Raw genomic sequence first — 144,179 nt, 5'->3', positions numbered from 1 at the left:
GCCAATCTTGTATCCATATTCGTTATCTGGGCAACCTCTAGCGCGGGTACAGCGTATTCAAGACCTGGGAGTTAGTCTCGATCACTTACTCACTTTCCAGTTCCACTATGATAAAATCATCTCCAGAGCAAACAGGCAGCTTGGATTAATTATGAAAATTGGCAGTGGATTCCGTGATGTTTTTTGTTTGAAGACATTGTATTGTTCTCTAGTACGGTCAATTCTGGAATTTGGCGCAATCGTTTGGTGCTCTTTTCACGATAGTTGGATTTCACGAATCGAATCTGTACAGAGGAAGTTTGTACGTTATGCTTTCAGGACCTTCCATGGCGTCATCCTCAGCATCTGACACCATACCAGGATCGTTGTCAACTACTTGGAATAGAAACCCAGGAAAATAGACGTCAAGTTGCTCAAGCAATGTTCGTCGTTAAAATACTCAAGAATGACATTGACTCACCATCCTTACTAGCACGAATTAATATCTACGCCCCCGAACATTTACCACGACGACGCAATTTCCTACAGCTTGAGCCCCATAGCACCCAATATGGACAGCATGATCCGGTTAGATTTATGTCAGCTTACGTGCCGGTGTCCACGCTGCAACGACGGTTTACTGACCATTTTCGTAATACTTGACTAAATTTGTGTAATTTTATTTATGTATATTTGTATGTACTTTACATAATGTTATTCATTGAGACAAAAAGGTGACAGATAAATTCCTTGATTTGTTTTCCATCGATCTTGTTTTCCGTACTAAGTACCAAATATAATGACGCCAAGAAGACTATCGACCCATCAACTCACAGACCGGGGACCAACGCTTTACTTCCCTTCCGAAAGAAGACGTGATCAGAGATGTTATGCTTCAGAAAATCCTGGTGGCGTCGACTGGGATTGAACCCTGGCCTTTTGGGATGGGAGGCAATCACGCTTACCACTATATCATCAGCGCCGCTAATAATAATTACATACCCAGCGAAAACTTAATCATATTTCTTCGTGGAGTGTTGTGGTTTTTGGAAGCTCAATGACCCTTGAGGGATCATTTCTGCTTAGCGAGCAGAATATCATGGGTTTAATCCCAAGCTCTCCCACAACAGAATAAACCGCCATCGTTGGGTTCCGAGAGCATAAAGCGCAGTTACTAACCAAAAGTTGAATTGTTTAAACCATGAATTTCGGAAAGGGTGTATTCGTGATCCAGTTTGGAAGACATTGTTAGCTGCTTTTGGGACATAGCTTCATTTGAAAAGCTGTTAAGTCGGTCGTAGATTGTGGTAATGTAAGGGACACGGTGGCTATAGAGCAACCATATTTGTTTATTGAGTAGAAGATCATGGGTTGAAACCCAAGCTTCCCCAAGTAACCATAGGCACGTTATTTCGCCTTTTTTGGCTATATACAGCTGAACAACGGCTAAAGGGTGATACGGTCAAAATTTGGTCAAGGGAAAACGCGTGTAAATCGGTGAAATCGTTTATTTAAAAAATCAAATTAAATTTCTTTTTCAAGTTCAATTAGTATAAAATTCAGGAAAAATATTCAGTTGGGCTTCCGCTTTTCCAAATCCGAATTGCCGGGCCTTACGCTTGACCCCTGCCATCAGATTTTGTACAGCCACCTTGTCCACCTTCTTCGCCGCAGAAAGCCAGTTTGCCTTGAACTGCTGCTCGCCCTTAGCAGTTTTTTTGGTCTTCTTTAGGTTCCGCTTGACAATAGCCCAGTATTTTTCTCAATTGGGCGGAGCTCTGGCGTGTTGGGAGGGTTCTTGTCCTTGGGAACCACCTGCACGTTGTTGGCGGCGTACCACTCCATGGCCTTTTTACCGTAATGGCAAGATGCCAAATCCGGCCAAAACAGTACGGAACAACCGTGTTTCTTCAGGAAAGGCAGCAGACGTTTATTCAAACACTCTTTCACGTAAATTTCTTGGTTGACAGTCCCGGAAGCTATGAAAATGCTGCTTTTCAAGCCACAGGTACAGATGGCTTGCCAAACCAGATATTTCTTTGCGAACTTTGACAGTTTCATGTGCTTGAAAACATCTGCTACCTTTCCCCTTCCTTTTGCCGTATAAAACTTCTGTCCCGGAAGCTGCTTGTAGTCGGCTTTGACGTAGGTTTCGTCGTCCATTACCACGCAGTCAAACTTCGTCAGCATCGTCGTGTACAGCCTCCGGGATCGCGCTTTGGCCGTCGTATTTTGTTTATCATCGCGATTTGGAGTCACTACCTTCTTGTAATTCGATAGTCCGGCTCGTTTTTTGGCTCGATGCACGGTTGTAGACGATACACCCAGCTTATTTGCGGCATCTCGGAGAGAGAGGTTAGGGTTTCGCTTGAAACTACCGGCAACTCTCTTTGTCGTCTCAGCGGCTTCCGGTTTTCGATTTCCCCCCGATCCAGACTTCCTGGCTGTCGACAAACGTTCCCCAAACACTTTAATTACATTTGTAACGGATGATTTGGCAACTTTTAGCGATTTTGCCAACTTTGCGTGCGAGTAGCTCGGATTTTCGCGATGCGCGAGCAAAATTTTGATACGCTGCTCTTCTTGCTTGGACGGCATTTTGACAACTGAAGAGTGAATTCCAAAATCAAAATAGGAGCAACATTCTACACACACACACCTTCAAAATGAGGGGTGTTCAGGTTTTTTAAATGCAAAATTGAAAGAAATACGTCAAGTTTATATTGACCAAATTTTGACCGTATCACCCTTTATACCAGTGTTTGCAAGTTCTGATAAGGCCCGTATATAGCCAAAAAGGCGAAATAACGTGCCTATGGTTACTTGGGTCGTTACATTACCTCGGTTAAAAAACGGGTACGTAAAAGAAGAAATATTTGAGTTTTAGAAAAGACGCATTGATTGGAGATGCATATCAAATACTTCTCAAAAGCAGTTGTTGCCGTCGTCGGTGAGGTCATTACCGGGATCGCCTCATAGTAACAAAACATTGAACGGAAATTTAATCTTAATAAAAAAAACCCGAATTTATCCACCTATGGTGTGATCAGACCCTTCTTACTTATTCAAGTTTATTTATTTTATTGTCATTATCAGTGACCAAGCCCCCCACCCCCGTGTCATCCAGTGACGCTACACCACTGCCTGGGGGTACCCGGAATATATCCGGGTGTAGTCTATTTGGTGAGGCTACCAATCACCTTATCATCGTATTTTAATGTGATTTAATGGGTTTTAATTCAATTCATATTCAAGCAACTTCCCCGGGGTACCCGGAACATGTCCAAGTGTGTCCAATGTGGTCTGGAACACTTAACACGACTTGCATTGATCTTATTTTTGAATTCTGTAGTAATTTGATGTGTCGCATGATGGTTTTGATACGTTTTCCGTTCACCGGATCTTATTCCGGCCATATCTCCGGAACCGGTTCACCGATTCCAAAACCGTTCAATAGCGTTCAATGAGACCCCAAGACCTATCATTTGGCGCCGAGTTTGTCCAAATCGGTTGAGCGCTTGCTGAGAAACGTGAGCGCATTCATTTCGTTACATACACACACACATACACACATACACACGTACACACACACACAGACATGTTCCGATCTTGTCGAGCTGAGTCGAATGGTATATGACACTCGGCCCTCCGGGCCTCGGATCGATAGTCGGTTTTTCAAGTGATATCTATACCCTTCTTTGTAAGAAGGGTAAAATGTAATATAAGGAGCTCGGTGGCCTAGTAGCGATCAATTTTGCTTACTGACCAGAAGACCGTTGGTTCAAACCCAAGCGCCTTCGCGCTATTGAATCGTTAGGACATCAATTCAGCTTATCGTTTACCAAACCGAATCCTGCTGCAATCCCAACTCTTTTATCCAACATCCCAGCGATTTCTTGTGGAAGTGCAGAGGTGTTCTCGGCTTTCATTGAAGCGAGTATTACGTCAACATATTCCTACCCATTCCTTTCTTGACCAGTATTCGGACGTGGCCGGCGCTGGTATTGCCTAATTTTAGATCACCAGTATTTACACATTGAGGATGAATGCTAGTCCCAAGCAACGTCTATTGGTTCTCTGTGTAATTACAGCTGATCTAGAAACAACAGAGTTGCATCTTCGGGCAGTCAATCATGCTCATGTTCCTAAACGAAAAAGTGCACGATTTTTAGTCTATGACGAAGATGTCGATTATGTTGTAAGGATAATGTCACTGTGTTACACAGCATAAAGAATAAACGTTGTAAATGAAATCAAAACATTATTTCGATCGAAATCACCTCACGTAAAACCAAAAAGGTGCCGTCCATGAAAAATGTTACATTATAAATAATCCACTACACCACTCTTATTAATTATACCTAGCTACTAATTTAATGAAATCTCTACCAACCCCTTGAACAAAATATCTGTTTACGTATGATTTACTATTCCGGAACCCATAACTTCAAAAAGTAGAACTGATTTCCAATATAATCTATAGCATGTGTATGCATTAACAAAAAGAATAATGCTTTTTCGTACCACTAACCACACTTTATTAACATTTTTTTTCATAATTTAAAGCAATCTAGACAAGTTTACACGAAATAAACATAAGTTTTTCTATTCTCCTTCAAAATGAAACTTGTTGTGCTCAAATAGGTTCAACATTAAATGAGTAACAGTAGTTTAAGTTGGCCAGATTATCAAAATCAGCTGAACCAGCAACGTTTAAAGTGCTGTCAAAAATCTAAACCATATCCAATAATCACGAAATTTTGAGAAAACGTTATATGATGTGGGAAAAACTTAGGAAAAATATAAAATAATAAAAATAAAACCCTTATTTTTATGGGCCACTGTGCGCCGTGGCAACCGTGGATATGCAGTCCATTCTCTGTGTGCAAAATTCGGTGAATCAATGATTGATCAGTGAATCATTGATTCACCGAAATTCGCACACTGAGAACGGACTGCTAATCCAAACTATTCATATGGTTCTTTGTGCAACTGTGAAGTAGCAACTACGAAATGTATGGTCGTCAATGCTCATACTCATGAAAAAAATGTAGACCATTATTAAAGCAGGGATGTTAGTTGGAAAATCATCGAGATAAGGTGAGTTGACTGTGTGTGGTAGTGTTGTTCTTCTGGCAAATTAGGGTCCTTTTCCGGTGCCTCCACTGGCCCTGCGGAACAGTGTCCCTCTTTCAGCGCCTTCACCGAGTTTCAATTTTATTTGTTAAGCCCAGAACAACGTTTATGTTTTTCTTGTTCTATTTTAAACTTGATATATAAACAAATACCGTTTAAATATTCATCAGATATGAGTAGAAGGATTAAAGAAAAGAAACAATAATTCATTTTGCAGAGATTCATTTTCGAATTTCATTCAAAGATGTGATTCAAGTGTTATTTTATATTTATTTTTTCATAACAGACGCTCCAATAAATACATAAGAATGAATAGATAAGATTCATTAGGATAGAAACCCTACAACATACCGTGCGAGTAGTAACTATGCAATGCCAACTAAATTCTCTAACAATACGATGAAAAACAGATAGAAAATTATTTCAATGCCATCGTGCTGTTTTTTTGGAGTTGGCTTTGCAAGCTAATCAAGAAGAAAAAAAGAAATTTCAATGGAAAATGTGGGTGTGAAGTTTTCTATTTCTTTGCTCGAACATATATTTGTGACCACATTTCAGACATACACGACAATGCTCTACACAAGAAAATGGACACCTTTCGGTTTGGGATCATTTCCACGACAGTATGCTCGAATGGTAGTCATTGCTCTGGCTGATTTTATATTCTATTTGCTAAAAATACCGAACGTGCCGCCGTCGGATGTGCTATTCATGCCTGAACAATATCTGGTCCGAGTATAATTGGCCAATTGTACTTGCGCTCCCATCGACCGGCCAGGAGCAGCAGCTAGATTTTTGGTGCTGTCGTTCGAGGTTTCTGTGAAAAATTTGTTTGGATGAGAGGCCATTGGATTTCACACGATTTGTTTCTAGCAGTAGAATAATTTTCTGGCACGCACGCATCGCTTCAGTTTCGTCCGTGTGGGTGTCTGGTTCGAAGACGACATCTAAAAATACCGATAAGATAATAAAGTTTGGTTGTGTGTGCCAGGGAATTTGGCTCAGCGTTATATGCCATGACAGAGATGGCTGGATTCATACATATATGAAGATTCAAATTTGATTCAACGTTTAGAAAATTACATCAATAAAAAAAATACGCTCAAAGTTAAATAATTTTACATACACCAAATGAGTAAAACCTTTCATTCATCAGTAATGGCTCCACTTGCGACAGAAAAAATATTTATCATGATAATTTACAGCTGAACCACTCGATGGGTCGACAACAATTAAATGAGAAATGCTGGTAGGGTCGCTAAAAGTAAACATTTAAAAATTCACATTTAAAGTTTATCTACACGCAGAAAAAATATTTTAAACGTAATAATATTTGACGTAAAATCAATAAAAATTTCATTTTGTTTTGGCTGCAAACAGAAATCATTATTGTTTCAACAATCCAGTATTTTTGTTTGTTAAATAAAAAAGAAAATCTTTTCGAACTCACAAAAGCTTTCATGGTTTTGACGTAAGATGTCAAATTTGATTATGTTTGTTTTTAAAAGAGATTTTTTGTTAATTCAATCGTATTTATTTTATTAAGCCTGAAAATATACACAGTAGAAATAAAAATATGTTTATTGATTCAATAATAATTTGCGATTATTTATTGTTTTGTTTTCTTTTTGTAACAAACAGAATTGCAATTGAATTTAAAAAAAACACATTTCTGAGGTATAAAATTTCTGATCACGCCGTCCTTCGGAAGGGAAGTAAAGCCGTTGGTCCCCGGTTCATGAGTTGATAGGTCGATAGGTAGGGTCCAGGTGTGGGAGCTACCTTCGGGCTTGGCGTCGGGAGCATTAGTACTCAGTAGGAAAACAAGATCGACGAAAAAAAAAAATCAAGAAAAAATAAGAAAAACTGTTTATATTTAGCAACTGCAGTATACTTACTAACCTCAAGTCTCAAGAGTTTCGGAAATCTTGCACTTATTTCCCGAAATTTACAGTTAAAAACAATATTTACGTGGAACGCGGAAAAGAGCTGAATCAAACGAGAACAGTTTTGTGTTATTGTTTATTTTTTTTGTCCGGGTGAAAACGAGGGAATGGTTGGTAGTTATTTTTGCATTCATGGCCTGGGGAATGTACCCAACAAATAAATGCTAAATTAAAATTAAGTATTGTTGGCTTAATAAAAGAATATTGTTATTTTTACAATAGTGGCTTATTAAAACAAATATAATCTTATTTTGAATTTATTTGAAAAAAAATAATATCGAAACAATAAAATGCAATATAATTTCAACCGGAATTGTTTGTTGATATAAAACTAAAGTTTTTTTTTGGTTCAATGCAAACAATTTTCTGTCCGTGTAAGTGTACAGTGTACATATCTTAAACAATCAAGTGTTAATATTATCCTTAGTTCCGCTCTGAGATGTCCCAAACTAATTTAAGAAGCATTTTTCACCTGGTTTCTAATACCCTGTTCACACTACAGCGTATATCGCATATTATGGACTACCCAAGTAGCCCACTAATGCAAAAAGTGCTATATGATGCTGAAATACAACTGATTAAAAATTTAAAGCCGTGTAACAGCCTTATATTTCAGATGAGTTTGACTAACGGGTGTTCAATATAAAATAAGAATTTTTCAGTCATATAGGGTTAACTACCCCATTTTCGGCCTATTAAGCACAACCCGCACTTAGTCTTTCTTAATCTAGCGCAGTTTAGCACCAAACGGAATGTTATTATTACTGATGGCTTCCAAATTTATTTACCTTTCCGTATGTACCGTAAGATTTGATAAAGAGAAACCAATCGTTGAGATATTGTCAAAAGTCTAACGCTGCTTCTTGACGCCAAACTCGGCCTACGGATTCTAAACTCGGCCTAACGCATTGAAACGCCATTGAAACGCCAATGAATTCACTTCGGCCTATCGGATGAAGATAAAAATTGATTCGGTCGGAGTGCTTTTTTTGTTTTTGGGAATAATGGGTGCAAACTTTCATACCACGCGTTCTCATTGACTTCGTTCGGTAGCTTATTAACTAAAGTATCGTACCAAACGCATAATTGACTTGTTAACTCTGAAATCATGGATTTATTTGAAGTTTTCTGCTCGATAGGCCCAAAATGGGCGATTAGGCTGAAGTAGTTCTCTACCCTAGTGAGCAAAAAAAATTTTTTTTTTCAACGAATTCAGTATTTTTTTTATTAAAAACATAATGTTTATTCTTCAAGAAAAAGTCAATGAATATTGGAGAAGGGGCCCTGGTAAGTCGTGTGACGCAACTTATTCGCGATGCTCTCACAAGAGCGCTGGACGGCACTGAAATCATTCTCATTTTTTATTGAACACCCGTTATTGTCGGCAGTCTCTTTTTCTTCGGCAACCTTTTCATTGAACTGCGTGTTAACCAGCTGTTCTATTATTGGCAACTCGAAGTCAGCCGCATTTTGTTATTTTATTTAAATAAAAATGTGACACGATCGCTTAGTTGTAAAAATATAATCAGATTGAAGCTGAAAGGCTAAGGAATCATTTAACTACATTCAGAGATGTGTTTTGATGGGAAAATATAGAGAAATTAATGTTTAAATTTTGGTAGCTAAAAACAGTCAATGGCTACCGAAGCCGACATTTACCCCATATAAATTGCACAAATATTTCCGATTCCTTCAGTAAGCATACTTTATGCTTAGTGAAGGAATCGGAAATAAGAAACGGAACATCGTCAATTGCGATTATTTTGGATTTGAGCAGTTCGACGCCATTGGAGATGAAATATTCTAAGACTAAAAACCTCCCTAATAAAGTTTTAAAAAAATAATATAAATTAAAAAGTTCCACACCAAATGACGAATCGAACTGATGCGACCTTCTCCGATTTGCATGAAACTTTGCATAATTGTTTGTTATGATCAATCATTCACATTTGAGCTATCGGCCATTTTTGACAGTGTATTCGATATTCCTCCACAAATCATGGCATGAAAACATCACCCTCAATCGAAATGATAAGTTGTAAAAAAAATGCTTTTCAGGAAAAATACACACTTTGTCTCAGAAGTCATTTCGATTGGAAGTGACGTTTTCGTGCTATGATTTGTTGAAAATTTTCAAATACGTCATTTTGAAGTTTTTTGTGCGATTCAAGATGGTCTAATTTTAGCTCAAATGTAAATGATTGACCAAAACAAGAAATTATCAAAATTTCTTGCAAATCCGGGAAGGTCGAGCCTGAAACCAATTATTTAATTCTATTTGGCCTGGAAATGCTTATTTAGACTGAACTTAGGCTTCGTGCACACATTTCGTAACTCATGAAAGGGGACCGGACGGGGTTCGATCTTGCGTTAATTATTGTTACATAGGAGGAGGGGAAGGTAATGGGAAATGTTACGTAATAGATTGACCATACTAAAAACATTTAAAACTCTTATTTGCGTTCAGTAATTTGTGTTCATGCCCTAACTATATAAAACTGACGTGGAGTCTGACCAACAATCAATACGAAACTAACGATTTTAAATTGGCTCACTACTTGACTAGCCTATTGGTCCCAAGCAAATCGACTAACGTACCCCATTCTAGTATAAATTCCAGTACTACACTATGTTTGTTTTGATTCGCTATGAAAGTTTAATAGATAAAATGAGGGGCTCGTGAATTTTCCTATGTTTCGAGGGGTGCATCGATTAGCTTGGGACCGAAGAGAGTACCAGAGCTGTGCCAAAAAGTTGAGAACGTTTCTTCGCGACCTTCTGGTCTTAGAGTTACCTCTATGGTCTGACTGCCGGTATAGGAGACATAGGAGGAATATGTGGAAGCGACTTGTGGATTTTGCAATACTGGTAATTGCGGGAAACCTTCTTCACCACGGGATATCATAGGACTGACGAATCTCAAAGACAGCCGTCTCCATGTTGCCATGCCGATATGTGCGACGATACCAATCAATAAGTAGCAGAGTGACTGGGTAGGTTCCTTAGGTAGTATAACTGGATTGCTGTCCTAATTCGACTGTTCTGACGTATTACGTCTTGATCGTCAATCAAAGAACAATACTGGTATAGCACGCTGGATTTCTCTATCTTTTGTTCCTCTGACGGTAGAGTTACATTTTTAGTCAGAGTGAGTAATTCGTCCGTGTACGAATGATGTTGTACCATTTTCAGAATTGTCATCATTGCTGCTTGTAGTTCATCCTATTGCGGGTTTCCAGAGTATTTTTAATGATTTGGTCTGGTGTTGTTTACAAAACGATTCACATAAACCATCATTCTGAGCAACTTTTCCTAGCGAAGGGTTCTGCCTTTGCCTTGTCACAAGAGAGCATTGTGAAATAAGAACGTGGAATTCGAACATCTGAAATTCACTCGATCATTTTTACCCATTCTCGCTAAAACTGCTAGGCAGCATAATTGGATAAGTTCCTTACCGTGGATTAAGAACGGTGCTGCTGACCGTCTGTCGGATGAGGGCACGAACTTCACCGAGTGTCCATTGCGAGGCTGCTGCTTATTACCGGTCGGATGGACTCTAGGATCGGCAATAGATTGGGCGGGTTTTTGGAATCACACTAAGCGATCGCAACGACAGTTCATTTTCCGCGACATTTTGATTCTGTTGACACTGGCGTTTTAAACCATCGTTTTCATCACGGGAAATCTTCAGTACTGGCTCTAGCTGCTGGATCTGAGAGGCTGCTAGTGGTTTCATTCCGCTGACCGCGCCTTCTTCCTGTTCTAGATTACACGTACCCATTCATCCACTTTTTTGAGGCCGGCTGACACGATTCTTGATTGTGCTTGTCTCACAATTATACTAATGCAAAAATGGTACAGGCATCGAAAGCTCTCAATTAATAACTGTGAAAGTGCATCTAGAACACTAAGTTGAGACCATGCAATAAGCTAATATGCGATAAGCCATAAGCTTGAAATGCGAAGATGAAGGTGATCCAGGCATAGTGGCTCAAAATTGGCCAAATGTATGGCTCGATTGAAGGATCGACAAGAACTGAAAAAAAGTTAATTGTGGAGCTAGATCTGCAGACAAGATTCCTGGATGAACAGCAAAAGACTGTTAGAAGCGAAAGTTTCTCTTTCATTTTACTCAAGCTACTTTTTCATTTTACATTTGTATATTTGTGACGTCACAATGGAGGGTACTTTCATGCTTTATTTTCGGACCGGAGTCCATGTTTACGCTGGTGATGATACTGTTGGTGATGCTGATTAGGGTTGGTCGTGCTGGCGATGATAACGGTGGTTGACCATGATGGATGACAATTGTAGCGGTGGTGTGATGGTGAAGGTGGTGGTGGCGGACGGCAGCAGCCGGATAATTTAGCCACACGGGCGAAAGAGGTTACCCGAAGATGACGATGATGATAGCTGGGAACTAGATTCAACCCGCTAACACTAGCGTTGAACAAGCGATGGCTTTGGTTACGGTGGATCTACGATGTCGGACGGGTAGTTTTAATGATGGCAGATGTGGCTTTTGGGGGCGGTCACTGTCTCTCCATGTGGCAATAATCACAATGGCGGCCTTCCTAAACGTCGGAAACACCCTGCCTCTTCCCGGACCACGGAGCACCACCGTTCCACTTACCGGACGCTTTCCTGTCAGATTAGACCGCAAAATAAAAGAAAAAGGTTCTTTGGACCTAACAACCAGCATTAGTTACCCTGTGACGTCACTATTTTACACCGGCATAGTTTTCACAATTTTACAAACTAAATTACCTTTTTCTTCTAGTTTCCTTCTTCTGTAGGTTCACCTGAGAGGGGTTGGTTCAAAAGTTTTACTTGTCTTCTTATTTCTTCTACACTCCTTTACAGTTCTATTTACAATAGTTGCACTGCCTACTAAACAAAAAAGAGACAAGCACTGAAATTAACAACTTTTCACCATGAGGTTATTTAATTGATGAATCTACGCGAAACTGCACCAGTGCATGCGACACCTAGGTTTGATAACCAAAACCACACAAGTTATGATGTACTAAAAATATTCCATACGATTTGACAGGTAGCAAAACGTCATTATCATTTTCACAACATTTCCATCTGCTGGTCGACCGTAACGTAGATTCATCAATTCACTACCTCTGAATTACTGCAACACACGCGCGCACTTCTATTCCGTTCTAGCAACAATCAATACGAAACTATCGATTTTAAATTGGCTCACTACTTGACTAGCCTATTGGTCCCAAGCAAATCGATTAACGTACCCCATTCTAGTCGAAATTCTAGTACTACACAATGTTTGTTTTGATTTGCTATGAAAATTTGACAGATAAAATGAGGGGTTCGTGGATTTTCCTACATTTCGAGGGGTGCATCGATTAGCTTGGGACCGAAGATAGTACCAACAATCAATACGAAACTAACGATTTTAAATTGGCTCACTACTTGACTAGCCTATTGGTCCCAAGCAAACGATTAACGTATCCCATTCTAGTCGAAATTTTAGTACTACACTATGTTTGTTTTGATTCACTATGAAAGTTTGACAGATAAAATGAGGGGTTAGTGGATTTTCCTATGTTTCGAGGGGTGAATCGATTAGCTTGGGACCGAAGATAGTACCAGAGCTGAGCCAAAAAGTTGAGCAGGTTTCTTCGGGACCTTCTAGTCTTAGAGTTACCTCTATGATAGTACCAACAATCAATAAGAAACTAACGATTTTAAATTGGCTCACTACTTGACTAGCCTATTGGTCCCAAACAAATCGATTAAAGTACCCCATTCTAGTATACATTCCAGTACTACACTATGTTTGTTTTGATTCACTATTAAAGTTTGACAGATAAAATGAGGGGTTCGTGGATTTTCCAATGTTTCGAGGGGTGCATCGATTAGCTTGGGACCGAAGAGAGTACCAGAGCTGAGCCAAAAAGTTGAGCTCGTTTCTTCGGGACCTTTTGGTCTTAGAGTTACCTCTATGATAGTACCAGAGCGAGCCAAAAAGTTGAGCACGTTTCTTCGGGACCTACTAGTCTTAGAGTTACCTCTATGGTTCTAGGATAAGTTGGAAAAAGATCTTTTCCGGGTAGAAGCTGAACTATATATACCAATTTTAAAATCATGTCCTTAATCTAGAACATTCCACTTGACATTTATGTTTTGTGTTGTGAAAAACCTTGCTCTCAAAACCTTACACGATATCTGTTGATGAGCTCAGGTACTAATAGCAACAATCAATACGAAACTAACGATTTTAAATTGGCTCACTACTTGACTAGCCTATTGGTCCCAAGCAAATCGATTAACGTGCCCTATTCTAGTCAAAATTCTAGTACTACACAATGTTTGTTTTGATTCGCTATGAAAGTTTGACAGATACAATTAGGGGTTATTGGATTTTCCTATGTTTTGAGGGGGAATCGATTAGCTAGGGACCGAAGATAGTACCAGAGCTGAGCCAAAAAGTTAAGCACGTTTCTTCGGGACCTACTAGTCTTAGAGTTACTTTTTAACTTTTAAACTTTTTATACGATTTGCGTGCTTTTTGCTTCCTGTTTTTAATATTTCTTGTGAATACCACACAGGATATTTGGTGTTGTTCACTATTCTCTTTAGACTTTTAGGAACGAATACTTCAACTATATTGTATAAGTTGATATAAAATATGTCAACAGCCTTGTCCATGTCGTTTTTTATGTTTTAAAAGGTTTTCCCAATTTATGTTATTCAGTCTGTTGTGAAATTCAGGAACAATTGCATTTTTAAAATCATAAACTAATTCAAAATCAACAACGCGTGATGTGAGCGATGTGAGTCTGTGAACACTGAGCGAGCGTTCAATAGCCGTATGGAATTTTTCATTCTTCCATAATGAAACTGCTGCTTCTACAATACAACAATATTCTGTACAATTAGTAAACATAAAATCCAAATAGGAATTGAGCTGGTTACGAACATGGTTAATTTGATGAAGTCCTAATTGGCTGCTGTTATCAAAGATGAATTGCAAAGTATCGTTTTCACCTACAATTGGTAACAGCAGAGAATCATTATCACTATCCTGTATAAAATTAACAGTATTCTGGTTAAAATATCCATAAATATGAATTTTGGTTCTTGGATCTTCTCTTTGAATTTTCAGTTCTGCAGTAGTGAAAAACTTTTCGTAAGCTGGTAGACAGAAGCGAAAAGATGTTCTTCGCCGTTTATTAAAATTTTAACCCACACATCTTCAAATTCTTTTTGTTTTTCACTAACAATTTGTTCAGCTTGAAATGTAGCATTCACAGCAATAAGTACACCACCACCTGATTTTTACCTGATTATGATGATCCGCTTATTTTATTTTGAATTTCATTTATTTTATACGCACTACGCATACGGTTAAAATTTTGGCAATAGACTGTAGTTTCACTTAAAAAAGAGCTACTTGACAAACTAGCGACATGGTCACTTACGTCGTGCTGGTCTGGGGGTGAAGATGCTGCATACTGTCCGAAATCCCTCAAGTTATGTGAGATGCCATGATCTTCGGGCTCAGTTGTGTTGTCATATTCTACCTCAGGTGAGTGCGTAAGTTGCGGCGAAAACACGCATGTCTACATGTGCACGGCTGACAGGATGTAGAGGAAGTATTGTGGGTACGGGTTTATAGTTTCCCTTTTTCCAAACTGCATCGTAGGTTGATAATTAATCGGTGGTCTGTTGAAGACATTTTTTGCTGCTGAAAGAAGTCGATCAGGTGGAAGAAACGGGGGTTGCTATGATTTCTGATGTGGAACTGATAGAAACTGTTGTTTTTGTTATTGCTGGTAATGTTATCCTGGTCGTTATGTCGAATGATGCTCCGGTCGCTGAAAAAGTTGCTGTGATTGGTACTGTAACGGTTATATGAATTCATGTTTCGATTATTACGAGGATTTAAACTGTTGCTGTGTATGTTGTTCCTTGAGTTAGAATAATTTCGTGCTGTATTTTGTTTTCTTTGTCTTCTAGCTTTTTCAGCATGTTCAGAATGTAAATAACTAACTCAAATCTGCATCTCTTATGCATGATTGACCAGTTAGTTGAAGTTGGTGTTGGTAGCATATTTATATTGCACGTGTGCAGGTAAATAGGTTTATAATTCAAATTAATAACAGTGTAGAAGTATCTTTACAAGCAATCAAAGTTTAAAGTTATTTAAAATGAAGTTTAAACAAAATATCATTGGTGTCATTTCGCATCGTTTCATAAGTGAAAACACATACGACCTTTTCAAAAATAAGTCTTGAGTTAAAATGGTCTCGTGATCTGTGGAAAAATCATAATCTCCCATACTGAAGACATGCTGAAAGTTTCATCAAAATCGGAGGGGCTTGTGCCAAGTCGTTTGCTCATTTGACAGAGAATTGCTCCATTGAGAAGTGCATATGAACATCCATGCGTATAATCAAAACTTTCTGATGAGGTAGATTATGAAATATTACTGTCACAATTTTCCAAACTCTCGGTCGGCAAGGCTATACTTAGCAACGAGCGAAAAAGTTTTTTCCGCATGCTTTTGCGTGCTGAAAAGTAACTTTTGCGCACGCTTATTTTAGTTAGGAAAAGTAGGCCGTTATGTTACTTTACTGCGTGATGAAAAAAATAGGTATTATGCGGAATTGCAAAAAATGTGATATGCAACTCGTTGAAAATTTAGATTTTTTTCAACACAACTCAGCAAACCTCGTTGGATAAACTACGACTCATGCTGAAAAAAACTTCGTTTTGCAACTTCATCCATAAATAGCTATTTTGGTACACAGTACTGAAAAGTGTCACTTTTCGACACGGTTTTCAATAATATAATCTTAATTATCTACACACATTGCTGAAAAGTTCTACTTTTCGATGCTCTTGTGAGTGCAAAAAATATTGTATGTAACTCGTTGCAAAATTCTTTTGTTTTTAGCGCTAAAATTTACAACTCGTGCTGAAAATATTTTTCTCAGATAAAAATTCTGAATTTTAATAGTGATGTAAACATTCATTCACGTAAACTTGTATTTCATTTCACGCAACCGAGCAACTTGTAAAAAATGTTGTTTCCAACAATGGGCTTTTGTATACAATATTTGCTACATTGCATGAAATGTCTCAGAACCATTTATGTGCATCATACCCAAAAGAAATTGACACTACTTTTTCGAACTGTGTTTGTCATTTCAATTAGATGAGCGGTTCTCGAATACGCTATTTTGAAAGATTGATTAAACATGACCGAACTCCAGCACTAATTTCGTTCATTATTCAATTATGCGAAATATTATGGAATTCTTAAAATATAAAATTTGTTGATTTTTTCGCTTTGGCCTAGAACTGTTCATTTGAGTGATATTCAATGGCCGGGTGTAAACATTTTTCTCCTATAACTTTGCTAAAGATCACATTTTGGTTGAACGTCAAGAAAATTAGTTATGAATAGGGTAAGTGAGCCAGTTATGGCACAATAAGATATACGCCAAGATATCAGTTTTGGCATTACCTAATTAAATCACATATAAGCCGTAACTGGTACATACCAAAACTGGAGAAAATTTTAGTTAGTGCCATAACTGGTGTACTTCCTCTAGATTAGTGGTTTATAACCTCTTCAGTTCCAGCCCTCCTGCCCCTCTTCCAAAAATTCTAGATTAATTTGTTTCGAGGCCGATTGCTTTCTGATATGATTAGTCGACAATAGTAGCTTGGATTGCTAAGCTCAATTCTACACACCAAGTACACCAATGATACATGCTGAGCAGTTGATGAAGTATGTTAGAAGAACATCATCTTCGTAATCAATTAATCACTAATTATCCTGACGCTCAATTAAAACGTGGTATTCTTCCAACTTATAGCTGAGTAAAACTCCTATAACTACAGATAGCAAGTTTACACGTAAACCATTATGACGAAAGGTTAGAGAACAATAAGTTAACTTTTCCCATATAAACTTCGAGGAGCCAGTGCAGTATGAGATCGCAGCCAAATGAGCTCAAATTTTGGGAGAATGATCAGGACCTGATTTTGAATCGATTGAGCTGGGTCGAGCAAAAGCGATATTCTGCTTAATGTCACTGGAACCATCCTAACTGTTCATGGTCGGGAGTTGTCCAGATACCCCGTGGACAGTTTTTGAAATATTTCAGATTTGCTGTAGCATTTAGTTCTCTCCAAATGCATTTCAATAAATATAAAATTCTCTCCCCTCACTTAGGATACTTATGAATGAGATTGACATAGTCAATTCACAGACAAACAGACGTAACTCTTTGAAAAAGTTTTTCTTGAAAACATAGTATCTCAAAACATAGGACCTCAGTAGCGACATCTTTCAGGCTTCTCGCGGAAAACAAGCTTGCTCTCTAACTCGCAAACAATATTGCATAAAAGTTCTATAGAATGTATAGAAACGTCAAAGTGATCCGATGCCAGCGCTGCGGCGAGTAGTTCGCGGAACTGATAATATTCAAATCAACCGTTAAATGCGTGTACGAAGATACACAATGAAGAGTTACGTCTGTTTGTCTGTGGTCAATTGTTTGGTTTACTGGCATACGTTAGTTTTCACCTAATTCGTGGAACCTCAATCCTAAATAAGCTACCCTTGTACAAATTATCCTTGGAAGGAACACCTTTACATCTTTTTATATAGCTTTTCAATCATCTATTTGAAAATCATATTCCTTAAAACTAAATCTCATAACTTGAATATTTTACTACCTATTGCAAATTGCAAATGTGTAAAAAAACAAAAAGATTTTTCAGAATACACACGCACCTTCCACCCATGCAGTACATTCACACAGAAAACGAATTTATTTCTGTAAAAGTTTTTGGCTAGCGGAGATGTGCTGGCTGTATGTACATACTATTTTTAAATTTAGAATCGCTCGTTTTCTTAGTCACCATGAAGGAATGAACTCTTCCCTCCACACGGCACACACCATGCGTTCGTCGATATTTGTCTACCCACGTCAGCTCGATATTCAACTGTAAGTTGGGTGGAAAAAGAAATCAAATTTTCAACTTTTTCTATCGAATGTTTACAGTTGCGACCAACTCCCGTATACTAGCATCAGTGAAGTTTTTTTTTTTTCAAATCCATTTATCCGGATGGATGCCATTGAAGCGTTCAGTTTTCACTATTTGTCAACCGATGTTAAAATTCGATTGCATTTGCATTTAACATCTAGCACACACTAGTTCATCAAATTTGCAATTTCTAGGTTGTTTAGTAATTTGTAGCCCGAGCGTGTGTCAAATTTCCGTTGCAAAGAAAATTGAGGGAGAAAACGAGGGTAACAAGTGGGTGTCGTTTGTTTATTGAGTCCGTGAGCGAATACTGCTATGTAGCGCGTAGGGAGTGTGGTTTCCAGAAATTGCGAGGATTTATTTTTAGCCGGATTTACATTTGGTCGTGAGATGGGCAATTGTTTGTGGGAATCTATTTTATAGTAGCTAAATTAAATGAATATTTAAAATATTTCCCTAATTACATTATTTTGGGTTCACCAATATATATTTCTACGCTTAAAATGTCCACGGATGATTGGTAAACAAAAAAATCGTCGTGCGGCTGTATGGATCTAAAGAATGGGCTTCTTCATTTTTTGTTAGAACAACGTGTCATCTGGGCAATACAAATGGATATTGTTGGTTGTAATGAAAAACTGGAAAAAAATACTTTCCTTCGTAATTTATGCATGAGTCCAATATTAGCGACACTTAGACCGACATTCGGGACATTAACCATATTTGTTACTGTTATGGATTTCCTTGTTATTTTACACAAGCAAAACAAATGACATGAACATCAAATGTTAATGGGGATATCTCACATTCTCCGTATATGTTTCTTAAAATATAGGTAATGGCCATCCTTTAAATGGACTGTAGCGTACAAGCGTTTTTCCAGAATTAATATTTTCGAAAAAATATTCACGAGATGATTTTTAGCCCGTAATCAAATATATCATATTAACAATATGATCCATTCATGCCTTTTCCAAATGTTGCAATGGCGACCCGCAAAATATTGCTTCACGCACCATCTAGCGTTGAAAAAGGTCAGCAACAATCATTCAATTACAATCGAGGGGTGCGAATATAGCACTTATTACAAAAGTAAGAGTCAAATTATTTTCATTAATTACATTGAGTATATTACTTTAAAATGTGTCTGACATGTCACTGTTGTCATCAAATAAAATAAAATGCTGAAATACATTCATTTGAAATATTAAACAAATTTTCATTTGATTTGCCCCTCGTGACGATAAACAAATACATTGGTAGCCTTTTTGGCCACAGAGGTGCTTGCATCGCTAATAATTCGGTTCGCCAGCTAAGCGAAAGAGTGGATCATATTGTTAATATAATATATTTGCCGTAATGCATATAGAGAAACGAGCGTTACTCGAAAATTTAGCTATCATGAACATTACTAAATTATTTAAAAATCTTCTGCTGACCACATTACAGACTCTTACATTTTTGAGTTTGGTGCACTGGAAGAAATATCGCTACTTAACTTTTTTCCTGAATTAAAAATTCAAAAAAAAATGAGCCTCATTATGTTATTCTCGGAGGAAATAATAGTTAGTTACACACTTAGAAAAAATCATGTAAATTTAGGTGTTCTGAGAGTGACATATACGAGCGTCAATTTTGACATAAACTTGAGTTATAATAGACGCGAAATATAGCCGTATTTTATGTTAAAAGTTAGATGACAGCAATGTTTAAAATAAAAATCAAATTAGGTTTTTTTTAAATATTCGTGTTGAAAATACTAAAATACACGTGGGCAATACGAGAAAACGAGCCAAAAAACCATACCACCGAAAAGCCCTACCCCCTTAGAAAAATTCCGGGATCATCTAAAACCCCTGATGCCCCAGTTTTTCGGCCAGAAAATCAGCTGAATAATCAGCAAGAACATGCTCCCATGTTCACGTTTTCTGGTATTGTGGATAGCTTCTTCAGTATAGGGTCATTCCACGCCAAGTGTCCCAGGCACATGAAATTGACCTCTTCCGATTTGGACCAAATTTGGATTTGGACAAAAAACCAAACCCCTCGGTCCAAGGGAGCATTTTCTATTTTTCGTGATTTTCATGAAAGCACTACTTTCTTTTATCAATATCTTCGAAAAAATAAACCTACAATTTACATAATAAAATGTTTCTTTGAGAAAATTAGACAAGAAATCTAAATATCTATGTTTGTACACACTTAATCTAGCTCGGTAAAATCTCCAACAGCCGATTACCTCGGCATTTACTTCTGCTGATATCTCTGCAAAATGTCTATCTGTTAGCTGAGCTCGGCAATTGTTTTACCAAATCTAAGCAAAATAAATTGCAGAACTACTCGGCTGTTGAAGTCTCGGCGAAAAAATTTACAGTGTACAGTGTTGCCAAATATTTTATATTTGCGTTTATAAACTTAAAACGGAGTTTTCTCAGATTGAGTATAAATAGATTTCCATTCTGACAGTATCATCATAGAAGTAACTCTAAGACTAGAAGGTCCCGAAATAACGTACTCATCTTTTTGGCTCAGCTCTGGTACTCTCTTCGGTCCCAAGCTAATCGATTCACCCCTAGAAACATAGGAAAATCAAATAATCCCTCATTTTTTCTGTCAAACTTTCATAGCAAATCAAAACAAACATTGTGTAGTAGTAGAATTTGACTAGAATGGGGTACGTCAATCGTTTGCTTGGGACCAATAGGCTTGTCAAGTAGTGAGCCAATTTAAAATCGTTAGTATCGTATTAATTGTTGGTATCATCGTGTTCCCCACCCTCTTTTACATAAGAATCACTTATTCTACACGCTTAGTTTTTTTTACCGAGCTCGGCTGTGCAAATCTCGACAAAAAAGTTTTACTGAGATCTCAGCAAACATTTCATTTGTTTTCTGAGATTCAGCTAAAACGCTGTCCAGACTGAAGAGTTATAACATGTTATAACGGTTGTCAAATAATTGCAACACAGAAACCACCATCAAGATAGCGCTATAACATGTTATAACTCTGTAGTCTGTACGTACATTATCCGAGACTCAGCTGAGATCTCAGCGAAACTTTTTTTGTCGTGATTTGCACAGCCGAGCTCGTTAGAAAAAAAACTAAATATCCATTAGTACCGTTCTACAGCTAAGCGAAACAATTTTCTAGAATTTGTTCAATTCAGAGTTGTTACAGTTTGTATTGGCCATCAAAAGCAACAGCAAACGCACCGAGAAACGTTAAATCTTGCGAGTTATTAACAAAAGAGAAAATCGACGAAGAGTTATTAACAAAAGAGAAAATCGACGACGCCACCTACATTTCGATATAGATCTACTAGAAGGAGGACAGTTTCTAAATTCCCCAAGTAAAACAAACGATTTTCGGGGCAAATCGGTCCATAAAGAAAAACTAATAATTTCCCGTTTAAACTTTTGCATGATTCGCGTAAGAAGACGTGTTTTCAAACTAACTGCTATTATTTTGGTATGGATCGGCGATGTTTTCATGGAAAATAGTTCATAACAAGTTTGCACTCACATGAGAGGTTATCTCCTAAGCAGGTGCATTTTCCAGAAAATGGTTAATATGTGTGATTCACAAAGTGATTCACACTAAGAATCAGGTGGAAATTTTTTTTTGTCCTTTATTTAAGAGATTTTTAGCCACAGGCTAGTTCATCTCTTGTGGAAATTAAATGAATTTACTTACGAAAGATTGTATCACAGACAAACATAACGCCACTAAAAACATTCGACGGAAAACGCAACAGAGCCTCATTTATTCAACATGCACCAATGGCCAGGTTTCGAGCTAGGGAGGGGCGAAAAAAAATACTATGGAAAATTTGGCCGAATTCCATTTCACCGAAAGCCTTTATGTTGCTGAGTTTATGGGGAGGGAGTGCCCCCCCCCCCTCCTGCCCATCTCTAGCTACGTCTATGACACGCACCATACTATAAATTAGTGCTAGATGAATTCAATGACAAATCATCTTTTTTTTCCCTTTGGTTTGTTTTTTTCCGTCGATCTTGTTTTCCGTGCTGAGCACCAATGCTACCGACGTGCCAAAAAGGCAGCTCCCACACCTGGACCCTACCTATCGACCCATCAACTCATGAACCGGGGACCAACGGCTTTACTTCCCATCCGAAGAAAGGCGTGATCAGAGATGTTATGCCTCAGAACATCCCGGCGGCGCCGACTGGGATTGAACCCAGGCCTGCTGGGGTGAGAGGTAATCACGCTTACCACTACACCACCGGCGCCGTTGAACAAATCATCTTTATTTTGAGTAATTCAGCAATTTACTTCTGTTTACATCATATTTGCAATGGATATATCTGAAAGTTTATCTGGAAAAGTCAAAGATGCACATCGGTTTGATCGGAAAACGTTTTCCTCTTCAATTAGAAGATTATTTTGGAAGGATTTTACGCAGGCTTGATGAAAATTATGATTTAATGCCTATTTTCACGAATTGTATATGCGGCCTGTCAACATCTAAGAGGAAGAGGAGACAACTGGCATATTTTGTTTGTGACGTGTTCTTCTTCTCTCGCGGAAACGACCGTGCAAAAACTTTTTCATTATTGGCGACGCAGTCGACTGTCAAAATACAAGAAAATAGATTCCCTGTTGTAAAAATTCTCGCGTGTCTATACGTTCCATCGACCAATCAGGCGCTGGTTCACGTTTGACAGAAAATTGATTCATAAAAGTCTCCTTATTATCCTCTTCCTCTTAGGTCAACTTTACCATCATCAAGCAGTTGCGACATTTGCGTTGAGTTTTTGTAGCAATCTCCCACTACCTGTCAAATTTTCTTTTGGGAATAGTCCCCAAAAAATTATTTTCCGTTTTCTTTTCAGATGCGTACCAGGCTTAAAACTACGAAATTTTTGAAACTTGTAATTAGAAATGGCATTATTTATTATTAGAGAAATAATTCGACAGTGAGCATGCATAAGGGCGTACACGAGATGATAGATCGTCGATTTTCTCTTTTGTTAATTACTCGCTAGAATTAACGTTTCTCGTTACGTTTGCTGTTGGTTTTGATAGCCAATACAACCTGTTACAGCTCTGCACTCAAAAATATTACAAATCGAATATAGATTAAATTGTATGCATTTTATGGTTTTTCAAAATTTATACATTGGTAAGATTAAAATTTTCGTCAAAATTATACTAAGTCCGAATAACGGAGTGGAATTCGATCAGTGTTTACTAAAATGATGGGAAAAAGAATATCTGGGTTCTCTTCGGAGCTTCGTGCTGGTGAAGAGCTTCATCCCGGCGGATTACTACCAACAATCAATACGAAACTAACGATTTTAAATTGGCTCACCACTTTAGTAGCCTATTGGTCCCAAGCAAACGATTAACGTACCCTATTCTAGTTGAAATTCTATTACTACACTATGTTTGTTTTGATTCGCTATGAAAGTTTGACAGATAGCATCAGGGGTGTGTGAATTCATGCAGAACATGCAGGGGTGAGTGAAATAGCTTGGGACTGCTTGGGACCGTTGTTCTGGTACTGAGTGAGCCAAAAATAATAATGATTTTCTTCGGGACCCAGTGGTCTTAGAGTTACCTCTATGTTACTACCAACAATCAATATGAAACTAACAATTTTAAATTGGCTCACCACTTTAGTAGCCTATTGGTCCCAAGCAAACGATTAACGTACCCTATTCTAGTCGAAATTCTAGTACTACGCAATGTTTGTTTTGATTCGCTATGAAAGTTTGACAGATAAAATGAGGGGTTATTGGTTTTTCCTATGTTTCGAGGGGTGATTCGACAAGCTTGGGACCGAAGATAGTACCAGAGGTGAGCCAAAAAGTTGAGCACGTTTCTTCGGGACCTACTTGTCTTAGAGTTACCTCTATGTTACTACTGCGCCTGTGATCTGCTGGGCAGCTAGCATGCGTGAGCACGAGTTCATCATAATGAACATCGAAATTGTAAGTATTTTTTAAATAATGTTCATAAAAATAAAATTATTAAAAACCCCTCCTGAGACAATTTTAATTTTAATTTGAAAACAATAATATTTACCATAAATAAAATAAAGAAGCGAAACATACATTCTCTCGAATAGACCGTATCTATTCATTGTAAGTATATTTCGATTTTATACTATGGCACGCATAAACCATTTTTATACTAAGTTTGCATTCTCTCATTTTATACCGACCTTTGCGTCGGTACGGAGAGTTGCGATTTAGCGTCACTTTTATACTATTTAGATTTCAATATTTTTTGAGTGTATATTCGGTTTGTAATATTTTTGAGTGTATGCTCACTGTCGAATCATTTCTCTACACGCACGTTCTATTTTACTCAAAATAGGCTAACTTCTACTCAGTTTCGTAATTTCATGCATGCCACATCCAAGGAGAAGGAAGGTTAGAGGCTAGAGGATGGAGATGGCAAATGGTTTTCGACTAAACCGAGCTACCGATACACCTCAAACCGTTGAACCGTTTCGTGTGCTTTAATTAACTGATGGCTGTAGGGCGGATATATCTCTCTAATTTGGTAGTCATTATTTGGAATACAACCAAATAAGAGTGAGATCCGTCCTACAGCCATCGATTAATTTCTTGGAACAAGTCCATCCCATCGCCAATCAACAAGCACAATGGTATGCCTCTCAATGGATTCCGTGTAGATAGATCAAATTCCCTTCCATTTCAGGAGTACCAATTCCCAGTCTGCGAGAGGGTTTTACCAAGATGTTCTTCAATCCAGAAAGTGGACATATTAAAATAACTTTGCATTGTCATGATAAATATTATTACGTGTTTATTTTTGAATAAACATCGTTAGATATATTTATGTTCCTAAAATTGTATTAAATGATAAACTCAATAACTCATTTTCAAAAATTATAATTTTATTAGAACTGAGTATCATTTACTCAGTTTTGCTTATTTTACCAAATACAGAACTGAGTAGACGTTACTCTAAATTTGACAAATACATTCATTACTCAAAAGTGAGTAACTATGGGTTTACTCACTTTATAGTAGTTCCACCACCGACGAACCGACGTGACAGCTCATACAAGCAACACTCATTGCCCAAGACACCATATTTAAAATACGTGAAACACTACCGCGTCATATCATGAGCAAGGACACGAACCCACGTAGAATTTATATTGCCATGGTTTGCGTCTCACCTCGCTTGACAGATCTGATTGACCGTTTGAAAGTTCGGATCGCTTGTTAGACAAATCGAATTGTGGACAAACGAAATGCTCCTGTCGGGTCGTCGGTGGTTCCACTTTTAACGAAAGTGAGTGGATTTTTACTTACTTTTGAGTAAAATTGAACGAGCGTGTAAGCTTTTTTCGTTGTCTCGGACTCTCGGTATAAACAATTAGTTCCATAAATCACAACCAGATAGCGTTTAAGCAATGCGCAGGCCCATATTCCTCGATGGTTACACCATTTCACGCTATTTTAAAACTTCCCAAATTAGGGTAGAATCCACCCAGATCGATAAATACTGAACCTACCCAAAAAAAGGGGAAAACTGTGTTGGGAGTGAAAAGTTGACATCGAAATGAATGTGATCGACGTTGTTCATTTTTCAACTTGTCATTCTCAACATAGTTTACCCATTTTTCGGAAGGTTCAGTTTTAACCAATCTGATTGGATTTTACTCAAATTTGGAGAGTTTTAGATTAGCGTGCATACAATAGGTGTATTTTTCTCGGTGTAATGTGCTGATACCTCATCATTTGAAAATAAAATCATTTAATGTCAAAATCCACGCGCGGTGCGAGCAATGTGTTAAAATTTAATGTAAACAAAAATATGCGGTGGATGGTTCAGTAGTTTTAATTTCTGGATATTTTTTTACAAAAACATACAAACTTATTAACCACCATGAAGGAGCGTATGATATCAAATAATGAGAAAGGTTTTGTGCAAAAAGCCTTGCTGGAATCGACGGTAAAAACAAATTCTGATACATATTAAGAACATGGTTTGTAATTACCAATTTTCTGAATTCCAGCGAGTTGACGGTCGATCTCTAGACGAATTTCGTAAACTACGCATCAACTTCGGAGCCGAGTGGGGCAGCGTCCATGTATCTTTGGGAGAAACACGAGTGCTAGCCCAGGTCAGCTGCGAGGTAGTAGCTCCTAGAGCTACCCGTCCAAATGAAGGAACACTGTTCATCAACGTGGAACTAGGTTCTATGGCTGCTCCTCACTTCGAATCAGGGCGCCAATCGGATGCTGGTGTGCAACTGAATAGGATTTTAGAACGGGCCATCAAGGATTCTGGTTGTGTGGATCTAGAATCTCTTTGTTTGGTTGCTGATGAAAAGGTTTGGAATCTGCGCGTGGACATAAACGTTCTCAATCATGAAGGTAATGTCATCGATTGTGCTTCAATGGCTGCACTGACCGCGCTGGCTCATTTCAAGCGTCCTGATGTTAGTCTTAATGGAGAGGAGGTTATTATCCATACGATGTATGAAAGGGATCCGATTCCTATCGGTATCAATCATTTTCCTATTTGTGTCAGCTATGGAATTTTCAACAAGGGTAAGTTGGCTGTCGCCGATCCAACTTACCTGGAGGAACGAGTAGCCGAAGCGAAAATTGTTTTTGGGATGAATTCCTACGGTGAATTATGTGGCATACATTTGGGAGGAATTACCCTAACAAGCTCAGATCTATTACTGCGAACTGCCACTAAAGCAGCTAAACGGGCAAAAACTATTGTTCAGAAAATCAAAGATGTCATTCAAGAAGATGCAGAGAAACGCAAGAAAAATATTCCGATAGGATTTAGCGAGTGCATCCGGCTTAACGAAATCACAGCGCTAGCTCAAGATAGATTGCAAATTCGTTTGAAACGGTTCAAGTTGGACAACAACGACCAGGACGAAGAGGCCGAAGAAGAAGAAGAAGATGTAAATCAGGATGACGAATTAGAAGAGCTGGAACAACAAGATATTGGAGATACAGACGACATCCAAGCAGAAGAAGAACCAATGGACACGGAAGAAACTGTAGTTCCAATAGCTGAAAATTCGGCTATCTTGCTACCAAAAGCTACCAATGAGAAGGATCAATGGATTCCTGAGGATCCAATGGAACTTGAAGCACCGCAGGATAAGAAATCTGCCAAAAAGAAGAAAAATAAGAAGAAGAAGAAGTCAAAGGAAGCGATGGCTAGGATGAATGACGTTGAAGTATCAAGCAGCAGCGAGGAAGAGACTGTGATGATCACTTCCGAAGACATCAACCGATAAACTAACAAGAGGACGGGCAATAAAATGTAAGTTATTCTATTTTTTGCTGTAATTTATTGATCCGAAATTAATCCAAGAAGCTATGGTGGTGCTTCTCATATTAAATTAATATCGAAAATAACGAAATTTTCGTCTACAATATGCTGACGTCTTGTAGTACTATATATAATAATAGATTTGGTTGAAACATTGGTACTTTTCTTTGCTTATTTTCTGTCGGTATCTGTTCCTCCACTCAAGTGCCAATCACTTACGCCAAGGAGGCGACAGTTTTTTCGCCTCAGAAAATTCCAACGACTTCAGTTGGGATATGGGGTAAGAAATGTTGTCATGTTTACCACTCAACCACCGGCGCCGTCAAAACCTGGTACGTTTTCAATTTGGAAAAAGGCGTTATTTACAATATTTACCAAGGGCACCGTAATTCCTCACTACGCCTCTGTATGGAATTAGGTTGATTCCAAATGCTTTGATTTTCCTCATGTTCAAGCAGAGTTTATATTCACCCATCGTACAACAGAAAGTTTGCATTTTCATCGCAAGGCTTAAACCTTATTTTGGCCAGTGTAAAGCAAAAAAAGTTTTCAGAATACCTACTTACAACGATCTTTCAGCACTAGTAAAAATTTCGAGTAAATTATCAGATTTGTTTAAGATGTTTGGATGTCTTCGATATTTGAAGTACAGTAATGGTCTGATTTTGTCAGCACCTCCGCGCATCAGACTATTATCTTGCAATAATTTCGTATAACCGTAATTCCAAATATTTCTAATTTATCTTCAAGATGGATGTTTAAGGTATACTTTGGTGCTATAATGCCAATGGAAAAGCGCAGAGTTTCGCAGAACATGAGCAAAGATTTTCAAAAAAAGGGCTGACAAAATTGGACCATTGCTATATTTATAATTGTTTCTATTCTTAACTTTCTAGTATTTTTTTTATATTATGCTCTAAATTATTTGATAATGCACGTATACCGCCGTTTTACGAATAAATATATCATGTTCTATGCAATCCGTATCGACCGCAGATCCACCAACCCATTTCAGAATGCCTGGTAATTCTCGTCCATTCCGATGTCACTTTCACATACAATAAGCCCCGCAAGCATTTGGATAATGGTAAATAGCTCCGGTTTGTCCACACATGGTAATCTAAAAATCCTTTCGATCCTACTTTTTAATAACCGAACACGTGTGCGTGGAGGGCCGCTTGTGAACACATACCTATGGTCAGGCACCCACTGGTGTGGCGGCGGTATAACATCATACAACATGTCAACGACGTTATGACACTACCCCGAATCTACTTAACTTGATTACCAAATGCTTATTAATTAATACGGGGGGTCTTCCAACCGACTCACTATGGCGAGTATCCAATGAGACTTGATATGGTCAATTATTGCCTGATGTATCTGTGATTTCCAGGGAGAGCAGTCGTTCGATCCCTTGCCGGAAGCAGGACGTCATGATCTTCTACCAAAGCCGGTGGAATGAATTCTGATGTTGAAGAGTACCGCTAGCCGTATCCGATTGTTGCTACGATGTAATTGTCCTGTGCGATTATCGAACGCTTTCCAGTCAAGCCTTCGGTGCTGACTACGAGGTCTTTCGTTGCGATCGGAATCCTAACAACAGCCGTAATCTACTGTTGGAGGTGTCCTTGTAGCTGTCCGTGGCGGTTTGGAGGCAAAGGCCATCGAGAACGAAACATGGAACTATGTGGAGCAGGTTTGGACAGCCTGGGTGATCGCACACTATTTCCATGCGCTCTGTACATTCCACCTGATCGAGTCCGGGACATGAACCCATCGATACTCACTGTCGGTCAGTTTTCACAGTTATCGAAAGTGCCACTCCAGTTGATGAGATATTCATTTTTGGTGACTTCAATCTGCCAGGCGTTTCGTGGAGTCCATCTCATAGCGGATTCCTGTACCCAGATCCTGATAGCTCTACATTTCACGCAGGAGTTATTAGCCTTCTCAACAACTACAGCACAGTGACGCTTTCTCAAATTAACTATGTAGTTAACAAAAATGATCGTAGTTTGGACCTCTGCTTCGTGAGCACACAGGACAGGGCTCCATTAATTTCCTCGGCTTCTTGTGCACTAACTAAGCTAGTTCCACATCACCCTCCTCTAATTGTCACTGTTTAGGATAAAACTCGTGCGTGATTTCGACAATTATCCTGCTACGGTTTCTTATGACTTCCGTAAAGCTGACCACCGTAGCATCATAGATGTATTGTCTAGCATGGTATGGGAGAACATCTAGAGATCCAGACAAACCTTTTCACATGCCTTGGCATATGTCATTGACAGACACGTCCCGAAAAGAACTCACCACAAAGTGTCTCACCCTCCCTGGCAGATGAGAGAGCTACGTAAGTTGAAGTCAATCAAGAGAGCAGCATTGAGAAGATTTACGAAGTATCGCACGCTTCCTCTGAAACTACATTATGTGAGGCTGAATCACATGTACCAGCGAGTCAGTCGTGAATGCTTTTCAAGTTTCCAACGCAAACTTAGCTACATCCGAAATCCTTTTGGAACTACGTGAATGAGCAACGCAGGGCATCCGGCCTCCCATCGTCTATGGAATTCAACGGAGTAGTTGTTGCCACCGTTCAGGATATATGCCACCTTTTTTCCGAAAAGTTTGCCAGTGTATTCACTAATGAGATACTAACTGACGACCATATTAACCTGGCTGCCAGGAACGTTCCAGCAAATGATCAAACGCTGGGTGAAATTGATGTTAATGCATGATTTCTAAGGTCGCGACTTTGCTCAAGTCATCCTTCAATCCTGGACCTGATGGAGTTCCATCTGTATTTTTGAAGAGACATATTGCTAGCTTGTTAATTCCGCTTCTTCGCCTGTTCCGAATGTCTCTCTTCAGTGGCATATTTCCATCTTGCTGGAAATTTGCGCACATGTTTTCCGTCCACAAAAAAAGTAGAAGGGTCTGTGCCTAGGAGCACGAACGGAAGCTTGACGTAGGACCGCTAGTGGACGGAATAAATGTGAAGAGCATTTAGTTCTTTTAATTGATCAATTATCTATTATCTCAACTCTTTCCGTTTTTGAATTGTAGGCGTACCAAATTTGTAGTCATTTTTTTCAAAGAGAAAGTTGATTAAGAGAATCAATCAAAATCACTTGCACCCCTGCTTCCAAGTTTGGTTACACGATTACAACTCTGGAGAGCATTTTGTGTGGTCGTTGGGGGCTTGTGGTTCTGAATATGGACAAACAAGCACAGATAAATTCTATTCCAACTCTTTACTGATGTAAGCTTGATGGCCCTGAAAAGGGCCGTTTTATTGAAGAGGACATCCATGGCCACTTACGCTTGGCGTGTTTAGTGTAGGTGACAGCATCACGGACCTCATTTTCCAGGAACACCTTCAGCACACCTCGTAGATCATACCGGAGATACGTTTGACACCACCACGGCGAGCCAGACGACCGATGGCGGTTATCTCGAAGAACTTTGCGATGACGCTTGGCGCCTCCTTTGCCACGACCAGCCAATTTTTGCTTGTTAGTTGTGAAGAAGTGGAGTAGCCACCACCTTCCTACTGCTGCTATTGCTGTTCACCACGCCGTCCGAAGCGAAAATGAGCTAATGTTACACAGCTGCGTTCTTTTATATCTTTTCAGGTTAAAGCAGAATGATGTGCAACCAAGTGGTATAAAAGCTACAAAAACTCCTCCCATTATAAGTAAACGAAACGAAAATCAATTATTTTATTCATGTGTTTCACTTATACATTTTTGCCAAACCATCAGCCTTATACATTCCATAAGACAAATCACATAGGTCCTATAAGAATGCATAAAAGGTATGTGTGACCACTTATCCATTTCATTTGACACATCATCTTCATTAACTTTTTGCAAGGCGCCTGCTTATAAACTGACTTATACATTTTATGAATAATCAGCAATAGAAATTTGCCAAAAGGTATAAGGAAATTTCTATCCGTGTAGTTTGCTATCAAGTATAGTGACACTGGCTCTTTTACTTTTGCGTACACGGCGAATGAGAACGACCCAAATTTGAGTTTAGTTCACTCATAATCGCCAAAAGTGCAGGAACTCAGCGATGAGTAAATTTGTCTCATGGTTTCCTGTGGAAAACCTAAAAAATCTGCTAGAAAATGAGGAAATTGACGAAAATTTTATTCAGTCTCGGAGTAGTACCAACAATCAATACGAAACTAACGATTTTAAATTGGCTCACTACTTGAATAGTCTATTGGTCCCAAGCAAACGATTAACGTACCCTATACTAGTTGAAATTCTATTACTACACTATGTTTGTTTTGATTCGCTATGAAAGTTTGACAGATAACATCAGGGGTGTGTGGATTCATGCAGAACATGCAGGGGTGAGTGAAATAGCTTGGGACTGCTTGGGACCGTCGTTCTGGTACTGAGTGAGCCAAAAATAATAATGATTTTCTTCGGGACCTACTAGTCTTAGAGTTACCTCTATGGTAGTACCAATAGACTGAGTGAATCCAATCTTCACTTTTCTCAAATTCGGGAATTTTTCCCTGGGAAAACATGAGGCAAATTTACTCATCGCTGAGTTCCTGCACTTTATTTCTTATTTCTGAGATAACTAAGCTCAAATTTGGGTCGATCTCATTCGCCATGATATCACCTTGAAATATATCGGCGCCGATGGTTAGCGTGATTACCTCTCACCCCAGCAGGCCTGGGTCCAATCTCAGTCGGCGCCACCGGCATGTTCTAAGGCATAAAATCTCTGAACGCCTTCCTTCGGGAAGTAAAGCCGTTGGTCCCCGGTTGAGTTGATGGGTCGATTGGTAGGGTCCAGGTGTGGGAGCTGCCTTCCTGGCGTCGGTAGCATTGGAGCTCAGTACGGAAAACAAATCTCGCGTCACTTTTCAATAGGTCCTATCTACATTGATCAATTCTCTTTTTTTTTTTCCTCTGTTCGGGACTTAACACTACTGCGACCAGTAAATTGATCTATTGTAGTATACAGTGGGGGAAATTCGTTTAAACGCAATGTCATTTTTGCGTTTATTTTCAACACAAAAGATCGAGACAAAAAATCAAATATAGTTTGTCATAGCCCATCAGAAGTCTCGTATTTGAGAACACAATTTGAACGGAAGTTCATTGTGGTCTCTGAAAAAAATCCAATAAAGGTGATTTTAGAGGGGAAATTCGTTTAAACGCACACTAACGTAAAGCCGCATTGAGCGTACCTATGCTCCTGTTATCTTGCGCATCTGTCATATTTACACTGTATAGCCCTCGTTCGCCATTAACACGAGTTTAAATTTGCGTTGCGCGGTAGTTGTTGCTTGTTTTCGGCAAAATGGGTAAAGGAAAGTATTTAAGCCAGTCGGAGCAAATACTGGTTCGAGAACTCAAAAGTCGCGGTGAGAGCAATCGCAAAATTGCACGTGTGATCCACAGATCGGAAGCAGCAATCAGGAACCTGCTGAAAAAAGGCAAGACGTATGGCGTAAAAAAGAAAACAAAGGGAAATTCGAAGATCACCAACCGTGTCCGAAACCAAATCATACAAATGGGAGACTCTGGAAACTTCTCTGCTGCGCAAATCAAGCAAGAAATGGGGCTTTCCATTTCTAAGACGTGTACGGCAGATTCTACATGGAAGTGGCCACTTAAAGTACACCAAAAAAGCAAAAAACCCAATCTTCAACCGGCCCACATTAGCGCCAGATTGAATTTCGCTAAAAAATACATGTCTTGGACTACGGAATGGGACAATGTTATTTTTTCTGACGAGAAGAAATTCAATTTGGACGGCCCAGACTGCACCGCATATTATTGGCACGATTTGAGGAAATCTCCGCAGGTTAAGTTGAGCAGGAACTTTGGAGGTGGTACTCTAATGTGTTGGGCCGCTTTTTCGATCCATGGAAAGACCCCTATTGCCACCATTTCAACCAGGATGAATTCGGGAAAGTACTTGGAGCTTCTGGAAGATGTTTTGATCCCGTTTACTGAAGACGTTATGCCGGAAAATTTCGTATTTCAACAGGATAATGCAGCAATTCATGTCAGCAAGCAATCTTTGAAATGGTTTTCTGAACGAGACATCAGTCTTTTGGATTGGCCAGCTCGTAGTCCGGATCTAAATCCTATCGAGAACTTGTGGGGCATCCTGGCACGACAGGTTTACAAAGGCGGAAGGCAGTTTAAAACAGTTCGTGAACTTGAGTCAGCCGTAAGAGAAGCCTGGAGCTTGATACCTGATACAACTCTGCAGAAGCTGGTGAAATCAATGCCGAACAGAATTTTCGAAACTATTCAGAAAAACGGAAAGCAAACGAAGTATTAACTATTGTTTATTGTTGATTTTTGAACTGTGAACTCGATTTGATTAATAAAACTAAAAGTGCGTTTAAACGAATTTCCCCCCCAAAATCACCTTTTTTGGGATTTTTTCAAAAGTCATTATGAACTTCCAATCAAATTGTGTTCTCAAATACGAGACTTCTGATGGGCTATGACAAACTATATTTGATTTTTTGTCTCGATCTTTTGTGTTGAAAATAAACGCAAAAATGACATTGCGTTTAAACGAATTTCCCCCACTGTATCCCGTGTCCTTAGTTTAGTGCATGTCGTATTACTCCATCACTATTGAGAAATGATGAAGTATTCGATTTTTTTTTTTACAGTTGTCACTCTTGCATTTATCGCAAGGATCCGACTCTAATTGAAAGATCCCGCTATTTATACCCTTCGGAGTGTTGAAACACCCTCCAAAGGCGCGCCCCTTTGTCAATCAAAATTGGATTCCTTATCAACAAAATTGAGGTATGACACCGATAATGACCATGCATCAGAACCCTAGTCTTAACCACTTCACGTAGTCCCGACTAGGAATCGGTGGTAGATCTTACATCCCGTAACGTACCACGAAAAGGTGATCTACCCACATTACGGGGCATCGATTCTCTTCATCGAAAATAAATCGATTCTCTTCATCGACAATCTCTTTCGTAAATAACTCGGCTTCACAAATGTTTTCTGCCGTCTTCGTCGAATTAGATGCTAGATTGTTGCTTCTTCCATCGAAAATATCCGGCCGTGGCGATTCAAAGTTGATCAAGGTTGATCAAAATAATTTGTTCCACTGCTGTTTGATTACATGAGCATTTTGTGTGATCGTTGGTTCTGAATATGGACAAACAGGCAGATGAATTCTATTCCTACTCTTTACAGCCCTGAAAAGAGCCGTTTTGTTGCCAAAGTTGGTGATGATTTAACCTCCGAAACCAAACAGAGTGCGTCTCTGTCACTTCAAAACGTAGATGACATCCACTTGACATGACATCCGCTTACACTTGGTGTGTTTAGTGTAGGTGACAGCATCACGGATCTCATTTTTCAGGAACACCTTCAGCACACCTCGTAAATCAGACCGGAGATACGTCAGACACCACCACGGCGAGCCAGACGACGGATGGTGGTTATCTCGAAGAATTTGCGTTTGGTTCTGAATATGGCGATGAGTGTGAAAAATATTACGCAATTCCATCCTTCCTATTCGCACGCGCCCGAGGATCGGAGGCGAATGCCACTTCGACTTGTTTCGTCTACTTACTACTCTCTGACGACTGTGCTGGGGAAGCAGCATATGCATGTAGGTAATTGGTGGATTTGTTAGTTAATTCGACGCTTTTGGACAATGCTGGACATTTACCAGTTTTTCAATAGTTTCTTGTTGAAAATCAACATTCGGAAGCATTGTTATCGATGCGTAGCCATATATCTGATCGATTGGTGATAAAATTGATGATATTGGACCAGGGGCAGCTGAGTTATTAACGTTCAAAATCTTTCTTAATTTGTTACATGTTCCATTTTCGGTTTTCACCATATAGAAATCAAAGACGTAGTCCTACGTCAAAAGGAAGGAAACGAGCTGTGGATAACTATAGAAGAATTACATCGTTAAGTGCCGTTTCGAATCTATTCGAGCTAGTGATTATGGAACCGTTGCTGTCCCATTGCAAGCAGTATTTGAGTGCTGATCAACATGGGTTTACTGTCGGTCGCTCTACAACCACCAATCTGCTGTGTCTCACATCGTATATAACCGAAAGCATGTCGGATCGGGTTAAAACGGACGTTATTTATTCAAACCTATGCGCAACATTCGACAAGTTGAACCATGCTATTGCGATTGCACAATTCGGCAGGCTCGGTGTATGCGGTAATCTTCTGAGTTGGTTTCGATCATATCTTACCGGGCAACTAAAGGTTGCCATAGGAGATTGCAGATCAGCTAGCTTCTTCGCCACATCGGGTATGCCTCAGGAAAGCCACATGGGACCGTTAATTTTTATACTGTACTTCAACGACGTGCATCTGGTCATCGAAGCTCCTTGGTTATCATATGCAGATGACCTCAAAATCATCCTACGAATCTGCTCCATTGCTGACTGTCACTTTCTTCAACGTCAGCTGAATGTATTCGCTAGTTGGTGCAGGTTAAACAGAATGGTAGTGAGCCCAGCCAAATGCTCCGCTTTTACGTTCTCACGAAAACAACAACCGATAATATTTAGCTATGACCTGCTTGGCTCGACAATCGAACGCGTGAATCAGGTGAAAGACTTGGGTGTGATCTTGGATTCGCAGCTTATATTCAAGCAACACATTGCATATGTTGTTGATAAGGCGTCAAGAACTGTAGGGTTCTTTTTTAGGATAGCTAAAAACTTCACTGATATCTCCTGTCTAAAATCGATATTGTTCGCTTGTTCGATCGACGCTTGAGTATTGTTCAGCGGTTTGGAACCCAAACTACAACAACGGTGCCGAGAGAATTGAATCTGTTCAACATAGCTTTCTTCGTTTTGCGTTGCGTAGATTGCCTTGGAATGATCCGTGTCGATTACCCAGTTACGAAAGCCGTTGTCAACTTATCGACCTAGAACTTCTCCGGACTAGAAGAGACACAAGCAGAGCCCTAACCGTGGCCGATATCCTGCAAGGAAGGACAGATTGCGAGGTTATCCTGAGGCAAATTGACCTGAATGTTCAACCCCGACCGCTTCGTAATAACCTTATGCTAAGGCTGCCTCTACGTCGCACAAATTATGGAGCATACGGTGCGATTTGCGGACTGCAGAGAAAATTCAACAGAGTTGCATCTGTTTTCGATTTTCATCTCTCCCGTGATGCGCTTCGTCCAAAGTTTTCTTCTGTTTTCCCCGCAGGAGTAACTGACTGTTTTTTAAAGTTTTTTTTATGTTATGACTATGCTTGAATGTATTTTTTTACTATAGTTGATAAGGTTAACATCATTGGGGCTTCATCCAGCCTGTTGATGTAAAACAACAATAAAACAATACAAAACTCGAAAGAACAGCTCAGGTTTGAAAGCAAGGAAAATCTCTGTTGATATTGTGCCAGCAGGATTATTTATTTATTTTAATATGGTTTGTTCTTTCGAGTTTTGTTGTTGCAGTTATTATTACCTCTTAATATTTGGAGCAGTAAGAATGCGCCAGTAATTACTGCAACAACAAATGTCGAAAGAATAGCTCATGTTCGAAAGAGGAAAATCATGAGTGCTATATTATATCGCGCAACCATTTTTTAATCAATTTATTCAATTCAACTACCTATTATGGGCAGGAGGAAAAATTAAATCTTATAGTATTCAGTTTTTTGCAAAACGATGCTCTGGAATATGATACAAAAACTTAGCACTCAAGAACATCATCCATCCCCTGACGATAATAGGTAATGAAGTGTCAAAGCCGTAATTTCCCTACCTACACGCTACACGAAATTTATCCATCCAAACAGATGCAATGTACAACACAGCAAAAGAAAAAAAAAAGTTGTTGAATATTGCCTGTACCTACATCGAATCAGATCTAGAATCAGATGCATATAGCTCATTCCATCGCTTGTTATATGTTACGTTTAACGATGTAGATACATACCCAGAATTTGGGAACAAATTTACATCAATGGATGTAATATTGTATCTGCTTTTTGTAATTATACATCAATTTTCGATGTATTAGCATGACCAATTTATGAATATTTCAATCTTTTTTGCTGTGCAGTTTTTTCTCGTGAACCTGTTTTGTCATTCTCATATGACGGTCATGAAATTTGCCAGCACTGCATGTGCATTACTCATCGAATGCCATTTCAACCCAATGACGTTTATATAAGGTCTGGGCCAAAGGGCTTATTGGTGTTAGTGAAATGTGCAAATGTTTAGTGGTGTTCGTATTGTATTGCACTGTTTATCTTTTTACACGAAACAGCTGTTGGCAGTGACGTATTTCTATCTGTTCTCAGTATGTTGGCAGTGACGTATTTCTATCTGTTCACAGATGTTCAGCAATGTTTACAACATTTTTGCTTCTAACACCAGCAAGCTACCTGTTGGTCCAGACCTTATATAAATGTCATTGATTTCAACCATCAGTAGCACCAGCTCAACAGCAACCCCATATCAATGTGTAAAACACAACTTAAGCGTGTATTTGTGGCGTGTTGGTATCGCAAGTCCTTATAGTTAGTGGTAAATAATAAACAAAGCCGATCCGCTGCCGTATAGTCAGTCAGTCAGGCAGGCTTTTATCGGTAGAACTAATCATATCGGTGCGGTCATTGAAACGGTTTCTATTGTACGATCAGCTGGTTTGAGGTTTTAACGTATCAGTGCCTAAATTTTGTATTTCGTTACTATAGTCAGATCCATTCTACTAGTAGGTAGTAGGTTCTTATACTTCCATATATGAGCAGAAAATTCCGGATGACATACTTTCGTTATCAATTCTGGTCAACAGATGAGGAACAATCACAATAGTAGTTCTGCTTCTGTTGATGGTAGTGAACACTGCAGTGACCTTCCCATATATATAAATTCAAATGCAAAATCGGACATCGCCTTCAGTTCAGCCGTGCTCTCAATAGCTTCGACTTGAATGCTTTGTGTTTTTCAATCCTGGATGGTGTAGTGCGCTCATTCTGCAACCGAAAAAATCTCTCTACAAGTGTACCAATTTGATTAACTCCCATATGCAATAAAAATCTTAATAACATCGATTGCTACTCTTGTGAATAGGTACATATCTTATCACACTGTGCGTTGCTGATATCGCAGTGATTTTCAATAAGAGCATTTTATTACTTGTACTTGTGATCGTAACAATCGAGACACGATGCCATCTGAACGCAGATTAACACAGTTTCGGAACTGCCGTTTGCTTCGGAACCACCAATTAGTACGGGATGACCTTTGGGTACGAAATGGTAAAATCATCGATCCGGAGAAGATCTTCTTCGATGAAAAAAGACAAGCTCATGTGCAGATCGATTGCAACGGTGCGATCCTAGCACCTGGATTCATAGATTTACAAATCAATGGTAAGCATCTACATTCAATTGTATTTTTTTTATCATCCATGAAACTACGATCTTGCGTTGAAAGGTAGAAAATCAAAAGGCAGAACTGTCGAAAGGCCGAATTTCAAAAGTCAGAAAAATATTGCTCATGTCACACCAAACTGGACAAATGAGCGCTTTTTCACTTATTACAAAGTGTGATAACAGTACGAGATTCGTCTTATCGTCTTGGTGTCTTATGGTGCACTTATTTCTTATGATGCAAGCAATAAGTGCTCCGAAAACACCAAAACCGATCAGCAATATAAGACGAAACTTAAAAAAGGTAGCATTTTTTTTAAGGGAAGCAGAAGGTCGAATTAATCATGTTTTGTTGTTTTTGACATCATCCACATCCAGAGGGCCAGTCACTTTCGAATGTATGGGAATGGTAGGAAACCATTTGGAAATGCATGATTTTTTTTAGTTTTTATTCATTATCGTATTTATGGGCAGTTTTAGATGCACAAAAATTGCACGAGTACATTACTATGGTGATAAGGTAAATACTCGTTTATTTGTTTCCTTCTGTGAAAGCATGTTTAGTCACAAATCGTGGATTTTCTGATATTTTCCATACTGCAAAAATGATTTTCCTACCACTGAAGGAGCGACATCTCATATTATTAATTCCAAAAGGCGAAAGGTCATTTTTGACTTCCATCGTCAATATATCGCTAATAACAAGTGATTCAGACAAATTAATATTGGGATTATCTCATCTGTCCGATGGTGATGAAGATCTATTTTTAAACTTCTAAGAACTTCAGGGATCCTCGTTTCAGTTTAGGGAGCTTCGTTACAGCTTGTCACAGATCTTACTTCAAAAAAGCTCCATGAACTTCATGGCGGTTTTGGGAACTTCGTTAAATTTCAAGGCACTTTCCAGATATTCAAGAATATTTGTAGATGATAGGTGTCTTTCAAGAAGTGCAAAAATGTTCAGAGATCTTCGTAGGATTACGAGAGATGGAATAAATATGGAAATTACAATAAATTCAAAGATCTTCGTAGAAGTTGGAAAATTTTTTAGAACTTAAGGGAATTTTATAAATGTTCAGGAAACGTTGCATAAGTTACAGGATATAGAATTTTGAATATTGATCAAATTTCGTTGACTTTTATTCACATTTGTATTCGAAGAATTTATACAGGGTGTCAACTACCTGGAAAAAACCTGGAAAATCAGGGAATTCATTTTTGGACCTGGAAAATCAGGGATTCTCAGGGAATTTAATTAAAATTCAGGGAAATATTTCTTAATCACAGAAGTATGTGTAGTTTGAGGATGTTTTAAAATTATAAATAGAGTTGCGAATTTGTGGTTGCTCAATGCTTGATGTAATATAAATTCAGCTCCTACAGGGTGTTGACACATTCCTGAGTTAAATTGAAATCCTGTGGGTTGATAAAAAAAATCTATATCCGTCGACACTAGACGTTGTTATTTGTTCCATAATATATCCTCCAAATAGGTATGTGCGTCTTTTAATAGATGTTACGACTGATGGCGTCTGACGTAGATCCTTTGGGCGCATTGGAGCGCTTTTTAACAAATGCAAGACTGGTAAAGAGTTAAGAGAAGAAGATGATTTTTTTTCTGATCACTTGTAATTCTTGTTCCTTATTGTGTTCTTAACAGCCTGACTAGCTCAGAGAATAAACTAAATGAGTATTTACGATAATGGCCTTGGAATAGCACTTTTATGATTGAATAATGATTCAAGAAACGCAGACTAACATTGCCTCGACAGCATAGAGTGGCGTTATTCAGTATTCTAGTTCTTCATTGGATGCTTGGAAAATTATAATCTCAATGAAGTTTTAGTATTGCAATTGCGATGAAATTAAGCTACTGAATTTTGGAGGTGAAAGCGTTGTTTTTACGATTTCCCACCAATAGGAATCTGCCCGTGAATTAGCGTATTGTTAAGCGTATTATCCGGAATAATTTTCTTGTGCAGCTGGGTCTTAAATTTTACTCAAGGGAAAAAATATAAAGGGATTAAAGACAAGTGTTTTATATGCTAGATGTAGGAGAACTTTGTAAATTTTTGCCCCTAGCGTTGATTGAAAAAGTTCACAATATTTAACGAAGTTCAACAAGGGAAAAGTTCGCGAGTCATAGGGAGTTTTGGTGAATATTTTCAACACTGCTTCTAAGGGTGAGAAAATCGCCATGCCAAGGACCTCTTCTTATATCATGAAGTTAATCGAGAAAATTTGCTGCAAACTTTAAGCGATTAAGAAAGCTTTGTTTGTAGATTGACATCGAGATGGTTGCAGTTTCCTTCACACATCACTAGTAATCATGAATTGAACTGATTCCCTGGCGCTTACATTTTGTTAATTTAGAAAAATGCGGTGTCTTCCTTATTTTGAAAACATGCGATTTCTTTCTTTTTTGGCATCATATAAAATGTATCGAACGCTTTATTCAATTTGAGATTGTAATGTACCACTTTCATGGGTTAGAGGTCCATGTTGAATTCAACTGACTTGATCAATTGACTTTCCCCTAAACCCAGCTTAATGGATAAATCGGTCAAACCGGCGCTTTTGAAAGTGAATCTCAAATCGCTCATAAGTGTCGAACTTTCTGATGATTTCTTGCCGGCAGCCAAGATGGAGCTGGTATTAGCTGTGAAAGCTGCGGTTGAAAGTCCTGTGGAGAAAAACATAGTATCGGAGAAAACCCTCCTAATTTTCCGACAGAACTGTAAGGATTTTTACGTAGCAATCCTTCGTACAATGCAAGATCGATCACCATTGTCATTCCCTATGACCAGATATGTTTCTTGCCTCGATCCTATTGTTTTATCGAATTCTCCTGAAACAGCTAAACAGCAGTTGAAGTTTTGTCTTGAACAACTAGTGGAGAAGGATAATATTAATGGTACGGTAGCGGAAAAAAATAAAGTGGAATATAATGAGTTGTGCGATGCTCTTAATTTTAAGGAAATTTTGAAAAATTATCGTTGAAGTGAGGAACGTTGGGATAGACTGTAGATGAGACTTATGAATGTTGCTGGCAAAGATTTTCCAAACCATATAGGTTTCGTCAGGAAAATTCTTATAATGTCGCATGGAAATGCCACGCTGGAACAGGGATTTTTCATATAAAACAGCAAAACAGGTTATCTTCCATTTAATTCCACTTTATTAATTTTGGTATCCATGACAGATACGTATTTCGACTACAATGTGCAGTCTTCACCAGTGTCATTCCCACTAAAGAACTTATCAAAATCTAACCCCCTTAAGTACTCATCCCTAGGTAAAAAAGTTAAGATCACAGGTATAAAAATGAAACTACAATGTGTTGAATAGGAACCTACCTAACTAATAAAAACCAAAGATTTAAGTAAACTAAAGGAGAAAAATCTATACAACTCTCTAATAAGGAAAGGAGGGATTTTTCGTAAATAAGGAGTGCTTGGTGATCAACTAGACAGACGAAAGTCTTGTGGCTCAGCGCATTGTTCATAATGCAATATTGAATGCTGGAGGCGTGACAAAAGTAGGAATCACGAAAAGTCTTGTGCAATATGCCAAAAACCCCTACGATCGTTACAAGGAAGCTTTCAACAGAAAGAAACAGGATACTATCGATAGGGAAATATCCTGAAAGAAATCGAAAAGTTGCTCAAAATGTTAAAAGCAAAAGTACTTGCAACTGCTCAAAAAGAAGCATCACTCGACGAGCAGATGATACAACCCTTAAATGCGCAATATTATTTTAAAACAGCATTGCCAAACATGTTAAAACTTTTTTAATAGCTAGATCGTTTATTTGGAAGATTCAATTGAATTTGCTTTGCGGAGCCTATAGTTCACTGTTCATTTTTTGAAACATTTGAAATTGATCGAGTGTAAAATTCATCCATTCAAACATTGCAAGTTTTCCGTTACACATTCTACCGAAGGCTTTGTGTTCGGAGTGTTAATGAAATATAAATGCCAATATCGCTAAGGACCAATGTACCCATTTAGTTAAACCAGGATTAAGGCTTGAGCCTAGAACGTACTAGTAAAAAAGGCTTGAGCGGAGGTCAATAAATTGGCCTTATGCTGCTTGAATACAGTAGACGTTAGCTAAGTCAAAAACTTTGTACTACAAATGCTCATTTAATGGATATGCATCTGTCAAACTTTAATTTCAATTTGTTGACATGAACCGGATGAGCACTAATGTATTTTTAATATTTTTTGTTATCTGGTTTGACACATGATATGTATTTTAGTTAGCGAATGCCTTTTGTTTTATGAAAAGTCGACACAGCTCAGCCCAAGTAACATTGCAAGTTTTATCGCAGTTTTAAAGCATTCTACAAGTCTTAATAATGGTCTACAGAACCCGCATAAAACCCAAATTGTTACTTGGGAGTGAACGTTGAATATACTTAATGGAATTATTGTTTTACTTCTGTTTTTTTCAAACCAGTTTAGTATGCAAACGAAGCATATAATTTTAAGTATTTCACTAAATACATATATAATATAGTTAAGACATTTCTCTCATGTAGAAGAATTATAGGAAATATGCAAAACTGATAGATTCAAAGCTTTGTTGAAAAACCAGGAATTTTTATAGAAGAAACCACGAAAACCAGGAATTTAAAATTAGAAATTCACTTGCCATCCTGCATATGGGTTTGGGATCTCAAAACTATCTTTATTTTAACAATCAGAATGTTAAGAATTGTGCATGGACATACATCTTGCACATTTTTGTAAGTTCTAAAATTATAAAATTCAAACTTCTAGAATTTAATTTTGGTTCCTATGTCTGAGTTAACTGATGATGAAATATTTAAAATCTAAAAAAAGCTAGTTACAAAATACACCTAACTGTAAGAATTTTCTTATGTTTGAGATGCATAAATTTATGAGATCCGGACGCTATGTGATTTCATTACAAAAAGCATGAATAAACGATTGTTGCTTGTTCAAAATCAGTAAGCTTTTAAGTCTCCCACAATCGAGGTCCCAATCATTATTATGAAATAAATATAATCAAATTGGTTTAACCACAGACAAACAGACGTAACTCTTTGAAAAAGTTGTTCTTGAAAACATAGTATCTCAAAACATAGGACCTCAGTAACGACATCTCTCTGGCTTCTCGCGGAAAACAAGCTTGCTCGCTAACTCGCAAAGAATATTGTATAAAAGTTCTATAGAATGTATAGAAACGTCAAAGTGATCCGATGCCAGCGCTGCGGCGAGTAGTTCGCGGAACTGATAATGTTCAAATCAACAGTTAAATGCGTGAACGAAGATACACAATGAAGAGTTACGTCTGTTTGTCTGTGGTTTAACCATTAATATAATAATAAGCCTCAATGTAGTATTATTAACCCAAAAACAAGTTGCTTTGACGCCATTTGATTGAATAGCATCTTCGCGAGTTTTTATGTAACCGTAGTTTTGCAAAATAAAAAAATAAACGCAACAGGGAAGCCTAGGTCTCCTCCAGATGAATTTTAAATGGTCTTCAGATGAATTTTTAAAACTTTTAAATCTTTCAAAGTCAGAATTCGGCTAATCTTAGCTCATCGAACTATGTGCTGAATCTTGATATTCTTGTCTAGTTCAAATCTCGAAAGAACTGCTCAAGTTTCAAAGAAGGAGAAATCTATTATGTAAAATCAGTGGTCATAGAATCTCGAAAAATTTCCCAAGTCATAGTTCTTCAAATCCGATTTGAGATGAGGTTGAAACTGCTTTTGTAAACAATAACTTAAGCCGCCAGTTTCTCGCCAATAAAAGCTCTATCTCGCAAACAAATAACACAATGACAATCACGTAGGGTAGAGCACTACTTCGACCTAACCGCCCATTCTGGTCCTATCGAGCTCAAAACATCAAATATATCTATGATTTTGGCGTGAACGTGTCAAACAAACGTTTGGTACGATGCTTCTATTCAATAGCTGCAAGACGAAGTGTTGAAGAACGCAAAATAAGACCTCGAAACACTAGCGTGCACAGGAATCTTTTTAAGGAGGGGCAATTTTTTTCTATGGTGCATTTATTCTGGGGATGGGGAGTACTCCAAAGTGCGTGGTGGATGGTGCTGTCCACCATCCACTGTTTCCCTACTGGTCATTTTTTTTTTTTTTTTCTTTGGTTTGTTTTTTCCGTCGATCTTGTTTTCCGTGCTGAGCACCAATGCTACCGACGTGCTAGGAAGGCAGCTTCCACACCTAGACCCTACCTATCGACCCATCAACTCATGAACCGGGGACCAACGGCTTTACTTCCCATCCGAAGGAAGGCGTGATCAGAGATGTTATGCCTCAGAACATCCCGGCGGCGCCGACTGGGATTGAACCCAGGCCTGCTGGGGTGAGAGATAATCACGCTTACCACTACACCACCGGCGCCGTTGCTGGTCATTTTAGCTAATTTTATTTATTTTTTGCTCCGGTGGTGGTTCATCTTCTTCAATGCAAACTGCTCTTAGACAGCCAATGGAATTGGCAATTTAATCTTATCATTATCAATATAGGGGAAATACAGGTAATGTCGGCCTAAGTGTTCCTAATTTGGGCCCATACATAAATTCAGCAATCGACTAAATTTCCAATAGCAACCAAAAATATCCATTAGTAACGTCCCAATAACGCGTTCATCTAGATAAAATTGATAAATAGCAGATTTCTAGCGATGGGCCCAATTTTATATCCATAGGCCAACATTAGAGACATTTCCCCTACCTGTTGAAAATCACCAACTGCTCGTGGTGGCCACAATCACTCGCCTCATCTGCAATGATTGCCACTGGTTTTCCTCGCAAGGTTTTCGCAATGTTCCGCAAAAGAAATTATTTCCGGAATGAGCTAGAAGTTATCGGTACTCCCTTGAAATTTTCCTCAAAACCCTTTGGAATTTCACTCAAAATGTAATTTTCTCGGTATTCTTTTCGGAATTATCTTGGAACTATCTGCAGAATTCACTAGAAATTATTCGCAGAATTTTCTTGGAATAATCCCCAGAAATCCTTTGGAACTGTCCTCAGAATTCAATATCCTTGAGGTTCTTATCGGATTTTTTTAAAACTCTCCTAAAAGATCTTTTGAAATTCATTTTAGAAGTCCACTGGAATTATACTTAGAACTCTTCGTGATTTTGCCTCAGAACACCTTGGAACTGAAATTTCTTTAGAGGTTCAGAAATTTTTCCCGGAATGAGCTAGAAATTAACCTCGGAATTCGCTTGAAATTTTACTTAAAATCCCTTTGGAATTTCACTCAAAATTTGATTTTCTCGGTATTCTTTTCGAAATTGTCTTGGAACTATCTGCAGGATGCACTAGAAATTATCCGCAGAATTTTCTTTGAATTCTCCCCAAAAATACTTTGGAATTGTCCTAAGAATTCAATATCCTTGAGGTTCTTCTCGGAAAATTTTAGAACTTTTTTTTTCAGAACACCTTATAACTAAAATTCCCCTAAAGTTTCAGAAGAATTTCTTCTGTATTCTCCAGAAATTCTTCCCAGAATGGGCTTGAAATTATCTTCGGAATTCCCTTGAAATTTTCCTCAACATCCCTTTGGAATTTCATTCAAAAATTGATTATCTCGCTATTCTTTCCGAAATTATCTTGGAACAATTTGCAGGATTCACTAGAAATTATTCGCAGAATCTATCCTCAGAATTTAATACCCTTGAGGTTCTTCTCGGAAGTCAAGTTTAAGTTGTCAGTCCATTCACCAAAACGTTTTAATTTTTCTACCAGAAATGTTCAATAAAGCATGCCCGTCCATTCACCAGAACTGTGCAATTTTTACATCAGGAATTTTCAATTCAGCTGGCCCCTCCACGCAGAAGATTGTTGCAAATCTTACACCAGAAATTTTCAATACATACTTGCCCTCAGGTAATTTTACACCAGAAAATTTCAATTGACCAGAACGATGTAAATTTTCCACCGTTAATGTTCAATAATAATTGTTTCTCCAATCTTCTGATTGGTGCAGATTTCCTTTTTTCCATTTTCCACCAGACATTTTCAATATGGCTGGCTTCTCCTATCATCAGAATGTTGCAGGTTTTCCACCAAATAAAGCTTGCCCCTATTTTCAGATTTTTCATAGTAAATTTTCAGTAAAGCACCTTCCCTCCAATCATCAGAATGGTGCAAATTTTACACCAGAGATTATTATTAAAATTTGTTTCTCTATTCAGCAGAAGGATGCAAATTTAAGACCAAAAATTTTCCGAAAAGCTTGGCCATTCGTTCACCAGAACGGTGCACAATTTCCAACAGAAATTTTCAATATAGCTTAATTTTAAATAAAACTTGTGCCTTCATTTACCAGACCAGTGCAAGTTTTCCACCAGAAATTTTCTATTCATTTCATTTATCAGAACGATGCAAATGCACGCCAGTGTCTCAAAAACAAAAGGCGCATGCGAATTCACTTTTCTTTCCGTTTGATAGGCCAAATAGAATCCCAATGGGGTTTCGGCTAATAAACCCAAGAAACTCGTAGGCCAAGTTGAGCCGTCAGAAGGAGTTTTGCATTTTCAATAATAAACGAATATTTCACGACACACGACTTAACAGAACTAGAGTAGATCCCAGTTTATTTTTAAGTAAAGATTATGTTATTCGTACGGTAGTTTGACTTGAGTTGCGATGTCGGCTTGGCAACGTTCTCATAAACGCAATCTCCGGCAATCTGTGACATTTTAAGGTTTTAAATTCCGGACTTACGGGCTGTCCATATACCACGTGGACACTTTAGGGGTGGGGGGAGGGTGGTCCATACAAATTTTAAAACGATATATGGATAGTTGTTCACGGAGAGAGTGAATGGTTGAATAACTTATCATTCAAATCAATTCTTTTCTTCACAATAGGCGGATACGGTGTAGATTTTTCCTACGACATCGCAACAGTCGAACAGGGCGTCAGCAAAGTATCCAAAGGCCTTCTGACGCATGGCGTAACTTCATTCTGCCCAACACTAGTCACGTCGCCACCCGAAACATACCACACAGTACTACCGAAAATTTCGAAAAAACCTGGAGGTCACCATGGTGCCACGATATTGGGCTGCCATGTGGAAGGCCCATTCATCAATAGTATCAAAAAGGGAGCCCATCCACAGGAGTGTATAAAAGAATTTGAAAATGTAAGTTTGTTTCCGTATCGATCCACGTACTCAATATTTCATAGCACGCGTTTGTTACTTCTCTCAAGGGTTTCCAAACGCTGCTGGACGTGTATGGTTCACTCGATAACATTTGCATCGTTACGCTCGCTCCCGAGAAGGAAGGCGCCTCGGATGTAATTCGCCAATTGAGCAATCGTGGAATTACTGTTTCGGTTGGTCATTCAATGGCTAATCTGCGTGACGGCGAAGTGGCGGTACAACACGGAGCAAAGCTCATTACGCACCTGTTCAACGCGATGCTACCGGTAAGTTGATTGAAGTTTTATGATTAGTTGTGCTTAAGATTATGATACAACGTTTCCCGTACAGTTTCACCATCGTGACCCCGGACTGGTGGGTCTCCTGACTACCGATAACATTCCTTTGGATACATTGGTCTATTTTGGCATCATCTCCGATGGAGTTCACACCCACCCGGCGGCGCTTAGAATCGCTTACAAAACTCATCCAGATGGACTCATTTTGGTCACGGATGCCATTTCTGCGATGGGATTAACCGAGGGTAGACACCGCATTGGGCAAATGGATATCGAGGTTCGCGGAGGCCGAGCATATATTGCCAATACCGACACTCTGTGCGGTAGTATTGCGCCAATGGATGAATGTATTCGATTTTTCAAAAAAGCTTCTGGTAAGACTATTAACACGGATGTGCAATCTACGTTCTAGTAATTTTGTTTCCTCCTTTAGATTGCTCTATCGTGTATGCTTTAGAGGCCGCTTCGCTGCATCCTGCCAAGTGCATCGGTATCGAGAAACAGAAGGGCGTTCTTGAGTACGGAGCCGATGCCGATTTTGTTGTCCTGGATGACTCACTAAATGTTTTGTCTACTTGGATTGCCGGAGATTGCGTTTATGAGAACGTTGCCAAACCGACGTCACAACTCAACTCAAACTACCGTACGAATAACATTGTCTGAATTTTTATGCCCGCCGATGTAGAGCAACGGTCGAATAATTTATGTTAGTAATATGTGAATCTAGTGTTGTTTGGAATGCATGCAAAGTCGGTGTTTTTACACTAGAACAAAAACATTTTTTTACACAATATCGTTTCGAGGCTTATTATTTTGAACACATTCCGAAAAATACATGTTGTCTTCTTTTTTTCATGTAATAGCTTTTTGGGGGTTTATTTATCTGGGCCTGCATCTGGAGCAATAGATCCTCTACTCTCACATCAGAAGAGACAGTCCACGGTTAAAAAGGCTCTGCTAACACGATTGAGTATGGAGCATTTCCCAGACCAAATAGGAAATAAAATCGAATTTAAGACTTACCTAGATCTCCGAAGTGCAGGAGACTTTTTTTCATAATTGTTTTTCCTCTTGCTTTTTGGCCTTATTAACCTCCGCTATATGTTCTTTAAATCTACTTGCTAAAGTTCTCTTGGTTTGTCCTACGTACACTTTTTACAATGATTACAGCTTATTTTATATACACCTGCTTTACCTAAAACATTAACTGGGTCTTTAGTGGATCCTAACAATGATTTTAACTGGTTATGTCTACTGGTGAAAACTAAATCTATTCCGAGTTTTTTTTAACTGTAGTCTTAGCTTACAAGTAATATCTTGATCAAATGGAACGGACACTCGTTTCAAGGGTTCTGGTACTGCGGTGAGGGTTGTAAATAATCTCCTTTGAAGAATTCTCACTTTTTATCGATGATTGCATGGATTGTGGTCTCCTTGTATCCGTTGAGTGTCGCTGTTTCGAAGATGTACTCTAAATCCTTAACCTTTCCTGTATCGTGGAAGTGGAAGAGTTTGCATCCGATGAATCATGTGGTGAAAGGCGGCCATTTTCTGCTGGAACGAATGGTTGGAAGTATAGGGGATAACTCTTTTGATGCTTGTTGGTTTCGTGTAAATTTCGTATTCAAGCGAAGAAGATAATGACGATTCCCTGATGACTAGAAGATCGAGAGATGCGAGTTTCCCGTCCTTTTCTACCTCGTGAGTGAATTTGATATCCTTGTGAATTCCGTGATCTCATCAAAAATTTGTGTAAAGCTTCCCGTTTAACTACGGTGAAGATATCGTCAACAAACCTCCACCAACGGTTTGGTAATAGTCCTTTCTCCTTAAGGATTGTCTCCAAGTTGGCCATGAAAAGTACACGCAGGAAGGGGGATAGGGGGTTTATAATTGGGGTCTGCTTGTAGAAGTTACCTCGGAAAGAGAAGTAGTTCTCTTCCATACAAAGGCGGTCATCTTAAGGTACGTCCGAACCTTGTTTCTCTATGCTGCATCCTCTCGTAGTGTTAATAGCCAGTCCTCCAAATGGTTGATTGGTTCCTTGACCGGTACGCTGGGAAAAAGAGCTGTGACGTCAAAAGATACCATAATCTCGTCCTTGTTGATGTCTCCTGAAGATTGTAGTTGCTGGGCGAACTCCTGGGTGTTACTAACTGCTTTACTCTGGAACTGATTCGGCATACTCTGGAACTCTGTGACTAGCTACTTCGCTAGTTTGTGGGTGGGGGAACCAACTGCAGACACGATCGCTCGCAGTTCATTCCCCGGTTTGTGGATTTTGGAGAGACCTTTGATCCTGGGTAGAATGGGATTGGATTCCCGCAAACGACCTGCTCCATCTCCTAATATTGAGTTGCACTCCTTCAGTGCTTTCTCCACACGTTTCACTATGTTCTGTATTAGAAGCTGTCTATACGGCCCGTTGTTAATCTTCGTTGCCATCTGATTGTCGTAATCGTCCTTGTCCATGATAACGACCGCGTTGCCCTAGTCTAATTTCACATAGTATAGGGTAAACGCTCCTATAGTAGCGGTACGTTAGAAGCGTTAGATTCCTATAGTTATGTATGGAGATTCAATACACAACTATAGGAACCTAATGCTTCTAACGTACCGCTACTATAGGAGCGTTTACCCTACTGCTTTACTTTTCAGCTCCTTTACCATCCGAATTTCCTTTTCGTTGGTGCGACTTTGCTCCTGTCTGTCCTTGTTTTTGTTCGATGTGATAGTCCTGACCGTATTCTGTGATGATGTTGGAAGTGTCTTGGTAATCGCTGTCTCTACGTCAATGATGATCTGCTCCACGTCTGGCTTGGTTAAAACAGCGTATCCCAAGTAACTGATAAAAGGCTATTTGTGGCTTAAGCAGCTTGGTTGAAGGTGGTCTATAGAATTCTAAGCAGCCTCATTTTTAAGTCGTTATAAGAACTTGAAAGTTCCGATAGTGTTTGAAGAATTAAATCCAGCCCTTCTGCGTGATAGCCCTAGCACGAACCGCTACGTCATCTGAGATATATTATAGTGAGCTGTTGTCCCGCCTACTATTGGAGTTTTCAGTGCCAGATGACTGACTTGAATACGAAACACAACACCTTGATGAATTTTAAATTGGTGTTTGCCTGCATGGTATTCTAACACACTTATGGCGCAGTGGTTAGCAATCGGAAATTACTCTTTTTTTTAAATGTTTGGATAGAATGTTGATGCACTGCATAAATATAAGAATTATGATTTATTCGGGCCGCTGATCATTTCATTTTTACTTGTGCGGATTGCTTCATGTGGCTTGAAAGTTCTGTCGGAACTTTATGTAACTTGAAAGTTCTGTCAGAACTTTATTCGAACTTAATGGAACTTGAAAGTTCTGTCGGAACTTTATTTGAACTTTATGGAACTTGGAAGTGATTTTAATCGTTGAATGTGGAACTTTTGGTTACTTGGGATCCTAGCCCCTTGTTGAGGCGTGTCATTGTTCTTCCGTGTTTGCGGTCGTCGATCGGTTGACAACCAACCCATCAATGGAGTGAACCCTCGGCGTCGTGGTGATGGTGGATGAGATCTCCAAACAGCCCAACATGCTTTTCTTCAGCAAGAAATCTTTCAACAATTGATTTGTTCTTAACTGATTCATGTCAACTTTGTAGCCAATTGGTTACCCATGCTGACTTCAGTTCTGATCACCTTCCCGTAACTTTTGAAATATCCCATGAAATAATCGAGGAAAAATAATGTCTAATCTGCAGTGTTCGAAAAATCTCCAAAATTTAAACTCACACTCTTAGATTATTCGCCTACGGGTTTTGCCTTCCGGAATTCAACTGCGCAATAATCACCGGAGAAATTTCCGGATCAAACATTCATTGCTTTATATTTTGGTGTTGTTCATTGTTATTAGTCTCGATTTGCATTATTCGATAGAAAACTAACCAAACACACATAACCATGCTATCAATTATTGACGTTTGGAATGTTTGTATAAATTTTACGCTGGAATTATTTTTTGAAGTGGTGAGGTCAGTGCGTGAAATAGCATGAGAATCTCTAGAATGAGATTTGTTTTTCAGATTAGCACACGAGGAGTCATAGTCTAGTCAGTAAAGGCACGGTATTACCAAGCCGGAGGCGGCGGGTTCGATTCCCGGTCCGGTCGAGGGAATCTTTCGGGTTGGAAATTTTCTCGACTTTCCTGGGCATAGAGTATCATTATGCTTGCCACACAATATACAAATTGATGCATTGGTATATTGGCATCGAAAGCTCTCAATTAATAACTGTGGAAGTGCATTTAGAATACTAAGTTGAGAGCACGCAATAAGCTAATATGCGCTAAGCAATAAGCTTGAAATGCGAATAAGAAGAAGAAGAAGAAGAGTCAATAAATGAGATTTGAGAATGATTTTCCGAACACTCGGGGGGCGCTGATCTACTCAACTTTTAGAATATCGATAAGCATGATCCATAAAATAACTGTACTTTACATTGTGTCAATTTGAAAGGTGTATTCTTAGGGCTACCGTATCAATATAAATTTTCATAATTTTGTAATTGTAATTGTAATTGTAATTGTTCAGTGCATAGGCTGTGCCTTCCGCTAAGAAGGCTTATCTAGGGATCAACCCCCTAGTCTATACACCTACTGTCCTTCCCGTTGCACTCGTCAGCTCGTGCGATACTCTAGACACACATGGGTGGTCGTATCCGGGTCCTCCCCTGGGTAGGCTCGTGTCCGTCCAGGTTCTGGTACATTAACTTATCTATATGCATGGTAACTATATTTTTAAAACTCACCTTTTGATTATAATGTCGAAAATGCTGCGACGGAGTAGTAATTGAAGGAAATGAGGTTCTGATGTGAAGTATAGGTAATTCTAAAATAGGTAAATCAATTAATCATTAGCTGCTAACAGTTACTAATAAATGGGTACGATAAATCACTCATCAATGAGTATTGCCACTCCCACTGAAAAATGGGCAAAACCTTAATCATAAATGGATATTCGATTCCTACCGTGTATTTAAAGTAAAGTTAGGATCTTACCAAGCAAGCACACACCTTTTACGATTCTTATCCTACTTACGGTTTCCTGCACATACGACTTTTCCTAGATACAAGCTTCGTCCAGTATACATTGGCTGTCTCCAACCGGCATGATCCTTTCTGTCTGCTTCCTCTTGCCGGTGCAAGTTTAATTCTTCTTTTCTTGTTCGAATTTTCTTTTTCTCCTATTGATCTTCTGGTCGTGTTCCCATTTGTCCTCAGGCAGTTAATATTAGTACATGATAGGAAGAAAGAAAGAAATAGAACAAGTTAAGTGTGGGTCGCATGCATTGGTTACTTATTTGGGTCATGGTGTTGTCTTCCCTATTTATTTGCCTCTATTCGCTCTCATATCGCAACGTTGAACTCTGGATCAACAATAGAAAAGGGCCCATCAGCATTTGCAAACAAACCGCTCCAAAGCCCCCCACTCACAAAGCGAAGGCCACCCACGCAAACCAACACCATCATCGGATAGGGGAAACTTCCACCAACACGAAGATGGTGTTGGCCTGCGTGAGCAGCCTCCGATCCGTGAGGAATGGGCCCTGGACGGTCTGCCCACAAATGCCGATGGGCCCCCCTCCATTGTTGATCCAGAACTCACCCCCTTCCCTCACACTATTATGGTCGGAAAAGAGAACCCATATTTAGGAATCTATCGCGAACTGCGATGCAGAAGATATTAATAGCAAACTAATCTGGAACTGGTCTAAGACATATGACCCAGTGAGTATTGACACCTCACACTGTTGTGAATGAGCACGGACGCGAGATTTACTAGAGTATTAAATGCAAAACGCATATTCAAAATAAAACTTGACAAGTCATCGTCAATCCCCTTATTCTTGGGCAGGGTCTGACGATGTGAATCTGATTTTGATCAGTGAACGGGCCCCATATGGTACATTTTCTCACTATGAACATGTAATTTCCAGCCTATCTGAACTATTTAATAAATGGAAACCATAACATGGGTTACGCTTCCCCTAAGCGGGCCCTCCGCATCCTATCTCTGTCTTATCTCAAATGCCAATGGTTATAAATATATACATTGGAAATGACGTTTAATCAAATAAACCCATACCCCACTCACTTGGCCAGGCTTCAGAATCGTCCAGTGGGCAGTGCGCTCTACACTCCAAGTTCCCTTTCTTTCAAATCCACCCCAAATTTGATATTTTACCCCTTTGAGTGTTGATTAATCACAATGAAACATTGTGACAGAGCACGTACTTGAGGTTACTAGAGTATTAAATAATCTAGGTCCTATTTAGGATTAAATATATCTGAAAAATCCAAATTTGGCCAACGCCCACCAATATAAATTTTCATAATTTTGATATTAAAAAATGTAAGTTCACAAATTTAAACAAATATTCCAAGGTCCATCACTTAGATAATGTTTTAAAGTTCGAGATCTCGAAACTATTAATAAATATTAGGTAGAATATAATAAATTTACTGAGCGATACATAATTATGAAAATTTTATCCGAAGGCCCCTAGGCTGAACCAAAGCCGTAGTAAGGGTTTACTGCGCCCTTGGCAGTATTGCATAAAATATATCGATACAGAACAACACGGCTTTTACCCGAAGCGCTCCGTGTTCACGAACCTGGTGCAGTTTACTTCTAACTGTTTGCGATGCATGGATTCAGGATGGCAAGTCGATGTTGCGTATATGGATCTAACACGGTGGACCATAATATCTTGCATTTTAAAACGGTGGACCATAATATCTTGCTTGCCAAGCTGGAGATACTTGGCGTCTCGTCAACGGCTGTGGATTGGTTCAGATCTTACTTGGTAAATTGTTATGTACGGGTTAAGATTGGCGCGTCGGAATCGGATGTTTTCTCAAACAACTCAGGAGTTCCGCAAGGCAGTAACCTAGGACCGATACAGTTTTTGATCTTTTTAAACGACGTCGCCTTTCTATCCAGGATGCCGCGTTTTCAATGCAGACGATACGAAAATCTACAAAATTATTAAAAGTCTCTCGGACTGTTGGGATCTCCAGAATATGTTAGGTATTTTTGCTGACTGGTGCTCAAGAAATTGATGAGTCGAAAAATGTAACATTATTTCCTATCACCGAAAAATCGAACCAGTCATTTTTGACTATGTTCTCTACGGACGCTGTCTTGCTCGTGTAGAGCACATAATGGATCATGACGTTACGTTGAACTGCGGACTCACTTCCAGAATCCACTACAATGACATCATCTCCAGAGCTAATCGACAATTGGGCTTTATTTTCAAAATTGCCGACGAGTTCCGTGACCCGCTATGCTTCAGGTCACTCTACTGCTCGCTTGTGCGATCCTTATTGGAGTCAAGTTTAGTTGTTTGGTGCCTTTTCCATGTTAGCTGGATCACTAGAATTGAATCCGTTCAACGCAAGTTTATGAGATATGCTCTTCGTTTCCTCAACTGGCGTGACCCAACAAACTTGCCACCGTACGACGAACGTGAGACGGACGGTCGCTCAAGCTATGTTCGCTGGAAAGCTGCTTACGGGTGACATTGACTGTCCAACACTGCTGGCTCAGCAAAATATGTATGCCCCTGAGAGGCCTCTTCTTCTGTTTTTGGAACCACGGCGCCGAAATTATACACAACACGAGCCAATTCGAGCAATCAGCCGGCAATTCAACAACTTACATTTGTACACAATGGTTTTAGCCGTCGATTTCTCGCGAATAAAATCTCACTCATGAAAAATGATGACATCAACAGATAGAGGAATGTTTTCTCTATGATCTAGCATTGGTATGAGATTTAAGTTGCGAGAAGTCGACGGCTAAAGTCATTGTGTACAAAAGCAATTACGCCCCTTTGAAATGTTGGCACTGATATAGTCAAAGCATTTATATTAAGTTTTATTCTTTTAGACAATAATAGACCCGTACACTTCTATCGTGACAAAGCGCCTCCAACCAAAACTCGAAAATACGCGATCTTCGTCTCCGTATTACTGTTTTACTAACTTTTTTCATTTTCCCCTAATTAACGGAGGAAACTTCACTTCACAATTTATAGGATCAGTATCCACGATGGAATTTTCTTTTTGTTCTAATAATTAAAAGCTTAAGAATTTTAGTTATACCAAAAACAATATATCTATGTTAAACGACTAAAATTTGACACATAATGCTCGTAGATTACCACTTACGATTAGACTACAGTAAAACACTTGAAATTAGGACAGTTAATAAAGATACATTATTATCTGTGATTATCAAACAATACAAACGTTAGACCAAATTAGAAAATACTTTGAAATATATTTAAACATTATTTCCGAGACGTTAAAAACGTTCAAGATCAAGGCACAATAGTTACTTTTTAACATCGATATAACTTTTTAAGTATTTGTGCTTAGCTACAACGTTTAGGAAACATGTTCCGTCAGTGTATGAGTTAAGAGTTAGTAAAGCATATAGACATTCATTTCCGTTCAAAATCGAGTTTCGTAGTCAAATTTCGTAAAACAAAATACTAGTTGACATTCTTTTTCAAAGTATTCTCATGCGCCATACGCAAACGACGTCTAAGTTCGCTTGGAAAACGCTCGTAGCACTTCTTGCACACCGGCTTCTCATCGTACTCATAAAACTTTGACTTTTGATCCATTTTAGTATCGCAAATCGAACACGAGAAATGATGAACACACCAAGCCTTGTTTAACGCGGTGAATACTGGAGATAAAGAGGGTGATATATAGTTTATTGCGAACAAAACTACTGCACAGTACTTACCGTCACCCCCAATGACTTGGTTGCAGACAAAGCAGAGATTACCAAACAACTGATGGTAGTGCGTCTCGCAATAGGCCAAACCACGTTTTTCATAATGACGGTGTCCCAAAAACGGTTTTTCGCATTTGGCACAAACGAAGTGCTGTTAAATTCAAATATTTAATACGGATTCGTTCGAAAGTTCTTTCAAACCAAACCTACCTCAACATGCCAATGCTTGCCCAGGGCAGTCACAACACGTTCCTCAATCGGACGCCTGCATGCACCGCAAATTGGAATACCCATACGATCATGGCAACGCAGACAGTACAATTCGTTCATATCGTTCGCAGCATATCCGGTTCGGTTCTTGACCTCTCGTGCAGACGAATCCAGCTCGGCACCACAAGCCGTGCAATTAAAGTGATAGCCATGATAGACTTCACCTCTGAAACGCAACGGAGTGTCATCGATGACACCACTGTGGAGTAAAATAATTCGTTATTCTACCATTTCCGCAAGCATTCATCAAATTTCTCAACTTACTGGCACTTGTTGCAAATGTGCTTTCCTGAGCCCACTTCTTTCTCCAACTTATTACAATCATGACAAAGAGCGCGGTTCTGATTGCGAATGAATCCCGAATCCGCCAGTGGGATACTGCACCGTTCGCACGTAAAGCAATCCGGGTGCCAGTTGGCCGCCATCGCCTTGATCACCCTACCGATGACAAAGTCGTTGCACTTGTTACAGCAGGGAGCAAACAGGATATGGAAATCCTTCTCGCAGTACTTGCGACCTTCGAATTCGTAGAAAATGCCATCCTGGAATTGGCGGAAGCATTGGGCGCAGCTGGAATATGCAAATTCAATTATTTATAACGTTTCAAAGACCACGTAAAACTAACTATATACTTACACAAAGCATTGAGTGTGCCAAAGTTGGCCGTTCGAGTTTACGATTCGCTCGTGCGGTTCGAAGCCCTCGTCGCACCGAGTACAAATCATTGTACCGAGCGACATATTCGGCGAAACTCTGAAAAATAAACAAAGTTGCACAATATTAACACATGGAATTTCCGAAATATTCATGTTGCACAAATAAGGGTTATAAAGCATCTTCTTTTGAACATTTTAACAGATTAAATGATCAATGAAAATGAAATTTATTGATGTTTACCATACACCACTTTAATGTTAAAATTGTAATGTTTATATGCATTGTATTATATAATAGGTATAAGTATGATCAATATTAGTTAAATATTTTATTTGTTAAATTTAGTAAGATTATGTTCAGTGCCCAAGAGATAATTTTCTGTTTCACCAAATAATACATAATAGTACATGAAATTATCAGAGACGATTAATTATCAACGAGTCTTTGATTGAAAGCAGGGTTGCTTCCACTCACTTGCTATAAAAACATATTTTTTGCAATCATTAGATGATATAATTATGCTGTACTTGTAAGTAACGAGAAGAGGGTTTAAAGTATGTGTTTGACTCATAAAACCTGTCAATTTTGCTTTCAGAGCGTCACAATAAGCGATCTTATGGGGGGCGACCTCGGCGTAGTGGTTAACATCCATACCTCTCACGCCAAAGTCATGAGTTCAAATCTCACCCCCGGACAAGTCACGAATGACCCAAGAGTGTTAAAGTAACTATAATAATAAAAAAAAAACCGATCTTATGATTCGTGAGCGTTCACTCAGAGTGAGCACTCACGAGTCGTAAAATTGCTGATTGTGACGCACTGAAAGCAATATTGACAGATTTTATGTGTCAAACACATACTTCACGTTCTCATTTTGTAACTTACAAGTACTAATTATCACTGTACCATCTCATGATTTCATAATTCTGAAAAACATTTTTTTATAGTAAGTGAGTGGAATTATGAACCAACCAATCTAGCCCTTAAAAAAAAAAAAATTAGAATGTACAAGAGACAATTCAATTAAAAAGAAAGCTTACCACAGTCCGCATCGTGCTCTCTTGCCGTGCGGATCTATTTGCTTTTTGCTGAAGGAAGTGTTACTACTACCTAAAGCTACAACAAATTTAAACAGCACTTTTCAGTGCTCAACCTGTAAAAATTTTCTACCTTGTTCAACTCTTATTCCTCTTCGATCCTTGTTTGGACCCTACCCGAGGTAATCCTTCTTGGATATCGATTTGGAAAATTCCTCTTCGATCCTTCAGATTCTTATAGTAATCTGCTTGGAAGTCGATCTGGATAACAATTTACTGCCGCCATGGCGCCTAAACGCAAAAGAAAGGGGCAAACTCTTGACCCCCCTTCTGATGAAATTAATTTGAGTAATCAATTTGATTTGCTCACGGATGATGAGAATGATCCATCATCCAAGAAAAATTCTAGTAAACTTTCCCGGCTTAATGCCAAGAAGGAAAAGATTCCCCCTATTGTGATAACCACTTCCGATTTCCATGCTCTTCGCATGGAACTTTTGAATTTCGTGAAAGTTAAGTTTTCACTACAAATTGGACGTCGGGGTGAATGCCGTGTATTGGCTGAAACCTTGGACGGATTTAAATGTCTTCTCAAGTATCTTACTGAGAAGAAGCACAAATTTTTTACTTACGACACCAAAACTGAACGTGTGTTCAAGGTTGTCATGAAAGGACTGCCCAGTGGTGAATCCCTGGATCAGATCAAAGATGAACTGGCAAAATTACTTGGAGTTGTGCCACTCCAAGTAATCAAAATGAAAATGAAATCCCGTCCTGGCGATTCGCGCAACGGGATTTCTAATGATTTTTATTTAGTTCACTTCAAGTCTAGTGAACTAAACAACCTTAAGGCCTTAGAAAAAGCTAGCCTTATGCTCCATGTCCGAGTGAAGTGGGAACACTTCAGGAAGACTGGAGGAAATTTCCAAAACCTCACCCAGTGCCGTAAGTGCCAGGGATGGGGTCACGGAACTAAAAATTGCTACATGCCAGCTAAATGCATGAATTGTGGTGATTCCTCTCACGCAAAGGACGACTGTCCTGTGAAGGAAGATCCTAAGAAATTTAAATGTTCAAATTGTGGTGAAAACCACAAATCCAATTTTTGGGAATGTAAGACTCGCAAAGCGATCCTACAATCTCGTTCTAACCGTCAGGTAGGAAACGCTCCACGTTTCCGACCAGGTAAAAATTCCTCTGCTGTTAACAACGGTCAGCGAGGAACAAATTCTACATTCGTACCCGTAGGTACAAATATCTCCCCTGCTTCAAATGTTTCATCTGTACCTACTCCCCTCGCTGCTAACAATGTTCAGCGAGTTAATGGAGCTACCTATGCTGCTATTGCAGCGGGTAGAAATCAAAATACTAACCAACGTTCTAACGGAAATTTTGACAATTTTGACTTAGGAAGCATTACTGCCCCCAAAATGGAATTTTTACAGAATTCATTAATTGACATGATTTCTGATATGCTTAAATCTAACTCCATGTTTGATGCTATTCAAACTGGAGTAAAATTTGCAAATAATATTGTCATGACTTTAAAATTCAGTAATGGATTTTAAAGCATTAAACATTTTAAATTGGAATGCTCGATCTCTTAAAGATAATGAAGACGAGCTATTTAACTTTTTACGAGTTCATAACGTGCATATTGCCGTTATAACTGAAACGTTCCTTAAACCTGCCCACAAGGTTAAGAAGGACGCAAATTACTTAATTTATAGAAATGATCGTCTTGATGGACCCTGTGGTGGCGTTGCCATCATTATTCATAGACAAATCAAACATAAAATTCTTTCTTCTTTTGAAACCAAAGTTTTTGAAACTTTGGGAGTTTCTGTTGAAACTAAATTTGGACAACTTACGTTTATAGCTGCCTATTTGCCATTCCAATGCGTAGGCCAGCAAAAGAATTTTCTCAAGGGTGACCTCCAGAAACTTACCCGTCATAGGTCTAAATTCTTCATTATTGGTGATTTTAATGCAAAACACCGCTCATGGAATAATGCTCAAAGCAATTCCAATGGTAATATTCTGTTTGATGATTGTTCTGCAGGTTATTACACTATTCAATATCCAAACAGCTCAACATGCTTTTCTTCTGCAAGAAATCCCTCCACTATTGATTTGGTCTTAACTGATTCATGTCAACTTTGTAGCCAATTGGTTACCCATGCTGACTTCGGTTCTGATCACCTTCCGGTAACTTTTGAAATATCCCAAGAAATAATTTGTAATCCCAACAGCTCTACTTTCAATTACCATAGAGCTGATTGGGAGCAGTATCGAACATTTATGGAATATAACTTCGATCCAAACATTCCTTTGCAAACCAAAGATGAAATTAATTATGCTCTTGAATCTCTGACTACTTCTATAGTTGAAGCAAGAGCTGCCTCAGTACCAAAATGCGAGGTTAAATTCGATTCAATTATAATAGACGATGATCTTCAGCTCTTGATCCGTCTTAAAAATGTCCGTAGGAGACAATATCAAAGAACACGCGATCCTGCCATGAAAGTTATCTGGCGGGATTTGCAAAAACAAATTAAAAAGCGATTCTCTGCCCTGAGGAACAAAACTTTTGAAAATAATATTTCTAAATTAGACCCGAGTTCCAAACCCTTTTGGAAACTCACAAAAATTTTGAAAAAACCTCAAAAGCCTATTCCAGCGCTTAAAGAAGGTGGTAAAATTTTGATCACAAATTTGGAAAAAGCTCAGAAACTTGCTAAGCAATTCGAGAGTTCCCATAATTTCAGTTTGGGTCTTCCTAGTCCTATTGAGAATCAGGTTGCTCGAGATTTTCTGAATATTTTCTCTCGGGAAAATATTTTTGATGATTCCTGGGGGACTGATTTGGACGAAGTAAGGTCTATAACTAAAAAATTTCAAAATATGAAAGCTCCAGGTGATGATGGAATTTTCTATATCCTCATCAAAAAACTCCCAGAGAGTACCTTGTCTTTCTTGGTAAAATTATTTAACAGATGTTTCCATTTGGCATACTTTCCTGATAAATGGAAAAATGCAAAAGTTGTTCCAATTTTGAAGCCGGATAAAAATCCAGCTGAAGCTTCTAGCTACCGCCCAATAAGTTTGCTTTCTTCAATAAGTAAACTTTTTGAAAAGATAATTTTGAATAGAATGATGCTTCACATCAACACGAACTCAATTTTTGCAGATGAGCAGTTTGGATTTCGCCATGGGCATTCAACTACTCATCAACTCTTAAGAGTTAACAATTTAATTCGTTCAAACAAATCTGAAGGCCACTCGACTGGAGTTGCTCTTCTAGACATAGAAAAAGCATTCGACAGTGTTTGGCATGAAGGTTTGATTGCTAAATTGAAAAAGTTTAATTTTCCACTTTATATTATTAAATTAGTTCAAAATTATTTAACTGACAGAACTCTGCAGGTAAATTATCAAAATTCCAAATCTAATCGACTACCTGTTAGAGCAGGAGTTCCTCAGGGTAGCATTCTTGGGCCTATATTGTATAACATTTTCACTTCGGACCTCCCTGATTTGCCTCAGGGTTGCCACAAATCTTTGTTCGCTGATGACACAGGCATTTCCGCTAAAGGAAGAAGTCTTCGTGTTATTTGCAGCAGACTGCAGAAAAGTTTAGATATTTTCTCTTCTTATTTACAAAAATGGAAGATTTCTCCCAACGCTTCCAAAACTCAACTTATAATATTTCCACATAAGCCCAGAGCTTCCTTTTTGAAACCTAGTAGTAGTCACATAGTCACTATGAACGGAGTTCCTATTTCCTGGTCAAACCAAGTAAAATATCTTGGATTAATACTTGACCAAAAATTAACTTTTAAAGATCACATTGAGGGCATTCAAGCCAAATGTAACAAATATATTAAATGTTTGTATCCTCTTATAAACAGGAAATCCAAACTTTGCCTGACGAATAAACTTCTAATATTTAAACAAGTTTTTAGACCGGCCATGCTTTACGCTGTGCCAATATGGTCTAGTTGCTGCACTACCAGGAAAAAAGCACTTCAAAGGATTCAGAACAAAATTCTGAAAATGATTTTGAAGTTGCCTCCCTGGTACAGTACAACCGAAGTACATAGAATTTCGAATGTTGAGACTTTAGCACAAATGTCCAACAAAATAATTAATAATTTCAGGCAAAAATCGTTGCAATCCTCAATTGCAACGATTAATTCCCTTTATACTTAGATAAGATTTAGTTTTAGTTTTTAGTTTTAAGATATCAATTGTTATACTGACATGCAGGTTAAAAAACCTGTTTAAAATACTGAATTGCCAAGACATGAAGAATGTAAAAACACTTAGATATACATCATAACAATTAAGGCTGGTACGTTACTGCAGTAACTGGAGCACCTAGGTTAAAATGAAATGTAATTTATTTTGAATTTGGAACAAATAAAGAGTTAAAAAAAAAAAAAAAAAAAAAAAAAAAAAAAAAAAAAAAAAAAAAAAGAAAGCTTACCACAGTTTATTATTGTTTCAACAATTTTTAGTTGAAAATTTGCGATTACTTGGCCATACAAATAATTCAAAACAAATGAAACCAACTTTCTTGATCCAAATCAATTACCGAACTTTGTTTTTATTTTTATGACTCTTTGAACACATTTTTGGAAAATGTTCTCAAAAAATCAATTTTTCAGATAATTTAAGCGTGCAATATATTTAAGCATTTAAAAAAAAAGTTTTCATGTATGTAGCTATTGTTTCTAATAGCCTAGTCTATCATTCTAGGGGAGAGCAAGTTAACTTTTTGAAGGATTTTTTTTAAACCCTATGGGACACACTAGATCCCTTGATTTAATTTTCGATATATCTTAGTATTAGTATGCTTAACTGATTTGAACTTATGTATTGGTTATGGTGCAAGGATAGCAATACATATAATAAATTCGTGTTTATCTTCAAAAAGGTGGGAAGTATTGGATGTTCGCAGATTTAAATTTAACTATAAGATTTTCTGAAAATGTAATGACAAGTGTTCAGATTTCAAACATACTGATGTATGAAAGGGTTTATGCGCGGATTACATAAGAGTTTATGGAGAAGGGATGCCTAGGATTTCCTAATTTTCCGGATTTGTTCTCTTATTTCTCGAATTTGTTAGAAACAAAACCAGGGGGATTACAAATCTTGAAATAGTATTACATAATTAATGGACGGCCGCTGAATAAAAGAAATAAGCATTTTGTTTACATATTAATGCTAGCGTAGATACATCGAACACAATAGCAGTTTTCGGCTGCCAAATATAGAAGTTGTGGATTCGAAATCCAGAAGAAGCTGCAATTTTAATAAACGTCTTTCGACGGTATTGTTAAGTATGATTATAGAACATAAGAATATAAATGGCATTTTTTAGTATATAAGTTTCTTCAGTATTTGAATTCCTGCGATAACTGGCGTGGCATTATGTTACTGTGTTGTGTTCTCAAAGTTCTATGCAAAGTTATCCTCAACCGGATACAGGAGAAGATCGACGCGACTCACCGACGGCAGCAGGCGGGATTCCGTGCTGGAAGATCCTGTGTGGACCATATTGTCTCGCTCCGCATAATCTTGGAGCAGGTCAACGAATTCCAAGAGTCCCTTTACTTGGTTTTCATTGACTACGAAAAAGCTTTCGACCGACTCAACCACGAAAACCTGTGGGGCGCCCTAAGGCGCAAGGGAGTTCCGGATAAAATCGTCAACCTCATCGAAGCTCAGTATGAGGCTTTCACGTGCAGGGTGCTGCACAACGGAGCCCTATCTGACCCTATTCGGGTAGTCGCTGGAGTGAGGCAAGGATGTATTCTATCACCGCTACTGTTCCTCATCGTAATCGACGAGATAATGGTTGGTGCGATCGACCGTGTGCCGAACCGTGGGTTGCTCTGGCAGCCTATTACAATGGAGCATCTAAACGACCTAGATTTGGCGGATGACGTTGCTTTAGTATCACAACGGCGTTCTGACATGCAGAGTAAGCTCGACGATCTCGCCGAACGCTCCTCAGCGGCAGGTCTCAACATCAACGTCAGCAAGACTAAATCGTTGGATATCAACACGGGAAATCCATCCAATTTTACGGTAGCTGGTCAGGAAGTGGAGAAGGTTGAAAGTTTCCAATATCTTGGCAGCCAGATAGCGTCGGACGGCGGAACCAAGAGTGACATAGGTGCACGGATCAAGAAGGCAAGGGCTGCTTTTGCGAGTTTACGAAACATCTGGAAGTCAAATCAGATTAGTCTCCGCACGAAGATCCGAATTTTCAACTCTAACGTGAAATCTGTACTGCTGTACGCTAGCGAAACATGGTGCGTATCAGCGGAGATCACACAGAAGCTGCAGGTGTTCATCAACCGATGCCTGCGGTATATAATTCGTGCTTGGTGGCCTCACAACTGGATTTCGAATGCCGAGCTCCATCGACGGTGTCACCAGAAGCCGATATCGACAGAAATTCGGGAACGTAAGTGGAGGTGGGTTGGCCACACTCTACGGAAGAGCGGAAATGAAATCTGCAAACAAGCGCTGGATTGGAATCCAGCCGGACATCGCAGCAGAGGCAGACCCAGGGGCTCATGGCGGCGAAGCCTAAACAAGGAGATTAAGCAAGTCGACCGGAATTTGACCTGGGCCCAGGTCAAGGCGAAAGCAAACAATCGCCCAGGATGGAGATCTTTCACGTTGGCCCTTTGCGCCAGGGATGGCGCTCAGGACACTTAAGTAAGTAAGTAAAGTATTTGAATTCCCGGTAATAAAGACTGTAAATGCAATAGACAAAAATGATCAAAAAAGTTCTGGCGTGTTTGGCGGATTTGCCTTCTTCGGCACAACAACAATATCGTTGGCTTCGTACCACTTCATCAACCGTTTCGCGTAATGGCACGATGCCAGATCAGGCCAAAACAGAGTGTCACAGGAAGGACAGCAGGCGCTTCTGGAGGCATTCTTCTTTATATATTTGGCCGTTGATGATGCCGGTCATTATGCACGGCTGCTGAATTTGCCCCACCCACAGATCGCCCCCACACTAAGTACTTCTTGGCAAATTCATCGTCCTTCTTCTTCCGGAACATCCAGGCGGGACTTGCCGACAAAAACTCCAGCACGGGGATCTGCTTGGCGTCCACTTTAATGTACGTCTCATCGTCCATTACGATGCATGTCGGCTGCACCAACCTTTCGCGGTACTGCTTCCGTATTCTGTTTATCTGTTCGGTTACGCTCCTTCCTTACCTTGAAGACATGAAGTCCGACCCACTTCATTGTCTGCTGGACGAACCAGACGGAAGAATTGATCTTCTTGGCCACGTCCCGAATCGAAAGGTTCGGATTGCGCTTGAAGTAATCCCTCACCTTCCTTGCATTCACGGGGTCGGTCATCTTCGCTTTTCTTCCGCTGTCAGCTCGCCGCTGGGTCGTCTGTGTCTCCTTGAACGATTTTACCACACGAGACACGGTCGAATTGTCGATTCCAAACTGTTGCGCGATCCACCTGTGGGACTGGCCTGGATTTTCCACGACCGCTCCCATGATTTTTTGTCGAAGCACTTCTTGCTTGGAAGCCATCTCGATAACCACTTGACAGATTGTGACGAGATTTTGCACATGTTAATATTACACTCTAAACTAGTTTTACTCAAAATTTCATCATTTTTATCCACGCAATAAAAAGTTGTACGCGAAAGAAAGTGTTGAATTTTTTTTTCGAGTACAATCTTTACTAATTCTTTGCTTTGAAGTCTGTGAGATTGCATCTAATCCGTCCATAATATTTGTTCGGAAAGTTATAATACACAAAAATAAATAAACAGCTATATCAATACACAGACCATCAAACATGCATTTATCCCACACTAATTCTTTGCTTTGAAGTCTGTGAGATTGCATCTAATCCGTCCATAATATTTGTTCGGAAAGTTATAATACACAAAAATAAATAAACAGCTATATCAATACACAGACCATCAAACATGCATTTATCCCACATTAATGATTTTTTGATAAAATATATACACAAGGATGTCTAATGATAAACCTAAAACATTTGTATTTTAGCATTTAATAAAAGTGTCATCTTCAACAAGTTTTCGTGACTAAAATTTGTCAAAAAAAACTTAGCAATTATCAGAGTTGGTTGGAAATGCTAACATGAAGCTTTAGTGTGAAAATTTATTAGCTAGAGACTGATCTTTAGAAGAGGGTAGGTGGATAGTTCCGTTTGAGTACGGCAGTATGAAAATTGAATAGAAGTTGAAAATGAGCGAAGGGTCATTAATGCGACAGTACAAAGTAAAACGCACACCTTTTGCCTAACCCGTACGATAAAAAAGTACGAAATAAAAAGTTATTGCTTTAAATCGATACAAATAACTGAATCTAGAAGACTCTATGCATTTCGAGACCGATTTGAATATAGTTATGACTTTAAATTACGATTTCAAAGTTGTTGAATAGGTAAAAAGTGAGGTAACGATACGCCACTGGAAGCTAATGACAAATCACATGAGACATGCACCAGGGAAGTGGCCGAAATTATATATGATCTAAAACCCATCATGCGGCAAAATTCATTACCAATATGGTGGGTATAATGAGTACTCATGTCCACATTGGTCTCACCAGTATATGTTTCGAGTCCCCACAAGGAAGCTGTAATAACCTTACATGAGCCAAATCCCACACACTTAGATTGTTTTTGCCGAGATGGGCACCACCGAGCAGCTCGGCATTTTATTTTGCTGGACCTCAGTGAAAAAGTTCATAAAGACATAAAACTAGAAATCGCATAAAAAATTTGAAATAATTTGAATTGCGGGACCTCCCTTAGCTCAGTCGGTAAAGGCGCAGCTACAAAGCAAGACCATGCTGGAGGGGGCTGGGTTCGATTCTCGGTCCGGTCTAGGAATTTTTCTGTTTGGTAAATTTCTCGACTTCTCTGGGCATAGAGTATGATTGTACTTGCCACACAATTATACTAATGCAAAAATGGTACAGCAGGGCTGGCAAATGTCATTTTCAATGAAAGATCTCACGCGATATTTATCGAGATACTTCAGTCACTATCATCTGATGAGAAAACGATGATAGAGATTTTCTTCAAAATCTCATCGAATTTTTTGTCATGACAGAACGTGACAGTGTTAAGATCATCGTAATTACAAGCTCATTTATTGCTATTAAAGTCACTTGTACCGAGGAATTCTTAATAATGTATTCACATTACTGATCACATACTGTTGCTTGCTTAAATTCATCTAAATCAGTTAGAAATGTTGATGACAAAACCGCATAAAAATTATTCTCATGAGTGCTTGATCATTAGAAAATGACAAGAAAGCTAATGATAGGTAGTTTCGTCTCGTGATAGTGAGAAGACCTGTTTTCTCATTGTCAAATGACGGCCGTGGAAGTGCATCTTAGGACACTCAGTTGAGAGCACGCAATAGACATTTAGGAAATGGCAGTCAAAGCCAAGAAGTGCAAAGCCCATGCAGTTACAATGAAGCTTGTATGTTTGTTTTTATATCAGCGAAAAATATGACAATTCATAATTCATAACTTGACCTCTAGACGATTGAATTTCAGGCTGAGTCTTATATCTAACAAACAATTTTAGCTGAAGATTATCTTATACAGGCAACAATTAGCTGTATAAGCCGTTTTTTCATGTCTAAGCTTATCTGCAACTTAAATTGTTAGTAGGGTAGGCTTTCTAGATTTTATTTTAAAACATAAATACAATAGTGACATTACATGATGAAACCCCTAGCTACTATAGTCGCTATATTTATAGTCTGGCGGATAGAATTTAGATCTATGAAGAAGCGGAACCAATTCAATGCATTGGAGACCTATATTTAAAAAGGTACCATCAACTTTTATGAACAAAACTTTGATAATTCTATCATCGCCAACCGAATGCAAATTAACAGCATCATCGGATAGCGGAAACATTCCCAATCCACTGATGGGTTTGCGTAGCTGAGCCTTGAGTCACGAGAAAACGCTTTCCAAAGTTTTGTACGTAAAAGCTGATATGCTCTTTTCTGTTGTTGATCGTGATGTGCTCGGTTGGTTCCGCTATTTGACAGCTCAATTGGTTCCCAAAATTCTATCCGCCAGACTATGCATATAGCGACTATACTAGCTACACCCTGAAATCAAGAGCAAGAGCCACATGTGAAAAGGGCATACAAGCTTTTTGTAAACAAACCTTTGTAGGCCCTCTTCTCGCCAACCGAGGGTCGCCCACGCAAACTAACAACATCATAGCGAAGGGGAAACCTTCCCCTATTCGGCGATGTTGATGGTTTGCGTTGGTGTCATATGGGTGGCGAGAAAAGGACATAAGAATGTTTATTTACAAAAAGCTTGTATGCCCTTTTCACATGTTGTTCTTGAAATAGAGTTTTCTGACGTTTATCGTATGCAAACTACGTCACGTATACCGTTCCGATTCAAATTTCGGACACTTTCATTTTTAATTAAATATTACATCCAGTTAGAAACAAAGTAATAATGTTAGATGATCGTGGAGGGTACTAGTCAAAAAAATTTAAAATTTACAAGACATGTGGATCATATTCGACCGAGATAATCAACTTTTAAAAGTGTCCGAAATTCGAGTTTAAGTGTCCGAAATTTGAATCGGCACGGTACATACGCAAAATATTTTCATCGAAAAAAAAAACTTCATAGCGAAATTTTTTTCAGATGAAAACAAATCACTGATACAATCACACTTTACCAATCTCTATGTTCTAGGCAGTGATGCTACATATACAGATTTATCTGTAACCATACAGATTTTTTTGTCAATATTTTGATACAGATATCTGTATATACAGATTACAGATTTTTGAAAAATTTGCAGATTTTTTTAATAAGGAGAATATAGTTTTTATTATTTTTGTTTTCTATTTACTTATTCTGATAAATAATCGTTTATTTTTATTTTTGAGTAGATTAAATTCAAATCTGTGAGCATCAAACCCAAAACGAATTTTTCACTAAATAAAATATGATTGTATTATCTTTGAATGGCCTTGGCAGCGGCGCCGGTGGTGTAGTGGTAAGCGTGATTGCCTCTCACCCCAGCAGGCCTGGGTTCAATCCCAGTCGGCACCGTCGGGATGTTCTGAGGCATAACATCTCTGATCACGCCTTCCAGCCGTTGGTCCCCTGGTTCATGAGTTAATGGGTCGATAGGTAGGGTCCAGGTGTGGAAGCTGCCTCCCTGGCGTCGGTAGCATTGGTGCTCAGCACGGAAAACAAGATCGACGGAAAACAAATCAAGGAAAAAAAATGGGCTTGGAATCTTTTGAATGGACTTCTGATGTTCAGATGTTCTGATTTCTCGTTGGAAGGAATATTAGTTTCCCGTTCTTTTTGTTTAATTAACTATGTCATATGGTTACAGATACAATATTTAATTAACTATATTTACATGTCAAATCGGTAAATAAGTCATTTTAGTAAACCCAGGAAATTTTCCGTTTGAAGCAGATTTGTCTCTCACTACAAGTGGAACTTAATGTTTTGTATTTTCTGAATTGTAGAAAAGATACAAATCACTTAAAAATCAAGATTAGGTATAGGATTTTGTGATGAAAAGGCAAATTCTTTAAAAAGCAAACTTTAGTCATTTTTCAAGATTCTAGACATTGAACAAACTTCTTCTGAACTATCAATGAACTCAATGAAGATTTAGGTAAATCCACACTGATAGAATAAATTACAGTACCCGTTCGATTTTGGCAACAAAACCACAAAACCATTCGTTTTTGGCACGGGGTTCGATTTTAGCACCATGCCAAAATCGAATGGATTTTGAAAATAATTTACTTTTGTTCCATGTGATTACGATTTTTAATAAAAGAATAATTATTGATAACGTCTATGTAATAAAGATGACTCACGGTGGTTCATAATCATCGAAATCTGAAATGAAACGAAATTTTCGAGCTTGCTGCCAATATACAGATTTTTTTTGCAGATTTTTGTCAGCCAGATACAGATTAAAAAGATTGTTTGTGATGAAAATACAAATTGAAAATCAATAAAATGTGGCATCACTGGTTCTAGGTGCCACTAGGGAAGTTGTCAGGGCGATTATAGAACAACATCTACTCTTGAAAGGGAGAAGTCGAATTGATTTGCGGTCTTGGGTCAAAATTGTTTTGCATAATTTAATAAATCTATGTCTCAAGTATAGGCAATATCGAGTAATGTGTGAAATTTGGACTAGCAAATGAGTATGAAACTACTGCTTTCCATACATTTCCTATATACAAACTTTAAAGTACTCCCGCAAATCCAGATCGCAACCAAATTCATTCAAATTTGACACAGTTGTTGGAGACCTCAATACACATCGGAAGAGTACTGGGGAGCAGGGAGGTGTGACCGCATATTTAAGTTATTTTTATTTTTCTAGTCGTTGAATCGTAAAATTCATAGTCGAGAATCAGCACTAGACACTGAATAAGCATACACATTGTAAAATAAATACACGTATCTGTCGAGGATAAACGATTAAAGCAGTGGACATAAAGCGTAATAAATACTTAAGACTGTATCGAAAATAAGAATATGCTCTTTACAATTACCATTCAGCATCAGCAATCGGCATTCAATGCCATTCAATAGGTTGTAGTTGCGATCAAGTTGAATTGGGTCGCACTTCGAAAATCTATTTTTTCAGCAAGAATGACATAAAGGGTGTCCACGATGAAATTGCCACACTATGAAATTATTTTTTTGATTTTTTTTTTAATTTGGGTGGATTTAGTTCATAGTGCATTATTTACATCCTGCAAGTTTTAAAGTCCTGTGATCAAAACTTGCGGAAATGGAGTCGAAAGAACAGCTCGTGCGTGATAAAATCTTGCGCATTCATCACGAGAACAAGGATCTCTCGCATCGTTCCATCGCTAAAACGTTGGGAATCGCGAATTCCACGGTGTCGCGAGTGATTAAGCGGTTCGAGGAACGGTTGACCACCGATAGGAAGCCCAGAAGTGAAGGAAAAAGTATTCCGTACAACACCAAAAATCACAACCGCGTAGTTGGGGCCTTCAACCGAAATCCGAACGCCTCCGTTAGGGATGTGGCTAAGAAGCTGCACCTAAGCCGAAGTTTTGTCCAGAAGGCCAAAACTAAGGCTGGGCTTCGAATGTTCAAGGTACAAAAGGCCCCTAATCGCGACGAGAAGCAGAACAAGTCCGCCAAAACCCGTGCCAGGAAGTTGTACCTCAACATGCTGACGAAAGTTGAATGCTGCATCATGGACGACGAAACATATGTGAAGGCCGACTTCAAACAGATCCTCGGCAACCTGTTTTTCACGGCCAAGGATAAGTTCAGCGTTCCGGAGCATGTCCGCACTCAGAAGATGTCCAAATTTGCGAAGAAATTCCTGGTTTGGCAAGCCATCTGCACGTGCGGGAAGCGGAGTGCACCTTTCGTGACCCAGGACACGATGAACGGACAGGTGTACATAAAAGAGTGCCTCCAGAAGCAGCTGCTTCCTCTCCTGAAGGCCCACAACGTCCCAACAATCTTCTGGCCGGATTTGGCCTCATGCCACTACTCCAAGGACGTGCTGAAGTGGTATGCGGACAATAAGGTCAATTTCGTGCCGAAAATGTTCAACCCTCCCAACACTCCGGAGCTCCGCCCCATCGAGAAGTACTGGGCGATTATGAAGCAGCACCTTCTTAAACGACCTAAGGTAGTGAAGACAGTCGAGGAACTGAAGAAAGTATGGGTTTACATGCAAAAAACGGTTGATTCACAGGTTGTGCAGAATCTTATGGCCGGGGTTAAGGCCAAGGTGCGGGCATTTGCGTATGGACTGTAAATAAAATACGAGTAAAATGGTAAAATGAAGTTTAATAGTTATTTCTCAATCCCTGAAAATTTGATGGCAATCGGATGAAAACTCGAATTTTGCGAATCAATTTTGTGTGTGGCAATTTCATCGTGGACACCCTTTACAGAATTTATGTCAAATTAGGCCAAAACAGTTGACTTTTTGTGTTTCCGATGTGTACAAAAAGTGCGAAAAATCTGTTTTGTCATACTGCCCAAAAAGTTTTAAAAGACTAAAATCTAAAATGATAAAAGTACCTAAAATAATAGTTTTTTATTTGTTTTTGTGAAGTTCGTAAGAAAGATAATTGAATATATAATTGAAGAACCTTTTTTCATTTTAAACTATTTTTAAAGGATTTGGAAAGAAAAATTTGGAAATAACTTATTTCGACACAGTCCTTTACTGCCCGTAAATGAAGAGTTGGCACGACATCGAGAAAAAAGCAACTTTAAAATTTTTGTTGGTTGAATAAATTTAAATGCTTACATATATAATCACAGTAGCCATTTTTTCATGTTCAAAGCCGGGGAAATTTGTCAAACGGACATCTGTTCTGGCTAACGTGCATACGTTCTCATTTATCGCGATGTGAATTCTTGCTAGATATGGCAAGATACATTATTTTAATAATACGGAACCACAACATTTTTTTTTTTTTATTATAAAAATTTAACAAAAAACAAGTTTTGAAACCTGAATCATCGGATTCATAACCTAAAGCCTGTGACCACTTGACTATAAGACCATCTTACTTGATGCTCGAAAAATTCCCTATTAAAAACACTTCAGACTCTTCATGCACATTAGATAATTTTGTTTTGGCAATTTTATGCAGTGGGGACTTGACAAGAGTGCCACTTATCAAGTAACACAATTTTCTCGATTTTTACTAAAATGGCATATTAGCCAGTTTCTCATTTATGGGCAGTTAATTCTTCTATATCGTTTTTTTTCAGTTTTTCACTAAAGACGCCAACATTCACCAAAAACAACCAACACAGAAATGCCTTTTTCGCAGGTTTATTCTGAGAAATGAAAGATAACCTTAACTTACTAACCCTATCACTTCCACATTGGATCGACCAGCCTGGTCCTTGAATTCCATCTTGCGTGGCGGAGTTGCAGTTACGTTTGATGCAGTCGGATATCGAACACTCTCTCCTGTCACCGGTCGTTGCTGCGGTTGTCGTTGTTGAACAGTATTGAAATTTAAACTTTTCAAATCACGAATTATATTACTTCCCGAGCTGCTGGGAATTTCATTAAATGATTGTGCACTTGATTCGCGACGACTGTCATCAGAATGTCGATAATGTGGATGATTAAGACTTGCGTTTGAACTATTCGAAATATTACCAACACCATTCACATAGTGTACATTCCTTATCGGATCCGGTATGTTCTGATAAAGCCTTTCTCCCAGCTGACCCATTTGGTTCGCCTGGGAAGCGCGTTCTAGGGTATGGAAGTTAACATAAGTATTTGTGTTCGCAGTGTATTGATGATCCGCGGTCGGAGACATGGAAGATCCGTGTAGAAGATTTTCCTTGGACGTTGTGCGTCGTTGGTATAGTTTGGAGTCCTCTATGGGTTTCAGTTTTAATCCACTCATCGTTTCTAATGTGTTTGCACTGCAGTTAGACTATATGAATGCTGTACACTGTCACTTCATATACACAAAACTGTTATCTAAATATCACTGTTCGCTGAACTCAATTCGTAGCACATTTCTGAAAAAAAAACCGGTCACAATAAGAAACGCAACCATCCGAAGCGTGTAACTTTAACACTGACTCACTATTGATGAGTGTTGTACTGTTTTTTCCATCTTAAAAAGCCCCATACGACCCATTTGTAGAATGCTAATAGAGACGAAAATGAATCGCAAATAACCAAACCGGTCCTGTGTGCGCACAAATCGTAATCCTTCTTATCATTGAAGCCACGTAGAGAATATCGAACCGAAAAAAGTATATCTTCAAAAGCAGATTAGAAGCTCGCGAAACGATCCAAACCTCAGCGAATGCCAACGCGGACTGAAGTCTTGTATGTTTCCCACATGAAAGGCTTAATTCTGTCCACTCCAATTCAGTGGTCAAACGAATGTCTCTCATGTTAAATAAGTATTATAGAAAGAAATCAATTGAAGACGAAGACCGGTAAGAAATTCAAGTTTAGACAAATAAGGTAAACAGCACACGATCTTCTCTTCTTCTCAGCAGTGCACCGCTGGCGAAACGTATGTATTCTGTTTTGTGCCCTTTTACTCTATTGGACTGCACTTTCTTCCAAGTTAGGGCAATGGTTTTTCTTGTTTTCTCCGTCTCTAAAAGCATCATCGTTTGGCGACGTGATTTTATTGCAATGACTGATAATAACGGAATTTATTGTGCTTGCTCGGAATAATAAGTGGCATGGAGTGAGATTGAGATATAACTTGTTTTTTTTTCAGAACTGAACCGATGTACTAATAGCGTATTCAAAATTGTGTTTGCTGTGAACAGATGAATAACAATTTTAGAAGCAGGGCATAGTGAATTCCAGGAACATAAGAACTAAGTTATATAAACTAATGAAATAAAGCAGGTTTACCAGTAGAACATTGTCAGGATGTTACATACTGTTTATTCACAATCAAAGATCCAACCAAAGAATAATGTAATTGCATTCCCAGTGTGAACGTTTTGAAATTTCAGGGCTATACTAGGCTTATAGTAATCGGGAAGGGAAAAAACGTATATAAATCCGAAACGTAAAGGCCTGGAATATCCTTGATTTATTAGGGAATTTCTTAGAAGTCAGTTCAAGCGAGTTGTTGAAAGTGTTCCTATTTTTTAGATTATTGATTTAATCTATTTTTAAGGTGCAAGGCCAAGCAGAAACTTTTCAACAAATTCAATAGCAATTTTTTCGTTGAAAACCAAAATTCTGTGCATGAAAATATGTTCACTATTTTCTACTTGCTAAGAGGAACACTGTGAACACATTTCAGTTTTAAAAGAAAAACCTGAATTTATACCAGGGCTGTGGAGTCGGAGTCGGGCACATTTTAAAACATGAGGAGTCGGAGCCGGAATAATAAAAAAGTACTGTCTCCGACTTTAACCTTCCTAATGCATCTGGAAAAAGTTACACATAGTGCATTAGCGGGTCAAAAAAGACCCAAACTGCAACTCGTTCTCGAAAATCAACCGATTCTTGATCTATTGGCTTCAAATGAAAGATGGCACCCTTTCCAGGATTTCTCCAAATTGTCCATTTAGGCTACCTGGCACCGGTTCCGATAGGGCACAAAAGGACACTTCCAAAACCTCATGAACTGGTACCGTCCGACGGCTCAAAATTTATGATATTTTATTCAGAAGTAAATAGGCATCATGCCATGGACCGACAGGTACATCTGACAACATCTGGATATCCGGAACCGGTTCCGGTAGGACTCAAAAAGGACATTTCGTAAACTTCATGTACTGGTTTCGTCCATCGGCTCAAAAGTTATGATTTTCGGAACCGGTTCTGGAAGGGCCTAACAAATAAACTTCCCAATCCTCATGAACTGGTACCGTCCGACGGCTCAAAATTTATGATTTTTTATTGAGAAGTAAATAGGCATCATGCCATGGACCGAAAGGTACATCTGACAACATCTGGATATCCTAAACCGGTTCCGGTAGAGCCAAAAAGGGATACATCCAAAACCTCATGTACTGGTACCGTCCAACAGCTTAAAATTTAGGATTTTTCATCCAGAAGTAAATAAACAACCGATGGATCTGGTCACATCCGTACACTCAAAACCGTTCTTAACGTACAGCACATCCATTTTCTTCTTCTTTGTAGTTTTACACTAGTCATCCGGAGAAAACAGAACGGGTTCTGGTTTCTGATGATCTGGTATGCGCGTTGGAAATGGTCAATATCCTTTTGCGTTAGAAACCTATCGTGTGACAAATAAAAAAAATCATTTCAATTTCAATTTCATACTAAGTTGTTTGCCCAAAATTACACGTGGCCTTTGAAGCCATAAAAGATGCAGTAGCAATCACAGGATGTCCATTCAAATCCAATTTTTCAATTCCCGGTTTTCCCGGTTAATTATTAATAAACCCAACTCAAACATATTGCTTAAAGATTGCTTGATACTTTACCACAGTGACAGACATAATATGAAAGTTGTAAACAGATGTGTAAACAAGAGAACATAATGGTGTATGTGATATAAACTTGATTGATTTCAAGTAACATTGTAAGTTTTATAAAGGTTTAAAGGAATCTTCAAGACCAAATTATGGCCAACAAGACTATGCTAAAACCAAATTGGTACTTGGAATGAGTATATATGATCTTTCCCGGTGCGATTTGGGTTCTCCCTCATTTTTCTCGGCAAATCCGGATTCCCGGTTTTTGACGTAGGACTCCGTCATGAGCGAGCTTTATCGGTATTCATACCGATTTTTGAACTTGATACCGATATACCGATAAGGTTTCTCAGAATATCGATTTTTGAGGTTTATACCGATTTTTTAATAATCAAAACGATTATTGCCTGCCCGCGCTGAACGGTCAGAAGAAACTATTGTGAGATGCTTTATCTCTTCGAATTTCCAGCCTGTCTCATATATAAAAATGTCTTATGCTTGATACTCCTTCGACTAATGTTTTGATTTACTTAACTTTCTTGGCTACCCAGGAATCGAGCAACAGCTGATGGCTCATTTCGGTAAATCCTGGGACTCGATGAACAAATAGGTCCATCAAAATGTTCATCTTTTATCTTCCTGATATTTATTTAATATTCTCGTAGAAGTTTCTTCCAACTTTTCCCTGAATGTTATTTTCCGATTCCTGCCAGAAAAATAATTTCGGCTTCCCTTATTCTGGTTTCTCTAGAAAAATTCTTCCGTTTTTTCTCACCAGTTTGTTGTTCAACTTCTCCGGGATTTCAGGCTTTCAGAGTGTTATTGCGGTTCCATTAGGTTCAAGAAAATTACAGGAACTTTAAAGAAGATCTGAAACTTCAGAAAAGTCTAGAATTTAGTGAAAGTTTAATGATCTGTGAGGGTATAATAAATTAAAAACAGATTCATAAAATTCTGCTGAAATTCAAGAACCCTGGAATTTCAAGAAAGTTCAGAGGACTCTAATGAACCAGACATAGTTTGGAAACTTATCAAGTCCAACGAACTTCAGGGAAATTTAATAGTTTTCGGAACAGTTCCATTTGTATCAGGACAATTAAAAAAGTTTTTGGGAAGCTATGAGCACATCAGAACAGATCAAATAATTTCTATAAAATTTATGAAACTTTAAAAGATATATGAACAATTCAGGGTACTTTGACTATATGTTTTAGTATTACTTCTACGTGAAGTCAACAATTTACATAGTTGAAGATGCTAATTTCAAATAACAGACTGTAGTGGTAATTTTTATACGAAAGCATAGAGTTGATAGTTCCGTTAGAGTACGGCAGTGTGAAGATTGCATATAGATATTAGAATAGTGAGCTAGGACAACTTTTAAGGAAGGTACAAATCGGTTTTTTCATCTCTCTTTATCAAACTTCCCCTTTGAAGAGGGATGATGAGGGGTGTCCCCCCCCCCCCCAGTGGTCGTATAAAAATTACCACTACAGTCTGTTATTTGAAATTAGCATCTTCAACTATCTAAATTCAGGGTACCTATTTCCGAAAATCTTCAACAAAATTCCGAACATTAGAAAATTGTGAGATCATTTTAAGGGAAAGTCTGTGCTTTTTATGGCAGTATCGAGAACTTTTAAAAATAATTAAAAAAAAATCGGGATGGTCAGGGAGCTTCAATTTTGATGTTTCATTAATTTCAAGATAATTGTGAGATTACTTAAGAAGTTCTGAAACCTTCAAAAAATTTCTTCAAAGAAGCTTAGAGATTTTCTGGTAGTTTCATTGTAATCAGAGAAGTTCCAACTACTTCGAGGATGAAAACTTCAAAAACATGACCCCGCTATGTAAGGAACTTCAGGAAATGTTGTACTAACATCTCCAAGAAATCTCTTTCTTCCGAAATTTGTACCCCAATTTTCCTTGAAGATTATTAGCCGTCTGGCCTCCGACTATCTCCAGAAGTTTCTTCAAGCGCCTCCAGGAAGCTTCTTCTGTCTTCTCCAGGAAGGTCAATTAAACTTCCACCGAATGTATCAACATAATTCTCCCAGAAGCGTCTTTCATCTTTCTCTGAAAGATTCTCCATAAACCATTATCCGTAGATTTTTTTCCGACTTTTATTGGAAAGTTTTTCTGAGCTTCATCTGGCTTCTCCTGGGAATGGCTACTACTGGAATTTGTTAACGATTTCAGAATCTTTTCTGGCCTCCTCTGGATGTGTCATCCGATTTTTTTCCAAAAGTTTCATAGAATTTTCGCCAGAATTTTCGCAATATTTGCCATGAAAGTTGGATGTTTTTCCGACTTTTATAAGAACTTTCTTCCAACTTGCTCCAGAAGAGATTCTTTATTCTTTCTTTGAAAGTTTTGTCGGCTTCCTTTAGAAGCAAATTCAAACATTATTTAGAAATTTCTTCCGATTTCTCCTGCAAAGCGGTGCATACTAAGGAGCATTTTCAAATGCTTAATGTACAGTTTTCTTTATTTTAGGGAGCGTACTTTAAATATTTACTGAGAATTTTAGGATTTTTAACGTATTTTGATCAATCATTTAAGGAGCAACCCGATCTATTTTAAGGAGATTTTTTTTACTTATTAAGGATAATTTCATCTGTTTTATTGAGCAAAAGTAGGGCTGCCTTAGTGGAATACCTGTATAATGAGAGAGAGAAGGATTAGTAATTTCCATTTAATTCCACTACCTTATTTGCTTATCCTTGACAGATACGCGTATTTCGTCTACAATGTGCAGACTTCTTCAGTGTCTTGTACTAATACAGTCGAGTATTACTACAAGACACTGAAGAAGTCTGCGCATTGTAGACGAAATACGCGTATCTGTCAAGGATAAGCAAATAAGGTAGTGGAATTAAATGGAAATTACTATCATTCTCTCTCTCATAATAAGAAACAATTAGTTAGACTAGATAGTGCTGTGCGATTGGAGATTAAAGACCTTACGTAATTGGCAAATTACAAACCCGTCACAAGAGTTAAATTCCTAACAATCAATTCAGTGGTCATGTGTTGGAAAATAATGTTTAACAATTGTTCTAAAAATAGGTCGTTATGTGATAAAAGGATTCTATAACATTCCCCAGAAAACCATTCCTCAGAAAAACATTCCCCAGAACCTCATTCCCCAGAATGCACCATTCCCCTGAAAAGTATGCCATGTATTAGATTGACTATTTTTGTTTATTATAGTCACTCCTGGAATCTTCTTTTGCGTATATAAAAAGAAGACAAAAACTTCTTAATGGATCAAGGGCTTTTCCCTTTTTTGAAAATATAAGAAAAGGAAATAATTAATTCTTTGGATGTACGATAAAGCAGGGAATATTCCCTTCTTGGGATATATAAAAGAGAACATTATTAATTCGTTAAATATATGATAAAGAAGAGAATATTCCCTTCTTTGAAAATATAACAAAAGGAAAAATTTGTTTTTCCTTTATTATAGAGATTTTTAGCCATAGACTAGTTCATCTCTTAAATATAACAAAAGGAAATAAATAATTCTTTGGATAAACGATAGAGAAGGGAATATCCCCTTCTTTTAATATATAAAAGAGAACATAATTAATTCGTTAAATATATGATAAAGAAGGGAATATTTTCTTTCTTTGAAAATATAACAAAAGGAAATAATTAATTCTTTGGATATTCGATAAGGAAGGGAATATTACCTTCTTTGAATATATAATTGAGAACATAATTAATTCGTTAAATATACGATAAGGAAGGGAATCTTCCCTTCTTTTAATATATAAGGAAAATATATAATCAATAGTTTTTCGCAAGGGATTCGGGGTAATGCCCATTCGGAATAATAACGTTTGGCATAATGTTATAAATTTGTAATCGGTAGTTCAACGTTCCATGCACCGATTTTTTAATCCATCACGAGAAATTCTTCAACTCAGGTCGAACAATTCTTCGATAAGGTTTAACAGTTTCCGACTGGTTGAATTGGATTGCATAATGGACCCTTTGACTTATTAAATCATGAACGAAGTTCTCGAAAACTTGAAGGTTGTCATTTTATAAAGAGCTAAGAAAGGGTTTGGAATTGATAAATACATAGTTCCATAAAAGTTTTATCAATAGTAAAAAAAAAGAAAAGTGAAAATTACAAATTTCATCATCTTTTCTGGGGAATGGTACATTCTGGGGCATGCTTTTCTGGGGAATGGTACATTCTGGGGCATGCTTTTCTGGGGAATGGTACATTCTGGGAAATGTTTTTCTGGGGAATGTTATAGAATCGATAAAAGGGTTTAACTTCTCATATATTGTAAATATAACCTGCTTTTTTAATTCGTCAAAAAAAATCAACTACTTTTTTAAATGGTCAGCTTATTTTTATGTTTTCGATCCAAAACCCATTCAGACATTCAGAGTGATAACCTGGACTACAAAGCTTTCAAAATGATACCTAGTTTACCTGCAGATATCTGCAAACGGAATCAGTAGCTTTGGTTTTATTCAAGTGAAGCATTTCAGTATTTCATGATGACTTTGGCAAGATCACTACCCATTTTCGTAAGGGGGGAAATTAGATTTTGTTTGCATGAGGCCTCATCATGTTTCAAAGCATTGTTTGCCAGTCATTTACCCTACAGAAATTTTTCACTTGAATAAACCTAAAATCCTGAAATCAATCATAAACCATCAACTTTTGATAGAAATAATAAAATATAATATGATTCAAACTTACACGCACAGCAAAATTATATTAGGTCTCATTTTTTTCCATATATGGTAAACTATTGAAGCAGATGATTATGAGTTTGACTGGGGTTGTTTTCAGGAAAAACATGATAGTTCTAGTGGATTACTGAAGAATATATTGGTAGAATTAATTTCGTAATAAATAAACTAGTATTAAGGTTAGTGTATTATTAAGCCCATATCTTCGACCAAGACAGGTACATGATTAATCGTTTTAATTTTTTTTTTCCTGCTTACCCTGCAACTGGGGGCATTTTTACAGTTTTTAAAAACAACTGACTTTCAAACAATGCTTATTTCGGCTGTAAATATATCAGAAAGAAGAAAATATTGGGAATAATTTCCATGCAAATCATTTTTCACAAAATACAGCTTTTTATAAGGCATAAGCGTAATCCAATAAAATAGCCAAGACAAAAATGTGAAGAGGCGGATGGCCCGCCCTGGCCTTGATGGAGACAACTGCTTGCTTGCTAAATACTTACGTCTGCCAATAGAAATCACCACCTAATCTCACTGACGTAATTGGATAGATGTTTGCACTGATAACGATGTCTGATAATGCGGCGAAAATGCACACGGAAAGGTAATATTATTATATCGTATCGTACGAAGTTTTTCAATCTTCGATTCCGATGGGCGAGCTGAGCAAGATTTTGACAGATGTTTTGATGATCGCTTAGCTGTTGCATACGCTGTCACAAATACATACCAATCATTCATATGTAGTGCGAGTAGAAAATTATTATCGCAGAACAGATACCTACCTACAGTCAAAATAAACATCAAAAGGGAGAACCCAGAATAATATTCTCAGTAGGTAACAAAATATTGTGGCAATTTTTTGCAGCGATTAAGTAACATAAGAGCTTTATGCAATTTGCCTTAAATTGCTCCTTTTCTATTGACCCCCGATTTTACGCCAATAGTCATTCGTATCATTGATTAAGGTTTATGAATGAATGATGTCATCGGCTTCCCATCGTAGCAGGTTCGGTTCCAGAATTGAAGTCGCTAAACAAAATAAACACGCACACACGCAAGATACGCATTAACCGTATGCAAAATCAAACTGAGCTATTAGACTGGTTCACTAAATGGGCTAAAGGAGATGAATTTTGCAAAATGTATACCTGCAATAAGTCTGTTGTCGTACTTGCTTTTCTGTTAGATTCTGTACAATAAAAGCAAAGGTCTATGTTACCGTACTTGCTGCACCATATTATTTTCTTACAGAAACTTACAGAAAGATACAGCTACTACCTACAACAAAATACAAATAAATAAATTTACAAAAAAATACTTTCAACAAAAGCAGAACAGCAATTACGGGAACATACTTAATTTTACGGTACACACTAAGATCAGTTTATCCAGATTGCGCTCAGAGCTCACCCAGATTGGTCGTATACACTATTAAAATCTCGATTAAGATTCTGTACTTAAAGATTATTTGGTTAGCGCCCATGCTTTTCATAAGATCAGGCATAACATTTGATAACAGCACAAAAGCATTTGTAAACAAACTTTCTAAGGCCCTTTGCAGCGAACCAAAGTACGCCAACGCAAACCAACAACATCATCAGATAGGTGCAACTATCACCTTTCCCTAATAAAAAATAACCATAAACGAACGATAACCCAAATCATTGAACTATTCCACAAATGGTTTGGATGATACCCAGAACACGTCGTTAAGCAAATTAACCATAAAATTTTTATTAGGGTTCCGAAAGTGGTTTGCGTGGGCGTACTTTGGTTCGCGTGTAAAGGGCCTTAGAAAGTTTGTTTACAAATGCTTTTGTGCCGTTATCAAATGTTATGCCTGAGATATTCAAAACATTATTTTTGTGTGAACATCATACTAAACCCCTAACACACCAAATTTGAGATTTAGATTTCAGTAAAACGGATTGCTGGATCATCATCAGCAAAGCAATGCTTTACTGAAAGACAGCAAACGATATTTTTAACCGAAAAATACAGCTAACATAAACGGTTTGCTGGACACCCAGTAATGAACTGTTAGTGTCACAGTCGCAAGTACGTACGCACCACTATCTACATCGGAGGAGAAGGAGGAGGAAATTATTAAAATTATGTTGGTTATATCTAATAAAATATACATGGCAAAGAGCCAGGTGATTCTATATTATTTGTGTATTTTTTATCTACAATCTTCTTCAGAAGCTGCATGCTCGTAGTAAGAAAATGCATTAACTTATCAACGACGCTCAACCACCAAAGAGACGTGACCTAGAGAGATCGAGTGCAGGGGAGTTGGCCTCCATTTCTCACAAGTTCCGGATCGAATCTCAATCCATAGCCAGTAAAAAAAGACTCACCCGTAACAGACATACCACCCCCTTCCCCCCGGGGCGTTGTTTTATTTTTTCGATTTATTTTTAAAGTCGATAAAGTAGATCTGTCAAGCCAACACATACACTCTAAAGTACACTGTTTTTTTTTTAATCAATAAATTCGCCAACCAACAGTAAAATAACAATAATATATAATGTTATTGAAAAAAAATATATATGGGGAAATCTCGAAAATTTCATTCAACCCCCCTTTTTTATTGTAAATTTTCCATGAAATTTACTGTTTTGTACAACATAAATCAAGGTAAATTTATTGTAGACGTAACAATATAAATCTTTGTTAAGACAATAATTTTCGTCTTATTGATACATTGTTTTTTAATGTATTTTTGTTGTTATTTTTTTCGGGTATTCAGCAAAATGCTGCTAAATGATAGAATAAGGGATTGCTGAAAAAATCATTAAAAATGAAATCTGAAATCTTTACCGATTTTCAGCAAAAATGTTGTCATTTTGACAGAAGTTGGAATTGCATTACTTTGCTGGAAAGTTTGCTGATCTTTCATCAAGTCTAAAATCAGCAAAATTTTACTGATTTTCAGCGATTTAAATTTGGTGTATACACACCAAATTTAAGTTTTCATTATCAGTAAAACGAATTACTAGATCATGATCAGCAATCCAATGCTATAATGTAATAGTTTAATAAGCAAAATGCTGCCAAATGTCAGAATTTTGAATTGCTGAAAGATCAATAAAGAAATATTGCTGATTATCAGTAAAAGGTTGTCATTTTGACAGAAGTTGGAATTGCTGAAAATTCAGCAGCATTATTTTGCTGAAACGTTTACTGATCGTTCATCAAGTCTAAAATCAGCAAAATTTTGCTGATTTTCAGCGATTTAAATTTAGTGTGTAGTCTACAGAACCCTCATAAAACCCAAATTGAAACTTGGGATAGTCTGTACGGGGTATAAGATGCACATACCTAAAAGTCGATAAAGAATACCTAGACATCGGTAAAAATTACCGATAATCGAAGAAAGTGCACATACCTAAATTATCGGTAGCCATGGATTAGGGGAAACAGCCCTATTGTTGCGGTACGCTAGCAGCGTTAGAAACCTATAGACCTTTTTGACGTTTAATCATCTTTCTCTATCTAGCAAACATGGATGAATGGACGGTTTGTTTTCCCACTAATCTGTTTCCCTCTTGCTCGCACTCGTTCGCTTTAAATTGTACAGTGGTGTGCGCCGATTAAACGTCAAAAAGCTCAATTGTGGTATATGGCGAGGTAAATCTCAATTCAAGATGCTCAAAAAATTTCACACTAGCGAATCAATCTTCGAAAAATCATCTTTCATTTCTCGCACCTACTTACATCGCGCTTCATCTTTTTGCAGGAAATCTTCAAAATCGACATAAATCTTCCTTCTATCTACTCAGCGTGCGTGCAGCTATCCACAGTAAAACACATTTTTTCTGCATCGTAGATAGAGTCGTCCCCCTCGGTATATGGAGAACTTCATAGAGATTGCTGACGTTTATCGTACGCACACTACGTCACGTATACGTATACGCAAAATGTTTTCATCGGGAAAAAAAAATTCATAGCGGAAATTTTTCCCGATGAAAACAAATCACTGAAACAATCATACTTTAGCAGTCTCTATACACAACAATAGGCTTCTAACGCTGCTAACGTACCGCAACAATAGGACTGTTTCCTCTACCAATAATTAACGTCAAAAGTGTCCTAATTTATGGTAAAAACATTCTATTTAGAGTTAAAAGTAACGATTTTTATCGGTAAAAAATACCGATAATTTCAAGTAATCGTAGCTTATAGTGCAGGTTTTGATTTTAAGTGCACAGAAAAAAAGTAATTGAATATTACATCCAAACTGCTGCAACCAGGTCAATCCATCGGTTGTGTAATATAACGTTGTACGATGTACATCGATTTTGCGAAAAAAATTACATCCATTGATATAATATTGTATCTGCTTTTTGCTATTACATCATTGTTTCATACATCAGCTTGCATTACATTGATCGATATTACATTTTTTTGCAGTGTGTAGCCTGTTCATTACATTTTCAATGAGAGAACAAGAGATAGCAATACAAAGGAACTCAAATTTTGGGTTGGTTTGTAATAGTGTGTAGTTGATGCGTTAGTACACTCATCGAACAATGACGGCGATCTGACAGCGAGCGTGTCACGGTCACGTGAAGGGTCATAATGGAAAGCGGAACGAAATAATCGATAACAGAACATAGTGAAACGCAGTGGAAATCGAAAACGTCATATGATCACTGGTGCAAAAGTTTAAGCTGCAAAAATGGCACGGGCGATTTTCCTCCTATTTTCGCTGTTCGTCGCAGGTAAATTATATTTTTCCCATCATTAAAACTGATCCAGCAATAGTAAATGCGGTAATCTTCCTAAATTATATGTTAATTTTTGTGTTTGTGCAACTTTCAAGTGGTTTTTAAATTAGTCATATTTTGACCCTTGTTTTCTCCCTTCTTATCTTTGCCAAGGACATATTGGAAGGGTATCTTGAATAATCTATATCCTTTTCTTAACCATTTAGCTAACTGTGATCAGCTATCGATTCTCTACTCGCCAAAGGCGCTAGAATTCCACGGTCATACCCGATTGGATGCTGAGTCTGTATCGGATGTGTTTGGTGCTGCCCTCGGTTATTCGGTAGCTCATCCGACCGAATGGGATGGACTTATCGTAAAGGACCCCTTCAACATGGCCAATGGAGCAGTGGTTGTCATCGCTGAGGGAATCGATTCGCTCACGTTGGAAGTACGTGCTATGAAAGATCCCGTGACCGAACTTTTCATTGACACCTGTTTTTTTTTTGTTTGTTGTAGGGAGCTCAAGCTTATGAGTTGTACGGTGGATCCGGATCAGATTCGCTTGGAGAGCTTATTCAGAAGTCAGCTGATCACAATGGCATTAGCTTTGAAGTTGACCTTAAGGAATCGGTAAGTAAATGTGGTTCATTCCCAAGAGGATTGTGTTGCTAATAAAAGGGTTTATAGTCGGACAGCTTCTCCACTCCGCTGGGAACCGTTCAGCCTGATGACGACGACGTGAAACCTCAGTACCTGAAACCCAAATCGAACAAGGCCGATTCTGATTTTATGCGTCAGATTGCTTTCATCAACGGACTGAGCGATTTGCTGGTAACTTCAACTGATGAAAGTGTTCCAACGGTGCACATCGTACGCGTGTCCCTAGAAGCTATACTGGCTGCCCATGAACCATCATCTCAGGCCATCGCTGAAGCTAAGAAGCTTTTAAGCAATGCCATGCTCGAACTGCAAACTGCTGCTGAAAAGGCCTTCGATGGTGCCGTTGTTGTCGGATTGATCACTTCCACTGAAGCACCACTGGTTCGCTCCAAGCGACAGGCTGGAGAACCCGATGAAGCAGACCCTGTAAGTTTTTTTTTTAAATATCTCAATAACCATACATTCATACAATGTTGTGTATTTGTTTTAGTACAACATTGCCATGAAGTACGACAGCAACTATCCAGTCATCTTCAACATCATCCTGTGGTTCAGCGTTGTTCTAGTCTTCTCGCTGTTCGCTATTTCGATGGCCATCGCAACCATGGATCCAGGCAGGGATTCCATCATCTATCGAATGACCTCGACTAGAATGAAGAAGGAGAACTAAGAGTCCAAATAAGAAAGACAGCATTCATAATAAGCTTCTATCATCTTTTGAAATCCTACAGAAAAATTGGTGTCATTCGTGAGTTGCAGGAAAAGCGGCCGCGCCAAAACAAGCATTAGCTCAGCTGTAAATTACAATTAAAATCATCCAAACAGCACCTTTCCCTTCTTTTGTTTCGTTGCGGTACATCTGTCCAGGAAGGTAAAATTCACATAGAAAACCCCTTATTTTTCACAAAATGCGATTGCGCTAAAACTAACATTTGTTCGTTCGATTAAGTATTAACAGTTTAAGTAAGTACAATTTGTAGTAAAGTGCTGTACATTAAAAGGTGTAAAAGTTTGCGCACCAAAACGGTATATTGTTGTTATAATTTTGAATTTTAATTCGAAGACGATCACGTTTAAATAAAGGGAACTATTCCATCCCAGAAACAACTGAACCAACCCCAAATGTTTATGTCCAAACCGATGACGCCAAATTGGTATAAATCATGCTTCGTCATTTAAATTCAGTGAAAAATTCGAATGATTTTCAACCAAATGGATAGTTCCAAGCCACTACATCTGAACACATTTTTTTTTTCGCAGTTGCTCCTCCATGAATGATCAGAACAGATCAGAATTAGTGCACTTGCACTGAGAACTCATAGATGGTACATGGGAGTAGTTTTTCATCTTCAATGTATAAAAGGACAGTAATTTAATCATATTTATAGATCAATAACAGGCCGAGCACGTCCTCACGGTCTTTGGGGGAGGGTAGGACGATTCATTCGACGTCTGTTGTGGTACTCATTACGGAAAAAAAAATCAACGAAAAAAAAAACCAGATTAAAATAATTATAGGTTTTTTATATTATTATTCATCCAAAGAAAATCACATAGAGAAACTAGAATCTTACCAGCGAATTCGACCAGCTATTCGGTGGTGAAAGGCTTCTAGCAGAGGTACCTAACGACACATCGGATGATATCGAAATGTCTACCGGCAGCGGTTGATCCATCATCAGATTCTCGTACAGACACATCCGCACATAGACGTAGCCAGAGGGGGCAGGGCAGCAACACAAAGGCTTTCGGTGAAATGGTAATCGGCCAAATTTCCATAGTAAATTTTGTTCGCCCCGCCCCCCACGGGGCGACCCCAGCGTAGTGGTTAACATCCGTACCTCTCACGCCAAAGTCACGAGTTCAAATCTCACCCCCGGACAAGTCACGAATGACCCAAGAGAGTTGAAGTGACTATAATATAAAAAAAAAAAAAAATCGCCCCTTCCTAGCTCGAAACCTGGCTACGTCCTTGCATTCGCATGTTGCCGGAAGTTCCCGGAACCTGTTGGCTCAAGCTACAACTCGTCCGATAAAAGTTGGAAATTTCCTATAAAGGAAAATAAATCGATAAAAGATTGCACACGGCCAATGAGAATAACCAAATTTGAGTTCCATTTGCTCAGTTTTGGAAAAAACTGCGGGAACTCTGTGGAACTGAGTAAAATTTTTCTCGCTTCTGTTAAAAAATCTACGTATACTAATAGGCTAAGTAAAACCTCTCTCAATTTCTCTCATATTCGGCAAGTTTTTCTTTGAAAATTTTACTCAAGCTGTGAGCTCCTGCATTTTTTTCCAAAACTGAGTGAAAGGAACTCAAATTCGAGTTATTCTCATTGGCCAAATTGGACGGAAAATCCACTAAAATCTATTTCGAAAAAAAAGTTTGTTAATGATAATGGCTCTTTGGGCTAGAAGCAGCCGGGGGGATTCCTGCTTCACTGAGTGTTTTCTCCGGGGAACTTCGGCTGGTCCTGAAATCGGACGATGAGTCCGAAATGCCGAAGGAATCCGAAGAAATGCCATCACGGGTGAGCATTACGAACGTATTACTTGATTATGGATGGCTGATGACTTGGTGAATTGTTTGACGTTCCTGAGAAGTTATGCATTGTACAGTCCGGCTCTCGAACTGATTCAGGCAGTAAATGCACTCGTAAGACATGTGTACAAACGAAAGTGCACTCATTCATCTTCCTGAATTAACTTATGGACCGTCCATCCCTGCCGAGACCATTCGGTTTATCCTACTTCCACTTCACTCCACGGGCAATTATCGTCACAATCTTCTTCTCCTTGGCCAGTTTCGCGATAGGTACGTGTTTCGTCTTCAGGGGAGGGGCACTGATGACGGTGGGATTGACGGCACTTTTATTTGGATCAAGAACTTCTTCGAGACTGCAATCTACGAGAATGGAAATGCTTTATAGTAAATTCAACTGATCACAGGGATGGTGAAACTGCCAACCTGAAGTATACACTTTTCGAAGAATATTGAGCAAATTGTTGGTAGTTTTGGCTGTGACTATAGTATACTGCGTAGTCCCCTCTCTTTTTGTTGATGAATCGAATGTCGAAATAAATCCCGGATAAAGACGCAGATTGACGCGTACTCCATGGGACTGATTCTGGAGCTGCTGCTGCTTTAGTCGACAGCTAAGAGCGAACTGTTTTGAGTACTTTCAATCAACTTTAAATACCTTTGAGTATTTTGATTTCTCTAAAGAATGTTGAGTACTTTGAATCCTCTTTAAATATTTTTAAGTACTTTAATTAGGTCCACTTCAAATAATTTTGATTCCTTTAATTCTTCTAAAAATTCTTGTGAATACTTTTTAAATACCGTGAAGGCTTATAGTATTTAGATTACAACGCACTCAAAACAGTGTTCACATGCCGTGCGACAGCTCTTTCTTCATGGATTTTCATGAATATTCTTTCTATAGACTTAAAGTGAATCATTTACCACATTGGCCGCTCTCGGGACCTCCGGTATGGCATGTTTTTAAGTAAAAACGCAATTGTCTCCTGCTACAGGTTCCCCCGGGGGTATCCAGTGGTTCCCAGAGCGGCCATTGTGGTCAATGATTCACTTTAAGTCTATAGAAAGCATATTCATGAAAATCCATGAAGAAAGAGCTGTCGCACCGCATGTTTTTGAGTAAAATAGCAATTGCCCCCTACTACAGGTTCCCCCGGGGGTATCCCGTGATTCCGAGAGCTGCCAATGTGGTCACTGATCCATTTGAAGTTTAATGAATGCCTATTCATGAAAAACCATGAAGAATAAGCTGTCGCACGGCATGTTTTGGTGTAAAAATGCAATTGTCCTCTGCTCCAGGTTCCCCCGGGGGCATACTGGAGGTCCCGAGAGCGGCCAATGTGGTCACTAATCTATTTAAAGTCTTTCAAAAGCCTATTCATGAAAAAACTTGCAGAAAAAGCTGTCGCACGGCAAGCATTGGTGTAAAAACGCAATTGACCCCTGCTACAGGATCCCTCGGGGGTATCCCGTGATTCCAAGAGCGGCCAATGTGGTCAATGATTCATTTGAAGTTTATGGAAAGCCTATTCATGAAAGACCATGAAGAATGAGCTGTCGCACGGCATGTTTTGGTGTAAAAATGCAATTGTCACCTGCTCCAGGTTCCCCCGGGGGCATACTGGATGTTCCGAGAGTGGCCAATGTGGTCAATGATGCATTTCAAATTTATCGAAAGTCTATTGACGAGAAACCATGAAGAAAGAGCTGTCGCACGGCATATTTTGAGTGATTAAATGAACCGCATTCAGAACCCTTCACCAGAACCGATTCTAGGGAAATGGCCATATCTCGGTTGATTATAGACCGATTTTAGTTTTTGGCATATGATTCGCTTTAAAAATGGTTCTTCTTTTGTTGTATTAACTAAAAATATATATATTTAACCAGCATCATATATAAAATTTTTACCAAAAATTTAGCAAGTTAGACAAGCCTTCCAGAAACCCGGAATATCTCCGGTATCCGGTGACCAGGATTATTTTCGTGGCTACACCGTAGAACAATGTTAGTTTTTCAGTCAAATGCTCTTGGAAGATTTAAAATCGGATCATATTTGACGAAGTTACAACACTCCAAAGTTGACCAAAAATTTGCCTAATCCTAGTTATTTTGAGTAACCCCTGTACACAGAAAAAAAGTTGTGTACATTGTGTAATATAACGTTGTACGATGTTCATCGATTTTGCGAATAAAATTACATCCATTGATGTAATATTGTATCTGCTTTTTGCTATTAGTATTAGTATTTCTTACATCAGCTTGAATTACATTGATCGATATTACTTTTTTTGACGTAGAACTACGTCTTTGTCGACTATACTGGGGTGCGAATCAAAAAATATGTGTGGTGCAAAAGTGTTAGGTTTTATACGCTTGTAACTTTGTCATTTATAGATGAAATTAAAATCCAAATACGCCAATCGATACGATATTACATTACGAACCTGCTGAAATAAATATTTTTCCGATTTTTCTGTAATTAAATGAAAATGAAAATGTACAAATGATAATGATGTTTTCATGAAATAAACCTTTTTCCCAAACCTATATAGTCATCATAAACGAATACCACTTGGTTGCACATCATTCTGCTTGATCATGAAAAGATATAAATCAGCGCTGCTCCCCTGCCTCCGCTCATCATTCGCTGCCAGACTGTTGAGCAGTTCAGTCGATTTGAATTCTCTCTAGTTTCGTTCGTTCGTTCGCAAGTCGAATTAGCTCCGCGTTGTATAGTGACGCTCTCGCTGACCCAGCCATGGGTAAGAAATCGCGCGGTAACGCGTGTGCCGGCTTACCGGGAAAACAGACTCTCCCAGGAGACGGCGCGACCACCGAGCCAGCTCAGAAGAAGCAGAAGAAAACCCCATTGCCCGTCCCGACAGGCGTTGCGGACCCGCAGCCGGGGCCTCCCGGAACTAAACGACCCAGACCTGAAGACATCAGCGCCACCGCATCGGCAGCAAAAAAGCTGCTGAGCAACAATCCGTTCTCCGCCCTGCAGAACGGAGCCCAGCCGCAGTCGGACCCTGAGACGGTGCCTAAAAAAGTTAAGTTGCCACCCTTCTATGTGAAGGGCTTCCCTCCCGGGCTATGGGAGCAGCTGGATTTCTACATTAAGCAGGGCCTTCGCTGCACCATTCAACGGTGCACGGAAGGCTACAAACTGATGGTCTCGGCCGAAAATCACTACAACGCAGTCCAGGCCCTCTTGGACAGGATGAAGCTGGAGTACTTCTCCCACGACGTCGAGGCCACCAAGCCGCTGAAAGTGGTGCTGCGCGGGCTCCACGACATGGACACCACCACCTTAATGGACGAGATTAAGGCGAACGGCCTCAAGCCGGTCGAAATCCACAAGATGACCCGCAGCAAGGCCATCAAGTATCGTGACCAGCTCTACTTGGTCCATCTGCAGAAGAACTCCACAACCGTGAAGGATCTCCATACGACACGCACACTGTTCCACATCGTAGTGAAGTGGGAGCGGTATAAGCCAACCCACCGTGGCGTCACTCAGTGCTCGAACTGCCTATTGTTCGGGCACGGCACCAGGAACTGCCGCATGGCCAGCCGCTGCATCAAATGCGGCAAAAACCACAAGATCGACGACTGCGACAGCATCGAGGAAGCCGCTCCCACATGCGCCAACTGCGGTGCTGCCCACAAGGCCACGAGTAAGGCCTGTCCGAAGCGGGCCGAATACGCCGAGATCCGGAAGAAGGCCTCGTCCAACAACCAGCCCGGTCGCAAGAAGGTCCCGGAAAACAACGCGCAGAACTTTCCTCCGTTATCACCGGTCCAACCACGGCCAATTCCAGTGTTGGCGCCGCTCCCGCTCAACCAACAGTTGGCTGCTGCCCAGTCGGCTGCCGCTGCAGTACCCAGTCAAGCCTCCGGCCCATCGACGGATCCCCCTGCTCCGGGATTGGCCGGTACAACCGGTGAAGCTACAGGCGATTCTCCGCTGTCAACGGATGAGATCGTCGCACTGTTGGCCCAGGCCATCATCATCAAGCGCACCTGCGCAACAAGAACACAACAGCTCCAAGCTATCATCTCCTTCGTCGCTAATTATGGACCGTGAACCCATAAAGATCGCCAACTGGAACGCTCGCTCCGTAGGGGCGAAAAACATTGAGCTTGCAGACTTCCTCCGCAAGCACGACATCGACGTGGGCCTTCTCACCGAGACTCACCTCAAGACCGGTGACAGCTTCTGGCTGCCCGACCACAGCATTGTCCGGCTTGATCGCACCAGCTCCAGGGGGGGCGGTGTCGCGGTCATCATCAAGAAAGGCATCAAGTACTGCACCCTACCCCACTACCGCACTTCCATCATCGAGGCCGTTGGCATAGAGGTGGAAACATCGACCGGAAACGTCCGGTTCATCGCCGCCTACTGCCCCCGGCAATGTACCGTTAGCAATGGTACAGCACAGCAGTTCAAGAACGACCTTGCCATCATAACCCACACCAATGCCCGCTTTGTAATCGGAGGGGACCTGAACGCCCGGCACGAGGCCTGGCGGAACTACCAGCAGAACCAGAACGGCCGCCTGCTATTCGACCATTCCCAGCATGGTCTCTATTCCGTCTGGTTTCCGGACGAACCAACCTTCACATCACCGACGGGCAACCCATCGACGCTGGACCTGTTCTTGGCAAACACCAGATTAGCCAAGCCGGTTGCCGTCAACGACCTGAGTTCGGACCACCAACCGGTGCTGACCGAGCTGGGCTACAACGTGGCCCCTGCACCGTGCCAGCGGAAGGACTACCATCGAGTCAACTGGGTTCAGTTTCGACGCGTGGTCGACCGCCACATCGACGACAACCCACCGCTCGACACAGTGGATGACATCGACCGGGCCCTGGAGGGTCTCCATCAAGCCATATCCGTGGCTGACGAAGAGTGCGTTCGACGAGTTCCTGTGAGGGGTAAGTTTCAAGCAATTGATTCCCACACCAAACTCTTGATTCGGCTCAGAAATGTTCGTAGACGCCAGTTTCAGCGGACTGGGGATCTGCAGCGTAAATACGAAATGGTCGATCTGAATCGGCAGATCGCTTCCAGAATGGTCTCAATCCGGAACGAGAGTTTCGGGCGGCTCGTTCAGAACCTGGACGACCGTTCCAGACCATTCTGGAAGGTTGCCAAGGTGCTGAAGTCTCACCCCAAGCCCATTCCACCACTTAGAGTCAATGACGAACGGCTTATCACCAACGAAGAGAAGGCCAATGCAATTGGGGAGCACATTGCCCAGTCGCATTTGCTTGGCTCTAAAATCCCAAGTCCACTCGAGAACCAGGTTGCACAGTGCGTCCTGACGTTAGATGCCTCCCCTTGTGCCGTCCCTCCAGAAGAACGGATTACAGAGGAACAAATTTGCTCAGCGCTGAAATACAGTAAGAACATGAAGGCTCCCGGGTTTGACGGAATATTCAACCTAGCGTTGAAAAATCTCAGCCCGAGGGTGCACTCGCTGCTAGCTGCCACCTTCAACAGATGCTTGGAGCTGCACTACTTTCCAAGCATCTGGAAGGTGGCAAAAATCATCCCGATCCGCAAACCTGGGAAAGACCCTTCACTACCGTCAAGCTACAGACCGATTAGCCTGCTCTCAGCGCTGAGCAAGCTGTTCGAAAAATTGATCCTCAGCCGACTAAACAAGTTTGTGGAGGAACATGACATTCTTCTTCCGGAACAGTTCGGGTTCCGCAAGGGGCATTCCACCAATCATCAGCTAGTGCGGGTGATGAATAACATCCGAAGTAACAAAGCTGTATCCAAGTCCACAGCCATGGCCTTGTTAGACGTCGAAAAGGCGTTTGACAATGTCTGGCACGACGGACTTATATACAAGCTTTGTAACTCCAACTTTCCACCATACCTTGTGAAAATCACCCGTAACTATCTCCAGCAAAGGTCGTTCAGGGTGTCGTTGAATAGTTCCCTTTCGGGACAATTTCCGATCCCAGCAGGTGTTCCGCAAGGGAGTCTGCTGGGACCACTGCTTTACAGCATCTACACGTCGGACATCCCTCCTCTAGGAGACGGTTGCGTGTTCTTTCTGTTTGCAGATGACACCGCGATAGCTGTCAAGGGTAGGATGCCTCGTGAAATTACGAACAAGCTCCAACGATGCCTTGACACCTTTACTGATTATGCCACCACGTGGAAAATCAAAATCAACGCCTCGAAAACCCAAGCGATCATGTTCCTTCACAGACAATCATTAAAACTTAAACCGTCTCCCTCCTGTACCGTAATAATGGATGGTACAAGGGTCGAGTGGTCCACTGATGTTACTTATCTCGGGATGTTGTTCGATGAGAAGCTCCTGTTCCGCTCGCACATAGAGAAAACCCTAGTTAAGTGCTCCGCCTTGGTTAGGTGTTTGTATCCGCTCATTTGCCGCAGATCCCGCCTCTCAAGGCAAAACAAACTGGCTGTTTACAAACAGATCATAGCCCCCGCGATCTTCTATGCCGCCCCGGTGTGGGAATCGTGCGCTCAGACCCACAGGAACAAAATCCAGGTTGCACAGAATAGAGTGTTGAGGATGATCCTAGATCGTCCATTCGACACAAGAATAGCAGACCTCCATCAAGAGGCAGAAATTCCCAAAGTAGATTCCAAAATTGATGATATGACAACTAAATTTATTCAAAAATGCAATCTTTCTGAACATGCTTTAATAAGCAATTTGTACATAGTAGGTTAAGTGTATATAGTAGAGTAGGTTAGTTTTAAGCTGTAAATAGTAGTATTAAGTAGTTTCTCTTCAAATTCTAAAAACAAAACAAACCAATCCCACCAAGGTGGTCGACCGTGTACTAAGTCTAGGACTAATTCTGTAAAACAAATTTTGAATTTTGCCCATACCTAAAGATGAAGAAATCATTAAATCACTTAGTAAAAATTTATATGGTAATCGTCCAAGTTAAACTAAAATAAAGATCATTTAAACTAAAAAACTTGCCTCCGCTCATTCCCGCTTCGGACGGCGTGGCACTAGGTCCTGCAGCAAGCAGGACTAAGTCAGCGGATAAAGGTGGATCACGGCGTGTCCACCACAATGAGGAATGAGATTTGAAAAAACGTGCATGTAAAACCCCCTCCCCCTCCCCGCTTAACAATAACCCGAAAAATACATGGACTTTGACGATCATTTTTTCCGGGAAATAAATATTAAGCAAACCACAATTATGTATAAACAATTAATTTTTTACATGCAGAGCCAACATGTTCAAAAGACAATTGCTTAACAGGAGACATACACTCAACGGATTACCAACAACTGACGGTAAAACATATCTGGTACCTCTATATATGCAATTATATTAACATCCAAAGTCCATCCTTTTTTACATATTCTGCACAAAAGAAACTTTTTGCTCCGCCCCATTCATAAAAAAAAATGGCGGGAAATCCTATCAGGTTCGGTTGCACATCGTTCTGCTTGAACCTGAAAAGATATAAAACAGCGCTGCTGTCGTGCTTTTGCTCATTGTCGCCTCGGACCGAGACGGCTAATACATAGGTGCCACAGTCGGAAGAAGTGTTAGTTTGTTTACTTAAATGAACCATGCCCATTTTGTTATGGCATGAAATGCACCTCGTGTTTATTAGCGAATTTCACATCAAAGATTGATTAATTGAGTAGGAAATCAAAGAGATGAACTAGCCTATGGCTAAAAATCTCTATAATAAAGAAAAAAAAAAAAAGAGTAGGAAATCAGTTTGGCACGGCATTTGTGACCAGCATACACCTTCCGGTAGTATGAAACAGGTCAAAAACTGTTCAAATCCGCAGATAAAAAATTTTGTTTTGAATTTCTGTATAGCAAAATAGTGAACTTTTCGTGAACATTAACGGCAAAGAACTCACCAACACTGGGAGACTGTGAGTTCCTGCCCACCTGTCATAAAACCGTCTTGGCCTCGGACGGCGTGCCACTTGGTTCTGCAGCAAGCAGGACCAAGTCAGTGGCTAAAGGTGGATCACGGCGTGACCACAATGAGGAAAGAGAAAATTCAATGTTTGTAAATCCCCTCCTCCCCCTTCACAACAACCTCCCCCCCCCCCCCCCCCCAACAATAATCAGAAAAAGACATGGACTTTGACGATCACTTTTTTCCGGGAAATAAATTTTAAACAAACTACAATTATTATTAAAAACAGAAGTTTTTCCCTTAATTTCTTCCCGCACCAAAACTTTCAAATTTGAGAAAAAAAAATTGCCTGAAAGACATACTCGATGATATTATGTTGATGAATTACACACCACTGACTCTAAAAGTAGTAGTAGTAAAATTTCGTTTATTTCTGTTGATTATGGTGTACACATTGATATTATATTTCAATTTATTAGCCTATCTGGCTCTTCATATTTGTTCATTGGATATTCTAATTTAGTATTTGCGTATTTCATCCAGTTGAAAGAATACCACATGGTGGGGTGTGTTTTGTTTTAATTGAAAAATTAGATAACCTACCTAACTACGAGTCTAACTTAACTAACGTGCCAGATCACGTATTATCTGAAGAGCTGAACTTTTCCAAGGAGACCGTTCGTCGCTCTTCGAGAGGCTAAAGGCCAGCCAGGCGGTGAACCTCAGAATTTCGGGTCCTGGACTGTTTAGGATCATCCTAAGGATCTTGTTCTGGAGTTTTTATGTGTTCCACACATGAATTGTTGCAACGTGATCAACAAATCAATATCTATGTGTCGGCCACATACTTAATATATGTAGGTACATATAAAAACCATGCGTGACCACACATACTATTCATTTGCGTATAAATTTCATGTGTACTTCTGAGTGGATTCTGTTTATGTGTGGTCAAATGAAAATCATGTGGAATTTCACATTAATATATGTGTCAAGAAAATTGTTTAAATTGTTTTGAGTGAACCATAACCGAAACATTGAAATACTTGAAAATTTTAAGATAAAGTATAATAGTCAAAAATGCATGAAAAACATCAATTTTGTGTGGTTCTACGTCATACTGCGGTCGTGTCTAGGACACAACCATTTAATATTTTTTGCTGTGTATTTGCTCCTCGTCTTAGAGTTACCTCTATATGATACTACCAACTACGATAAATTTAAATTTACCGTTAAATGCGTGTTCAGTGTTATGTTTGTTTGTCTGTGTAGCCCGATTTTAAATCTATGTTCCTGAAAAGTTTTGGTGTGATAAGGGTAAGATTAGTAACTAACTTTTGTTCGTGCTCAATTGCTAACATACAGTCAAATTCCGTCTGCAAGTAGATTATTTGTTAAGATATGATTAACATCACAATTGAAGGTTACTTATTATACCCAGGTTAGGGACATTTGTTTCCAAAGCATCAAACTCTAAACTTTTTATTCGACAACATATAACTGGCTCATTTTGTTTCTCCCTTCTCTTTCATTAATTTACGAACAAAAACAAACAATGGAAGAGTAACGACTGGGCTTTACTTAAAATGCAGTTTGTCAGCGCTTGCTGCAGTGCACAGACAAAAACAAAAACCCTAAATTTAAGAGTTGGTTGGAAATGCTAACATAAAGCTTTAGTGTGATTGGAGACATACTTCAAGTCTCCGCGTACATCGTACGGGTTAGGCAAAAGATGTGCGTCTATCTTTAAAAACTGTCGCATTAATGGCCCTTCGCTCATTTTCAACTTCTATTCAATTTTCATACTGCCGTACTCTAACGGAACTATCACCCTACCCTCTTCTAAAGATCATTCTCCAGCTAATAAATTATCACACTAAAGCTTCATGTTAGCATTTCCAACCAACTCTGAAAATCGCTAACTTCGCGTATGAAGTAACATAAAAACACTTTGAACCTAAATTTAAGTTCTTTTTACTTAATTTTGGGTAGAAAATACTCAAGAGTAAGTAATTATTTTTGCCGTAGTCAAATGTAAACTACTATAAGCGGATTGGGTTTACTGAAAATTAGCTTATTGAACGGAACATGGGAGATGAGTGAGAAGAACTTAATTTTGGGTAATTTATCGGTTCCGTGTGGATGGTGCGAACTGATTTGTGGGAGCACTTTGAAGAAGTACCTTGAACCGTGGGGAAATATCGAGAGCTTCGGAGAAGAGTTATGAATATCAGGAAAACTACGGGAGCTTAAGGAAAGTTCGGTGAATCTTAGGAAAGTCCAGACAACTCTAATTTATTGAGAAGTTAAAAGAACTTCTGTGGGAGTAAAGATATCTTTAGGGAAGTCCCGACTAGCGGGAATGTTTAAAAATCTTCAAGTGAATATTCGGACAACTTCGTACATGTCAGGAAAATGTTGAAAACTTCATCGAAGATCTATAGTAGTTTTAAGGAGAACTTCACAGTAGTTCTGAAGAGAACTTCAGAGTAGTTCTGAGGAGAATTTCAAAGTAATTCTGAAGAGAGCATCAGAGTAGTTCTGAGGAGAAATTCAAAGTAATTCTGAGGAGAACTTCAAAGTAGTTCTGAGGAGAAGTTCAAAGTAGTTCTGACGAGAACTTCAAAGTAGTTCTTAGGAGAACTTCAGATAAATTCTGATGAGAATTTCAGAGTTGTTCTGATGAGAACTTCAGAGTATTTATGTGGAGAGTTTCAAAGTTGTTCTGAGGAGACCTTCACAGTAGTTCTGAGGAGAACTTCAGAGTAGTTCTGAAGAGAATTTCAGAACAGTTCCATTGGCCTCAGGGAAATTTCGGGAAATTTATGAAACTCCCCGGGAGCACCCGGAACATGTATGGCCAGTGTGGTCCTGAGTACTTAATATGGTCTCCAATGTTCTTATTTTTGAATTCTCATATAGTTTAGTGTATCACATGAGGATGTAGGTTCAAGTTTCACTTCTCCAGGGGTATCCGGAACATGTTCGGATCTGGCCAACGTGGTCTTCAGTACTTAATATGGTCACCAATGATCATATTTTTTAAATTATCATCTAATTTGATGTGTCGCATGTAGGTGTTGGTTCAATAAGAATCTGGCCAGTTCCCCGGGGGTCCCGAAATATGTCCGGCTGCATGGTTCTGATTACATACTACGACCTTGGATGATTATTTGGTTCACTTGAAGGTTCTGGTTAACTCAAAAATTAAAAAAAAAATACAACTGAAAATGTTGAGCACTTCTCAGGCTGTCGCTCAACCGCACCGCGATTTTCCAAAATGTTAAAAAAAAAAGTTTTAGTACAACGCAACGCCCTCATTGTGGGTTGTCAAACGGATTTCAGAGTTTGGGAAAATTTGCGATTGCCGCTATGCCGCTATCATTGTGTTCAGCCCTTATACAGTCACTAATAAATAGGGCAAAATGGGGCACGATTGGAATTTGTTTGTCTATATTTCAACAGGTTCAATGCAAACCCAATTTCCATGTGAAATTCCACATGATTTTCATGTGACCACACATAAACAGAATCCACCCAGAAACACACATGAAATTTATGAGTCAAATGAATAGTATGTGTGGTTTTTATGTGTGCACTTATTAAGTATGTGTCCAACACATAGATATAATTTGTTGATCGCATTGCAAAAAATCATGTGTGGGAAACATAAAAACAATCATTGAAATTTTATTAGTGCATATTATGTACTAGATGCAAAACACTGCGTGCTGCAACAACGCGACCTAAAAAGGGAGTGCCCCATTTGGCATAATGCCGCTTGGCATTACTGCCGTTTGGCACAGTGGTCGTTTGGTATGAATGCGGAAAAACGCTACACATACCGATGAATAGTTCATCCGCCTTATTTTTTTCATGGACTGAATATATCAGCGGAACACGAAAGAACAGGATCAAAAGGAGGGAAAATGATCATTTGATGGGTATTTTCCCTTCTTTAAAGCTGATCTTATATAGGGGAAATGGCTCTAATGTTGGCCTATGGATCTAAGATTGGGCCTATCGCTAAAAATCTGCTATTTATGAATTGTATCTAGATTAACGCGTCATTGGGACGGTACCAATGGATATTTTTGGTTGCTATTGAAAATTTAGTCGATTGCTGAATTTATGTATGGGCCCAAATTAGGGACACTTAGGCCGACATTACATACATTTCCCCTATTTTTGAAGAACCGAACATGAAGAAACAAGCAGCTATGTTTTATGTAGACTATAACATATGTTTGTACAAAACGTGTGAAAATACTCTACCCAAATACTCATATCAACACACAAGTGCCGCAAGCGTAGTGTTATCATGCCTACCGTTCTATTGTAAAGATTGCAAATAAATTCAATAGTTCGCATGCCTCTGCCATGGCAGGATGGCCCGATAAACGACTGTGTTTTATTTTCACCATCTATTCACACAACGTAGGGAAGTTCTGCCCGTGCGCGATCAACATATTATTTACGTTTATGCCAAGTGGCATTATGCCAAATCAGGTACTCCACTGAACATAACATTGTTTAGACTTTAATTCAGTTTTAATACAAAATTTCCCGGTAATTAAAAATGTTTTGACATTACTCAGATAATTCCAAACTTGTGTTTCAAGCTTTGTCTTAAGTAATCCTCAATTCAGAGTAAAAATAACACAGGAATTAAGAAAAGTAGTTGAAAAGTCGCGGTAAAGAACTTCATGGAATGGGTCCACTTATCACCGTCGCGAACAGTCACAGACACCAGTGCCGGATCTAGGATCTAAGGAGCCCGGGGCTGTTATCCTTAGGGGGGCATATTATCTGCTTTCGAAGTTTGAGTTTCAATTGCGCGAGTTCAGAAAACAAGCCATTCATCAGTTATCGATGTTCTCAATGACTTAAATTTGCAATTAATCAAAGCTAATTTGCTGAAAGATCTGAAAGATGAAAAATAAGATAGAATCCCATATCCTCCATTTTTAAGTGATTTCTCAAAATGATCAACAGTTCATACGCTTTTGAGTTCAATTTATTTAAAATAAATATGTTTCCCTTAAGGATAACGTTTTTATATTCAGTAAATTTTTTATATAAAACATTCACATATCGCATTTATCTTACACATCTTTAATTCTGATTTCGTTTCATGATTTCTTTGAAATATTATTATGTTCTACTTGTCAGTAAGGCATTTTTAACACTTTTATTTGTTGCACTATCAAGTAATATAAAAACTTTTCAACCATAGAACGCATGGACGTTTGCAACTTCATGTACGGAAAGAGCAATATGAGGAAGCCGGTTTATATTTACTAAAATCTCTCCATTTCTTAAATCCTACTTGGCAATCGGAGTGGTGCTGCTTGCTAATTTCTGCCAGCAGGAATCGCAAACTCGCTGCGGTTTTCCATTCGCCTCACCTGGAATCACAGCCACGTGATCGGAACAATTCGAGCAGAAAATGCTACCGCAATAACGACAATGATGTTTTCGGCGGGTTATACTGAACTCCTTATCGCAACTTTTACAGTTGGAAACTCCTTTATCTGGGGTCCAAGATCCTCCTCCGTTTCCACTACTGGACTCCGAACCGTTCTTTCCATCGTTACTCTGGTGCAAACCCTTTTCCTTTAAATCAGAAATATGCATCTTACTGACGCTTAATTGAACACCTAGCTCTTCGAGGGTTCGTTGATCTTCTTCCCATTGTTTGCGTAGCTTTACGAGCTCAGCTTTGGTTCGATCGTGTTGCTGAAACATAATTCTATATTAATTAATCTGCGATGCGACTAAATATGGGCAAAAGAAATTACCTTCAATTCATCACCGAGTTGTCGGACTTCCAACTGCAGAGCACTGATCTGTTCCTTGTGTTTGACCTCGTTCTCTTGCATAGAGGTTCGCCATTCCCGCTCGATGCGTAAATCCGCTTCGGCGCGTGTCGCTCGCTGTTCACAGGAAACAACTTGAAGTGATAAGGCTTGTGAGGTTTCCTGCAGGGCATTCAGGCTGGCCGTTTCGGAGTTATGTCTATGTTGGAAAATTTTATTGAGTCAGCAACTTGATTTTGCTATCTAAACAAATTTATAATTTGATAATACTTAGGTAATAGACCTATACCATCCCATTTTCATTTTTTTTTCTCAAATTAGCAATAAAATTGCAAACAAATAATCTGTATGGACATAACAATTCAAACTAAAATTTAAAACTTCGTTGGTTGCAGAAACTACTGAGGATAAATAAAAAAGGTTTTGGGATAGGTCCATTAAATGTAAATGCTAATTGACTAACGATTGCATTGACTTTTTTTTTTTAATTCGTGCTGCTATATAATTGTTTTAGTGTTTTGTGAAAAATCAATCTTCTATATTTGCAAAGCCAGATATATGATCAACAATTTTCTTCCCAAAACATTTTTCACTGTTTTGATTTTTTTTATAAGATTAAAAATTGAGATGCTGATTATTTAAAGCAAGATTAAAAACTTTTAGAGGAATCGAAAAGTTTTGGATCACCTGTCCTACCATAAGATGTAAAATGATTAATTGGAAGAGAGAAGGATTAGTAATTTCCATTTAATTCCACTATTTTATTTATTTATCCTTGACAGATTATTAGTATAAGACACTGATGAAGTCTGCACAGTGTAGACGAAATAAGCGTATCCGTCAAGGATAAGCAAATAAGGTAGTGGAATTAAATGGAAATTACTAATCCTTTAATGACTGAACTGATTTCAATTGGCACTCGTGGTCATATCGTGTAGCGTTTTGAGAAACTCACATCGGTAAAGATGAGTTACGACGAACTGGCGAGAGAGCTGAGTGAGTATCCTGATTATAACCGAACGCTTAATGTGAAATTAATTGAATTTCTCACTTTTAGGCTTCGATACCAGTTAGGATAATAAGGAAAATATTAATTTATTTCAAACCATTGTTTTCATTTTCAAGCACAGAAGGGGGTCATAGGGCCAAGTCACCAGCGAAAAATCGCTGTCCATACTGCACCAGGGTAGAGGTATAGATTTGGCATCACAGAATAATAACCACAGGGGTCAAATGAATCCTGTTTACGATACCGGATAGTAAGGAAAGCTGTTGAACTTAGGAGATAGTCAGAGTAACAGCAATAATAGTGAAAGTTAGGAAAATAAGCAGGTAGAGATGGTTGATTTGCAATGGCTATCGACTCTGTTATATGGCCTACCGTATCAGATTCAAATTTAATGTCGTTTAATATTGCGCTTATTACTTTTATCTTTATTCTAAGCAATCTCCTTTCATACTTGTTTGTTTTAAAGTGAACTGGATGAAATGATTGTTTTATCAAAATTATGTTAAAGTTAACTACTATTCATATTTGCTAATTAATACCTAAATGTAATTTTTAATTTTATGAAGATAAGTTGCTCAGAATAGCAGCCTGTAATTCCGTACCAGAATCCGCCTCCAATTTAATGTCTTTTGTGGATTCGTAGTAGCAAAGTTGTGCTAAAAGCTAAATAGTTACCTAAAAATACTACCTAAATCGTTCACAATCAGAGCCGGGCCACTGATGAAAACCAAAACTACAACCCTGAAAAAACGAATCGATATTTTCGAAGGCGAACACAACCTATTCTTGCTAGTGATTCTGTCCAATTGTTAGGTATCCAAATTATAGTCATTCGTAAATTTATTATTGAATATATGGATGAATTATCTATTATTGAATAACTATTATTTACGATAATTACATGAAAGAAATAACATATAAACTACAAACAAAACGTGACTACTAAAATCTCAAAAAGATATTCTCACAAGTATATTTCACTCAACCAGGAATCTCAAAACCATTAGACGCTATAATGATACTCTGCACATGTTAGACACAAGAAAAGGCCAAAAAGCAAGCGTCCGACACACAAAACCCGCCAAATCCACTGGCAGTCACAATCAACGATTCTACGAATCGCGAGCGCTCACGAATCATAAAACCGCTGACTGCGACACTCTGAAAGCGAAATTGACAGGCTTTATGCGTCAAACACTCGCCCTCCAATCTCCTCCCGCATCCAACAACACAAACCCCCACTACAACATCTAACGAATTCAAAACTCCGAAAATCACTCATCTATAGAAAGTGAGTGGAAGCAACCCTGCATGCAACTATTCTTCATGATACGCTTTGTCTGTCTATCTTTCTATTAGGCCTGTGGACATGTGTTAGCTTCGAAACTTCTAACAAAACTAGGAAGATTTTGTAATCACAAAAAAAAATTCAAAGGTAATTACAAGCAAAATACATATTGATTATTTTACGCAAAACCGAGCAAGTTATATTAAATCTCTTGTATTGTATGCTAATGCTAATTGACTGTAACAAAAATAATATGCTTAAATAAAATAAAATATTAATAAAATGATATGCAAAATTTACTAGAAGGTCATTACTTTATTGGTGAGAAGTTTCTAATAAGCCCTCCCAGTTCCTCTGTATACAGAACAAATCTGATACTATAATCAGAATTGCTCAGTCTGCATGAAGCAGCCGATTGCATCACGGAAGTTCTATTAACAACCAAGAATTAATCGTTTGAGGTATACTGAAGCATTAAGAAGGTGATATGTGTCACTATGGAAAATCATCATCGTTGCAAATATAAAGAAATTAAACATAACCCTTTGCTTCAGTACCGTCAACCTCCATGTCCATGGGGAGGGCAATCTATAACTTGTTAAGTTTGAAACTAAACAATACAGACATAGGCATCCTCCCATAATAATTTTTGGATTCGTAAAAAGTCGTCGACCTTCTTCTTCTTAGTCGGATTTCAAGCTTATTGCTTATCGCATATTAGCTTATGCGTGCCCTCAATTTAGTGTTCTAGATGCACTTCCACAGATATTAATTGAGAGCTTTCGATGCCTGTACCTTTACAATAATTGCACCATTAGTATAATTGTGTGGCTAGTACAATCATACTCTATACCCAGGGAAGTCGAGAACTTTTCAAACCCGACACATTCCTAGACCGGACAGGGAATCGAGCCCAGTCACCCCCAGCATGGTCTTGCTTTGTAGCTGCGCCTTTACCGACTGAGCTAAAGGAGGCTACCAACCACCACCCCTCTCCTCTCAAAGTTCGAGACAATTTGTCGCTATGCTGGTATCATACCGAGAATGATTTTTTTGCGAAAATGCAGTTCATATATATGACATTCGAACCAATGTCTTTCGGGTTTCTGTGACATTCGAGCGAATGTTATAGAACAATTTTGAAGACATTTTTGATTCGCTGGACACATCACAACAACCGTCTATTTTTTCGAATAAACAAGCAAATAAGGTAAGATTTTCTTTCATAAATAAGCAGTAGGATATAAAATCAATTTCATTAGTCGAACTTGTTTATTTAAGCAATGTTATATTTTTATACTAGCATAATAACTATAAAATTACTTTTTTTTTTGTACAATTATAGCAGCACGAACGAAATTTTACTGGTAAACTCCAAGTCAAACGTGTGGAATGATGCAAGGGGCTATTCCAGTTGTTCTTTTCAACAATAATATCAAGGAAGCAATTTTTTGTCGATTCGGATTAACCGGAACCAGACAGAACACCATTCGCTCATGATAGAACCAAATTTCAAATATTCAACGCAAACGAAGATAAACCTTTGTTTCTTAGTCAATGCAATCGTAGCAAGTATGTATTAATTTTATTTAATAAGTACACAACTAAAGCGTAGAATACTTATTTAATAATGTTGTTGTTAAATATATTCAATTGTTATTATAACAGTATAAATGTCATACTTTTTCTCCAACTGCGCTATGGCCGTGGCCATTGACTCTCGCTGGGTTTCCATGCGCGACATTAGCTCGGTTTTGTGCTTCAATGATGCTTCGCATTCCTGTTAAGAGTATATAACGGACATATTTTATAGAAAAAAAAACAAATGCTTTATTTTGTGGTTTGTGTCTTCTGATTAGGAGGAGTCTACAAAATTAATCCATTTTACATAATTTTAACCGTAACTTCAGCATTCACGATCTATCGCTAGTTTACAAGTAACGGGTTGATCACACTGCAAGCCTGAAGGTTATCGAAGACCTAGTGTCTGACACTTTACGGGTTAGTTAGTTTTACTTTGCTCGTCAGCCATGGAAGTCTGCTGGCTGGTTGCTTCCTGTGCCTGTTCAACCGGATTGTTTTCCCCGTCTTCAGCGGAGTTTGGTACAGTCTTGGATTTCTCGTTCGATTCCGTTACTTTCGTCACTCCCACGGAAGGGGATTTGCGCAGTTTGTTGGCATTGAAGGGTGGAATAGTGCCTATTTTTAGATATGCCTTCTTGCTCGGAGGTCCGCTAGCGCCGCTGTTGAATGAAGAGATCGTACCGATTTGAGAATCAGTCATCTGGTTTCCTTTCTTTTCCAAATTTGAAAGAATCTTTCCGATCTGAGAAGCTTTAACCTGTAGTCTGGTTACAACCTCACCTTTCTGAGTTAGTTCCGTTTCGCATTCCTAGTTTTTATTAGTTTCAATGGGAAGGTTCGATTAAGGCTAAACAATTCAACGAATATTTCAGTATTACCAAACTTAAGAGGTGAACATATAAAAATAACAAGAAATAGAAATGGCCGCTATACCTGCAGTTTTCGGTACATGTCCAGATTGATAGATTTAATGTCTTCGAGCTGACGTCGGAGCGATACAATAGTGTCTTGCTTTTCATGAATGTCTTTCTCCAGTAGCTTCATTGCCATGTCTGTTTCAGCTTTCAGGGAAATCTGGATGGAAATAAAAAACCAGTCATTCAAAGCCGGTCATGAATTTAACCCGGAATCAGTACTTGAAGATTCAGCTCTTTTTCTATTTCCTGGCGCTTCTTTCGTTCTTCAGCTAACGCCTCGGCCATTTCTGGGTCGAATCGATCGAGAACGTTCGTTTTATCGTCTAATGGCTGGCCATGCTGAGACGCGCGTCTTAAGGCGGCGTTCTCGGCTTGCAGAGCCATCAGACTGTTCCTGGCAATAGCCAAATCTTCCTTCATAAGTGCATTCGTTGTAGTGAGTGATTCTACTTTGGCTTGCAGATTGGTTACGGTTGCGCTAGAAAAAGATGGAAAAAGATTATGATGTTCGTTTATAAGCAGAGTTATGCAACACGTACTTCAAATGTCGATTCAATTCCTCGATGTAGTTCTTTTGATCCAGAACGGCAGTCATGGCTCCGGTGGCTGTGGTACCTTCGATTGCATTCACTGTTCCATTTCCTCCGTTATTCTCATCATCTGGACTATTCCGTGAGCTCGACCTCAAATAAAGCGAGAAATCGATCACGCCCTGTTGTGAATCGAGATCTTCTTCTTTAACACATAGGTTGCAGTCGATTACATTGAGCCCCACCAGAATTCCGATGACGATGATGATCTGAAATTCGTGAACAAGCCGACCTAAAAAGCTTTTCTTATTATGGGTCTTAAATGGAAACTACCTCATCGCTCATCATCAGGGCATGTGGTTCGTAATATTCTGCCAAAGTATCGTCCCTATGCTCAATTATCACCTGCAAATAGTCAGCCAACTTCTTCTGCATGAGGGCCAGTCTCAACCACGCCCTTGCTCGGCCCATGTGCGTTCGAACCGTAGGAAGATCTCGCACCGATGAAGTAATATCCTGTGCCTCAATGCAGTACCGTTCTACGCTTTGCAGTATATCCCAGAGTTCTTTCTTGGGTCCCAAAAGGCCCTTTTTGGGCCGCAGCCCATGTCGAAGAACGTGCTCTAATACGATGAAGAAGTGTTGCAGAGGTAGATGATCAGAATCGAGCATCCTGCCGAAGCGGATCGATTGTTCCAGCAGTTCCTTAACTACCAGTTTGCATATGTTGACCAAATTGCTACGTTCGATCGAGGCTGGATCACGGGCTGCAACAAGAAAGAACCAAGCGGAAGGCGACATTCAGATGACGAGTTCGATAACAGTAGGCATTGTGAAAACGATTGCTTTTTCATGTGACGTTTCTGAATGTGAAATACGTGTGTTTTTATCCGGTTGAAGATCAACATCGGACGAAAATGAAATGGAATAATGCAGATTGCATCTATTGATAGTCACATTGGATCGGGTTTGCGAATTTATTTCTATTGTTTTACGGTGTTGCTGCTTGGTGTGCTAATGAATAGTGTTAAAGTGGTAAGCGTTGCTGCGGCTATCGACGATCATCAAACTTACGGAACCGTGCTCTACAACCGTCTGGGTAGATGTTTCAATCCGGACGATCCGAGATTGATAGAGGCCAAGCGAATTTTTCAGGTTGGTACAAGATATCCAATAGATAAATGGACCCTAACGTCTATCTCTTATCAGGATCTGATGCCTTACCGCAAGAAAAGATTCGAACCATTGTCTGACGAAGTTATCAAAAGTCTCCTGTTGTACTTCTCCTCCGTTGGCAGCATGGTAGACAAACTAGTAGCGAAGAATGATGTGATCGTTGCAGCCTGGTACGATACAGCTGGTGATTACCTACAGAGTTATCTTTATCCAGTTTGCAAGTACTGCTTCTATTCTGGAAACGTGAGCTACTACTCTGTCCGTAGTGTCCGTGACTACTATAGAAAAGTTAAGCTTCGGCTGGATACAGATGGTTTCGGTTGGTCACGGCCTAATTTGGATGCCACCGATGCCCAGTCGAATGTACAGGTTCTTAAAAGCTATCAAAACCGCACGAACTGTTCGGAGTTGATTTTCAATGCTACTACGGAAATTCCCCTACCAAAGGCTGAATTTGACGACGAAACTCAAGAAGTCATCTCCTTATGGGTTCCTCTCAAAGCAAGACAAGTTTACGATCCACGAGCGAATGCTTCATTGTCAATCCTGAAAATTTACGTTGGGACTATTCTACACTGTATTCCCCATGGAAAACAAACGAACAAGTTCGCCACTCACTTTATTCAGTGGATCGAGGAAAATTTCATAAAACACTACATGGATGACCAGTTCTATCCTGGTTTGGAGTCGATTTTGCGGATCAAGAAAACCCTAGAAGCTGACATTGCGGCAAAATCTATAAAGAAAAAATCAATAACAGAGCATGATGAAGAGTCTGGTTCAAAAGGATTTCTGGAAAGCTTGTTGGGATCAGACGAATCAGCGAAGGTTGAAGAGGACTATGAAGACGAACAGGAAGAAGACGAAAGACGCTGGCTACGGATTAAGACGTTGACGGCCACTGTCATATTTGCTTTGTTCCTACTGGTTCTTATTGTAGTTATATCGGTGAAGCTTCGGATGAATCGTAAAGCAATGAAACGAAAAGCTGCCACGAGAAGTGAGCATTTCAAGCCATGGGATCGTAAGAAATTTTTCAAACGGAGAGGTGATCAGTCGGACGAAGACGTTCTACTAATGCTGGAAAAACAACCAGGAAGGAGCAACCCTTCTGAAACTAGCGGTAATATTAACGATAAAAAATCATTCAACCTCGTTACATACATTATTTTACAATTGTAGAGAGTGGATGGAAACACGTCAAACCTCAAAAGCTGGAACGGAAATCACAAAAACCGGGAACTAGCAAGCAAATACCACCGTTTTCGGACACGGAAGATGACGAAGATTTCAATCCATTTCAACCGAAACAGCATTCCGCCGAGAAGATTCCTTTGATTGCAAAAGATGACCGAAAGAAAAAAGGGCGCTGTGGACGCGGTTGTCTGTGCATGAGCTGTGTCAAAAAATCGAAGAATGGCAATGGGCATCAAGACTTGCAGAACAGTTCAGCGTACAAGTTGGCAAACGAAAAACTCAAAAAGGTAGATCCAAATGATGACGTTCAGCGATCGAAAGTTGAACAACCGGCAACGATTAAACCGACGACGGTACGGAATCTTCGCGGTGGAAATATAGCCTACCGAACTGATACGTGGAACGATGGATGATGCGGAAGCGAGCTGATAAGTACTCTTACTCCTGCCGGTACAAGGTTGAGATGTGCGTGTGCAGAATGGTTCCAAGCAGCGTGTTCTAAACGAAAAGCTTAAATATAGTTTAAACTAAAGGAACTTAACTAGATATAATTTGCGTCGATACAAAAATAAGCACAATGCGCGATTTCTTTTTTAGGTTGAGATATTTTTGTAGTTTAACTTGCGTTTTGTTGCATACAATATATTTTATATCGATTTGACATTCTTCTTTAAAGCGGGAAGCTGCTTGAGCATAAATGAAAGAAACATTGATAAGACGGTTCCGAGGGTGCCGACCATTTGGCATAAGGTTAGTTCGAATGTTGATTGAAATCAACGAAAAATCCGTTGTGTTCCGTGGGTCTACCCCGTTTGGAATAATGCCGTTTGGCATAAGGGTCGCTTGGCATTATACTTGGTAAAATGGTACTTGGAGCTGTTATGCGGAAAAATAACTTATACCGTAGGGTGGCCATCAATCCTAACTTGCACATTCTAACAAATGTTAGCTTCCTTCGATATAAGATCGATCAACTTGTTTTAACTTTATTTCAAAATTTACTTACTTAAGATGGAATATTTTTTTATTGGGAATTTAATTTTCCGTTCTGAGAAATAAAATAAGAAGAGAATGGTTCTCTCATTGAAGACTAGGAACATGTTGTTCCTTAATTGATTATTTAATAATCAAAATTAAAGTAATTGAACATTCGCTTCATGAAATACAGTGCCTCCTACAAAACGACTCCTTAGACTATTACTTTGCACAGTTTCTGGATATTTTTTCATAGATTACCAGTTATCTCTGAATCCTAAACTGGGTTTAGACAAGACACGTCAATTAATCAACTCAGATGATTTCAACTGAATTTAACTGATTTGATCAATATACTTGAATTGAAAAGGCCGGCGCCGGTGGTGTAGTGGTAAGCGTGACTGCTTTCTAAAACCCCAATGGGTCTGGGTTCAATCCCAGCCGAGGTCGGTGGGATTTTTCTGAGGCATAAAAATCTCTGGTCACGTCATTCTTCGGAAGGGAAGTAAAGCCGTTGGTCCCGACCCATGTGTGTTGTGAATGGGTGCGATATCCTACGCAGGTGTGGAAGCTGCCTTCCTGCACATTCGATTGTCGTCAATGGATGGCAATCGATGTCCGTCGGTGATTGGCACTAGATTGCGGAACAGACACCGACGTTAAATAAAGGAACTTGAACTGAAAAAAAAGTTGCACCAGGCTCAACTTTTCAAGCCAAATAAATTCAACTGAGTTGATCAATTGACATGCCTAATCTAAACGCAGCGCAAAGAATGAATCCACAAATTTAATTCAGTGATCGATGGATTTTATAGAGAGCAAAGAAGTCAAAAATCACGTTTTGCCAAAAAACGGGCAGACACTGAAATTAAAAAAGAACGAAATGTTCTATATTTTTATTTCAACTAAGATATTACTCCCTTCTTTGTTGAGCTCCGGTAAATGGCATAATTATTATTTATTGTTTTTTATACTAATGATTATACAGAATGATCCATTTCCCGAGATGCAATTTTCCGAAATACCATTTTGATATGTAGACTATTGACACCATCTTCAACCACTGAGGATGCACAGACGATAACAAGTGGTTTTTCCTTACAATTTTCCTCAACCGTGGAAAGGAGTGCAGTTTCGAACCCCTTCGGATACGGTTGTCTATAGTTTGCTCTCTGATTTGTGCGTGCATTCGCTTTCATAGTTTTCGGCTGCATTTGCAGGATTAGCGCTAGCACTCTGCCTTCCGGATGGCCTCCCGTTAATTAGATGCTACATCAACAATATCCTTCCTTTCCCCATAAGAGATGAACTAGCCGTAACGGAGAAGATGGGCGTGGCCGGCAATGTAAATTGTCATGCTTTTCCTGTTCTGAACTTTGATTGGAGAACTATTCACTCCCAAATAGTTTTGCTTAAGCAATCAGAATAAGAACGTTAAAGTTGATACATGTCAGTTGCCAGTATGCAATCTACGAATTACTCCGTTTTTTTTCCTCTGTTCGGAAAATTGTGTATTCCGTGTCCTTAGTTTAGTGCATGTCGTATTACTCCATCACTATTGAGAAATGATGAAGTATTCGATTTTTTTACAGTTGCCACTCTTGCATTTATCGCAAGGATCCGAGTCTAATTGAAAGGTCCCGCTATTCATACCCTTCGGAGTGTTGAAACACCCTCCAAAGGCACGCCCCTTTGTCAGTCAAAATTGGATTCCTTAGCAACAAAATTAAGATATGACACCGTTAATGACCATGCATCAGAACCCTAGTCTTAACCATTTCAAACTAGGGAACAACGAATAGAAGATCATTTTTTTCCTTGTTTCGAGATCATCCTCGGTAGACAAAGCCGAGTCTTATCACTATCAACAAGGCATAAAAAGTAACAAGGATTAAGATGTGTTCCTTGGAATACTGAAAAATCCTGTTCCCCTAGTTTGAAGTAGTCAGGACTAGGAATCGGTGGTAGATCTTACATCCCGTAACGTACCTCGAAAAGGTGATCTACCCACGTTGCGGGGTAATTACTCCGTTACACACGCAATGCAACTTAACAATTCTTCACTGCACACAGAGTAAATATTTACGATTTTTTGACAAAACTCAGGTAATCATGACAGATCCTGACGCAGTAGGTCTCTTTTTTTTCATTTGCGTTGTTTTCAAAGATCAAAATGTCATGATTACCTGCGATTTGTCAATCATGTAAATATTGGCGTTTCAGTGAAAATAATTCAACGCATCTGACAGCCACAGCATGCTGACGCAAAATGCTAAGTTTTCTCTGAATTGGCAATATGTACACGTCGTGTATTGAAGAATTTTCCTCAACCGTGGAAAACTTTCATCAGATTATATTGTTTATGGATTGCTGAGGTAATTTCCTTATCATTTCATTAATACAAATGCTTCTACGATACTTGGTTCATGAAAATCAGGAAACTTCAACTACAATTTTTCGGGGAAATTGGCGACCCCAAATATTGACTATCTCATAAAATTGTGAAACCCTTCGGCCCAAACCTGCCCAATAATTAAAAAAAAAATCCATTATGCCAAACCACTGTTATGCCAAACGACTATTATTCCAAACGGCATTATGCCAAACGGGATCAAGCGAGACAACACCTGGTCATTAAAAATAAGGTAAAGTTGGACGAAGGCTTTTCTCGAATTTCACAAACGGCATGGCGTAGTAATTGCGTAAGATTTACTCTTCGAGTACCAAACCGAAATCACATTTTTCGCTATTTTTGTAATGTCTTTGGCAGTGGCGTCCCGTAACCTCCCTTTTCATCTGTGCACCAACTTTCAAAAACAGATTTAATTCCATATTCATACTTTAACTATTTGTTTTATATTACTTCTGTGTGAAGTCTACGATTTAAATAGTTGAAGATGCTAATTTCAAATAACAGACTAGAGTGGTAATTTTTATACGATAGATGAGGAGATGAAACTATAGAGTTAGTTCCGTTAGAGTACGGCAGTGTGAATTTGTTTATATAGAGAGTAGAAAGCGAGTAAGGACAACTTTTAAGAATGAAGGTACAAATCGGTTTGATCATCTCTCTTTACCAAAGTCCCCCGTTGGAGAGGAGTGGTGAGGGGTATTCCCCCCGCCACCACTGGCAAAAAGAGATGATCACCGACACGCTCAAATACCGACGATGTGTTTGAAACAGTTCTACCGATTTGAAAATTAGTATCTTCAACTAAGCCATATCCATACTCGAATCGGTTGAAAAATACACTTAATCTTCTTGTTTACTCGATATCTATCCATTGCAAGCAATATTTTGATAATTGTTTATGTTTTGAGAGTTGGTGCACAGGTAGATTGAGGTTAAGGAAACGCCACTGGTCTTTAGTAATTTTCAACGGATTTCTGATGTTTATATTATGTTGGAAAGGATATTAGTTCTCCTTTCTTATGGTCTAACTGGTCATGTCATAAGTAGTTGGTACGATTGTTAGTTCATTTTTTGACGAATCGATAGACAAGCCACTTTAGCGAGTTAAAACTGATGGATTTCTCCTTGCATATTTTTCCCTGTAGAATACTACATAGTCAAGTTTATAACTGCACTACTGAAAGAGTGCTTTGAAAATTTTGTAAAAAAGTAATAATCTGGATTTTACGGTACAATTACAAAAACAGATAGCGTGTCAAACATATTTATGGAAAGTTGAGGAAATAGCCTTTCCACCGGTATAAATACATCAGAAAACGGTTAAATAGAATGGCCAGTTTGGTGCTCGAAGAGGTAAAAGAAGTATTTTTGGAAATGGCAACAAGCTTGGAAAAAACCTTTCGATTACATATATATATATATGCGAAAAGCATTTTAATGACGACGAAGAGTACTATTAACTGTATCTTTTGTATGTCAACCAGATAACATTATGCCAAATGGACTAGACTCCTTTCAAACAGAAACGAAAGTTTATGCGTCCTATTTTCGAATTATCTTGGAATGTCTTCAGCAGGAATTCTTTGCATTTGGGTATGTTGTATGGTTAAAGATTTTATGAAAATTACTTTAGGCAACTAAACGACAATCAAATGGAGATATCTGTTGAACTCTCAAAACAGATATGTACCTAGTTAAGTCAAACTAATGAAGGATGGAAAAAAGTTCTGCCAAAGAGGCCCATTTTATGGGCGTGAACATAAATTAAAACACGGGCAGATATTAGCCAATTATAAAATAAAATGGACAAATAATAACATATGCGTGTGCAAAGCATTTGCATCCCTTGACGTATGCCTTAAAGCCAAAATCACCAATTCTATCATTTATCGTTCGATTGAGGGTTTGTGCTATTTCCGTATCTTACACCGCAAATTATAGGTAACTGAATAACATAAAACGCTCATCACTACCGAGAAACAATAAACAAACAACAATATCCATAAATAGCACCTACAGTAGTAGTTAACCCAATCGCGTTCGATAATCTTCTCTTCGCACTTTACGTTCTCAATGATACCGAAAGTATTGAGCGAGCCATCACCGTCACCGTTGCCACCAAAGCCGCTACTGCCACCGCCGCCATTGTTGCCATTGCCACTTCCACCACCGAGGCCGGGAGTGCCATCCTTGATGTCGAGATCCTGCAGCTCCTTCAAACAGAGCCACTCACCGTCGACTGAGACGCGGAAATTGCACAAATATATCGTGTCCTGAGCACTGGAATCGTTGCAACCGCCCGTTCCATTACCTCCAAGGCTTCCGGCTGCCAAGTTGCCACCATTGTTGGATGACGAGGTTCCCCCGCCGCCGAGGATCGGTTTGGGCAGGGTGATGGTACCGTTGTCGGCCAGCTTGCTGTTGCCTGGCGAGCCACTTAGGCTGCCGCCGGTCTGGTGGTGGTTGTTCGGCTGCGCTATGCCTAGCGCGCGTACCTTCGTCTGCAATGCAAAAAATGGTTAGTGTTGGATTTTTTGTTGTTTAACAATTAAACTAAAATTTTTAGCCGTCCCTTACAAAAGATTTTTAGTTTGCATTCAATGTATGATCAGTACAATACAATTTGCATACAGTTTAATCTTATGAAGTAATGATTCAATTCAAGCGACGTTATTCAAAATATGCTCGATGCTTTAACGATTGTCTGGAAGATATTGAATTATTGCAGTGTAGAGAATAGGACAAATATATCGTTTGTTATGCTGACATTCATTAGAGATCGATAGTAGGCGAAATATATCGTTTGAGGTAAAGAAAATGATCGGTGAAATCAATAGTAGGCTAGTTGATAAAAAGGACACAATAAATGATTTACATCCTTTACGCGAAAACCATATTCATGTAAGGAACAGCACACCTACCTACGGACAGATTTAGATACTTACATTACGATTCGTGGTGAAAATCTTGCCTTTTTGATATCCAACGAAAATAAATGTCCACTCCGGCTCACTTTTTTTGCAATCACTATCGTATTTTTTTTTGCCTCTTACACACGAAGGATGTCGACGATCTCGTTTGCTTTTCTATTATTTTTGTTTTGCTCGTTTTTTATACCGACCGCGCACCACAGAGAGAGATTGTCATATGCACTATTCGTTATATATTATGACTCATACACAATTACGATATGCACTTTGCTGTCACTACTGCCAGGTTTGGCGTAGTATCGATTCAGATAAACTAGATTGTGATTTTTGCTTCACTTTTCAATGAAAAGGATTTTTGTTTCTGGTATGATTTGTGATATTCACGAAAGTTCAGCAGCAAGAGACTTATAGTTCCTTATGGCTCAAAACCTCTCAGCTCTTTGTCAGACGAGCAACTATCAAATTCAATATTGTTTCCGAGCAAACACAGCTTTGTATTACTTGATTTCATTCGTCTATCGACGAGACTCTTCTTCGACTGCAGTAAAATAATTGTTTTAGTTCACGAAACCGCCTCTATGCGATTAAAATTTCGATTTAAAATTGGTCGCAATTAGTGCACAGCAGGATCAGACGTCTGATACTCTATTAGAATCGTTTATCGATTTTTCTCCTGACACAAGTGAATTTTCCAACACTTTTCACCAACACAATCACAACGAGACAGGGCTCTGACAAACAAATGAATTTCACGCATACACGGCGAGTCCCTATGCTAGTATGATATTGAGAGAAGAGAAGAAGTTGGATTTATTGCGTGTATCTGGAAGCCTGCAGGAGCCGGCCGTGTTTTTCCACCCACGATCAACCCACTCTTCTTTTTCAATTCATTTTGTTTTGGTAAAATCATTCGTAAACGCTGTGCAACGTGCATGGATAAACGAAGCATCGGCTGGCATGGATAGTGTGTGGCAGTATATTTCGAGACATGCTCGAATGAAACTCCAGCCGATAAAAGACAGGTATCCAGTTGATTTATTAACACATGGATGCATTTTATAAAGCAACCTATGGTTTCAGAGCGAGTAACTAGTGCAGAGTTTCGGGTAAAAGTTGAACGACTGAATTGTTTAAATTTGATTGACATATGGGTCATTCCAGCTCAAGTTTAATATTCAAATATTTAAAAACCTTCAAATTGTCGTTCTAAGATCACGAATAGCTTATTTGGTTGTGGAGTAATCTTTTCTGAAAGTTGAAATTTTTTAAAAATCTCGAAAATACAGGGTTGTAACCCAGAAGGATCTAGGCACTTTAGAGCAAAATCAAAAAAGACGTTTGTTCAGAATGCCAAAATAAGTGTTTTGGTCAAGTTTGGTTCAAATCGGTGACATCGACCACAACTTTTTTTAAATTCTGTACCCACTTGAGCTGGAATGACCCATATTAAAAAAAATCTAGCAATAACATTAATCGCACAAACTATTGCAAAAACACATCTCCCTAGATTTAATCTCATTGTTTAAAAAAAAGAGCAGTTCCAAGCCAAATAGCGAAGAAATTAACACATTTCAGATTTTACCTCTCAGAATCCCATGAAACTTCCAGGGCTGTTACAAGACTTCAAAATTTGATCCGCGAAATCCTCTCAAAAGAAATCCACGACAGATAAAAAACTGTTTTCATTGCGTAAAAATACCATTTGTATTATTTGCTACTACATGGCATTTCAAGCATATTGCTTATAGCATATTAACTGTTTGCTTGCTCTCATCTTAGTGTTTTTGAAGCAAATTTTAATTGAGAGCTTTCTATGCCTGTATTTACCCAAGGAAGTCGAGAAATTTTCCATCCCGAAAAATTAATAGACCGGATGCGAATCTAACCCAGCTTCCTTCAGCATAGACTTGCTCCGTAGCAGCGCCTTTACCGACTGTGCTAAGGGAGTATCGCTTGTACTATTTGAAGAAAAAAAACAATAGTATAAATTCTAACTATTTAGTGAACACAATAAAGCACATTATGAGATTCTAATGAATAAAAGCGACATAGCCTTTCTGAAACATTATTTTAAAACATTTATGGATTCTCATTTGAAATACAAATTAACTTGAAAATGATTAACATCAAAATCCCAATCAAAAATAGGCTGCACAGAACGATAAATTTAATTTGAGGTTTTTATTTTTAAGAAAAATAATACTGAAACTATTTTTTCTTAGGAGTATTTTAAAAGAGTTTAAAGGAAATGTTTATGATAATTCCAACCAAAATTCCAAGAAAATTGAACCCTGAATTCCGAGGATAGCTCTAACAAAATGTTGGGGAAAATTTCTATGGAATTCTGAGGAGGATTGCAAGGATATTCCAGTGATCATTTTTAGACAATTTAAAAGAGATTTCCAAGGAAATTATGAGGAGCATTTCAAAGAATTAATGGGAATTCTGAGCAGAACCAAAAAGAAATTCCTGTGGTAATTTCAGGAGAATACTAAGTGCATGCTGAGGAGAACTTCAAGTGATTTTTTCAGAAGCATTTTTTCAGAAAATTGCTAGAATCATTAATAATATAAGGAGCATTTCAGAGTGTATTCAGAGACGGTTCTGCACAAGATTTTCAAGCGTATTATGGAGGAAATTATAAACGAATTCAATTTATCCAGAATTGAACACATAGAAAGGTCAAGATTCAAGGTTTGGTAAAAAATATTCTGGACATGAAGGGGGGCAGTTATGGCATAATCAATTAGCAAATTGATATTATTCCACTCTCATACGCTCTCAATATCACGCGTGATATTGGAGCAAAATATAATGCTTGATATTGATTTTACAAACTTCTTTGATATTGCGAGTCTATTCACAACGTGCAAAAATCAAGCTGTGAATTGAATCGACGAAAAAATTATTCCGTTGCACCTCGTTTTCTTAGAAAGAGAAAGCATAGTTTGTCATCTCTTTTTTATCTTCACCGATGGCAGACACGAAGCGACTGCCGCCAGCCGTTATGGAAGTTTCGGTTGCGTTTGGGTGTAAAGCCAAAATCATGTAATTCAATCTCACCACAGTTTGGTGAGATGATATCACAGCATGCAATATCAACCGCAGTTGTTTGCTTGTTGATTTTTGTCTACGAAAATCAAGCATGATCTTGTTCTTTTGTGAGATTTGATTTTTTGATATTTTTTCAACACTGTAGGGGGGATTAGGGATTAGGGAATGTGAGAAGTTTTCAAGTTCCAAAACTAGCAAAAATATTTTAAACGCCGAACTTTGAAATTTAAGGTAACGAACTTGAAAAAAATCAAATGGCTGAAACTTCATTCTTCTAATTGTGGGATTGTGGAACCAGTGAATTCCGATTAGCAATTTTCCGGTTTGTTCCCGATGTTTGCCCGTAATTTTGAATTTTTTTTCGGTTGCGATACACATTAAAATTAAACAACGAAACGATCACTAGGTTAAATGGGTTATTACTAAGAAAGCAGCATTTTTCCTGAGTCAAATTCGGACCTGTGTTCGAATTCTTCAAAATTTGTCTATATTTTAACTTCCATGAAAATTTAATCAAAAATCTTTACAGGATTTTATTAGAATATTTTCATACATTTCCTAATCCTTTAAATTTGTCGAACCTCTTAACGGAATCCCTTTATGAAGAGCTTTGAGTGGGTTGGTTTATTTCCTTTTAATTCCGTTATAATTGCTTATCTTTTGACAGATACGCGTATTTCGTCTACTACTTGCGACTTCATCAGTGCCAAGTACTCAACACCACTAGTGGCGCCACCATGACAAATGCAAGCACATTCCCAACTAAAACATTATTTGCGATGAATGTGATTGTGAATGTAATGTCTGTTTGTCTGTGGTATTTCTTTGAACATCATTTTGAATTTGCGTACAGTCAATTTATTTACTATACTTCCACATTAACGATTTAAACATATTTTCATGCTTGTGCTCGTGTATGCTATGAACAAGTGATAACGGTATATTATCTTCCCGATAAGAACTCATTCTCACCGAAACTCTACGACCTAATCTTGTGGTTAGCTCCACCGATGTCAGTATACCTTGAAGAGTCATCCAGATAGGATACCATGCCGAAACAGAAGAATATTCCTAAAACTGTGTACTTTAAAATCGATCACGATGCCAATAATGTTCATCGTATTAGTGCATGGTACGGTATTGTGATTGTGGCCCTAGTGCTGGCCGGAGGATCAGTGACAAACTTCTTTCTGACCAATCTCCCGGAGGCCTTAACTGTAGCCGATTTGGAGCGAAACCCTGTAGCGTTTATAGCCGAGCGTGCTTGGGATAATCTGAAGAGTTTTACCGACTTGGGTCCAAGGGTCGCTGGTTCGAAGGCAAATGATGAGTTGGCAGTTGGGATTTTCAAGCGAGAGATTGAAGCCATACAAGCGACTAAACATGCCGATCAGGAAGTGATTATGGAAAATCAGGTCGTCACCGGAGCATTTAATTTAACATTCTATGGTACATCGATGACGACTGTCTACCGCAACATACAGAACATAGTGGTAAAATTAAAGGGGGAGAAAGATGACGCTCTGCTGCTGAATTGCCATTTTGACACAGTGCCTAGCAGTCCCGGTGCGAGTGATGACGTTGCTAGTTGTGCGGTAATGTTGGAGATTTTGAGGGTCATGTCGAGGATCCCGGAACGAAATAAACATTCGATTATATTCTTGTTCAACGGAGCAGAAGAAACATTGCTGCAAGCTTCACATGGTTTCATAACCCAGCATCCTTGGGCAAAGGACGTGAGAGCATTTTTAAATTTGGAATCAGCCGGATCCGGGGGAAAGGAGGTTCTTTTCCAGAGTGGACCAAACAGGCCATGGATGATTGACGCCTATGCGAAAGCCGTGAGGCATCCTTTTGCGCAAGCAATGGCGGAGGAGCTGTTCCACACAAAGTTGATTCCATCGGATACGGATTTCAGGATTTTCAGAGACTACGGTAACATACCGGGAATGGATTTGGCACATTTCTTGCATGGATATCGCTATCACACCAAGTACGACTCGCTGGAGTACCTATCGTTACCTGTTTTGCAGCGCACCGGAGATAACGTGCTTGCATTAACTCGTGAAATGGCTAATTCTGATCACTTATCAGCCATCGAAGTCGAAGCGGGGTCAAATACTGTATTTTTTGATTTTCTTGGATTGTTTTTCGTAAATTACTCTATGCGGGTAGCGGCGGTTATCAATGCAACGGTAGCGATACTTGGAGTGCTGATACCATATCTTGGCCTATCGGCGGCAGCTGGTAATCAAGCGAACAAGTCTATTTGGATGGAAGTTTTGTATGGATTCTTAAGCGTACTGTTGGGCGCATTGCTAAGCATAACGACTTGTGCGACAATTGCGCGACAGTTGGAAGCTATGGATAAACTTATGACCTGGTACAGCAATACATGGTTGGTACTGGGAATGTACTGTGCTCCTGCATTGGCTTGTCACTGCTTGATGCAGATGTTCTTCAATGCCTTCTTCAAGAACAACAAGGTAATTCATTAGCTTAAGTAATGTTAAGCAATGTCGAACCATCGGTATTCACCCAGCTTCGTTCATTGATCGTATTAGCTATATTTGTGTAACTTTCCAAGATCCACACGGCTAATGATACTAACTCAGGGAGAGAGAGAGTGTCACTTCTACTCAATTGTAGGCGGATGAATTTTCAACTATCTATCTATCAACTATCGAAGACCGGAGAGATCAAACCACGAAAATGCTCCGTTTCAGAGTTATTAATTTTATACAGCTGGATTGCATTCCTGGCTCATTGTTCATTGAAATAATGATCGCAACCAACATCAGTTTTCAAAATGGCGATTTAAATAAAATATTGGATAATTGCATTCACTCAAACATATATGTATGTCAACTTAAGTTTAAGGACAATTTAGTAAGTCATTTAGAATCCATAATTTAAGGATCAACGATGATGGAAATGAAAATGTCTTCAAAAACGCAATTAGGTTAAGGTTACAAACTGGATTTCGTGAGTAACTTACACACTAAGAAAAAAAATGAATTTTACCTAACCTAACAAGACGGTAGTTACAGCGGGTCGTGTTTGTACTTTTTAGTCAATTCCGAAAAGGGCAGAACTAATCTAATTTCAAATATGTCGTTGCATGAAAAAAAAAACAACTGATGTTTTTTTTTTCAAATATTGCTTTTTCGACACTTTCTCAGTTTTTCCTGGTGAAAATAAAAGCTCGTCTCTATCTCAGAATTCCAGCTTTTAATGGTAGATTTGCAATCCTGACTCCTTACAATTTCGGTGGCCTGGAATCATCGTTCCAGAATCATACAAATTTCTGCATGCATTAATTATTTCTGAAGATTAAAAAAAATACATGACTAAAATCTCTAAAAAAAAAACTCAAGCCCTAAAATTTACAAAGTCCCAGATTCTTTAAAAAAAAATCTTATTTGAGGTCTCAAAAATTGACGCCAGGAAATGTATTGATTTAAATTGAATATTTCTATATCAATATAATCATTGTTCACTCGGCTGTCGATAGTGTCGATGTGTGTCACGCAACCGTATGCTAGCTCGGCAGTAACAATTGTGTGGTCCTGGTCATCGTTCTTCTTCAACAGTTCTTTCGGTCGATGCAACACCGACTTCGGAAAGCAACCGTTTCGTGATGAGTGTAGGAGTGATGACCACGTGTTTGCGTCCATTGCTGCAATGGAAGCCACTCTGTCCCTCGTTGGCTATACTGCCATACAATGAAACCACTGGAAGCGGACCCGTTCTGATGGAGGAGGCTTTTTCGACAGCGGAAGATAAAATGTTTATTGTGTTGTACTTTTTGACTTTAGTTTTACGATGTTTTGTATAGTGAACAAGAATCCTCGGGTCTGAAGTTAATTCGATTGAGCCTTATCAAATAAATTAATAAAAAAAAAACAACAAACACATTTAACAATTCGGTCAAAAATTTTCTGGTAGCGTTCTGGTCTCCAAAAAATGATCATGATTCTGTAGCTCAGACAAATTTAAAATATACGTAACTTCAATCGTTTTTCGAGATCTGGCACATAACAAAAGTAATAAATTATCTGATAATATATTTATTATTTACCGTTCCACTGAAACCGATGCAAAGTTTTGCTGGCAGCTTCGTAAGAGTAACTTCGCATCGCAGATCACTCGCGACTCCGGATTAGTGATGCGAGCGCAATAGCAGGGCTGGTAGCCATCACTGCTGTCAAAAATAGTGATTTTAGTGACCATGTTGAAGAAATAAGTGACTAAATAGTGACTGAGAGTTGTAAAAATAAGTGACCCTGAATTGAATTATAAATAAATTTTATTGAAAACTCTTAGCAATTTCTGAGGAGCACAACTCCTGTGAACTTCAAAGGAAAATTACAAGGGCATTCTGAGAACAATTTCATAAAGTGTGTGGGAGAAAACAAATTCGGAGCATAAGTCCTTGGAATTTTTTTGAAAATACTAAAAGAAGGATTACAGTTAAATCTGAGAATAACTCCAGGACATCTTCAAAGGAATTTGTAAAATAAATTCAGGAGAGTTTTCCAAACAAATTATGAGAAGAAATCTAAGGAAATTGTGAGTAGCAATGCCAATGAGTTCTTAAGAGACTTTCAATGTGAGTAGAATTCCAAGGGAAGGAGTGAGATTCAAAACGAAATCTGAAATTAATTCAATGAATATTCTGATAATCTTTCCAAAGGGTGTCTTATTGTGGAGAATTTCAAGGTAATTCCGATAAAACTAAAAGAAAATTGAATTCGGAGGATAGCTTCATGGAAATTTCCGTTGAATATGAAATGGACTATTCTGAGAACTTCACAAATTTTTCCTATGAAGTTCTCGAAATGTTTCTGAATACCACTGTCCTTCTGTGAAGTTTTTTTTATAAATTTCTGGAACTTTTGTGCTCCCGCAATTTTTATGGAATTAGAATGAAATAATTAGTATAGTTTTATGATTTTCACTTAAGTTCTCATGATTTTTCTGAAGTTCATGAAACTTCCATTAAATTATCGACACTAATTTAAAACTTCTTCAATAGTCTAGACTTTCCGGGTATTATTAAAACAACCCGCAAATTTACTGAAATAAATTGATTTGCCTTGAACTTTGGAAAATTTTCCTTAAGTATGCTAACCATTAAAAACGCTCACTTATTTTCCCTTGACTATGCTTACCTGAAGTTCTCTGAATTTGTTTGTCCGGCAAATTTTCTGATATATATTATATATTTAAAATTCCCTAACGTTTTTAGATCAATCATAGAATTCTTGGAATACCCCATAATGCCACGGAATTCCTTGTAAGTCGCTGTTAATGGGATTATTCTGAAGCTATTTGATCGTCCTCGATGTACTTGGAACTTCACTGAATATCATCAAACTATCTAAATTCTAAGTTCTCTGGAATTTCTGAAGATATTTATCGCTGTTTGCTAAAAGTTCTCGCATTTTTTTTTAAATGAATGGAACTTAGCTAAACTTTCGTATTTTTTAATGTTCTTGATATTTCCATGATTTTTTTTTTAATAATTCGTTTATTTTTTCCAGGCTCATTTGCTGTAGCTTTGTGGAGCCGATATTCATTGTTTAGATAACAAAATTACTTGAAACTAACGTTAGTAAAGCGGAGGCCGATTACTCGCGGCTATCTCGAGGTTAGGGGTAACAAATTGTAACAAATGGATGGCAGGGTAGGGATAGTGAACACAAGGTTTGGAGAGCAATGTGCTCTTGATCTCGAACTAGGCGACACTCTGATGAAAAAGACAAACATGGGGGTACACCGATGGGCAACTAACAACTTGGGAGAACACAAGATGACACTAACTACTAAATCCTCAAATCTATCCGTTTTAAAAACACATAAATTAAATTTAAATAGTCGAGGCCTCGGCTCGCCAAGACATCTCTAACGGGTATCGCGGGTTGTTTTCCTCGGGTCCTGAGGGATATGGATAACTCAGATCTGGCAACACGGTGTAATGTACATGACCAAACAACATGCTCGATATCGTGATAACCACTGCCACACGCACATGAATTGCTGCCTGAGAGCTCAATTCGATAGAAATGCGAGTCTAACGAGCAGTGATTGGACATAAGCCTTGATATAACGCGTATAAAGTCGCGGCTCATGTCCAACCCTTTGAACCATGGTTTGTTCGACACCTGTGGGAGAATAGAATGTAACCATCTTCCCAATTCACCATCATTCCATTTTTGTTGCCAACTGATGAGGACTTGCTGACGAGCAATGGAGAAAAATTCGTTGAAGGCGATTTGTCGCTCAAAAATATCGCCTTCCATAGCGCCCACCTAAGCCAATGAGTCCGCTTTCTCATTACCCGGAATTGAGCAATGAGATGGGACCCAAGCTAAGGTGATAGTTTAGGAGCAGTTAGATAAAGCACTCAGTTTAGATCGTATTTCAGGCAGGCCTCATTGAACGAATAGCCTCCAATGAGCTAAGACTATCCGTAAAAATGAAATAATGGTCAGAAGGTAGTGAGGCAATTCGCTCTACTGCGTAAAATATGGCTGCGAGTTCCGGAACGTATACGGAGCATGGTTTTTGCAGTTTATAGGAGACGCTATGAAATTGATTAAATACACAAAATCCAGTGGGCCCATCTGTGAAAAATCTTTTATCGTTACCTACATGGTGATACTTGTTTGCCAAAATTGAGGGAACAACCATCGACCGATGGTGATCCGGTATTCCATGGATTTCTTGCATCATGGTCGGATCAAAATTTACAGAGGAACTATAGAAGGCTTGAAAGCAATCACGATTTGAGATTAATGAAGAAGGACCAACCTCCAGCGTCATGTACTCATAGTACAAACTCATGAATCTTGTTTGAGTATTTCGGTCGAGCAGCTTCTCAAAGTGTTCTATTACCAAAGAATTCATTACTTCACAACGGATGAGAAACCGGAAAGACAGCTCAGCTAAACGATCGGCCAGTGGGAGAACACCCGCGAGTACTTTGAGACTCATCGTATGAGTCGAGTGCATACAGCCTAGCGCAATACGAAGGCAACGGCATTGGATCCGTTGCAGCTTAAGGATGTGTATTTTTGCTGTGGATTGGAAGCAAAAGCTACCACCGATTCCTAGTCCTGACTACTTCAAACAAGGGGAACAGGATTTTTCAGTAATCCAAGGAACACATCTTAGTCCTTGTTATTTTGTATGCCTTGTTGATAGTGACAAGACTCGGCTTTGTCTACCGAGGATGATCTTTTTTTTTAATAATTCATTTATTTTTCCAGGCTCATTTGCTGTAGCTTTGCGGAGCCAATATTCATTGTTTAGATAACAAAATTACTTAAAACTTAGTTAGTAAAGCGGGGGCTGATTACTCGCGGCTTAGAGGATGATCTTGAAACAAGGAAAAAAATTAGTTAGTTGTCTTCATCTATGTGATTCCTAATCTTCTATTCGTTGTTCCCTAGTTTGAAGTGGTTAAGACTAGGGTTCTGATGCATGGTCATTATCGGTGTCATACCTTAAATTTATTGCTAAGGAATCCAATTTTGACTGACAAAGGGGCGCGCCTTTGGAGGGTGTTTCAACACTCCGAAAGGTATAAATAGCGTCGGATCCTTGCGATAAATGCAAGAGTGGCAACTGTAAAAAAAACGAATACTTCATCATTTCTCAATAGTGATATAGTCATACGACATGCACTAAACTAAGGACACGGGATATACTACAATAGATCAATTTATTGGTCGCAGTAGTGTTAGGTCCCGAACAGAGGACAAAAAAAACAAAAGCTGCCGTACTCTAAAACCGAAAGGATGGTTGTTCGGTACAACCTGATCAGATCTTCCGGGTGGGCTCTCCACCAAGTTCCGGTAATTGTACGAAGAAAATTAATCCTTTGCTGGCATTTTTATTTCAGATACGCAATATGTTTGTATTTGGAATCGAATCAGACACCTAAATACTTAAAAGAAATACTTTGAGTGATTGTTTTACCCATTAGCTGAAGCTGTAACTGTGCAGGATGATGCTTCCTAGAAAAAACAACCAACTCAGTTTTCTCCGGAGGGAATTCGATACCCAGCTTCATATCCCAAGTAGACACATTTTCTAAGGTATCTTGCAATGGTCCTTGCAGGTCCGGTGCACTTGGCCTTATAACGGACACAACTCCGTCATCTGCAAGCTGCCTTAGCGAGCAATTTTCATCAAGACAACCCTCAATGTCTTTTACATATAAATTGTAAAGAAGGAGGCTTAAATATGAGCCCTGGGGGAGACCCATGAAACTAATTCGTGAAATTGTCGAGTTTCCATGAGAACAGCTCATATATTTCGCAGACAACAAGGTGCTCAAATAGTTGTTCATAATTGGTGAAAGCCCACTATCGTGGAGTTTATCCGAAAGGATAAATCGATACAAATAGAATCAAAAGCCTCCTTAATGTCCAAGAAAACTGAGCCCATTTGCTGTTTTTGCGTATAGGCCAGTTGAATTTCAGTTAAAAGCAACGCAAGACAGTCGCTCGTTCCTTTGCCTCTCTGAAATCCAAATTGCGTATCTGAAAGTAGACCATTCGACTCGGCCCATTTGTCTAGATGAAAAAGGATCATTTTCTCCAACAATTTCCGTATAAAGGACAGCATCGCGATGGGACGGTACGATGCATAATCCGACGCGGGTTTACCTGGTTTTTGAATAGCGATAACCCTTACCTGCCTCCAGTCATCCGGAACAATGTTGTGCTCCAGAAATTGATTGAATAAGTTCAACAAGCGTCTCTTCGCGACGTCTGGGAGATTTTAAGCAAGTTGAACTTGATTCTATACATTCCTGGAGCTGAGTTGTTACATGAGAGGAGCGCAGAGTCGGAGAATTCCACCATCGAAAACGGGGAATCTATTTCGTTACTACACGAAGGACGATCACGAAGGTTGGTTTGAACCGACACCGAATCCGGGCAAACTTTCCGCGCGAAGCTGAATATCCAACTGTCTGAGTACTCCTTGTCTTCGTTGACCGGTGATGACGCGTTTCGCATTGTCCTGCCGTCATTCCAGAGTGTTCTCATGGAAGTCTCTTGCGACAAACCACAACAATATTCATTACGTAACACGTTCAATTTACGAAATTAGTTGAAAAGTGTCAATTATGTCTTCTATACGTTTAAGGCTATATGAATCTAACAATGCTTTTTGTTTGTTACAGAGTCCCCTGAACACCGGAATGGTCACCCAGGCGAGACTGATAGGAGTGAGCATGTTCTGGAGCATCCTAAGTCTTGTTTTCACAGTTGCTGGACTTCGCAGTGGTTACATTTTCATGGTTCTACAGCTATGTTCATTGGCATTTTCCATTCTAACAGCTGTCGGCCGACTCCAGAGAACGGTGCGAAAATGGGTATTCGCTCATCTACTCTTCCAGTTCATTGCTGTCGCTTGTACTTCATTTTACTATATAGTTTTTGTGAACTTGTTTGTCCCGATCACTGGACGGGCGGGAAGAGTAATCAATCCAGATGTTATAATTGGTATCGTTGCTGCCATAGGAGTACTGCTAAGCTGTAGCTACTTCCTACCGTTGATGACCCTCGTGAAAAAACCACTGCAAATAACGGCTAGCTTTTCTGCTGTATCGTTGATTGCATTATTACTTGCATGCTTCACCCCCATTGGCTTTCCGTACCGAGATGCAGCGGATGGACATCCTACTACTCAACGACATCTTGTGACAGTATGTATTCTAAAAATTAGATGGAAACCTTTCAAATTGTTTCGATTTGCAGCATACGTTCCGCATATTCCATGACGAGATTGGACTTTTGAAACATATGGACCACGGCTTCCTATTTGAAGTACAAGACCGCAATGGTGGACGGACCTTACAGCAGTACATTGCATCTGGCGACGATAGTTTCGTCCCGCTGGATAAGATGGATACTTGCTCCAGTGACCTGTTCTGTGCCATCCCGCTGGACGCAATGTGGCGACAAACACATTTTGAGTAAGTTCTTGTGTATAATTCTTAGCAATCTACATCATCAACTGAATGGTTTTAGTCACTACTGGAAACCAGCTCAAGGACGTCCCGAGACGCATAATATGTTCACACTGGGATACGAAGAAACCAAACAACTTAGCGAGCGGGTAAAAAGGATAACGTTTAAGGCGGAAGGTAGCTTGCAATTTGCTCGATTTTCGTAGGAACTAAACCAGGTGTAAAACTGGCAGCGTGGAGCTTGCAAGATGTTATTCCACCGCCGGTAAAGTTCAATGGCCAGGAAGGATATTTCGTTTTCATTACACATGGCCTACCCAGCGGACCATGGAACATCACGATGGATTTCGAGGTAGTAATCAATTAACAAAATCAAAAATTGAAAACTATAACATTTGTTTTAATTTTATAGACGGAAAGTAATGATTATGAAGGATTTTTGGCTGAGTTTGGAGTTGTTACGAAGCTGTGGGAATACCATGACATGCATACTGAAGAATTCACACAATTATTGCAGAAATTCCCTACATGGGCTCATGTCGTTCCATCGGTAGCTGTTGTCAATATGCTCTTATTGTAATGAAGCTTTAGAAAGAAAAATATAATTCCATAACATCACAAAATGTATATGAATCCACTTCAAAAGTCTCTTCTTTATAGAAATAAATTTGTTTTTTTTTAAAGTAAGATGACTGTACAATTGGTTGGTATGATAAGTCATCTTTGCAAATTTATACAAGGAAAAATCCTAAGAAATATTATACCGTTTAGTTTCGATTTAAGCAGTATGTCTGCAATGTATTTTGCTTGTGCTCTGCAGCTTAAAACCTCAAACTCTTTTTAATATTTGACTTAGACTTTCCGGACAATTATGAAGCTTAGCACAGGTTTGTAATTATAACAATTTGCGGAAAGTAAACAAATCCTGTTTTACCATAATCGAACTTTTACTGTATATAATAGGTAATGTTGGATAATTCATGGTGAATAATTAAAAAAACAATTAATAGAACATTCAGAGGTATTTGAAGTTATGCTAGAGAAATTGGTGGAAGATTCAAAGGCTCTCGGTTATCCGTAAGCATAATTATTATATACTGGTGTTATTTACATACAATTACCTACTTCTAACTGTTGTTAGTCGCATCAGTATGAACCTAACAAAAAGACACTTAATTTGTGAAAAATTGTAGGAACTTATCATATGAAAATTTCAAGATATTTTCTTTTGTATTCAAAGGTACATTTTGCAATGCGTTGTAGAAAATATGCAGGTGAATAGAATAATAGTTTTATGAATGGCCATATCTTCCGTTACACGCATAACAGTCCCATGTTCTGTGCAATCATTTTTTGCCGTGGGATACTTATTAACGACAGTGATAGTTTTTCATAATCACCAAAATTCACTTTTGAGTCTCTTGCTGCTGGATTGAACTTTCGATAAAAAGACATTCATTTAAAATATAAGTATCAACATATCTAAACATGGTACTCACCGGCCAGCTTTTGTCGCTCCCGATCACTACAGGACGCTAGGGGGGCGTAAGCCGATAGGGACGAATAGCTCTCTGTCCTATCGAATGTCTCCCGGATAGATGCCAGTGAGGGAGATTTACTAATCGGAGTGCCGACCAGCGAGTCTTCTTCACTGGTGCTACGTATAAACAGCTTTTCACCACTCATTTCGCCACTATTTTTGCTTCAACGAAGTCGCTTAGGCTACACTGCACAATCAATCATAAACAACACTGTGACTGACTACACATAAATAGCACTTTTTTACTTATGCTGCTTTTTTATCAACTGTGACGGATTCAATTAGAAAAAAAAATCACTAGGTGTTATGCTTCGCACTCACAATATATTTCGAGCTGAATTTTACTTTCTTTAATTATTATCAAGAATGGTAATAACTTTTCCAACTGAAACACATTTTTGCATAAATTAGCACTAATTTGGGGATCTTTTTCACAAAACTATCACCTACCAAAATATTTTCATACGAACAGAATCACAACAAACACTAACCTGCCACTTGTCAGATTTGCGAGCTTTTGCTTGCTCTTTTTCTTTATCTTATTCGCTATTATGCGAAGCGCCGCCTTACATGCTCAAATACAGTGAGACCAAAATAATCTGAAATTTTAAGATTTGTATCATGCTATTTCAAAATTCAGTGTAAACATTTCAAAGGGGCGTAATTGCATTTGTAAATAATGGTTTAAGCCTTCGATTTCTCGTGAATAAAAGCTCACTCATGAAGATTAATGGCACCAGCAGATAGATGAATGTTACCTTTACCAGCTAGCATTGTTAATTTGGAGGGATGGGCTTATATTTGCGAGATATCGATAACTAAAGCCATTGTTTACAAAATCAATTAAGTCGCTTTGAAATGTTGGCACTGAATAATCCAAATTTTAACTGTTTTTACTGCTATTTATTGGGTGTCCAGCAATTCGTTTATGTTAGTTGAATTTTTCGGTGAAAATGATCGTTTGCTGTTTTTCAGTAAACATTAGTTTGCTGATCATAAGCCAGCAAACCGATTACTGATATTGAAAACTTAAATTTGGTGTGCAGAAAGTCTCCAACTTCTCATGAAAGTGGATATTCAAAGGTCATTCAAATATTATTCTGGCATAAAACTGATTTCGATTACTTAATAATAGACTACTTTTTCAACATTTTTAAATATGAAGTCAAAATCTTCATTTCTATAGCAAAAATCTTCACATGTCCGCCTAAAATGCAAATAGCTTTCGGTTAGTCTTCATCAGTTTCAGCATGTCTTCAAACATCTGCAACGATAGTGCCATGTAGTGCTGCGCTTGAACAAACGTGTAACTAAAACATTGATAAGGAGTGAATTCACTGAATTTATATTGCTGATTGCTCGGCTGATTGCATCTAAAACTGGACTGCCAAAAAATACAAAAAGTGTGATAAAAGTGCACGTTTCGGTCAAATCGTTTTGTTGCATCGAAGCACTTATTGCTTGGCTCATAAGGAATAAGTGCACTGAATACACCAAGACAATTAGATGGAAACTTGCAGTTTTGTCACAGTTTTTAATAAAAAAAACGCGCTTAATAGACCAGTTTGGTGTGATGTGCGCATTATATTGTCTTAAAGTTGGTAGTAATTTCTTAAGTCCGTATTTTCTACCGTATTTTGATAGTGAATAAATTCGTTTGTGCTCTGATGTTCGGATCAAAAACAATATTTTTCACAAATATTATTTGGCAGAATTTTATTTTAACATAAATTCATCCATGGAAGGAAAAAAAAAACTAATAAATTCTTTACAGCTTGGACTTCAAACCACCCATCAGTTTTTCAAGCTTCATCGCCTTTTGCAAATCTCCCGAAATTTTCAACTTTCCAGTCATGAATGCACTAGCTGGTTTCAACTTGCCGCTGAACATATCGAAAAAGTGCTTCGAATCCATGGTGAGGGTAGCATCTGCAGTAATTGGTGACTTTCCCTTGCCAACCTTTCCGGGATTGTTCTTCAAATCGGCAAACCAAAGTCCAGCTTCTTCTCCTTTCACATTAAACTCATACACGGCTCCAGTTTTCTTGATAATTTCATCACTCAAGAGTGATTCGATTTTTTGGAATAGTCCTTCGATTTTACCAGAGGCGGCGGCTGGTTTTTTCAATGACGCGGCATGGCTTCCTTCAGCAGCAAATTCCACCAGTTTTTCCGGGGCAACATCGAGGAAAAAGTCCGGCATGAGCTTATCAGCATTTTCCGGTACGCACGCGTACTGCTTCAAGTCAGTGATGCCAGCAGCCTGCAAAACTTCGTCGTCAATGAGGAAATTTCCTGTGCAGTTCTTGGGTTCCTTGCACAGGACGGCGTAAGCGGCATCGCTCATGATTTCCGGTTTGCGAGAGAATTGATCACTCCCTTCGCCCGTCAGCATTTCCATAGCGGCTGTGAAAATGGCAGTGCGTGGCCACAAAGCATTAACAGCGATATTATCGTTTTTAAACTCGCGAGCCATGCCCAGAACACACATAGACATGCCGTATTTGGCCATCGTGTAGGCCACGTGGTTGCTGAACCAATGCGGGTTCATGTTCAACGGTGGGGAAATGTTCAAAATGTGAGCGTGATTACTCTTCTTCAGGTATGGAATGCATTCCTTGGAGCTGTAATAGGCAAAGATTTGTGTTTTAAGTAAAAAAATACCAATGTTATAATAAGCTAAAACAACTTACACTAAAAACGTTCCGCGAGTATTGATGTTGTGCATCAAATCATATCGTTTCATGTCAGTCTGTTCTGTAGGGGTGAGTGAAATGGCGCTGGCATTGTTGATTAAAATGTCAATTCCACCGAATTTCTCCACTGCATTCTTGACAGCTGACCGAACGGCATTCTCGTCGCGGACATCCACCACGCAAGGTAAAGCTTTACCACCAGCGGCCTCAACTGTAAGTAAACAATGCATTTTACAGATTACAAAACTTGAAAGTAACACTTGAGAACTCTGAACTAAAATAAATTCGATGGTCCCAGACAGAACTAAATAACTTAGCATTGATTTCTGTCATTTGAAATATTATTAACAGTATCATTTGAATAATAAAACAGTATAATTTAACATTATTGTATAATCACAAGTACATGATAGTAGGTTTTAGAGATTTTTTGTTGGATCACCCTAGTTAAACTATTTTCAAAAATTTTATATTTGGTCATTTATAAATAATTCATAGCAGTTCATTGAAATTCGAGTTGAAATTCTTCCAATAAGTTTCTTTTTACATTCGGTATATACCCAAAAAATACCAGAGTTGGGAGGAAATGCTATGCTAATATCAACATGAAGTTTTAGTGCGGTAATTTATTAGCTAGAGAATGTTCTGAAGTTCCGCTACTAGTTCTGCCGAAATGCTATCGGCAACGTAGGGCAAGAAATATTATGATTCACGAAAGTTCAACCCCTTATCGACGATCTCTGAACATTGCTGTAGAATGTTTTTTGAACTACTCAAATGAACAGAAGTTTAATGTTCTGTCTCAAGGACCAAACCATGTTTGTTTATTAAATGTTGGGTATAATCGAAGACAACACATCAAGAAGACTGGCAACTCATCCTTTTTCTCATACGAACGCTATGAGACAGGTACAATCGCGTCATCTGCCGCTCAAAGGTAAATGCTTCGAACGAATTTGATAGCAAAGATTACATCCTCAGAAGAAAGGTTTGTGTATTTGCTCATTTTTCTATGCGTTGCTTCCACCTTCACTCATGCTCAGCGCTATTGATGAAATGAAAATGAATGTGATGAGATCAAATTTGTTCGAGAAAAAAATCCGTTTTTTATTGTTAAGATGCATACCAACCCCTCTTTTTTACTGTAAATTTCTCATGTATTTAGGGGGAAATGGATGTAAAATAAATTCAGCAATCGACTCAATTTTCAATAGCGACCAAAAATATCCATTAGTACCGTCCCAATGACGCGTTCAGCTAGATAAAATTGAAAAAGCCTCCTCCATTGTTGTGAACCAAGAATTTCGTTGTGATTTTATGGTAATCAACAAAAATGTCCAATGTTTTGACAGTAAATATCATGGTTACAATGATAATGAAAATCATTGTATTTTTATTGGATTTTTTTTTACGGGTTGAACAATTAGATTCGGCACAGCTTGGGCACATCCATCGGCATACCTTTGGCACAATCTTGTAGGCATTAGATTGTTGTAAATGAAATGGGACCACTGCTGATCACTAAAGTTGTTCACAACATTACGTGCTGTTTGGCTGTATATTCAGGAACATCCTCAAATTATTAGTTGCGGAAAAGGGGTCTTCCAACCCGTTCACTATGGCGAGTATCCTCTTGGTAATAGTAATGTTCGTTTGCTTACTGTACACCCCCCCCCCCCTTCTCTTCCCGTGATTTCCAGTGACATCGCTCCACCTAGCACGGATGTACGCCGAAAACAGGATATCATCATGTACTATCAAACCATCGGCGGAATGAATTCTGACGTTTACGAGTACCTGTTAGTTGTATCGGATCGTTATCATGATGTAATAGAATTAACCGAGAAATGGCTGGACTCTCGAACGCTTTCCAGCCCGAGGGGGACAACTCTATCTACGATGCAGGAAATATTGTGTTTTGCTGTGGCTAGCTGAGTAGATAAAAAGAAGATTTATCACGATTTTGAAGATTTCCTGCAAAAAGATGATGCGCGATGCAAGTAGATGCGAGAAATGAAAATAGATTTTTCGAAGATTTATTCGCTAGTGTGAGATTTTTGGAGCATCTAGAATTGAGATTTAGATGTGTCGACCCCCTCGTTCCAGCCGGCGTTCGGATGTGAGTACGAGGTATTTCGCTGTGATCGAAACCCGATCAATAATGAAAAGTTCACTGGTGGCGGGGTTCTGATTGCTGTTCGATCCGAGTTGAATGCTAGAGCCATAGAGCACGACATGTGGAATTGCGTTGAACAGACATGGGTACCTGTCAAGTTGAGCGATCGCACACTCTACTTATGTGTGATATACATCGCACCCGACCTAGTTCGCGACATTGAACGCATCGAAACTCATTGTCGATCCGTTTTCACCATAATGGATTGTGCGTCACCTATCGATGAGATTATTGTTCTGAACGACTTTTATCTTGCTGGTGTTTCGTGGAAACCTTTCCACAGCGGCCTTCTTTTTCCAGACCCCGAAGGTTTTGCTTTCCATTCTGGATCAGTTAACCTTCTCAACAGCTATTGTGCAGTGACGTTATCTCAAATAAATCCCGTGGTCAACGAGAACGATCGTAGCTTAGACCTCTGTTTCGTAAGCGCTCAGCATACGTCGGCTCCTTCTCCACTCGTAAAGGAAGTTCCTCATCATCCTCATTTGGTTATTACTGTTGAAGACAATAACATCCAGGATTTCGAAGACATCTCCTCAACGGTGTCTTACAATTTCCCGAAAGCCGATCATCATCGTCGATGTGCTGTCGAGTATTGATTGGGAAAACATACTCTATCCCGATAACGTCGAAACCGCGGCTCAAACTTTTTCACATGTCTTGGCTTATCTCTTTTACCAGACATGGCCCTAGGCGCGTTCACCAGATTGCGTCGCAGCTCCCTAGGCAGACGAACGAATTGAAAAAGCTGAAATCGATCAAGAGAGCCACGTTGGGGAGATTCACTGAATACCGCACGATGTCGCTGAAACGTTACTACGTTAAGCTCAATTACTAGTTCAAGCGAGTCAGCCGTCGATGCTACTTGCATTATCTGCGAGGGATACAAAGGAAATTCAAGTCGCACCCGAAGTCTTTCTGGAACTACGTGAAGAAGCAGCGCAGAGAGTTCGGTCTACCATCATCCATGATATTGAACGGCGAAGTCGCTTCCACTCCGCAGGAGGTCTACGGCTTGTTCTCCTACAAGTTTGCAAGCTAGTTTGCAAGTGTCTTCTCTGACGAGAGCTTAATCAACGAATACGTGACCCTAGCAGCGAGCAACCCCTAATGAAATTGGTATGGTTATTTTGCTTAACGACGTGTTTAGGGTATCATCCAAACCATTTGTGAAATAGTTCGACCATTTGGGTTATCGTTCGAGTATAGTTTTTTTTATTAGGGACGTCCCACTTTCCGGTCATTTTCGCAGCTACGTCAGGAATACCTCAAGGAAGTCATATGGGACCGTTGATGTTCTTACTCTACTTCAATGACGTGAATTTAGTTATTGAAGGTCCACGACTATCGTACACAGACGATCTCAAAATCTACTCACGGAACCGCTCAATCGATGATTGTCAATACCTACAACGTCAGATTGAAGCATTTGACAGATGGTGCCGTTTGAACCGAATTACGGTGAATCCTGCGAAATGTTCAGTCATCACCATTACTCGAAAGCAGTGCTGAGATTTGCAATTGTATTTGACAGACTTTCGCGCGATATTGACAAAATTGTTTTTCACATAGCCACTGATAGACTTGATCCTCCAATATTGAACGTGTGAGTCATGTAAAAAATCGAGGTGTCATCCTGGACTCACAACTTACATACACAGCAAAAAATAAATTTTAATATTACATCCAAGAGGATGCACTTCAATCATGTCAAAAATATAATGTAATTTTTATAGCCACACAAATAAACAAATGCAGTAAAAGCAACGTAATGTCAGTTCATGCACTGTATTAATGCTAATTTTGCCTTTTTTCGCATGTAATATTACACCATATTTTCGACACAATTGTAGTGCATCCACTTTGATGTGATATTAAAATTAATTTTTTGCTGTGTACAAGCAATACACAGAAAAAAAAGTTGTTGAATATTACATCCAAACTGCTGCAACCAGGCCAATCCAGCGGTTGTGTAATATAACGTTGTACGATGTACATCGATTTTGCGAACAAAATTACATCCATTGATGTAATATTATATCTGCTTTTTGCTATTACATCATTATTTCATACATCAGCTTGAATTACATTGATCGATATTACATTTATTTTTGCTGTGTACATCTCCTACGTCGTAGACAAGTCGTCAAGGACATTGGGCTTTATCTTCAGAGAACTAAGAATTTCTCCGACATCCATTGCCTCAAGTCACTGCATTGCTCACTGGTACGGTTCATTCTAGAATATTTTTCTGTGGTTTGAAGTCCGAACTACAACAATGGTACTGAGAGAGTCGAGTCCGTTCAACGCCGCTTTCTTTGATACGCTTTGAGAATGTTACCTTGGAGAGACCCTTTTCATTTGCCCAACTATTGTCGTTTTCGTTTTTGCGGTGTAGCTACACCGGTGCTACACTGCCGTACACCGAAATAATTTAAGGTGTAGGAGCTGCCAGGTGGTTTATAAAAATCTGTATCCACTCTATTAAAAAATCTATATTTTCTGTATTGACGATTTTTTTCTTAATTAATCATGTTTTGTTGTTTTACAAATACAGTGCATACAAAATAACCATAAAAAGTGCTTAACCACCTATTCGGGCTATTGTACTAACCATACGGGATATAATTGCGCCATTTGTGATATCGTCCGTACTTATTTATAAGAGTGATATGTAGCCGTTTGAAAATGTATGGAGATTTTAGTTTCTATTCATTATCTTCCTGAAAAGCAGTTTTAAATGCAAAAAAGTGCACGAGTTCATTACTATTTGATATTTTTAATATAGATGAATACAATTAATTACATCATTTGTGTGGTAGTTACACCGAAAAGTCGAGAGATGTCGCCCCGCCAGTGCTGGTAAAATATTTTTTGCAGTATGGAGAATATCAGAAAATCCGCAATTTCTTACGAAATACATTTTCAATGCGAAACTACCGTGACGGGCGTGACTGCGTTTTCCGTTGGAGGGAGCATAAAAGAAACAGCAACGCCTCGAGCAGATCCCACTGCAAAAAATATGGTTTTTAGCACAACAATTAATTTTGGAGAGAAGGGGGTACGCTGATAAAATCGAGCAAGTTATTTTGTTTTTATAAATTTTGATTTTTTTTTTTCTCAAGCATTTTATAAAAATCTGTATAAATCTGTATTTTATTTAAAAATCTGTGATAAATCTGTATTCTGTATCGGATCTGTATTAAGATTAAAAAATCTGTATAATACAGATAAATCTGTATAAATGGCAGCGCTAGGATGCACCTTTGTTTACAAACAAAATGATGTTGAGCTGTCAAAGACGCTTATTTCTGCTTATACACTACACCGGTGCTACACCGCAAAAACGAAAACGACACATGAAATTCGCTGCCAGCTGATTGACTTGCAGCCTCTTCGCACCAGAAGAGATAACTCAAAAGCTCTGCTTGTCGCGAACACGTTACATGGCAGAATTGATTGCACCGAAACCTTCGAGCAAGTAAACATGAATGTCCAACTCCGAATGCTTCGTAACAATGTTATACTAAGAACGCCACTACGTCGGACAAACTATGCAATCAACGGTGTAATAGGCGGACTGCAGCGAGTATTTAACCGAGTTTTATCAGTATTCGACTTTCACCTGCCACGACAAACACATCGGAGACGTTTCTCTTCATTCTTCTTTAGAAATGTAAATCGTCCTCGTCAATGACCATGTTTTAATGTTTTGTAGTTTTAACTTATGACTTACTTAAATTTTATTTTAAGTTTGAGTTTAATTTTAAGACATCATTGGGACCATATCGAGTCTGTTGATGTTGACGAATAAATAAATGACTAAATAGACTAAATATAAACTAAATAATACATTTGTAAAATCAACCCCGAACCTTGTTAGTAATGAAAATTCAAAAATTAGATCAATAGGAATCACATTGGTGAAGCCTTCTTTGAAAAATAATATGTTATTTGACTGATAAAGTTCTAAAGTGTCAAAGAACATGTTTCAAAGAAGGGTGTATTTGCGACAACGAAACATAGCAGACATGGAATTTTCACGCAAAGATTGACACTTTGGTTACGGGATTTTTCGGTGGAATGACTGAATAATAAAAATGCCGCCATGTTTCACGCATTCAGTAACGTTTGGTTACGGGATTTCCCCATAGAAGTATTGCAGAAGTTTCGGAGACGCAGATTCTTTAGAAGATCATGATATATCATTGAAAGCAGGATCTACAGAAAAAGGAAGAGAAACTCAAGCAAGTATATCATTTGATTCCGGAAAAAATTGATTCCAGGGACAAGCTTTTCGGAAAGCTTTCCCGGTAATGACCTAGTGGGCATTTGATTTCCTGTGAGTAGTTTTCCGGGTAATGTCGTAGAATCCACCGTAATAATTCAAGGTGTACATATCAATGGCACCTTTGTTTACAAACAAATTATGTTGAGTTGTGAATGACTCGCACTTATTGCCGCCTACACCACAAGAACAAAAACGGCATTAGTCAGAGAAGCGAAGTGATCGGCAAGCGTCTAGAATGAGCTTCCAAAAGAAGCTTTTTTTTATATATTCTTAAGCAGCTTCTTTTACAATCTTCTTTAGAAGCTTCCTCTTTCGATTCTTCATTTAGAAGCTTACCCGTCGCTCCACTCCTCAAACTAAAACAACGAGCAGGACAGTAAATCTGAAAAGCTACGCAGTAAGGAACACTTTCCAAGGTTTATGGAGCATTTTATCGTTTTAATGTTACAAAAATGAGTTTGTCACTTGATAATTGCAGAACATTTAATGATTAGATTTCCGTAAAATTTATACGTTTATCGGTTTGAAGCTATTTTCATGGAACATGGACTCATGACTACAATCGAGCTTACACAAACTTTTTTTGAATTAATTGTGTTCTGTTAATATGCTGCAGTTGGACATAGGGTTAATTACCCCATTTCCGGCCTATCAAGCACAACCCGCACTTAGTCTTTCTTAATCTAGCACAGTTTAGCACCAAACGGAATGTTATTATTACGGATGGCTTCCAAATTTATTTACCTTTCCGTATGTACCGTATGATTTGATAAAGAGAAACCAGTCGTTGAGATATTGTCAAAAGTCTAACACTGCTTCTTGACGCCAAACTCGGCCTACGGATTCTAAACTCGGCCTAACGCATTGAAACGCTAATGAATTCACTTCGGCCTATCGGATGAAGATACAAATTGATTCGAAGCGCTTCTTTTGTATTTGTTAATAATGGGTGCAAACCTTCATATCACGCGTTCTCAGTGACTTCGTTCCGTAGCTTATAAATTAAAGTATCGTACCAAACGCATAATTGACTTGTTAGCTCTGAAATCATGGATTTATTTGAAGTTTTCTGCTCGATAGGCCCAAAATGATTAGGCCGAAGTAGTTCTCTATCCTATAACAAATCAGCACATATTCAAGTCTTCAGTTGGTTGTCTCTATACATAACAGTGCCATAATATAAACAAATACGGTGGATTTTTCATCGTATACCCGTTGGCGTAACTGAGGAAACATCATTTAAATTTTAAACTTCTCAATTAGGCAATTAGCGAACAATTTTGAACTGTAAGGAAAATAAGTAATTGTAGTAACAATTCTAGATGTATACCTTGTTATTGGGCTTATGACTGTGCGGTATAGCGTAATTGTAAACGCATAAGAGTTCTTCTACATTTCAAAGATTCGGTGTAGCCATTGCAGGACCAAGGCAGCAGTAGTACTTCCAGTTCCCTAGCAGTCCATGTCCCATTGTCTCGTGCACCATAAGCTCATTTATCAGTACCTACCAACACTTAAGCTTTTAGGATTACATGTAACCTGATAAAATATTTATTATACAACTAGGCATCCGAATTACTCACTCTCAGCCGCAGCAGTGTATATTGTTCCCGGTAGCTTCGGATGTGGTTCGGCTGTCTTAGCTGCTACGACAATATTGGCACCATCCTGAGCTGCCTTGAGGGCGATTGCCTTGCCAATACCTCGAGATGCACCGGTGATGAAAATAGTACGACCAGCTAATTTTCTACAATATAAAATGAAAATCGTATGTCAGATTATTTCAGCAGAATTTCCAAAACCAGGTAAAGTTTAAATATTAGCATAATTGATACAACAGGTAACCGGTTTCGATGTTTTCATCGGTAAAGTGAGGCAAGGAGACGCACCCCGTGTTCTTCATGTTTACTTTAGTGGATCTATCTACTAGCTAAATGACGTGTCAACCGGTGGAGTCCAAATGAGATGAGCTACTTTCTTCGTTGAAACTTTCCATACTGAACAATCTGACTGACCTTTAGACTCAAAAACAAATACTCACGGCATGGCTATCGTCATTGAGGTTTATTATCGTCGCTGATATGCGAGTAGATTAAAAATTGCTCAATCATTGGAGTAGAAGTTATTTTTCTAAGATACTGTTACATATTGAATATGGGCATAAGTCTTAACTATCTGTTTGATTAGATCCTACTTACCCCGTATTTATCATTTTGAATGAAACCCTTAACAATTTAGACGTACAAAAATAATGGAACACTTAAGAATTCAACAGAATGAAACACAAATGCAACTAATTTCGAGTTCAGTGACACAAGGCACAAGGCACGACTATCGTGTCTCAGCTCAGTACGGTACTGATGCTATAACTTTCAATCAAAACAGCACGTAGATACGAGAGATCCTCCTTTGCTCAGAGCTACGGTACAAAGTTCACTTCCACACGATTCCGGCCGTGAATTTCGAAGTTTTTCTGATTGAGGTAGTCGATTCATTCGGATTTGTTCATTAATTTATCCGAAATACCCTTGTATTGGTGTGATCACTACTGCGTAACGTGTAGTAACCGCACAGTTTTTAACCCTGCAACGACCGACATATCATGTGCGCAATGATCGTGGAAATTGACGTTAAACTTCATAATGGTTCTGAACTTTCCATATAAACCTGTAGAATATATCCAGAAACGAAGAATATCACACGTGCTACGGGATGATTCACGTCTATAATGTCACACTTGGAAATTTACCACAGTGTCAAATTAAAATACGTTCAAATAAAAATTCTTTCCAGAAAACCTTGGCAAGAATAATGTAACTTCTAGTACATTACAGTGACACCAAAATAAACAAAAATTTTCATATTAAATAATTGAATGATTTGAGTCACGCGAGAAGCCACGGAGTGCGAATTCAATTTACTTTGTAGTTGGGTAAGCGTTTCGATGTAGGAAATGTCTCTACTTGTCTACCTTTTTGTGCTGCTCGGTATCTAGG

At 38.8% G+C, this 144,179-nt stretch overlaps 8 protein-coding genes and 1 pseudogene across 12 annotated transcripts; 6 read left to right on the top strand and 3 right to left on the bottom strand.

Moving 5' to 3' along the window:
• The first annotated feature begins 25,904 nt into the window (after nucleotides 1-25,904).
• On the top strand, nucleotides 25,905-27,405 carry Rrp45 (exosome complex component Rrp45). The gene is made up of 2 exons (XM_065220890.1): nucleotides 25,905-26,051; nucleotides 26,116-27,405. The coding sequence occupies exons 1-2, from the start codon at nucleotides 25,986-25,988 to the stop codon at nucleotides 27,364-27,366; spliced, it is 1,317 nt and encodes a 438-aa protein (XP_065076962.1). The 5' UTR covers nucleotides 25,905-25,985; the 3' UTR covers nucleotides 27,367-27,405.
• Nucleotides 27,406-37,969: 10,564 nt separating this feature from the next.
• LOC135700434 (N-acetylglucosamine-6-phosphate deacetylase) lies at nucleotides 37,970-48,990 on the top strand. Its single transcript, XM_065220949.1, has 5 exons — nucleotides 37,970-38,797; nucleotides 47,687-47,961; nucleotides 48,030-48,248; nucleotides 48,313-48,634; nucleotides 48,694-48,990. Exons 1-5 carry the CDS (start codon nucleotides 38,593-38,595, stop codon nucleotides 48,921-48,923), a joined length of 1,251 nt encoding a protein of 416 aa, XP_065077021.1. The 5' UTR covers nucleotides 37,970-38,592; the 3' UTR covers nucleotides 48,924-48,990.
• Nucleotides 48,991-56,440: 7,450 nt separating this feature from the next.
• Nucleotides 56,441-82,430, bottom strand: stck (LIM zinc finger domain containing stck). 3 transcript variants are annotated; one of them, XM_065220946.1, is made up of 7 exons: nucleotides 82,281-82,430; nucleotides 82,033-82,097; nucleotides 57,965-58,081; nucleotides 57,593-57,898; nucleotides 57,269-57,527; nucleotides 57,068-57,209; nucleotides 56,448-57,007 (listed from the first exon to the last, which is right to left on the bottom strand). In XM_065220946.1, the coding sequence occupies exons 2-7, from the start codon at nucleotides 82,047-82,049 to the stop codon at nucleotides 56,808-56,810; spliced, it is 1,041 nt and encodes a 346-aa protein (XP_065077018.1). In that variant the 5' UTR covers nucleotides 82,050-82,097; nucleotides 82,281-82,430; the 3' UTR covers nucleotides 56,448-56,807. The 3 variants fall into 3 exon arrangements, with proteins under 3 accessions (XP_065077017.1, XP_065077018.1, XP_065077019.1); XM_065220945.1 differs by lacking the exons at nucleotides 82,033-82,097; nucleotides 82,281-82,430 and adding an exon at nucleotides 73,975-74,669 and having other exon boundaries at nucleotides 56,441-57,007; XM_065220947.1 differs by lacking the exon at nucleotides 82,033-82,097.
• On the top strand, nucleotides 59,319-60,164 carry LOC135700398 (uncharacterized; the record flags this gene model as incomplete). Its single annotated transcript, XM_065220888.1, has 1 exon — nucleotides 59,319-60,164. A coding segment is annotated over exon 1 (654 nt), but the record flags the coding sequence as incomplete, so codon positions are not given.
• A 3,926-nt stretch (nucleotides 82,431-86,356) lies between the features above and the next one.
• Nucleotides 86,357-88,271, top strand: ATP6AP2 (ATPase H(+)-transporting accessory protein 2). Its single transcript, XM_065220887.1, has 5 exons — nucleotides 86,357-86,507; nucleotides 86,720-86,943; nucleotides 87,012-87,125; nucleotides 87,183-87,581; nucleotides 87,646-88,271. Exons 1-5 carry the CDS (start codon nucleotides 86,465-86,467, stop codon nucleotides 87,823-87,825), a joined length of 960 nt encoding a protein of 319 aa, XP_065076959.1. The 5' UTR covers nucleotides 86,357-86,464; the 3' UTR covers nucleotides 87,826-88,271.
• Nucleotides 88,272-102,651: 14,380 nt separating this feature from the next.
• On the bottom strand, nucleotides 102,652-121,527 carry LOC135700411 (protein RUFY3-like). Its single transcript, XM_065220903.1, has 10 exons — nucleotides 121,465-121,527; nucleotides 117,454-117,594; nucleotides 116,526-117,009; nucleotides 109,081-109,514; nucleotides 108,757-109,016; nucleotides 108,437-108,695; nucleotides 108,234-108,374; nucleotides 107,399-107,496; nucleotides 103,402-103,618; nucleotides 102,652-103,339 (listed from the first exon to the last, which is right to left on the bottom strand). The coding sequence occupies exons 1-10, from the start codon at nucleotides 121,525-121,527 to the stop codon at nucleotides 102,926-102,928; spliced, it is 2,511 nt and encodes an 836-aa protein (XP_065076975.1). The 3' UTR covers nucleotides 102,652-102,925.
• LOC135700430 (uncharacterized) lies at nucleotides 109,567-112,430 on the top strand. 2 transcript variants are annotated; one of them, XM_065220942.1, is made up of 3 exons: nucleotides 109,567-109,902; nucleotides 109,957-111,046; nucleotides 111,106-112,430. In XM_065220942.1, the coding sequence occupies exons 1-3, from the start codon at nucleotides 109,678-109,680 to the stop codon at nucleotides 111,531-111,533; spliced, it is 1,743 nt and encodes a 580-aa protein (XP_065077014.1). In that variant the 5' UTR covers nucleotides 109,567-109,677; the 3' UTR covers nucleotides 111,534-112,430. The 2 variants fall into 2 exon arrangements, with proteins under 2 accessions (XP_065077014.1, XP_065077013.1); XM_065220941.1 differs by having other exon boundaries at nucleotides 109,567-111,046.
• Nucleotides 121,501-131,103, top strand: LOC135700424 (endoplasmic reticulum metallopeptidase 1-like; annotated as a pseudogene).
• Nucleotides 131,104-133,751: 2,648 nt separating this feature from the next.
• Nucleotides 133,752-143,601, bottom strand: Hsdl2 (Hydroxysteroid dehydrogenase like 2). 2 transcript variants are annotated; one of them, XM_065220906.1, is made up of 4 exons: nucleotides 143,382-143,601; nucleotides 142,767-142,930; nucleotides 134,714-134,927; nucleotides 133,752-134,644 (listed from the first exon to the last, which is right to left on the bottom strand). In XM_065220906.1, the coding sequence occupies exons 1-4, from the start codon at nucleotides 143,393-143,395 to the stop codon at nucleotides 133,789-133,791; spliced, it is 1,248 nt and encodes a 415-aa protein (XP_065076978.1). In that variant the 5' UTR covers nucleotides 143,396-143,601; the 3' UTR covers nucleotides 133,752-133,788. The 2 variants fall into 2 exon arrangements, with proteins under 2 accessions (XP_065076978.1, XP_065076979.1); XM_065220907.1 differs by lacking the exon at nucleotides 143,382-143,601 and adding an exon at nucleotides 143,073-143,149.
• Between the last annotated feature and the right edge of the window lie 578 nt (nucleotides 143,602-144,179).

Source organism: Ochlerotatus camptorhynchus, unplaced genomic scaffold (assembly GCF_037179485.1).
Source record: "Ochlerotatus camptorhynchus isolate MF236.1 unplaced genomic scaffold, CSIRO-AGI_Acam_v1.1 ptg000136l, whole genome shotgun sequence".
NCBI lineage: Eukaryota > Metazoa > Arthropoda > Insecta > Diptera > Culicidae > Ochlerotatus > Ochlerotatus camptorhynchus.
This window is presented reverse-complemented; position numbering and strand designations above follow the sequence as displayed.

What these genes read in the sequence shown, in the direction of transcription:
- Rrp45 (XM_065220890.1), top strand. Translation starts at nt 25,986, where the DNA reads ATGAAGGAGCGTATGATATCAAATAATGAGAAAGGTTTTGTGCAAAAA. An exon ending in AAGCCTTGCTGGAATCGACG is followed by an intron (nt 26,052 to 26,115) that starts GTAAAAACAAAT and finishes TCTGAATTCCAG; the next exon opens with CGAGTTGACGGTCGATCTCT.
- LOC135700434 (XM_065220949.1), top strand. Translation starts at nt 38,593, where the DNA reads ATGCCATCTGAACGCAGATTAACACAGTTTCGGAACTGCCGTTTGCTT. An exon ending in CATAGATTTACAAATCAATG is followed by an intron (nt 38,798 to 47,686) that starts GTAAGCATCTAC and finishes TCTTCACAATAG; the next exon opens with GCGGATACGGTGTAGATTTT. An exon ending in TGTTCAACGCGATGCTACCG is followed by an intron (nt 48,249 to 48,312) that starts GTAAGTTGATTG and finishes TTTCCCGTACAG; the next exon opens with TTTCACCATCGTGACCCCGG.
- stck (XM_065220945.1), bottom strand. Translation starts at nt 74,528, where the DNA reads ATGAGTGGATTAAAACTGAAACCCATAGAGGACTCCAAACTATACCAA. An exon ending in TGGCACACTCAATGCTTTGT is followed by an intron (nt 57,899 to 57,964) that starts GTAAGTATATAG and finishes TGCATATTCCAG; the next exon opens with CTGCGCCCAATGCTTCCGCC. An exon ending in CCAAGTCATTGGGGGTGACG is followed by an intron (nt 57,008 to 57,067) that starts GTAAGTACTGTG and finishes CTTTATCTCCAG; the next exon opens with TATTCACCGCGTTAAACAAG.
- ATP6AP2 (XM_065220887.1), top strand. Translation starts at nt 86,465, where the DNA reads ATGGCACGGGCGATTTTCCTCCTATTTTCGCTGTTCGTCGCAG. An exon ending in TCGATTCGCTCACGTTGGAA is followed by an intron (nt 86,944 to 87,011) that starts GTACGTGCTATG and finishes TGTTTGTTGTAG; the next exon opens with GGAGCTCAAGCTTATGAGTT. An exon ending in AACCCGATGAAGCAGACCCT is followed by an intron (nt 87,582 to 87,645) that starts GTAAGTTTTTTT and finishes TATTTGTTTTAG; the next exon opens with TACAACATTGCCATGAAGTA.
- LOC135700430 (XM_065220941.1), top strand. Translation starts at nt 109,678, where the DNA reads ATGCAGATTGCATCTATTGATAGTCACATTGGATCGGGTTTGCGAATT. An exon ending in CAACCCTTCTGAAACTAGCG is followed by an intron (nt 111,047 to 111,105) that starts GTAATATTAACG and finishes TTACAATTGTAG; the next exon opens with AGAGTGGATGGAAACACGTC.
- LOC135700411 (XM_065220903.1), bottom strand. Translation starts at nt 121,527, where the DNA reads ATGACTCTTCAAGGTATACTGACATCGGTGGAGCTAACCACAAGATTA. An exon ending in TTTTCACCACGAATCGTAAT is followed by an intron (nt 117,010 to 117,453) that starts GTAAGTATCTAA and finishes TTTGCATTGCAG; the next exon opens with ACGAAGGTACGCGCGCTAGG. An exon ending in ATAGCGCAGTTGGAGAAAAA is followed by an intron (nt 103,619 to 107,398) that starts GTATGACATTTA and finishes TTTCCAACATAG; the next exon opens with ACATAACTCCGAAACGGCCA.
- Hsdl2 (XM_065220906.1), bottom strand. An exon ending in ATACACTGCTGCGGCTGAGA is followed by an intron (nt 134,928 to 142,766) that starts GTGAGTAATTCG and finishes GTTTACTTACAG; the next exon opens with TTGAGGCCGCTGGTGGTAAA. An exon ending in ACTCGCGGAACGTTTTTAGT is followed by an intron (nt 134,645 to 134,713) that starts GTAAGTTGTTTT and finishes TGCCTATTACAG; the next exon opens with CTCCAAGGAATGCATTCCAT.